This window comes from Neomonachus schauinslandi, chromosome 7 (genome assembly GCF_002201575.2).
Source record: "Neomonachus schauinslandi chromosome 7, ASM220157v2, whole genome shotgun sequence".
NCBI classification, from domain to species: Eukaryota; Metazoa; Chordata; class Mammalia; order Carnivora; family Phocidae; genus Neomonachus; species Neomonachus schauinslandi.
In genome coordinates, this window is record NC_058409.1 from 49233621 (window position 1) to 49376046 (window position 142426).

General features: G+C 42.2%; 1 protein-coding gene across 5 annotated transcripts; it reads left to right on the top strand.

The window, feature by feature from the left end:
- The first annotated feature begins 45576 nt into the window (after positions 1 to 45576).
- On the top strand, positions 45577 to 119744 carry PIK3R1 (phosphoinositide-3-kinase regulatory subunit 1). 5 transcript variants are annotated; one of them, XM_021702168.2, is made up of 15 exons: positions 45577 to 46128; positions 92130 to 92222; positions 92644 to 92718; positions 98197 to 98328; positions 99138 to 99339; positions 99542 to 99621; positions 110827 to 110929; positions 111636 to 111734; positions 111836 to 112016; positions 112186 to 112311; positions 113024 to 113166; positions 113376 to 113552; positions 113645 to 113713; positions 114308 to 114478; positions 115542 to 119744. In XM_021702168.2, exons 1-15 carry the CDS (start codon positions 45792 to 45794, stop codon positions 115729 to 115731), a joined length of 2178 nt encoding a protein of 725 aa, XP_021557843.1. In that variant the 5' UTR covers positions 45577 to 45791; the 3' UTR covers positions 115732 to 119744. The 5 variants fall into 5 exon arrangements, with proteins under 5 accessions (XP_021557843.1, XP_021557844.1, XP_021557845.1 ...); XM_021702169.2 differs by lacking the exons at positions 45577 to 46128; positions 92130 to 92222; positions 92644 to 92718; ... (1 more) ...; positions 99138 to 99339; positions 99542 to 99621 and adding an exon at positions 106976 to 107484; XM_021702170.2 differs by lacking the exons at positions 45577 to 46128; positions 92130 to 92222; positions 92644 to 92718; ... (1 more) ...; positions 99138 to 99339; positions 99542 to 99621 and adding an exon at positions 109342 to 109447.
- The last annotated feature ends 22682 nt before the right edge of the window (positions 119745 to 142426 follow it).

Genomic DNA, 142426 nt, shown 5'->3' on the forward strand with positions numbered 1-142426 from the left:
CCCCGCTGAGCAGGGAGCCCAGTGCGGGACTTGATCACAGGACCCTGGGATCATGACCTGAGCTGAAGGCAGATGCTTAGCCAACTGAGCCATCCAGGTGTCTCCAGAATGAATTAATTTTAAAGAATGCTTGAACAGCCTCAATAAGAATGAGGGAAACATACAAGTTCTGAGTCAATATTAAATATCTATGTGGAAGTTAAGATTTAGAGACTTAGAAACTCAGACCTGGATTTACTTCTCAATGTGGATGGGCAGGATGGCATAGTGTGGGCTCTGTGTAAAAGAAAATAATAAAGCTCCAAAATATGCTAACTGATAACCCGTAAGTGGAGAACAGTGTATATAGTATGCTGCCCTCCATGTAAAAATAGAGAAAGGATATGCATTTGCTTGTGTGTGCAGAAGATCCCTATGGAAGGACAGTCAGGAAACCAAAAATATCAGTTTCCTCTGGACATGGGAGTTGGGCAAAGGTGATAAAGAGATTTTTCCATAAGTACTGTTTTAAACCTTTTGAGTTTTGAGCTATGAAAATAAATTGTGTATTCACATAAATAGATCTATAGATACATGGATTGATAGATCTAAAGATAGGTAAAAAGACAAAGTGATAAATCTACAAGAGAAAGGATAAAAACCTTGTGATCATTTCAATAGATACAAAAAAAGCATTTGACAAAGTAGAGCATCCATTCATGATTTAAAAAAAAAAACCCTCAACAGAATAGGTTTAGAGGGAACATACCTCAATATGAGAAAAGCCATGTAGGAAAATCCACAGCTACTATTATACTCAATGGTGAGAAACTATAAGCTTTCCCCGTAAGATCAGAAATAAGACACAGATGTCCACTCTCATCACTTTTATTCAACATAGTACTAGAATTGGACCAAAAACAGTAAAATACCTAGGACTAAACTTAACCAAGGAAGTGAAAGACCTGTACTATGAAAACTATAAAACATTGATGAAAGAAATTAAAGATGACACTTAAAAATGAAAAGACTTCATGCTCATGGATTGGAAGAAAAAATACTGTTAAAATGTCCATACTACCCAAAGCAATCTACAGATTTAATGCAATCCCTATCAAAATACCAACAGCATTTTTCACAGAACTAAAACAATCCTAACATTTGTATAGAACCAAAAAAGACCCTAAATAGCCAAAGCAGTCTTGAAAAAGAAGAACAAACTGGAGGTATCATAATCTGAGATTTCAAGATATACTACAAAGCTATAGTAATCAAAACAGTATGGTACTGGCACAAAAAGAGACACCTAGATCAATGGAACAGAATAGAGAGCCCAGAAATAAATCCTTGATTGCATGGGCAATTCGTCTTTGACAAAGGAGGCAAGATTATGCAATTGGAAAAAGTCTCTTCAACAAATGGTGTTGGGGAAACTGGACAGCAACATGCAAAAGAATGAAACTGGACCACTTTCTTATACCATACACAAAAATAAATTCAAAATGGATGAAAGACCTAAATGTGAAACCTGAAACTATAAAAATCCTGGAAGAGCACACAGGCAGGATTTTCTCTGTCATTGGCCATAGCTACACTTTTCTAGATATATCTCCTGAGGCAAGAGAAACAAAAGCAAAAATAAACTATTGGGACTACATCAAAATAAAAAGCTATTGCACATCAAAGGAAACAGTCATCAAAACCAAAGGACTACCTACTGAATGAGAGAAGGTATTTGTAAATAATGTTATCTGATAAAGGGTTAGTATCCAATATATATAAAGAGCTTATACAACTCATTACCAAAAAAGCAAATAATCTAAGAATGGACAGCAGACATGAACAGACATTTCTCCAAAGAAGATAGACAGATGGCCAATGGACACATGAAAAGATGCTCAATATCACTCATCATCAGGGAAATGCAAATCAAAACCACAATGACATATGACCCCTACTTGTCAGAATGGCTAAAGTAAAAAACACAAGAAACAGCAAGTGTGGGCAAGAATGTGGAGAAAAAGCAACCCTCATGCCCTGTTGGTGGGAATGCAAAGTGGTGGAGCCCCTGTGGAAAACAGTATGGAGGTTCCTCAAAAAATTAAAAATAGAACCACCCTATAATCCAGTAATTCTGTTACTAGGTATTTACCCAAAGAATATTAAAACACTAATATGAAAAGATATATGCACTCCTCTGTTTATAGCAGCATTATTCACAGTAGCCATGATATGGAAGCAGCCCAAGTGTTCATTGATTGATGACTGGATAAGTAGTGAAATAAACACACACACACACACAATGGAATTGTACTCTCCATAAAAACAATGAAACCTTGCCATTTGCAGCAACATGGATATATCTAGAGAGTATAATGCCCTGCAGAATAAGAGAAAGACAGATACCATATAATTTCAGTCCTATGTGGAATTGAGAAACAAATGAACAAAGAAAAAAAGATAAACCAAGAAACAGACTCTTAACTCTAGATAACAAAATGACAGTTATCAGAGAAGAAGTGGGTTGGGGGGCTGGGTGAATTAGGTGAAGGGGATTAACAGTGCACTGACCCTGATGAGCATTGAATATTGTATAGAATCAGCATGTTGTACACTTGAACATAACATACACTATATTGGAATTAAAAACAAAGAAATGAAATGGTTTAAAAAGGTAGAAGGAAATGAAGAAGGCCATGAGTGAGTGTTCTGACTAGATGCACCGTGGACTAGTGCTGTGCCTTCGTCTGTAAAATGCAGGGAATGGCACCTCCTTCGCTGGGTGGTGGGAAGAGTTAAGTAAGTTTAGATGAGCAGACAGAACAAAGTTTGGCTCACAGTAACTAACACAAAAACTGTTAATATCATTACTGTATTTACTGTAAGCCTTGTGACCTTAAACATGGGCTCTGTGGCGGTCTCCTACCTGAACCTCTAAGTAAGTTCTCCTACACACCTTCTGTGTGGTACTGTGCAGGATTTTAAACTCCTCTCGCCCTCACTTTCTGTAATTGTAAGATGTGAATAATGAATAATGACAGTATGATAGTAATAATTAACTCAAAAAGTTCTCTGACAATATTTGTTATTAGGGAATTATTAATTTTTTAGGTGTCATATTGTTAGTGTTGGGTGTGATAGTGGTATTGTTTTTTAGGGAGTCATTATATTTTATAAATACTAAAATATTCATAAATAAGAATATCTGAGATTTGCTTCAAAGTAGTAGAGGAATGTGTGGCAGTATGTTTAAAACCAGAGTGGCCTTGAGTTGATGACTGCTATAATTGAGTGATAAACACATGGACTCATCAGACTTCTTTTTTTTTTTTTAAGATTTATTTATTTATTTGACAGAGACACAACGAGAGAGGGAACACAAGCAGAGGGAGTGGGAGAAGGAGAAGCAGGGAGCCCGATGCGGGACTCAATCCCAGGACCCTGGGACCATGACCTGAGCCGAAGGCAGACGCTTAAGCGACTGAGCCTCCCAGGCACCCCCAGACTGTTCTCTTTTGTGTATGTTTGAAGTTTTCCCTAATGAAAAGTTTTTCCTAAGAGACAATCATTAACTGAGCAAATACATTAGACAGTAGCAGGTGTGCAGTAATGACTCAATAAATGGCCACTAGTAGTGAGCTGTAAACTGATGGTTCTAGCAATAGCTGTTTGAGCATCCTATTTACTTTTATTAACCTCAGTACTATGGTCAGGAACAAAAGCCTACAGCAAGGCAATGGATTAATTGATATATGCGAGGAAAACCAACACTTTTTTTTTTTAATTCCACTGGTGAAGATCCCAACTTTTTGATATTTGGGTTAACACCAACCCACACTCCCACCCATACAACAAAGGTCTCCAGTGTCCTGACACATGACATTTGCAGCTCTCAGCCCATAAAAAGCTGGCAGGATTTTTTTAAATAGTAGTTAGACCGGGAAACATAGTAGGATTCTCTGTCCACTGTTGAATGGTAGCAGGCATTTTACCTTCATTCCAAGCTTCAATTTTGGGCTTACATAGTACCAAATAGGGCAGGTATTGCTTTATTCATGCAAACGTACCTTTACAATCATATATGTTATTTTCAGTCATTTAACCTCGAAGAAGTGCATGTGAATTTCAGTAACTAATGTGTGGTCGGTTTTAACTTGGACACTCATAAGTATTGGAGGAGTAGGGATTTGGAAACACTTCCTTAAAATAAAAGTTTCCCCCTTAACTTAATTTTACCCTGCCCACCTCTGTCTCCATGGAAATGGGGCCAGAGGCCACGGGTAGCTCACAGGGAGCCAGCAGCTGAGAATGAGAATTCTCACTTAACAGTTTTCAGCTGAAAGCTATAAACTCCTTTACAAAGACCAGCTGAGGCTTCTGGCCACTCTGGTCTCTGGTTTTTTATACTGATAAATAAGGTGCCTTTTTTTTTTTTTTGCTACGTGGAGGAGTAGTAAAACCATTTTTTCATATATAATTGAATTCTTTTGTGCAATAAGTCAAGTATAGAGACATTCTTTAAGAAATTATTTTCAACTTAAAATTTTTAAATGATACTGTACATTTGGAATTAAGCAATTATCACTAGCTTAATCTCTGTCCTTTCAAGCTTCTGACAGTACTGGACATTTGAAGAAAAACATAATGTGAACTTACTCATTGCATGTTACTAGTTGTAAATGATTCCATCTAATGGAATAAAACCTTAGCACAATTCAAAATCGTTTGAGTAAAAAGAAAAATCTCAAGATTATGGGCAATCAGTACCCATCCGCAAAATGTTTTGTGAATTAAAATATAATTTACTATTGGTTCCTTGTTTTTCTTGAGCTTTTAATATTATTTCATCTTATTTGAACTTTATTAAGTCTACTTTCTTAAATCATTTGGAAAATATCTGAGAAGCCTTCATACTCAAAGATGGCAAATATTTTAAGTTATTTTTATATATATTATACATGACTATTTTATTCATTATCAGCTAAGTAATCATTGAAACCATATGAAAGTAAATACAGGTTCAAAAAAAGCCCTTAGGGGCGCCTGGGTGGCTCAGTCGTTAAGCGCCTGCCTTCTGCTCAGGTCATGATCCTCAGGGTCCTGGAATGGAGCCCCACAATGAGCCCCACATCGGGCTCCCCGCTCAGCGGGAAGTCTGCTTTTCCCTCTCCCACTCCCCCTGCTTGTGTTCCCTCTCTTGCTGTCTCTCTCTTTGTCAAATAAATAAATAAAATCTTAAAAAAAAAAAAAAAGCCCCTAGAAGGTCCTTATTAAATTTGGACCTAAGAGTCTATGCTTCAAGCCACTTTTTTTTTTAATATCCTTTTTCTCTTCATGCCACACATCTTTATGTCTCAAAGTTTATATGCTCAGCATGATTTCCAAGCACTTTTGCAGAATTTCATCATGACTGTTACATAAAACATTCAGTGATTACTCTTTATCATTAATCACACAACAGCTCTGAATTTTCCAGAATTGAGTTCAAGTAAACACCAGAACCACAGCACCTCTCTTGGGGGCTTTAATAGTTTTTTCTTGCCTTCTCTGTCTTTCTTGTTCTCTCTCTCTGAATTCTGTGGCCAGCAGGGTAAGCAAGTTGCATTCATTCCTTGGTGCTGGCTTTGTCTCTTGGCCTCTTGCATGTCTGTGCTGCGCCCTGTCTGTCCTGGGCTGAGCCCTTCTTCCACTTTCCTTTGCTCTCAGAGTGAACCAGAACATCGTGTTCTGAATCTGCCCCAGCACACATGCTTCATCACGCCTGCCAAGTTTGCAGCTGACCAATTGGCCTACTTTAGAGGGCTTGCCTTTAGAAAATGTACAACCCTCTATTTCCAACTCCCGATCACCCCTCCACCCCCCAAAAAGAGCGTGCCAAATGTACTGATAAATCAAGACTCCTTTGGTTTTTTGCCACAGAATGGGCTGTCATTTCTTCTCCCTTCCTTGGCTCTCAGCCTTGCTGTTCCCTCTTGAATTGATGGAAAATGGCGGTTGATGTGTCATTACAAGGACGCTCAAGAGTGAGCGCCTCTGTATCAATAACTAATTTTAAAAGAAACATTCTCAAGAAGTGATACACTTTTCATTTTCTGGAACTCCGTATTTCTAAAGCAGTCACTTTCCCCAAACCCACATACCCAAATGTGCCTTTTTTCCAGAGTAGGAAGACAGAGTTGGAGCCGCGTGTTTTCCCTGAGGTCCGTTCAGGCAGGTCTTTTGTATTTAGATATTTTAAACGGTCCTTACTGACCTTTGAATCTTCCAGGCTTTTTTGATAGATTCAAGACCAGGTATGAGAGGGCAAGGATTTAATGGAGTAAAGAAAAGCTGTGGGACAATTCCCACATTCCTCATGGTATTAGTGATTTTTGTATGCCCTTTCTCCTTCTCACTTCTTCAAGAAAAGGAGCTGTCAGGCTAGATCCAGATTCTTATGAGCCTGAAGTTTATCAAATATGGAGCCCTTTTTATGAATGAGAATATGAAATTAGGTTCAAAAGTACGTATCTGTTTCAAATGGAAAAAAGAAACCATAACGAATTACAAATTTTAGGAAGCATCCAGAAAATAGCATTATAATTAGTATTAGTTAATGATGATTGTTACTATTACACCTTCACTGCTTGACCGCACCCATATAATAAATCTTTTCCCTACTTTTTTTGGCTTTATACTCTTTGATCCTTCTTCACATGGTAAAAGTTTTATACCATTTCATGTACAGAGAAAGACAATTTTGTCTTCCGGCATAGTAGACAGAAATATGTTTTTCATTATTGATGGTTTAGAAAAGATTCTTTCAGCTTCGAAACTTGTTGGTCATGCCACAGCTGAAACAATTTCTTGCTCTGGAGGTGCCTGCCGTCCTAGGAAAAACCCTTAGAGGCTTCAGATCTTTGATGTCGCTGGACCATTGCCTCAGGAGCTGGTCCAGCTCAGCCAGGTCCAGCATCGTGTTAGTGGCCCTGGGCAGGGGAAGGGAGATTGCAGAGTACAAGGTGCTCCTGGTGCAGCCTGAGTCCGGAGAGTGCTACATGGAGAGTGGAGAGGCATCTTCATCAGAACCTTCTCCTTGGTGCCAAGGTTCGGTTCCAGATACTTGCAGAGGCCCCACATAGTACAGGATGTCAATACGGGGGGACCAGCAAAAATGGTCAGGTTTCTGGCAGCCCATTGACTTCACCTGGAGACCCAGGATACAGAGGGCAACCCCCTTCTGGGGCAGCAGGCCGAGCATACAGGTGAGCCCCAGATTGCTGAGGAAAACACCTATACTTTAGAAGGGGCCCATGAAAGTAAGCAACTATGAAGCTCAAAGTTCGTCAGTTTTACTAAGCATCCACCTCTAGGGGCTAGTGGGTGGCTCAGTCGGTTTGGTATCCCTTGGTTTCGGCTGAGGTCATGATGTCAGGGTCATGGAATCAAGTCCCACATTGGGCTCCATGCTCAGAGGAGAGTCTGCTGGAGAGTCTCTCCCTCTGCCCCTCCCCCCACACGAGCATGCGCACACTCAAGCTCCCTCTCTCTCATGCATATATAAATCTTTAAAAAAAAAAAAAAAGCCACCTCTACACTCCATGCTTGGCACATAGTGGACACTTGTAGAACTGAATTCCCTGGCCACAGGGACCACTACTTAATATACTTAAAATTGTGGGCTCCACAGGCAGGTTCACAGCTGTATTCTTATCATATAGAGCAGTACCTAACATGTAGTTGGTTGCTAAATGAATAAAAATTCCCTTTCTCTGAGGATTTTTCCATTTGTAGAGGGGACCAAAATTACCAATGTATTTTATTTATTTTTCTGGGTTAAAAGAGGCTGGCTGATGGGAAGCTTCTGGATATTGTTCACTTTTAGCGTCTTCATCCACACTTGAGATGCTCTTTCTTACATCATGCAAGCTCCCCTGCCCCCACCCCGCCATAGTGGGTGGCAGGGGGCACTTTAAAGCATAGTTGAAGCATCATGTCATTGTCTTCTCATTTTGAGTGCATGCTCTGTTGCTGCCCAGATAGTCAAATGTCAAGACTTTCAGACTGGAATTCTTCCAGTTACACTATAATGCCTCAACTTTTTCAGACTAAAAAGCTTTTTGCTGTTTTTTTGGTTTTTTTTTTTTAACATTTAGGCTAAGATGTTGGGAGATTTTTAAGAAGACGAGCCCGTTTTCTTCTTGTTTCTTGAGGCTTCTGAGATGCGCCTTTTGACCCATGGGCCGAAAATAATGCAGTTAATCTGTAGATGGTCGTGGCCTCACCATTTCTTGAGCCTACAAGTCACAATGTGGATGTCTCGATACACAGAGAGTGAGCATGGATGGAAAGAACACACAAAATTCATAGACTACATAGAATCTCATGGCTGGGAGTGGACATGGTATAATCTACTTCTTTATTAGGAAAACTGAAACTCAGAGATAAATACAGTGCCCTGAGTTTTAATCAAGAGTGGCATTAATCAGAAGTTCTTTCAGGGCAGCGTAATAAAGCTATTCCTCAAAATAAGTTTTGAAACTTTTCCTACCTCTTATTTTCATTTCCCCATCAGTTCTTACCTCTACTGTTATGATAACCATGATTAATTATGTCTGCATCAGTAATGTTTCAAAACCCAGCATTATATAATAAGGCTCCTTGGAAGGCCAAGAGAATCAGGGATAATACCTGAGAGGAACTTGACTTTGGTATGGTGCTAAGCACCTAGTGGGCATTTGAAAGACACTTAACGAAATAAATTCAGTACAATGCATCCTTGTTTCTAAATGCCTATACAATGCTGCAGAATGCAACACTTATGATTTATAATTTTGTTCTGTAAACATTTATTATACCACTGCTCCAAGTCAGACACTTTGCTCAGGGGGGCCTATATTAATAATTAAGACATGGACCCTGCCTCCCAAGAGATCACAATTCAGTGGAGAGGACAGATGTATAATGTATCAGTTTCAATTGCTATATAACAGGTCACAAATTTAGCAGCTTGGAACAGTACCCTCTTATTAGCTTTAAGTACTATTGGTCAGAAGTCTCATTACAGCACAGATGGGTTCTTTGGGCTAAAATCATGGGTCCATGTGGGCTGCATTCTCATCTGGAGCTGGGATCTTACTCCAAGCTCATGTGCTTGTGACAGAATTCATTTACTTGAGGTTACAGGACTGAAGTTCCTTATAGGCCTTCAGCCAGGGGCTGGTCTCAGATCCTAAAGACTGCTTGCATTCCTTGTCATGTGGCCCCCTCTGTCACCAGGCTAGCAATCTCCCTTGCCTCAAATCCCTCTCAAGCACTTTGTGTCTTTTGAAGAGCCTCCTCTCTTTGCAAAGTTGACCTGATCAGATAGGTCAGTCTGGCCAAAGAAAGGGTAATCATACTATTTTAAGGTTAAGCCATTTGGACATCTGTAAAATCCCTTTTGCCGTATTGTGTTACGTAGTCATGGGAGTAATACCTCCTCACACTCACAGGTCCTGCTCACACACAATGGGAGGGAATAATATAAGGGGCTCATTAGGGGACATCGTAGAATTCTGTCTGCCCCATGCAACAAAAAGTTACATCTGCCAGAGTAAATGATATCTGGAAGATCCTGGCAATGAGATATGAGAAGCCAGAGGCAAGTAAGTCTGCCTAGTAGAATGGATAGAGTTAGGGTAAGAGAAGAGGTCAAGTTTGAGCTGATCAGGAAGAATGACTAGGAGTGCGACAGGTAGAGAAAGGCCAGGCTCTTAGGCTTACGTGCGTCTGCTTTGTTTTATTCCTTGAGTTCATGGACTATGCCCCCTTTGGGTACCCACTCCCCTATAAAATATTTTGATTGAGTATCTAGTTTTTGAGTATATTATATAGTCTGGAACCTCTCACCCACCTTATTCTTAGCTATCAGAGGTTTTAAAAATGTAAAATTAAAGTCCTTTATTAGACGAGGAAACCTGAATGTTGATCTGATATTAAAGAATTATTAATTTTTAAGGGTGTTAGTGATATGATGGATTTTTAAAAAGATTATATCCTAGCAATACATCTAGACATGTTGGTAAATGGAGTGATATGTCTTTTAAAAAACTTAAAATGGGCGCCTGGGTGGCTCAGTTGGTTAAGCGACTGCCTTCGGCTCAGGTCATGATCCTGGAGTCCCAGGATCGAGTCCCGCATCGGGCTCCCTGCTCGGCAGGGAGTCTGCTTCTCCCTCTGACCCTCCTCCCTCTCATGCTCTCTGTCTCTCATTCTCTCTCTCTCAAATAAATAAATAAAATCTTTAAAAAAAAAAACTTAAATAATAAAATTTGATTTTGTCAAAAATGTTGAGGTGTTTGAAGATGAGCATGTGCCCTTGTATGCATGCACACACACAGTCGATTTTTTCATATTCTGTTAACCTCACTCATATTTTTCTCTTTTGCTGATTAAACCCTTTTATATTTAGGGTTGATTAGGAATCTATTAATTAAGGAGATTTTTGTTTTAAGCAGCAGAGCCTGACTCTGTTTTATTCAAAGGAATGAAAATGGAAATTACTAGAAGAATACTCATTGTCCAGTTGCAGTAACTAGTGTCCAGAGATGGCCCAAAATGAACCATGTCTCCTAGTATTTGTGACCTTATGTAGGCCCACATTGAATCTGGACTGTCCCTATGAACCTATTTTGTTGTTACTTGTTTTTCCAGTTATTGAGATATAGTTGACATACAACATTGTATAAGCTTAAGGCTTATAAAATACTGATTTGATATATGTAAAACTTGCAAAATGATTATCACAATAAGATTAAAGTCCATCACCTCCGATAGTTACAGCTTTTTTCCTTGTCATGAGAACTTTTAAGATCTATTATCTCAGCAACTTTCAAATTCACAATACAGTATTGTTAAATACACTCACTCTGCTGTACATCATATTCCTAACATTTATCCTGTAACTGGAAGTTTATACCTATTAAGCACCTTCACTGAATTACCCCTGAGCTAGGCAGATACCCCAAGATGTCCACAAAAAGGGATGTAACTGCCTTTCACCTAGATCCAGGGCTGTCTTGGAACATAAAAGTTTGGGATAATAGAAGGGGACATGAAGTTACATGGCATCCCTGTTGCCACTGCACTCTGGATTCTGCATGTTACTTGGGAAGGGAGAATGATAGCAAAAGTGCCTGGAACTAAAGCATAACTGACCACCTACTATGTGCTAGGTGCTGACCTTGGTTCTTTACATATTTTACTGAATCGCCACAAAAACCCTTTGCGTAGCTACTTTTACCACAGCAGGTGTGGAAGCTGAATCTCAGAGAAGGTGATTAACTTGGGCAAGATCATGTTAGTAAGCACAAAGCAGGTTTTCCATCTGCCACCGATGCTTCTCCCCTCTTCTCCTTTGACCGATTCCAGAAGCACCCTCTCATAAGTGTTCTGTTATCATTGCCATCATCCACCATTATTAGTGAGGGTAAGGAAAGGAAGGCATAAAAGCACCTCTGGGCACATAAATCTCTGGGGATGGGAGTTGGGGAATAATATGTACCCTCAGCGTACATTTATTAGTTGCATAGGCTGTCCGATCTTCTGGCCCTGTGTGTTCCATGTAGAATCACTGAATGTTGGAGCAGTGGGAGAACCATGTGTCATCTATTTTTTTTTTATTATTGTTGATAGAACTGAGGCCAGGGAGCTGAAATGACTTTCCCTGATGTCCTATAGCTAAAGGCAGTGCTTAAACTAGAACCAGAGTGTGCTTTTGCCTCCACGTCTCTGATCCATAGCATAGTGTTTTTGGAGAGTTCTGATTTTGGGAACCACACGGCCTGGGTTCAGTGCTTGGCCTGCCACTTACGAAGTGGGTAGGGCAAGTTAATCTTTCTGGGCCTTGATTTCCCCATTTGTTAAATGGGGGCATAATAATAGCATCTATCTCTTGGATATAAATCACATAAAACAGCATCAGAAATGTCTTGAGGGCTAGGTCCTTCCTACAATGACCGGCTCACAACTCACTGCTCCATTGGCATTGATTCTTTTCCCATCCTGGCCCAATCTTGAGCACCTCTCAGGAGTCTTACACTCTGGTTACGTCCAGTGTGAAATAAATCACAGTCTTTCAACCATCTATCTATATCTGCCCTAGAAAAGGATTTCTGCTGACTGGTATTAGACAAGAGAGACCCTAATTTTACTCTTAATTTATCTAACCTTTAGTTTTCTCTTTTTGCTTTTCGTGACTGTTGGTAGATATTGAAGGAGCAAGGTTCAGTGCTCTCTTCTTTCTACCCTCTCACTATTGAGATTTGCCACCAGGAAAAGGATCTGATAAGCTCATTCAGTGGCAACTTGCTGATAAGGCTGAACCAGTGAACTCTGCTCTTAGTTGCATTTTGTACTTTTACCAAAAGTTAAAGCCTAACCCAAAAGATCTGTAATGTTACGGTTTTAGTATCAGTCAAGAGTGGGACAGGTTTGCATTTTCATTTTGTTTTGCTAGTGTGAGATAAGGGACTCAGAAAGGGAGGAAGCCCCTGTCTTTCTTAAGAATCCAGCTTCCACACCCCAGGCGGGGAAGGAGCTAACTAGGTGAGCAGGTGGGAAAGAAGTGTTGGATTTTCCCTAAGACTTCCTGAGGCAGCCAGCTGGGGTGGAAAATCAGAATTGCCTTCTAGGGAACCAAGGGGTTGAGGTGGAAGGCAGATCTACCAAGAAGCAAAGACTTTACTGAGAACAAAAAAGCATGCTTCATATCTAAGATGCCACAGTAGGACAGAGTGACCCATGAGTGACCTTAGGAGAGAGTCTGAACCCAGAGCTCACGCCCTTCTTTTACTAGAGCTTGGTCTGCGCTATGGGGCACAAATCCAAGACACCAAGACACAAACACTCTTTATTCCACACTCCTGGTACTTTTAGAGTTGGTACACCTTCCAAAGAGTTGGGGGTGGGAATTGGGTGATGTGTTGGCCAGTGTGACCAAGAGTTGCTTGGACTCTGCAAGAACATCAGAACCACAGCCAGGTCAACACAACAGCTCACAGGGAGTTCCCTCTCTACTTCCTTCTCACACAGTTGTCTGGAGATAGGAGGAGGAAGTGGATCCATAGAAACTGGAAGTTTAGGTGTAATAGCTTCTCTTCTCTGCTAGAAGACCTAGGTCAGGAACCTAGTGATGGCATGGAAGGAAGGAAGGGTGAGGGAGCAGAAGTAGTTCATGTCTTCCTGTTGAGGGGCCCAGAGGTTATTATAAGGCTTTATGCGCTATCCACAGACTTAATAGATACACGTTTCACACATATATGCCACTGCATTTCCAAATGTATGTGGAAGCTATACTGTGGTCAAGTGATTAAGATCATCCCTAATTTATAATTCTTTATTTTGTCAGTGAATACAGCTACTATCATATGGGGAGCCATGAAATTTTTTTTTACTTTCAAAAGAGATTCTTGTTCTTGAAAAGATTCAAAACATTGGGCTATATCATTGCCTTTTTATGACCACTGCCATGGGCTTCAGTCATACATAGGTTTATGAATACGATCCCTTTGCTTACCACCTCCACCATCAGAGAGTATCGGGTTTGTGTCCTGTTTGGAACATTGGATAAAATAAATATGTCTGTTAAAAACTTCTTTTAAAATATCCCTCAGTGGGGCGCCTGGGTGGCTCAGTCGTTAAGCGTCTGCCTTCAACTCAGGTCATGATCCCAGGGTCCTGGGATCGAGCCCCGCATCGGGCTCCCTGCTCAGCGGGAAGCCTGCTTCTCCCTCTCCCACTCGCCCTGCTTGTGTTCCCTCTCTCACTGTGTCTCTCTCTGTCAAATAAATAAATAAAATCTTTAAAAAATAAAAATAAAATATCCCTCAGTGTATTTCCATTGAGGAGAATCCTGTCTGTTTTTCCCTGGGGTGAATTCACCTAACCCATCTTACCTAATCCATCTTTCTCCTTATATAGATTCGGAGGCAGATTCTTTTGGGTCAAATTGAACTCTGCAGTCTGAATCTTCCCCATTAAAAAAAAAAAAAACAGGCAAATGTGACCTACAGGAAAGATACACTAATCTCTAGGACCTTGATAAGATGTTAAAAAGCTTGATCCTCAGATTGCTAGTTAAATCACAGTTCAAGGTCAAAAGCACACTGCTGACTTTGTTCATTTTTTTCCCACTAAAGTAAGCTGACTATCAGACATTTTATAGTGACATTTCTAACATAGTAACAAAGTTGTTGCGATTTTTTTATTTACAAAAATATACTATAAGATACTTAAACAAGATAGAAGTAACCGAAGAAGTGTCCTCATTAGTCCAGAGACAGAGGTGATTAAAATTTGAAGGGTTTTGTTAGATAATAGTTGTGCTTACACCTGAGGTTATTTATTTTTATTTTATAAATACTGTAGACATCCAAGGAAATGTTGTGTATGTACAGTGTAGAGATGTAATGGGCAGTGAAGAAATGATACTCCATATCAAACTTCTTTCCTCCTTCTTCATCTTTGTCTTCCTCTTTATCATCATGGTAGAGTCAGTTGCCCTTTGTGGCTTTTTGGAAAATGATTCTACCTCATCTGAATTTTTCTGTAATTCTCTGTAATGAAGAGTACGTACTGTTGTGTATATAAGTAATTGACTTACTCTGTACTCCCATGGCCAACTCACCTGTTCTAGGCCACAGTCCCCTGGCACCTTGAATTGAAAATTTACAAAGGCATAAGCTATGTGTTTCTCCAAGAAAGAGGAAAGGTTATTTTATAGTCATACCAAGATTGGATTTCTGGCTGTACCATTTATAAACTGTGTAATAATATTGAACAAATTACTTAACCTTTCTGACACACAGTTTTCCCTTTCGTTAAAAAAAGAAAAACAACAAACCCTTGCAGGGTTGTAGTGAGCAAGACAATGCACACAAAGTACCTAATTCAGTACTTAACACATTAAAGTTCTCAATAAATGATAGTTACTAATACACATGGTCATGGGTCCAGATCGGGAGAAGATAATCTCCTTTGGTTGCACCTAAATACAGCTTCAAGCTCTTTCCATGCAGCTCCCCTGCCCACTCTAATCAAGGATCTGGAAGGCTCTCTGTCAGCCCCCGTGTTGGTTTGTTATCTGAGTGAGTCTTGGTCATTAAGCAAAGTCAGGGTCTTTGTTACCGTTTTCATCCCCACTGGCCGAACAGAGAAAGCCCAAGCCACGGGGGGGGGGTACATCTCTTCCTGCCAAGGGCCTGTATTCTTGAAACAAAAACGCAATAAAACCGGCAGTTAATGTCAAACACCAAGCCCAGGCTTGGGAGTGGGTGGGGAAGGGCCCCTCCTCCTCGATCCTCAGCACCTGTCGGGGTCCGGGATGGCCCAGGCTGGGCCGTCCTGCTTCCTCCTCCCCCCCAGCGGGCTCCCTGGCCGCCCCGGACCCTCAGCTCCCGGCAACACCGCCCGCTCTGAGACTAGAAAGCACCCATTGAGGGTTTGCAGCTGCCAGTGCCGCTTGCCCAAATACTAAATAAAGCCTCAGCTTCAGTTCAGCGAAGAAGTCACTACTGTGTTCTTCCTGAGCCCCAGTCATGGCTATCAAACATTCAAAGCAAACTGGCGATGGTTAAACACTGCATGTGTTTACACCCCGAATCTGGAATCACAATGGAGCGGCTTGAGCTGCCAAGACCCGGCAAGTCCTGGCTTTATCCTGGACCCTGGAGTCTGTTCTCTGACCCACCGGACAGAAGTAAAGTTGAGTAAATACCATATCGCTTTGCTTTTGCTAGATTGTTTGCTCGCAGGGCCCTCAGTAGGATTCGTCAGGGTGGGGTTGAAGGGCGCAAACTTGGAGAATCAAGATGCTGTCTCACATGAGTGGGCCTCCAGAAGCTTTGTGGCTTTGTACGCGATCCCAACAAAGAAAACCCAAGCTATACAAAATAAAACAGATCCAAACAAGTGAAAAGACAACTGGAATCCCTAAAAAAAACTGCTTTGAATAAAAAGCAGGGATGGGAAAGTAGAGGAAGGAACCATAGCAGTGTGGTTAGTGGGTTAAGCCGAGTGAGTGATGGGTACCCGGGACCTTACTGTGTATACTGTTGTCCACTCTTGAGAATTTAAAAACTGAGTGCATTAAAAAAATACTGCAATAAAAAGCCCCTTCAGTCTCCCCTTCTCTCAGGCTACAATGCAAAACACGGGTTTTCTTTTAAATGTCCACTTTATTCTAACTTTTTCAGTTACCTTTCTTTAACATGTCAGAATTTGGGTTTTTTTCTGGTTATAGAGAAAAAGTATATTATAACTGTGGTAAATTGAGAAATGCAGAAAAGAAGTATAATCAAGAAAGTGTAAGTCCCATGTCCTTGAATTAGCATTGATTTTTTATGGATTTCCTTTCTATCTTTATATATGCACACATACACAGATAAAGAGAAGTTTTCAATATACTTAAAGGGAATCCAGTACTCTGTTAAACCATGCCCTTTTCCTCTCTGGTGACCATTCCCCACACCACTGGATGTTCTTCCAAAAATGACTTGTGATGCGTTTGGAATATTTTCACCCTATGTTTCTTGGTGCCAGAAAAAGTATGGAACAGAGTTTTACATATACCCTGCCATACTTGAACAAAATAGAAAAGGATTGTTACAACCAGAGATTATAAGGAAACTTATTTTGCAGTAGATAGACCCCCTTCTTCAGAATAATTGAAGAATTGTGGCCGGATTCAGCATAGTATTTGGCAAGTACAAACAGAACAGTAAGATGCCGTTTTTTTCACCTTCAGATGTGCTCCAAAAGGGAAATGAGAAGAAGGAATGAAAATAGAGCACAAGGGTGGTGGGGTGTGGATGTGAAGAGTAAAGGCAGAAATGGGAGGTAGTGACGCAGCTCTCGCACACACCCAAGTTCTGCAGGCCTTGCACCAGCAGATGTGATCTTGTCTTTTAATTAAGAACTGTAGAAACAAAACTCAAAAGAATTCAGTGAAAATCACAAATATTAAGAGGAAAAGAAAGATTAGGTACTAGAAATGCAGAGGAAACAAAGTGATGGCAGACAGACGCACGGACAGGTCCGTCAGCATCGACTGAGCACCTGCTGCACACCAAGCCATACACTGGATATGAAGGCGGATGCATCAGCCACAGTCTAAGGGAGGACACGGGATATAAGCAAGCCATTTTAGCTCAGCTTTGGAATTGCATATCGAGAGAAATGAATGAAGTCCAGTGGGAGCCCAGCAAAAGAGAGAAGTTGTTTCACAGAAGAAGATCAGAAGGTCTCAGAGAGAAAGCAACTTTGGAACCAAGTTGAGAAGAATGAGACCTCACAAACATAGGAGATAAGGAGAAATAACTGGGGAACTTTGCACAGTTGGATTAGCAAAGAAAAGCAGCTGTATTTTAAAATCTTTTTCGTCATGGGCTTAGGACCCAAAATTATTTGATACAGGCTTCTCTCTCTTTTTTTTTTTTGTAAAAAGTATTCCTGAAAAGTTTTACACAGGACAGACTTTGATATTTCTAAGTATATTTCAAATAAATAATGGCATTTGCTATTTAAAGGAGCCTTGCTGTGTATTTGTTTAGATAACCTCTTATTTTCTGGGGTTTTTTTTTTTTTTTCATATAGGACTTTACATACCATCTATGGTTAGTGCAACCACGTAAACAGATGTCTCCCTACTTGTTCCATTCGTTAGTTCCAAGCACAAAAGGACCTTGAATTTTACGTTTATTTGCTGACACCTTCCCCCCATCCACACACATGCACTTACCGTACCCGTATGTTGAATATTAAAAATCAGATGACAAGAGGGAGACAGGAGCACCAGCAAACATGGCCAGGGTGAATGCAAAATTTTAAACTTGAGCTTAAAAATAAAGTTTAGTTTATTTTGAAAACTATTGTATTTGCAAAGCTGATTCAGTGTTCTTAATTCTCAGAATTTTTTTTAGCTTGTCTGCAGCCTCCCCCAACTGACAGAGTGACTGTTAAGGTAGGTCAGGAATATAATTACAACTTTGCAAATAGAGAATCCAAAATGAAGAGGTGAAGTCAGCTGGTAGCCGCTCTGCCAGGTGAACTCTTAAATTGTTACCTGTTGAAATGGAGCTGTTTTTTGCAGTGACTGGAAGCTGCATCCTCAGTAAGCTTTAGGTCCACCGAGTCATGAAGCTGTCATTTTTAGGAGATGGCTCATGCTCTGCTCGCCACTTCATTTGAAGCATTTGAATCTTGATGGTGCTGAAAATATCCATGCATTTATGATGGGAGGATTGCATGTCATGAAATCTAGCTGAAAGGGTGGGAGGCAGGGAGTCTATTCTTATCTTCCTGTATTTTTCCTCTGATCACCAGCCCAGAATGTGTTTCACTGTGGTTAGAGTAAATAAAGACTCAGGATGACTTTTTTTTTTTTAAACAAAACCAAAAAATTCAGTTGTCCTGAGGAGCACTGATAATGTGAAATAGTACAACTGTAGTTGTTATTTAAAGGGTCATCTTGGTTTCACAAAAAAAATAAAAATAAAAAATAAAACAAAGGGTCATCTCGGTTTCAATTTTCTTAAATTTTTGTTTTTTTTTAAATATTATGTTCCATGGATATGTTTCTAGTTTGAACAAAGACTACTTTTCAAGGCTATACTTTAAAAAAGGGGGGGGGGGGGGGCAGAATAAAGAGCATTGCATGATTCCATTTGTGAAGGTTTTGGGTCACCTGTACCTTGTTTCTCTCCTTAAGCAGGGACTGTATACCCACTGGAAGAGGGTAATAAAAATGTTTCTGTGGTAACTGTGATTCTGGATTAATTATCTCAAGAGTAATTTTGGCGAAGATACTGTTGTGGGTGCTATTGCTGCATAAGCCCCAAACCAGTAGCTACAACCACCTCTTAGTTCTGCTCCTAGTCTTGTGGGCTGGGAATTCAGGAAGCGCTCCGCGTGGGCAGGTGGCAGTGCTTTGGGCAGTGGCTGTCCTCAAAGGCTGCCCTGTGCGCTCTCACGGGCCCACGGTTGAGTCCCCTGGGAGCTCCCCAGGGGTAGTTAACAGAGCACTTCCTTTTTTTTTTTTTTTTTTTTAATTAAAGATTTTTATTTATTTATTTGAGAGAGAGAGAGAATGAGAGAGAGCAAGCACATGAGAGGGGGGAGGGTCAGAGGGAGAAGCAGACTCCCTGCCGAGCAGGGAGCCCGATGCGGGACTCGATCCAGGGACTCCAGGATCATGACCTGAGCCGAAGGCAGTCGCTTAACCAACTGAGCCACCCAGGCGCCCTAACAGAGCACTTCCAGCAGCATGGCCGCCTCAGGGTAGTCAGACTTCCTACGCGGTGGATGGCTTCCGCCACAGCGATTGTCCCGGAAGAACCAGGCCGAAGCCTTGTCCAGCCTACCCTCCGACATAACTCAGCATTGCTGCTGCAAGACTCATTTGGCTACAAACGAGTTGCTAAGATTGACCCCCTCTCATTGCAAGGAATATCAAAGCCATTTTTAAAAGGCGACGCTACATGTGTTTGTGTTTTTCCCTAAGAATAACAACTTAGTATATATTATCTTAAGCTAGGAACCTGGATCCTCAAGACCCCACAAGTTTGTGAGTTCATTTTGTACGTCTAGCATGGGTCTGTGTTCTAGCAAATGCTCCAAAATATTTGTTAAACTGAACAGAGGGCTGACAAGCTCAGAACCCTGCCCTCCAAATGAAGAAGCGACTTGTGGGCTACCAAATTTTTACCTTTGATAAGTTGAAAGGCTTATCATGCTGATAAAACCACTCTAATATAGAGATAACAGGAAAGCATGGTTTTGAAAGGTCAAGGAGCCTTCAAAATCCTGTGGTCCCACCCTCCTCCCCCCTCTCAGCCCTCCTCACCCCACCCACTTACTCCCTCTCAGCCCTTCCCCACCCACCCACCCCCAGCCCTCCTCACCCCACTCCAGTTGTTCTGCTGAGGTCCAGAGAAGTGGCTTAACTAAATGACAGAGGTAGAGTCTCTATTTGTAAATTCTAGCCATTGCATCTTTTCCATTATAAAACATTTTGTCAGTCACTGTTCAGGCTTATGACTTTGGCAGGGTCACTGAGGTTTAGATCTTTTTATAGGCTGAGAGAGGTGAGCGAGAGACCTTTTCCTCCTCGGCCTTTTTATCCATTCCATTGGGCAGACAGAGAAAAGTCTCAGAAAGAGCGCACAAGGGAGCCATAAGACTCCCAAGTCGCTCTCTTCAGATACAGGTCAGAAAAACCAACTTTCTGAACCTTTCCTCATGTCTTCCAATAAAATCTTGTAGTTTCTACACTGGGGCGTTGCTGAGTCTGGAAGGCTTCCTGTGATTTACAAAATGCCTGTGAGGAAACTGAGATGTCCCTGAGCCTGCCTAAATTTGTGACAGGGACCTGTTGTGTTTCCAGGGGGTGACCCCATGTGGTCCTGTGATATGGTAAGATATCCGGGCTGTTGTGGGTCAGGAAGGCAGAATATCAAGCCACAGTATTTTGCATCACAAAGATGCAGTTTTGTCAGGAAGAACAGCATTTTTAACATCACCACTCAGTAACTTAACAGTGAAAGAAATCACACCTTCTCCTTTGAAGCTTCTATAACTTCCCTAAACAAGAGAAGGCTGTTGCCTTAGCCTGTGTCAGGGCCTCATTCGAGGCTTTTCCAATTTAGTAAACTTGGTATTTACGGGGAAAGACGAATGATAGAACTAGTCCTGGGACTTGTTCTTAAGCTAATTTCTTAGGTCCGAAGATACTGTTTGAACTCATTAAATTGCTACTTGTGGGGAAAAAAAAAAAAATCACTGTCTGTGGAAGTAACTGGCTTATAGGGAGTGGTCCATACATGTTAATTCCCCTTTTGTTTCCCCCAGCATTGAATAGTGAGTGACTCATGTTCACAATGTGGAGTATTTCTCTAAAATACTCTGGATCTTGGTTAGCAAGAAAAAAAGTCATACATTTAGCCTCCCAAATTTACTAAGCCAGAAAAAGCTTTACTAAGGCTTTCTCCTAAGCTCCTTGTCTTGGTCAGGGATCTCCAGAGAACAAATAGAATATAGTATATATATATATGCAAAAAAAAATGTAACTCATATGTATACACACACATATGGAAAGACATTTATTATAAGGAATTGGCTCATGTGATTGGGGAGGCTGACAAGTCCCAAGATCTGCCATCAACAAGCTGGAGACCCCAGGAGAGCCAGTGATTTAGTTCCCGTATGAGTGCAAAAGCCTGAGAACAGGAGTATGGTTCCAGTCCAAAAGCCCACAGGCTTAAGACTCAGGAAGGGCCAGTGTTTTAGTTTGAATCCTAAGAAAAAAATGGCATCCCAGCTCAAGGTGGTCAGGCAGGAGGAAATTCCCTTTTCCTGGTGGGAGAGTCAGCCGTTTTGTTGTAGTCAGTTCCTCAACTGATCAGATGGGACCCATGCACGTTAGAGAGAGACAATCTGTTTTCCTCAGTCTACCACACCCTCATAGACACAGCCAGAATGATGTTTGACTAAATATCTGGGTACCCCATGTCCCAGTCTACTTGACACACAAAATGAACCGTCACTCCTCCAACAAGTGCTAGTCAAATTGAAATCGTAGGTAAAATTTTCATGGTTGTAACAAAAATGATTTTCTGGTTAAAAAGGATGTTTTACCGAAATGTATAATATATCCAATTCACTGAGCCTTCAGGTGTTACTATGTGCTTAGAACTTATCATTCCAGAGCATGTGAATAAATGGGAAACCCCCTTCTCCGTGTCCCTGGGAACACATTTGCAGTGATAATGGGGGGTCAGAAGGAGGAGGATGTCCTGTGTTGCATGGTGGCCTCTGTGACACTCTAAGGAAGGGATGTTGGTGAAAGCTTTCTGTCTTCACTCCAGAAGGTGACAGACACGCCTTTAGGGGTATTACAGGTCATGGGGATGTTAGCCCAGCTTCACGGCTGTTCTCAGAGGTGACATTTCAGTGCACACAGTTGGGAAGCAGATCATCTGCGCAATTGTGATTTATCTAAAATTCAGAAATTGTCAGTGTGCTGCACTTTGATCTCATTCAGAAACCAGTAGCTTATTCTCATTTGATGGTAGACAGTTTGGCTTGCGGCATGGAGGCTGTGTGCTGCTGCCATGGTTAAGAACTTGGAGCTACCAGGGCTCCAACTGCAGGTCTACCCACACAGAAGCAAAAATGGGGAACCTTGTAGAGTTCTTAGAGCAGGCATAAAATTATAAAAACAATGGTTGAAGAAGGCTTGTGTTCGTTAGCATTTGTGCTTGTATTAGCTAGAATGCATTATATCTGTCATTGCCAGGATAGAGATGATATAATCTTACATACCTGCTGTGAGGTAGGTTTTGTTATCGTCCCTATGCTCCAGCCCAGAAACACAAGCCTGGAGAACATAAGTAACTTGTTCTAAGGTCACACAGCAGGCATTTGAAACTGCGGAGTCTGGCTTCAAGTCTGACTACCAAACTAGGTGTCCAGTTGGGTGATTTCTCCCTTTACCACCCAAACAAACCCGCAGTCCCCACCGCTGACCCTGCATAGGGCTGCTGGGCAAGTGCTCTATTTCTCTGCTTTCGGGCCATGCTGCTTAAGCCAGAGGCAGAGGTCTCGGGGGATAAAATGAGAGAGCAGACTTGGAAGGGTCAGAGGCTCCTCTTCCAGACCTTTCACCTGCCCTGAGATTTTTTTTTTTTTAATACCCCGTCCCTCCATCATGCAACCCGCTGTCAACCACATGCCCTTTGGAATATTGTACTGTGCATTGCACTCCAGACTTGGGTTACCCTTTGAAGTTTTTGCTACTTTGGTCACAAAAAAATCTTTGTGTAGAATTTTAATTTCCACAGCCAGGTGGCCTGTCCCCAGTAAACATCACCTTTCTCTTACTTGGTCCTCATCCATATATCAAGAGGGCCTTCTCTTACAGGTGTAGGCCGGGGACTGGTGATGGGGTGGTGAGCAAAGCAGACACGGTCCCTGCCCACACAGAGTTTATAGTCTACTGGGGAAGACAGACATTATTCACAGAGCATTCACACATCCTAGAAAGCTGCCCTTTGACTAGTGCTATAAAGGAAGAGTTTGCTGAGCCCAGAGTGGGGAGTTGACCTCATCAGGGAGGCCAAGGAAGCCTTCCCTAAGGTGGTGGTACCAAGTGCAGATCTGGGGAAAAGGGAGACTGTGTCAGGATGAACCTGCTCAGAGGCCCTGTACGCAGGCAGGAAAGAGTGTGGTGACTTTGAGGAACTGAAAGACGGCTGGCGTGGCTGGAGAACAAAGGATGGGGATGTGGTAGAGGAAGAGCGAAGAGCAGCAAGCAGGGGCGAGGCTGCACAGCCTGTGTTAAGGATGTTGGCCCCCACACATAAAGCACTTTGTGCAACTCCAGCTGCTCTTCAGAATCACCGGGGGAGCATTTTAGAAATACTGGTAAGAGAATCTCATTCCAGAAAATTAAGTCTGGACTCCTGGAAGTGAGACCCGAGCCTAGTTTTTGTTTGTTTGTTTTTTGTTTTTAAAGCTTCCAGGTGGTTTTATTGGAAATCATGACCCTCCAGCTGGGGGTAACCACACAATGTTTAAAAGGGAATAGGTGTACCAAGTGTGTTGAGGGGGGAGATGAATGTCATCATGAGATTTACATTTCAGAAAGCATCCCATGGCTAGGACCCTGGAGTTAGGAAAACTAGGTCTGCCCTCAGAAAGGAGACTGATTCAGTGGCTGCTGAATGGTGCAACTTTGGGTTGGGGTAGCAGCAATGGAGATGAAAAGAGATGGGTAAATCGGAGAGACTTCTGTTTGCTCACACCTCTGGGACCGGTGGAATGATGACGTTATGGACTAGGGGAAAAGAGGAGGCTTAGCTGGGTTTTGCATACACGGTGGGCTGGATAACTGGGCTATTTGTTGGGATAGCAGCAAGAACTAGAACCAGACGTGGTCAGAGGGATGGCGGGGCTTCAGTTTTGGCAGGGAGAGTCTGTTTTCATTTCATCTTGTGCCATACTTCTCTTTTTCTCTAGGCCTTCAACGTGGCACTCACCAATCCTTGCTATTTATTATGCATTAAAACAAACAATAGCAACAACACCAGGAAACTACTAAATACTAAATTCAAGTCATTGGTTTGATTGATCTGCCTTGGATTGTAACTTGAAGCAGCTTACTGACGATTAAATGAGCCTTCCTAGTAAATACACATCTTTTCCTAGTAAAAGTTGTTGCTGTTTCCTCTTCTTAAAAGTTTTTCATGTTGTGTACTCCTTTAGATGTTTAGTGCCAAATGACAGAAACCTCACTCTAATAAGCTTAAAAAAAAGGAACACCTTATCGTAAGGCTATAGAAGTCTCTCACAGAAGACAAAGATGAATTTGCAGCTAGGTTCCAAGAAAAACTCGTCACAAACTCATGACTTGTTGGTATCTCCCATCAGTTCTTCCAACCTGCACATCTGCTTTGTCCTTCTTTCTCTCTCCTCACAAACCAGATTCCATCACTTGTTTTGTCAAATATAATAGAACTGGCAACTGATAGCTTCTGAGGCTTAAGTTTTAGAGCTCAGACTTCAGGGAAGCGAACCTGACTCTGATCACAAACTCCAGAGTCCTGAGGAAGGAACTCACTGGCTCAGTTGAGTCAGGTGTCCTCCTCTGGCCCCATCACCTGTGGCCGGGAAGGAAGTGTGACCTGAGGAAAAGGTTGGGCTCAGCCCACCTTTGGTTCATTGACCCTGCTGAACTGTGGCTGAAATGGATGCTCCTGTGATAGTCCTCGAGAGCTGTGGTAGGACTGGGGTGGCAAGTCCTGGAAAGGAGGGGCTCAGGGAATAGTACAGGTTTGCCATCATATCCCAATCGAGGAAATTAACAGAAGCAAACTGCAAGATCTAACTGAAAACAATTCCAAGCAGGTTGATAATTTTTACAAAATACTTCATCTCTCTAGACTGCTGTTATTATGACATCTGAAGTTTCCAAGCTTTCTAAAACTTTATATTAGGTAGTGATTAATGTCAGGAGACTTGCATTTGTATAGTATTTGGATTATGAAGTTTTGAGCTGATTCAACAAAGCAGTGCTCAAGCTCTGAAATGATACTGATTTTTAACTATCATTTGCATTTCTGTAGATGGGAAATTATGTAACAAATCCTAGCTCTTTTGATTCTCATTAGTATCTGCTTAACACTGAGACTCCCCAAAGCCTAAACAGAAGTGGAGATTTCAGTTGCATTGGGGAAAAGTATGTACTTTGTTCCCTAAGAAATAAAGCAGAACATGCTAGATGAAAAGTCATGAAGAAGTTGGTTTGGACAGTGTATTCTTTTGAAGCTCCCAGATGAAATGAGGGCTGTGCCAATTACTGGTGATGAAAATGATCATAAGTAAAGATCTTCCATGAGCTTACTTATGAATGGGTGTGACAAACCACTAGGAAATAACCAGGCCAGTATGTCCATTCGGACCTCCTAGGGTATGGCCCTCTTTGCAGACTCTCCACTTCATGCGTTCATGACCTTTAGAATTTCCCTCAAGAAATAGTTAGGACTAAACAAATAATATGGTTAATAACATTTATAAACTCATCTAGTCTTGAGTGTCCCGTAGACCATCTCCATTAGCTGAGCGAGAAGCCAGGGGCTAGGAGCACAGGCAGGCTCGAGTGGCCCTGCCAGGACTGCCTTTGACCAGGCTGTGGGGCAGGTGCAGTTTGCCTCGGGTGCCCTTGCTCCCTTGATCAGCAAGGACTCTGTTTGCTCCCTTTTGGACTCTCCATACTTACCTTTAACTTCCATCTACTGGGTGGTACCCATAATTCCCTCCAGTCCTGTTCTCAGCTCATTTTCAACTAATCGCTGCTAAGGTGTTAATTGGTAATTGAGGTGTTATCTCAAATGCAGCAGAACTGTGCTGTGGGGATTCAGATTCTGGACCTGGCTCTACTGTTATCACTCATTGTCATCTAGGGCTAATTTTTTTTTCTGTCCCAGACCTCCGTTTTCTCATCTTTAAATCAGACAGGGAAGAATTAGATCGATGCTAAGCTGTCTTCCAGATATTGTATTGTTAGCCTATATAACAACAGCCTTCAGATGTGTTTGTATCTTTAAAAGGTGTGAGATGGACAGTCCTCCTCCTTCCCCCAGTGTAATTCAGAGGCAGCGTCAGCACACTTTTCTGTAAAGAGCCGGAGAAGACATATTTTAGGCTCTGTGGGCCATGGAGTCCCTGTTGCAACTAGGAACTCTACTATGGTGGATGTGAAAGCAGCTACAGACAGCAGGACCTGTTTACAAAACTAGGTGTGGCTGGAATTGGCCTGCAAGGTATAGTTTTCAGACCCCTAGTTGAGAATTTGGTGTCTGGAACCAAGTTGCTTGAGTTCACAGCTCAGCGCTCCAGCTGCCTAACCTTTCCACACCCAGGTGCCTGATCCGTAAACAGTGGGAGAGGTGGTGTAGACGTCCCTCCTAGGGAGGCTGTGGGGAGTCCATGAATTCATCTGTGTAAAGCACTTGGACCTGTGCTCAATTTATAATAAGTGCCGTTAACTCTTACTCTTCTTCCTCTTTTCAGCTTCATTTTGTGTTTCTGTAGAGTATTTTTCTGTTGCTGAGCCTGGCCCAACAACCTCTTCTGCAGGGAGGGAGGTGGTAAGAGGGCAAGAGCCGCTCACCCATCGGGTGAAGAAAGACTGTCCTTGTAAGGAAACTTCTCTATTCGTGAACTTTCTACCAGTGGAAAGCCATAGGTAGATTTAAAGCTTCTTCCCAGAGCAGAAGCGCGTGAACTCGGCCCTCCGCCCACCAGCAGCTCTAGCACTCACTTGTTTGATACTGCTTTGAGTCTAGGCCAATGGTCTTGCAGCCTTTTGCGCGGTAGCCTGCTGGTGAGCCAGCTTCGGAGCGCCCTTCCGAGAAAGAACAAATAGGGAAAAGGGGGGCAGAACCCTCTCTCCAAGTACGGAGCCTCATGTTAGGGAGAAGAGTGAGCTTTTCAGACCTAGTAACACTAGGTTTTTAGTACTGCCCAGGGATGGGTAAGGGAACATTCCCTGTATAAGTACCGCGCGCTAACCGATTGCGCCATTGGAGCTCCATGGGAACATTCCCTGAATGAGGGGGATCCTGGGATACGGTTTTAATGGGCTCCACCATGGACTGTGGCAAGGAGGTAGTGGTGGGCATGGGGGTGTGTGTGTGCCGTCATTCATGGTCAGGTAAATGGCTTGGGAACAGACGTGTATTCTTTTTTTTCCTCTTCGAATTCAGTGATTTAAAAAAATAGCAGGAATTGCCAGCTCCTTTGCCAGAGAACTGTGTGGTCAAATATTTTATAGCATTTCAGGTTTAAAGAAGTTCTGCCTTAGATTGCATCATCAGCCTGCATAGTTTCTTCTGTTTTTCAAGTGGCACAGTGCCTAAGTTATGCACAAGATTAGTAATCTTTACAAGGGCATTGTTGACAGGCCTGCAAGCATGCATAAGAATCATAAATCTTTTCTTTAATAACTCAACAGCGCCTTTTCTATTTGGCCAGTATTTACCAGGCACTAGCTGAACCGGAATGGTACCAGTAAGGCAAATGCCCGAATCAGGGAAACTCAGGTCCTTGTCATGATGCTATCACTCAGGAGCTGGTGGCTTGGAGCATCAACTAAATTTATAGCACAGAGATAGTTACCTAACTTCTCCAGGACTCTGTTTCCTTATCTGAAAATGAGAGAGGTAAGCTAGAGGCTGAAGGCACTTGGCAGCTCCATAATTCAGGATTACCCAAGGAGAGAGACCAGGTGGTCCCAGAGTTCTGAAATTCTATGTTGATGGGCCCAAATCCTTTGGGATCCCTTTCAGAGTTTCTCCTTGATTGGTGGTGATGATAGATGAGTTGATAATTGCAGTGGTTAGGCAGAAAGCTGCCTATCACAAATTCTGGATAAGGAGCACATTAACCAGAAAGGGGGAGGTATCACTGAACAATGAGGCAGCAGGGACTACCGTCCTCAAGACAGAGGGCCCAAGTGGAGATTTGCTTCTGCTGCTTACCATCAGTGGGACCTGGGCCAAATCACACAGCCTTTCTGAGTCTGTTTCTTCATCTGTAAAATAGAAATCATGATGCATGCCCTGCCTGCAACCCAGGGCTGGGGTGCATCACATAAAACAATTCACGTGAAAGTCCTCTTTAAACATTGAAATCCAGCACAAAAGCCATCATAATCACAACTCCCTTCTTAAAACAGAAAACAGAAGACATTAGTGGCTAAAGAAACTGATAACCTACAAAACATCCTAAATTATGAGTAGTCGGTCATTCCTTCAAGATGGATCACATTCATAACTGAAGAAAGGAAACCCTTGTTAACATTATGATATATCCACCCAGCAAGGATTCTGAGTGTTAAAATAAAAGACTCTAACCAATTTTAGAAAAATTGCTACTGTCAGAATACAGCCTTACCTGATCTAAAGTGTTTTCTTTGCATACACAGCTTGGCAGGGCCCAGAGAAAAGGCTGTGTGCTTGGAGCTGGATTGGGGAGGCTGATGGTAATGTGTTTCCTTTATTCTGCGAGGCTGTCTGAATACTCGGGCTAGGTTCTGTCAGAAGCACTGACAGTTCTGGATCTCCTCCAGCAGAGGGAACAAAGGCTGGAGTTTCTTTTGAAAAATTCTTTCTGAGCACTGAGATTGTCCAACACAGTTTCCTTGATAAAGGGCTCATTATCTATCGGTATGACTTTGCCCTTAATTTTTATGCTGGCAGGGCCAACATGAGCATATTTAAGCAAATCCTTTTACCCAGACAGCTGTAACAGCACCCTAACAATTTGTGCCAACACTCAAAGCTTGGGTGTGGAATATAATCAACTATGGGTTAAATTTCCAGTCATTTGAATCACCAAAAAATGCAGTTTATTTGCTTGCTTCTCATTGTATTTACACTTGTCACTTTTCAAATGCAAGCTCATTTTCAAATAAGAAAAATAGAATGTTTCAGAATTGCTTTCTTAGCTCAACTGACACATGCTTATGGATCTAAGTGGGTTGCTTGTGTTGGAGTAAGGTGGCTCCAGAAGGTTGGGAAAAAGTGGCAGTCTGAGAAAGAAGTCTGTGTTAACAACACATGATGTAGCATTGTGTGTGTGCGTGTGTCTCTTGTGTGTGTGACAGAGAGAGTCTGTAAATAGTGATGAAGAAAATCTTGTATCCACCAAGTCTGTTTTAGTTTCTAAGAGGCAAGCCTGGAGTGTGATGTTAGTTCAGAAAGCTGAAAACTGACTAAGTGTCCTGTAAGCTTTGTAAAAGATTTTTAAACAAAGTGAGGTAGCTTCACAGAGCCCATACAAAGGAATGTCAGAAAGTAAGAGGGAGACAGCACCAAGGAGAATGTTCCTGAGGTGGGAGATACAAACATGCTGTTTATTAGGGAGGTATACTCCCCTGGGTGCCTGGGACATTTCAAGAAGGCTTTCCAAAGCCAGGAGGAAATCTCTCTCGGTTTACACTGAATACTTCCAAGGCTCATCCACATTGTGATGTGGATCAGAGCTCCATTCCTTTTTTTATGGCCAAATACTAGTTTATTGTGTGGATATACCACATTTGTTCATCCATTAATCAGTTGATGGACACTTCGGTTGTTTCCAGTTTTTGGCAATTGTGAATAGTGCTGTTATGAACATTGGCATACAAGTTTTTTTTTTTTTGTCTCTTCTCCTTGCGGTTTTAATTTGCATTTCTCTAATAACTAAAGATGTGTAGCTTCTATACATGAGTTTATTTGCCATCCATATATCTTCTTTCGTAAAGTTTTTAAATCTTTTGTCCATTTTGAAAAAATGTGTTTGCTTTTTCATTATTGTGCTGTGAGATTTCCTAATGTACTCTTAATACAAGTCCTTTGTTGGATACACATTTTACAAATATTTTCTCCGAAGATGTGACTTTTTACTCTAATAACAGTGTCATTTGAAGAGCACAACATTTTAGTTTTTTTTAAGATTTTATTTATTTGAGAGAGAGAGAGAGAACACGAGTGGGGAGAGGGGCAGAGGGAGAGAAAGAATCTCAATCAGACTCCACACTGAGCGTTGAACCCAACACGGGGCTCCATCTCACAACCCTGAGATCATGACCTGAGCTGAAACCAAGAGTCGGACACCCAACTGATTGAGGCACCCCAAAACACTTCAATTTTGATGAAGTTCAGTTTATCGATTTTTTTCTTTCATAGTTGATGCTTTTTGTGTCCTAATTTTAAAGAAATCTTTTCTAAATGTATACTTTCTTTTAGGAGTTTTGTAGTCTCTGAAATTTTTAGGTCTATGATCCATTTCCAGTCAATTTTTTATTTGGTGAGACATCAGTACTGAAGTTCACTTTTCCTTGTATATGGTTTTCTAGTTGCTCCATGCCTCCTGATGTTTTAGTACCACTTGTATACTGATAGCCGGGGGACCCTGCTGCTCTGTCCCCAAATCTGGCTCTGACTTACTTGGACCCTCAGAGGTTCTTTCTGAGTCACACTTGCATACTAGTGTTTTAACAGTCACGAATACAGGAATTGGCATTGTGTTTTCTTGAGCTTTCCAGGCCTTTCTCCCTTGCTGAGTGCCCACTATGTACCAAGAAGTCTGTTAGCTGCTGGAGTTACACAAAAGTAAAAGGTGGCCCTTGCATTCAAGAAAATAACTGCTCAGAAATTTGTTTCTATGTTTCACATTTTATCAACTCTACTGAGATTACTGTATTGTAACTTTTTTTTTTTTTTTAAGGCCTGCTTCTTATTTCAAGGGATTTTGAGAGCAGATATGGGTAAAATGTAACTGAAACTACCCGAAGGTGGCTCTTTCAGCTGCATCTCATACTGGTTGATTTGTTGAGTCTTCTCCCCAACAGTTTATGAGGATTCGGACACTAAAATATTAGACAGGGATGCCCAGAGAACAGATGGTGATCAGAGAACTTGGGGTACAGGTGATTATGTCCTGACTTGTTCTCTGGGGTCTAGTCAGGAAGTTGCAACTCTTTCTAGTACTTCACCATGGTTAACAGCTTGTTCAAGCTCAGAAACAACAGAATGGGTAGTGGCCTTTTGAGCTCTCAATCTGCTTGGAAGCATTCCAGCCATTTTTTTTTTCATGTTTCTCTTAATATGTATTTAACCTAGTTAACTCACAATAGTGTAAGATCTTAAGCTAAGTAATACAAGGATTGACTCCCCACCCCCCACCAAGCATTTCAGCTATCAAGGCAGGAGAGAGGCAAAATAAAAATATTAGGCCAAATTCCTTAGTGTTGGGCCCCAGCATGGCTCATGCAGGGATCTCACCGCTACCTTCTCTCAGCTGTTGAGTGCCTGCAATGTTTGGTGCCATAGAGAACAGAAGACTGAAAATACATGGGTCTGTAGACCAGCAGTTTGACATTTCAACAAGCTAGTTGTCCTCTTGGGTGTCCTTTTTTTGTTGAGGTCCACTTAATTTTATAATGTAAGGCATTGTAAAACCCTAAACTGGTGGTCATCGCACTTATGTGGCCTAACCTAGGTTTCAAAAAATGTTGCATTAATTGCCAGCATTTAGTAATTGAGAAATTGCCCATAAAAATCTGGGTTTCCAGCTTCTCTGTGAAAATTGGAACGTCTGGCAAATCTGGGCTCACAGTCCTGTGTGGTAACAATCAGTTGAACGCTAGTACCAGCTGCTTCCTGTAAGACCAGCCATTTGGGCTCCATCTCTCCCAGCTGGCTTTCCTGATGGCACCTTTCCTACCTGGGTCCTCCAGGGCAGTGGTTCTTAGTCCTGGCTTCACATTGGAATCAGGTGAGGATCTATAACAGCCACGGATGCCCATGTTCTGCCCACAGAGGTTTTGATATAATCTCTCTGGGGTGCAGACCAGGCATTGGGATTTGTATAAACTCCCCAGGCAATTATAAGCGCTGTAGCCAGAATTGAGGACCCATGCTGAGAGAGAGCATTGCAAACTTTAAATTGCACATCAGTCACCTGGGGATTTTGTTAAAATGCAGATTGTGATTCAGTAGATCTGGGATAGTGCCTGGGATGCTGCATCTCTAACAGGCTCCTAGATGGTGCCAGTGCTGCTGGTGTATGGACTTCTCTTTGAGAAGTAAAGCTCTAAGGCATTTGTTCTATTTGTTTTAGTTTTTTGAACCCTAAACTACATACTTGGGTTTTGAGTCTAAAGGAATTGTATTCTAGCACTCACATTATTACAGTAGCTGGAGTGATGGTGGCAAATGAGAGTATCCTGCCCAGTCGTCTTTGGGGAGGACACTTAGCTTGCTGTGGCGGCTGAAAGCCTTTTGGGTGCTGGGGGTCCTTGTCTCTGTTGGGTCTGACTTCCAAACCACCTTCACTGTCACCAACTGTACATGACATCCCTATCTTCCTTTGGGAAATTGTACATTCTCTGACATTTTGAGCTCCTTGGTGGTGGCACCACCTGCCAGCCAGCAGTTTGGCTGCTACTGATGGGACGGTGGTGTTTCTGTGCCCATTTGAGCATTTTCTTGCAGTGGTTTTCAGTCTGTGTTCCCAGATACCCTAGACCTAGAGCAAAGGCTCTCAAACCTTCTCTTGCTTGAGACTACTTGGAAGGCTTATTTAAAAAGATTGCAAGGCTCCAGCCCCAGCATTTCTGATTCAGTAAGGACAGAGAATTTACATTTCCAACACATCCCCAGGAGAGAATAAGGAGGCTTGCCCAAAGACCTAGAAGTTCCCCTTGGCCTCACCACATGGCTTCTCAAAACAGTTACTTTTTACGAGTCCAGATAAGGTTTTATTTAGGAAAAAGGTTTAAAGTCTGAGTACTGCTGTTCTGTTGCTTTTTATTATTTCATAGAAATCAATGGAAAATGGAAATTAAAAAAAGCTAATGTTAGTGATATGGGGGGGGGGGGGCAGGTATCAATACAGATGAACCAAAGACTGAACTTACTCAGTTTATCAAAAAAGAGCCCTCTTGTCCTCCCATGGGATACGCTTTGGACTTACGCTCTGTGGTCCAGTATGATGGAAAAGATGAAAGAAGATACAACATAAATTGCTGAAGACCATCTAAAAAAAGCAAGCTTCATTAAAGATTTCATGTGTTTTTAGGTTTGGGGGGATTAGAACCCCATCATAACAATACGTAAGTCCCTTTCCAGGAACTCATGTACAAAAGGAAGAGACGGCTGGTTAGGTTTCTTCAGACCCAAGCCTAAAGGAAATACCCTGAACATCACACCACTTACAGCTCAGCTTATTGGATTGGGTCAAAGTAATTCTATCACAGGGTGAGACACCTCATTTCAGTTACAAAGCTCAGGCAAACAATAGATGAGGCCCTTCATTTCATAGAGTAGGTGGAAAGGACGTCGCTTGGGTAAACTTTTAGATTAAGTGGATTCTTAAACATGTAGGTAGCTCTCTCTTTCTCTTTCTCCACTTCAAGAGACGTGTTGGAATAATAGAAAGGCCAATACCTGATACCTGAAGTGGAACTTACTTTTCTGTTAGGAGTGTGAGTCACCTTTAAAAATGATTTTATTGTCTGAGGATACTCAAGACATTTCAGGATGTTCTTTACCTCCAACACCCACGGGAATAAAGCACCAAATTCAAAGTCTGACATAAGTTTAAATGCTTGTTTTTGTTTTTAAAGGAATATCCTTGCAAGGAAATGGGGAAAGAGCTGTAGAAAGTGCTCTAGGGCAAGCAGGCTGGGCGGGTGCAGATCTCAAAACTCCTGAAAGAGGAATCTGGGAATAGAGGTTTAAAAAGCAGAATCTTACAGGGCTTAATGGTAAAGGGCAGACAGAACACAGGTTGCTCGCATTCCATCTTACCCGTAACATTGGAAGGTCTGAACCAACATCAGATTTTTTTTGAGGAACTTAGTAATGATTCTTAGTGGGAGAATCTGCATTGGAAAGCGAATTTACGGGACAGTATAATTCACGTGAGCTTCCACTCCCGACACCCCGAGCAAGGAGAGCGGCAGTGGTCCGCCTGAGCGACCTACATTTGCTACGCGAGGCAAAGGCTGGTAAGGATCAGTCAGCGTGCGCCCTCCTCATCAAACTCTCTTCCCTTTTCGCGGTCCCGCCTGGCTCCCGGTGGCGGCGGTGCCAGGCTGGAGCTCGCGGCAGCCTGCGGGCACTAGCCCCTCCGCCTCACCCTTTCACCCTCCGTTCACTCCCGGGCGCCACGCGGGTGGCGTGGTTTTTCCGCCCACTTCCGAGGCCGTGCTGGCGAAGCCCGGAATTGCAGGGCCTCCCCGCCTTGGCGAGCCCTGGAATCTGAGTCCTCCCCGGCCCTGGCACTCCGCTGGGGCGCGGGGGGCTCGAAGGAGGCTGGGGTTCGTCTCCAGACACTCTGATTAGAGACGCAGCCTCTAAGTCTGAACTCGTCCTCCACCTCTCCCAGCCCCATCGCCTCCGGTCTCGGAGACACCGGCAGCTGGCTATGCCGCGGGCGGGCGCGCGCAGACCCAGAGCGCTCCACCGCGGAGGTAGCGCGCGGCCCGGCCGCCCGGGGCATCCCCGCGGCCGGGGGCGGAAGGCCAGCCCGGCGGCAGGAAGGGTCCGCAGAGCCGGAGCTCCGCCCCTCCCACCGCCCGGCTCGCAGGCCGGCACAGTGAGTGGCAGCGGCGGAGGGCGCGGCGCCAGCGGAGAGGGGCGGAGACGCGCGCGCTGGTTGGCGCGGGCTCGGGGGCGGGGCGCGCTGGGCCGGGCCGGAGGCGGGGCCGGGGCCGGGCACTGGCGTTGCGGGCTGACGGAGAGGAGTCGCGAGCAGCTGGAGCGGAGTTGGAGGGAGCGGCGGCGGCGGCGACGAGGGCAACGGGCTAGCGGGTTGGAGCCGCCGAACTCGGATCGGGAACGGCGGGCGAGTCGGGGCCGGGTCAGAGGCGCGTCGAAGGCCGCCGCTGCAGCCTGGGCCCCGCAGAGGAAGGAAGCCGGCCGGCGGGGGAGGTAGGCGGTGGCAACGGGTCCGGGTGTGTGTGTGCCCGGGAGGGGGAGGCTGTGCGTGCGCGCGCGGCTGCCGCCGTTCTCTTCCTGTCACCAGCAGCCGCTTCTGCAGAGCTGAACCGGGAGAAAGCGGGCCGGCAGCCGGCATCGCCGGTTCTCGGCCAGCGTTCTGCGTGCTCCGGCAGCTTCCGAGCTCCCGTTTCCCCGGTCCTCTAACGAGCTGGCTCTGCACGCCGCCGGACTCATTCGTCCCCCGAGTTGCAGGCGATCTCGGGCTTGTCCCCACCCCTTCGTTACCGCACACTTCTGAGGGTCCTTACTGTCGCCCTGCTGCAGTTTTCCGGGGTCCTTCACCGGAGGAGAGAGCCCAGACCGTTGCCTTTGAGTTAGCGGGAAGGAGCGGAGCCTCCTCTCGCGTCCTCCAGCTGCAACCAGGGTCGCTGCTCGGGCCGTTCCCCCGAGCGGGTGGGGCGGCGGTGGTCTCCGGAGCTCGCCACGAGCCCCCGCCCTCCGAAGTTTGCCTTCCTCCTCTTCCGGGGTGGGGGAAGTGCGCCTCGGGGCGGCTGGTCGCTGGGGCCCTAAAGGCGTCTAGTGCTGGCTGGGCCTGGACAGGTTGTTGGAGGCATATTTAATGGGGTCTTCGAACAGTCCGGAAATCCAGCTTTTTGTAGCGCGGGGCGAGACTGGAGGGAGCTGCCCAGCAATATGGAGCCGGCTAGGGAGAGCGGGAGTGTGGCAAGCCCGAGCTAAAATATCGTGGGGAATTGTCTGGCAACCACAGCTCTAACACTCACTTCCCAAGAGCAGAAACTGCCCCGCAGATCACAAGACAAAGAGAACTGAAGAGCTCAGGCCAGCCACTCCTGTACAAATACATACTTCGATAACCAGAATTCGAGCATGAAATAGAAGGGTGTGAGTGGAGTGGCTGTTACATGTTGAATGCAGAGCGCCTGGGAACTGGATTTGGGGAATTTCTTATGCTTCCCTGAGTGCTATTAATACCGAAAAGGGCTCACTTCCACCGTTAATCCCTGGTGGAGCTGCAGCACTGTGGTATCCGAGTATGAGTTTACTTTGTATTTAGGGCTTTTATGACTTTGGAAGCTACACTTTTTTTCTTTTTCTCTTCTGTTCTTTTCTCTTTGTCATTCAGTGCGAAGTACGGCTGGATAAAGCAGTTCCGGGTTTTGAGTGCAGCATAAGATTGTCGTTTCAGTGTAGTGAGGTTCAAGTTTTAGTTGTTAGGCGGGATATTCACAGAGCTTACTGACCCAGGCATTTATGTTGAATTGTATTTTAATGTTTCATTAGTTTGGGTTGCGTTTCGCAACTTTAAAGATGGGTAGTTATTAGCTAGAAAAGATCGGAGAAGACAGGTTCATTTCTGAGGCACGCTATTAGAGTAATGGATCTTCAAGGTGCAAATCATCGGGCATTTGGTGAGTTCTGCGGAGAAGACCACAAATAGCTTTTATCTTTAAAAAAGAACCCCCCCCATATAGGTTTTTGATAGATCACATTGCCTTGAAATAAACAGTTCAAACCAACAGAAGGTAATTTCTTAGAAACAGAAGTTGCTTAAATTTTGGGAAGCAGGTGTTTGGGTTGTTACAAAGAAAATACCCTAAAAGTAGTTTGGGGGGGCAGTGTCCCTCTAAAGTTTGAGAAGGTGTGTTTGGTTCAGAATCAAGCTTTAAACTGGAAAGGTCAGTGGAGGAGACTACCTTATCTGCCTTGCAGAATTGTTGGGTTCTGTCATTGCTGGCCTCTTCAGCTTTTATATCCGTGTTGTAGATAGGTAGGTAGTAGTCATACTTTTTTTCATAACAGTGTATAGGTTTTTGTGACTGGGAGGAAGATCTGTGTATCTCATATTGGCTTTCAAAGTGTGATGTGCTTTTGCTTTTTAACTTCCATCTTGATATGGGACCTGTTCTTGTCAGTTGCATAACAGAACTCTAGTGTACACATGTCTATCTGCTGTTTACCTGCTTTTGTAAAATGATGTTATCACTGTGTCCTTTCACATGTGTGATGCTGATGGTGTGAAAAAGCACTTCACTTCCCATCAATTAATTATATTGTCTTTTCTTAGCTATTTTTTGAAATTTATATTTATTAAGATCAGAAAATCCCCACAGCATAAAAAGTTAGTTTTGTGGAATAGAAGTGGTACAATAAGTTATAGTTAATACATGTTTTGGTTGTTGGTAGTGGTGCTGGTCGCATGCATTTATCTTCTGGAATTGCCACTTGTACCTCAGCCGATTTTTGAAGGGTTTTGTACCTTAAATGCAAACATACACCACCTACCCGAATCTTGTGTTGTTAAAAGTGACCATACGTATTAATTTTTTCCATGAGTGCCTTGTAATTTTTAAGGTAGGGTGTTGGTCAGAATTTCCTTTTTTTCTTAGGTAGTTCTAAAAAGGCATCCACTCTGAAAGATTATCCTCTTGCTCATGAAAACAGGGACAGTTTCAGTTCATCTTGTGTTGTGTTTGCATTTTGTGATTTCCAAACTGCGTTTTATTGAATAAGGAAATGATGGTGAATGAGCAGATTTAAAGAAAATGATTTTATGGTCAGGTAGATGATAAAAAGCTGAGATAATGGCTGCGTTTGGGGTTTGGCTTATAATTCTCTCACCTATGCGGGATACACCACGCAGAAGAAAATGGGAAATGCTTCTTTCTGTATGTTGTCCATTTTAGACAGGCTCCCCGCAGATCTGTTTTGGAGGGCACAGGGATTTGCCAGTGAACTCAAGAGAATGGAGTCTCTTAGTGAAGCTCTCAGAAAATGAGGTTACTTACCAGTGGAAGAAATGGCTTATCAATTCAGTTTTTTACCTTAGAAGGCACAATATAAGTGCTATAACCATTTTTAATAAAAAACTTAGGTTGTAAGTAATTTTTAAAATATTCATGTTATTTATTGCTTTTTTTCTCTGTCCTAATGTGATTTCTTGCTACACTTTTGCCAACTCTCTTATTGGAATTACTTGCCTAAAAGAATGGCGATTAAAGGCCATTTCACGTGCATTATGCCAAATGAGCTGAAAAATAGACTACGTAATTACTCATAAACTTGTCTCTTTGGCTTATGTTGGTTGGTTGTTGTTTTTTTTTTCCCCAAGTGTATAATGAGCATAGCATAGTTTCTGCTGGAAAAAAAAAAAACCGTGCTGTAAAAATATCTTTGGAGATTGTATCTTCCCAGCATTGTTTTCCTTAAAGTAAATCGAACACATACCCACAGGCACCTGTAGTCAAAATAGTTTTTAGGTGAAGGATCACCCCAGAGAGTGCCAAAGTGTGAAGAGACTCCACCGGTGTGCAAGAGTGAGTTAATAAAGCAAGGTGCCTGGTCAGGCGTGCCTTGCCCCTCCTCTTCCTGGCTGGACCCCAGTGGTCCAGACCCTGGACTGGTCCCAAAAAGCTACCTTTAGTCTCTGGAGGACTCTTTTCTCTTTGAGGGCAGCTAGGGAGCCACCACCAAACCCTGTTGGAGAGGAGTCTTGGCCCCTCCCAGGTCTCAAGACCTTTGCCCAGACCTCCAAAGCCAGCCCTCTCCCTCAGGCAGGGAGAGAACTAGGTGGGCAAAGTCCACATGTAGCCTTTTTGTGTCTACTTACTCAGAAAAGGAGTTGAAGGGACAGCAGAGAGTTCGCAAGCCTTTAGAGGTGGGGCAAACAAAAACTCCTAGCAAATATTCCTGTTTCAAATAAGACTTGTATAAATGGCAGTAAGGGGTGTTGAATGCTAGTAGTAATAATAGTAGTAATGGTACCAGTAATAACATAGCTGCAGTTTACTAGCTATGTAACATCAAGCAAATCATTTAACTCTTCTGTGCTTGTTTTCTCATCTGTAAAATGGGGATAAGTAATTGTATCTAGGACGGTTGTAAGGGTTCAGTGAGTTGATCTATGCAAAACTCTAAATGCTGTGCCTGGCCCATAGTAAACTCTGTGTTGGTGTTAATTATATTAAGTTCTAATTATCAAGCATGGAGCTAAGCACTTTATATATGTAATTTCATTTAATCCTCATAGTAACCCCGGGAGGTCTAAGTTTGCTTATTGTATCTGTCTCACAGATGATAAAATTGTGCCACAGAGAGATCTGAGTAACTTGCCCAAGGTTAAAAATCCACACAGTGATGGGGACAGCTGCCTGTGTCTGAAGCTCAGTGCTTATACTAATCTTCTCGTTAACACTTTTGCAAAATACCATTGTATTTTCACGAGAGGAGGGGGTTCAGATCATCTCCAGTTCTCTCGTTCCACGGCCATTTCCTCAGGTCTCTTCCCCGTGATGGTGCAGGGGACCGGAACGGTCAACCCCGCCGGCCTTGCCTGGGTGGTGGGATATGTTTCTCAGGACCCATAGCAGGAGCACCAGCATACTTCTGCCAGCCTCCTTGGGAGGACTCCAGCTGGACCTGGGCCTCTCTTCGCTGCCCCTCCTAAAGCGTTCCAGTTCTGTGTCATCACTTTGCCTTCAGGAGAGTCCTGCCTCCTTGTTGTTTCACCTGGGCTTGTCTTGTACCCCGCCCAGCCCCACTGCTCCTCCAGCCCCAGAAGGGCTGCAGGCAGGAGTCTTGCCCTAGACACGCTGCTTGCCCACGTTTTGGACTCAGCCCTGAGCATCGCAGCTGGCGACACATTCTGGTCGGTTTGAAAATGAATGAGGATATCTGGTGACTGTTACTTTAGGCTTAATCTAACTTTGCTCTAACTTTGATTTTTATGATTTCCAGGCCATTGTATTGGACGGGTGAAGAGATTTTTAAGTGATGATTTGTCTTTTTAAAAGACAGCGAATTTAGGTTGGGAGCTTGCCCTAGACTCACAGCTAGCCCAGGGAGGATGGAGAGATGGGATGTAGGGAAGTATGGGCTGTGGGCCCAGGAACCCTCCATCGCCTTTGCAGCCAAAGTGAAGACCCACTGTGTGCTGGGACCCAGTGCCAAACTGCTCATTGAATCACAGGACAGAATCATAGGATTGGAGCGTATTCCTGCTTTACTTCAAGTGATTTAAAAATATCCTATATTCCTGTCTCCCCACCAAGTTTGCTAAATCCTTGTCCTTTGTAAAAGGGGAATGAGTAAGTCAGCAAAGTCAGAGGACTTTTCAGAGAATTTTGTTTGGTTCTTTGCCAGAATGCCTGCGGGTTAGAGGGTTAAACTGAAAGTTTACATTCAGGCCTTTCTACATTAAGAAGTCATGGGTTCCTGATTGTCAGGCATCAGACACGATTTTATTTTGAGGAACAAAATCATAGCAAAGAGAGAAAATACACATTGATTAATGGTGTTGCAGGCAAGCAGTCTTTAAAGGGATTGAAAGACTGGAACACAGTAATTACCATTAAAAAAATTTCACTGCTGCATGCAATATTATGTAAGAATAAGTTACTTGTTTATAAAATTCCTTTGTATCTTTTGTTACTATAACTTATGTATGCACTAGCTTGGAGCCTAGATTATGAAATTGCACTGCTTATTTGAAAACATTGAATTATGGATGGGTGGGTATAACCCACCTATAAAGCCTTTACTGTGTTAACAATTATTTCGGAGCTAGGTGGAAATAGTTCATTGGACTGGTGGATGTAGCCAAAGAGATTGCAGACATAATCTTGTGACTCTGGGCAACATATATCCTGTCGCTGTGGGTAGTTCGGGCTCCAAATTGATCCTAGAAGAGCTGCATTACACAGGTGCTGCCAATGTCTCAGGCCACTGAGTCTTCTGCGGTCCTGGGGAGAACGTGAGGGTAAGAGAAAAAAGAACTTGCCAGTTACCTAGGTATGATAGTTCTTGTGACTGTGGATTAATACTCCACATACTCCCCTAGGGAGGACCTGAGTTGTTGGAAACTGTGTAGTCACGGGCCTGGGATATTGGTAGGGGGCATAGAGACCAAGGGGGATACAGATGGCAGAAGCTTGAGCTCGTAGAGCAGAAGTGGGCAGGATTCCAGAAGTGGGCAGCCTTCCAGACGTGATGTGCCCAGTATTCTCTCATTCACTAGCTTATAGACTTCTTTGGCAAGGATGCCTTTTACTGAAGTCTCTTTGAAAGAAAATTTGCCTTGTCCAAGATACTGGGTCCTGAACTTGATGGAACGGCTGCCAAGTTGTAGTGGCTTTTTTGGGCAGGTGTGTTTGTAAAAGAGCCACAAACACTATCAGTGAGGCCACTGTCACAGAGAGTAAATAAAAAGCAGACGTTCAGGGGCACCTGGGTGGCTCAGTCGGTTAAGCGGCTGCCTTCGGCTCGGGTCGTGATCCCAGGATCCTGGGATCGAGCCCCGCGTCGGGCTCCCTGCTCAGTGGAGAGTCTGCTTCTCCCTCTCCCTCTGTCTGCCACTCTGCCTACTTGTGCTCTCTCTCTATCTCTCTGTCAAATAAATAAATAAAATCTTAAAAAAAAAAAAAAAAAAAAAGCAGACGTTCAGGGTTAAATCTGAGGGGTCAGAATGTGCCGGCAAAGAATCTGCATCATTGACCCTATGGACATACCTGGGCTGTCCTCGGTCATCAAAGCACGTTGAACTTGGGCAGTAGGTTCTAGTGGTGTCAAAAGTTGTGGCCCTGGAGCCAGACTGCTTGAATGGGAACTGTGATTCTAGCTCCCGGTTGCTGAGTGTTACCATGGCCAAGGTACTCAATTCTCTGTACCTCAGTTTCCTCCTCTGCAAAGTGAGAATATTGGTAAGTGCTGCCTCGGGGTTATGCTGAGGAGTGAACAGGTTGATACACATACAGTTCCTAACGAACATTAGATGGCAATGGTTGAGTGAGTTAATACACATCCAGCTCCCAGTAAGTGTTGGATGATGCCCATGATGACCAAGATGACGGTGACAGTCCTCGAAATGGGTGTGGCTGTTAGGAGGAAGTATGCGGCGTGGTTGAGGCGCCTGCCCCTCCCTGGCCAAGGCCGCTGTGCACTTTGCCGCAGGACGCTATCCAGTTGCTGCCCAGATGACTAGTCAGCGCTCCCTCTTCTCTTACAGGGTTGCTCTCCAACCTCTTAGTTGGTGCTGACTTTCGGCCAACCTTGAATTGTTTGGATTGATCTTCCTGGCCTTGACGTTGTGGAGTCCCAGAAGACAGGAATGGTGTGTTCTTATAATCCTAGCATCGTAGAAGATGAGGGTTTTTGTTGATTTGGGGTTTTTTTGTTTTGTTTTGTTTTTTTGAATCAGATGAAGGCCCAGAATTCTGCACAGGATTCTTCTCCTTTTATTTTTATTTATTTATTTATTTATTTTTACAGATTTTATTTATTTATTTGACAGAGAGAGAGACAGCGAGAGAGGGAACACAAGCAGGGGAGTGGGAGAGGGAGAAGCAGGCTTCCCCGCGGAGCAGGGAGCCCGATGCGGGGCTCGATCCCAGGACCCTGGGATCATGACCTGAGCCGAAGGCAGACACTTAACGACTGAGCCACCCAGGCGCCCCTCTTCTCCTTTTAAAAAAGTTAAGGTTCTCCTTTTAAAAACAGCGAGGGATGGGAATTAGTAGAGAAATCTAATAAGTCTTTGGCGTCTGGGTTGGGGATTGCTACTCTCAGTCATCAGGTTCCTCAGGGTTCTTTTTCTCTTTGCACAGATTTAGCCTCAGGTAACATAAGCACAGTTTTCAGGTTGGTAAAACCCTGACCAGACATGGGGCCTCTTAGTATGGTGTCCCCTGTTTAGGAACATGCATATCTGCATGGGTGTGCTGTGATCAGGGGCCTGGTGGTGGCTGAGGGCTGTGTAGGGGAGAGAGTGATGAAGAGAGACAGACAGGGAGGGAGGGGGAGAGGGCGGAACGAGTGGGTAGATACAATATTCCCCATTCTGATAAGAATCTCACCAAAGGGGCGTCTGGGTGGCTCAGTTGGTTAAGCGACTGCCTTCGGCTCAGGTCGTGATCCTGGAGTCCCTGGATCAAGTCCCGCATTGGGCTCCCTGCTCAGCAGGGAGCCTGCTTCTCCCTCTGACCCTCCCCCCTCTCATGTGCTCTCTGTCTCTCTCATTCTCTCTGTCTCAGATAAATAAATAAAATCTTTAAAAAAAATAAAAATAAAATAAAATAAAATAAAAAGAATCTCACCAAACTGGCCCACTGGGTTGTTGAAATAGAACAAGCCATAGGCAGCAGCTGGTGGAAAGATCTATCCAACGTACTAGTTGAGGATTTTTTTTTTTTCCCCAAAAAGACCTACATTGCCAGGAAAAGCTAACAAAAATTTCAAGGCAGATTTGGAGGAATTAAATTATTCTTAGGCATGTTGCCTGGTTTCCAGGCATTTAGGGATATGTGAATTTTCATGTTCTTTAGAGTTCTGTGTCTCATTTGTACAGAGTACATTAGTACTAAAAATGAGGTTTGCTAGTCCTACATTTTTGTGCGAATTTCTGCAGTGAATATTTAATCTGATTCTGGATCCATCAAAAGGAGAGGTTGTCTTCAAACATAATACAGTTTATTTTTCTAATACACCCTGCTGGTTGCTTTAGTTTTCTTTTTTATCTGATGACTGAAATACAAAGTTAGAATACTATCTCAAATTAATATTCTAACTACTCAAAGGTTTCCAGTGTTTGTTTTTGCTTCTTTTAATATTAACTCTAAGAGTTTTATTGTACTACCATTAAGAGGCTCTAACCACGTGAAGTTGAATACTTGACGCTTCTGCATGCCAACATCACGGGTTGTTGATTAGATTCTGCATATTAAGATGCATATACGGACGAGTTCCTATAATACTAAACTTCTCAAGTGGCCCCCTCGTTAAAACACATGGAGCTCTCTTTGATATAGCACACTGATGTTGTGTGGCTCTCGTTTATTGCTTTGCTACTCGGCCAGCTTAACTGAAACCTTTAAGTTGCTTTTACTCTTTATAATGAAGATAGTGCTGAGAAATGACCAGAGTGCAAAGTGTGTACATGAACGCCCTGTGCTGTTGGCAGGGCACGTGCTGACTTTCTCTCTAGAGAGTCTTTAATTCCTCTGCCTCCACTATGTTACAAGAAAAAAAAGCAAAAGCTTGCACTACTCGTTTCCCCCTACACCAGGGCTATCTGTCCAGGGTAATTTCCAGCAACCATTTCTACTTCCTCTTCAGTTCCTTAACTCCTTCAATTCTAGCGACTGTCCTCAGTGTCTCCAGACTGGAGTCTGCTTTCTCAAAAGTCAGTGATGATACGGTGATGGGCAGAGCCCCGAGTCTCCTAGCCTTGCCTCACTTTCCCCTTGCTGGAGGCCCCTGCAGGATTTGGTCTTAGGGATCACCTTTTCCCACCCAAATCGTCTTATCCGTTGTTTCCCAGATATAGTGTGTCTCCAAACTTGGACTTTGCTTTTAAGGTTGCATTCAGTGAACCCCAGTGTTTGATTCTTGGATGATTTTTTAACCTTCGATAGTTTTTCTTTGGGAGTTCCTCCATTCTATTGAGTTCAGCCTTGCCTTATTTGCAGCTGATCAAGTCTGTAGCAGGTACCCTCTCTTGAATCACAGGCTAGGCTTGCCCCTGCCCCCTACACTAGCAGTTGTACGCCCAGTGTCCCCTAAAGCCCACCGGAGTTAACTCCAGGTAGGCCTTCTGCTCCTGTTCTGTGTTCACTCTGATTCAAGCATCACCACATCCACTCATGCTTTCTCTGCAGTGTCTGTTGCTTCATTCCTCCCCTCCATACCTTCTGCTGCCGCCTTGGTTCCTGCCCTCAGGGCCTTTCACCCACACCACTGTAGTACAGCTTTCATCCTCACCTGTCCATCCCTATTCCCGTCCGTCCCATTCACCGTAGTTAGACCGAGATTCTTCAGGTGCATCTCTCATGTTGTTTCTCCCCTTCCTCCATGCGTTTTTGGTGGCTCCCGAAATTAGACCATAGTACTCCCAAGCTCAGTGCAGGCGTGCATCGTGTCCTATAACCCCTCCCTGTCTTTCTAATCCATTTCCAGTGCTCCCGCTTAGGCTTCCGATGCTTTGGACTGCCTGTTCTAGCTCTTCCCAGAATACGGCATTTGCTTAGTCACATCTGAACCTGAGATCATGCCACACATTCCTTTCTGTCTTCAGATCCCTGCATTAGACGTGGTCTCTCCCTCATTGGAACCCACAGCCTTTAGTCTCTGCCTGTCTTCCGCTATTTACCTAGTGTTATGGTTCCTTGTGTACTGTTCTTATCTGAGAGACATTGCCACATACCGGCGCACCTCCCAGCCCTGCCTAGTGTTCTTGGAAGGCGGATTGTCTTACTAATCTTTGTTGTATATATCATGTGGAGCAGTAGCACGCTGGCCTGTGTGTGTATGCCAAATTGATTAAATACTTGTTGAATGGAAAAAGAAATTCAAATTCACACAGATGGCAAAGTGTGATGTTCATTCATAAGTCTTGTTTTTCCTTTGCTAGGTGAAGCTTGCGTGTGGAGTGACACAGTCTAATCAGACGCCAGATGGACAGTGTGACAAGAGTGTCAGAAAGGATTGGGCCGCGCTGCGAGAATCAGCCTGGAGGCCAAGTGTTGACGAGCTGCTGAAAAGGAAGCCAGTGGGAGGACTGTGGGCCGCAGAGGAGGTGGCACCCTGTCTTCAGTCATACCATTGATGGAGGACAGATGGATAGCCGGACATCCGGTCACCTCTCCTCTTAAACCTTTGGAGAGTTGTCCTTTGTCCTCTGCCGGACACATATTAGGAATCTTAACTTACTCTCTGAATTCGCTTTCCATAGAAACGTGAGATCAGACTGCAGCGTGTCACCAGACTCCTCTGTTGCATGGTCACACACTCACCAACATGAGTGCCGAGGGCTATCAGTACCGAGCGCTGTATGATTACAAGAAGGAACGAGACGAAGATATTGACTTGCACTTGGGTGATGTCTTGACTGTGAATAAAGGGTCCTTAGTAGCTCTTGGATTCAGTGACGGACAGGAAGCCAGGCCTGAAGAAATCGGCTGGTTAAATGGTTATAATGAAACCACAGGGGAAAGAGGGGACTTTCCAGGAACTTATGTTGAATATATTGGAAGGAAAAAAATCTCGCCTCCCACACCAAAGCCCCGACCACCTCGACCCCTTCCTGTTGCACCAGGTTCTTCGAAAGCTGAAGCAGACAGTGAGCAACAGCAAGGTCAGTATTCATGACTGATTGCTTCATGGCCTTTTTTTTTTTTTTTTTTTTTTAGGAAAAGCCTGAGAGTTGTGTTGGGCTATCGCCCTCGGAGAAGAACTCATTTTGGCAACTTTATCTGAATTTATGTATGGTATATAAAAGCTTGGTCAATTATTGCAAGACTAGAAATTTGTGTTTGTGGGGTAGAGAGTTGGAAAAAGAAGGAGATGGTGTATGAGAACCTGTTTCATGAGCATCTTTAAACCCTGTTATTACAGTTGCCGTGGAATTAAACACTACTGCACTCTTCCTCTTATAATTGGTATTAATATATTTAAATAATCATTTGGGGAAAGTAGAGGGTAAGTCAGTATATTTAACATTAATTTGATGTATATGGAAAAATATCGAGAGCAATAAAGTGACCACAGAAAGCAGAGAAGAAAGCATTGTTTTTATAACCTGGTTATCTCCCTCTTGGTTTCCTCTCCAGAAACACTGTGGCTGAAGCTGACGCCTAATCCTGTACTCAGAATAGATGGAGAGGGATTTCTCTTCCTTCACGGGCAGGGTCATTCATAGCATTATTGCTTCTAGTGTGCTTGGCCGTCACAAGAAAAAAAAAAATTACTGAATGCTTTTCTTAAATGGAAACCACCTTGATTCAAAACCCGCTCCTTGTTTATTATTGGAGATGGTCCACACTCGAGCTTTGTGCACAGCTGGTCATTTAAGGTTTTTCTGTGTTCAGGGTCACACAGAGACAAGCCCTTTGCTCAGCTTTGCCCTTATGGCCTTTGTTAAATACTCATTTCCTCAGTAAATTTCAAGCTTTTTTTTTTCTTCTCATAATTGTTTCTTTTTTTCTCAGACTGAGGAAGGTTTGGAAAGGTAGGTTTAAAACAGGTGGACCCTACCACAGCGGTTGCATGTTAAGTCCAATGGCGTGTGGCATTACTGTGTATTTCTGGGAGGGATTCTTCTCTTGTGCCTTCTTTAACGTTGGCTTATTCTGGCACATAGGAATGAGGTAACACGGGAATAAAGGAGCAGAATGCAAGGATAAAGAGCTGCCTTTTAGCACTGAGTCATAATATGACAGGGAACATTTTGTAGAAGTCAGCATTCCTGCCTAGAGATACCTGAAGGGATGTGCCTTTTCCTCCCCTGCCTCACCCAAAAGAGATACTTGTTTGATGAACATGATACCGTACTTTATAAATAATGTCCAAATAATGTCTTTTACTATACAGTTGAAAAGCAAAAGTTAATTTTTCTTTGCAGGTAAGTCAGAAAACCTTCACTGCATATGTAGATACAGTTTTGTCAACTATTGCATTTCATTGAGCAGATAGAAGGTGTATACATTATTGGTGTTTTTTTTTTCCCACCAAACTACGTATTTTTAATATGGCTGTTAATTTTTTAAGTTAAAAAAAAAAAAACTTAAAGTAAGCTGATTCAAAAGGAAAAACTATTTAATTTGTCCCAGAATATAAAAGATGACAGAATCCTCCAAGTATCTGTGTTGGATTAGAGAAGATTGTTTGAAAGGTGGGAAAAGGGGCATCTTGTCAAATTAGTGACCCAGATTTTGTAAAAATAATTTCTAAGCAAAATTGCATTTGATAACTGCTATTAGGTGTAACTTTCATTATAAGCAAAATGATTTTCTCTTTCTAGGTCCTAAACTATTTTGCAATGCTTTCTTTCTCATGTGATGTGGTGACAATGGAGATTTTGTAACACATGAAAAGGTAGAGTAATTGAAAATTTTTAGCAGAATTTAGGAAAGAAACCCATGATAATGTGCATTCGGGTATTAGAAAGAGTGGGCCCAAATACAATGAGAAATTAAGAGTTACTGAAAGGTTGAAGAGGCAGTATGGGGAGGTTGTGAGGGGAGTGTAGTACTAAACATTAGATTTTCCAGAAATGTTAGTCTTCTCTTCTCATTTATATAGAATTTGTCTGAAATGGGAATTCAGTAGCTCCTACTAGTTGCCTGTCACATTGAAAGGGAAAGTAGTTGTAAGGACAAACATGTATGTTGGAACTATGGGATTCTGGTTTGGAAGACTTTGCAGTGACAAATTGTGGGGCAGCAAGAGAGGATAGTTCTTTTCTTACTGTAACTGAATTCCTTAGCACTTTTTTCTTTTTACTCCCTCCACTTGATTTAGCCTGTGTTTTGTGTTTGACTTTCTTTATTTTACTTATAAGGTTACCCTCGAGGCCTGAGATCACATGTAGGTCTCCTGTTGAGATAGTGTCCTAGGGAGAGTTGGCACTCCCCCTGTAATGGACAGGGGTTAGACAGAGGATGCTCATGCCTGCCTGCCTGCTAATTGTGTGGTTCTTGTCTCCTGCTCTTGGAGCCTCCACTTTTCCTGGAATGTTCCTGGAAATAAAGCTGTAAAGTTGAGCTTTTGAAACTCATTTGAAAATCTGCTAAACCTTCCACTGCTACATTTTGCATGTAGTCTCTTAGGAAGCCCAGTCTGTCGATGGAATTGAATTTGTTCATTGGTCCATTGTTGTATTTACTGGCTTCGAAGTCATTCAGTAAACATGAACTGCATCCTTATTTTGTGCTGGGAAGTAGCGATGACAAATGAAGTCAAGATTCGAGAGAGAGTCCAATCACGACTTTCTTTTAAGGAGAGAGAAGGCGTGTCCTTTCCCCTCCCACCTCAGGGCTCTGCTTCCTTCCCTCCGCTTGGCTGGCTCTTCCTCGCACATCCCTTGGGCGACCTACTCTCCCCTCTGCTCACATCTTCTCATGGAGGCTGGCTCTGCTCACCCTGTTTCACATGGTGACCTGCCCCTCTGCTTTTGCGAACCATTTATTATCTAACCTGCTATAGAATTTACTTCCCATGTGGATGTTTATCATCTCTTCCCTCTGCCAGATTGTAGGCTCCATGACGGCAGGAATCTTGGTTGTTCCTCCATGATCCCAAGTGTCTAGAACAGTGCAGTAGATTCTCAGTGGATAAAGGCTTGCTTTTGAGGTTCTTCATAAATGTTTCACATCCCAGGCGGCTTGAGAGCCCTGCACTCTGTATGTCACAGGCAGGCACAGGAGGCTGCAACAGCCCATTCTGTGGTTAGAAATCACAGCTTATTTGTTTTCACATCATTCCCATCTGAGGAATCTTGCAGCCTTGACCTTGACCATTGCATACTTTGTTCTCCAAAACTGTTATTTTCTACTCCAGTGCTTAGGAGAGGTAGTTCTGCTAGCGGGAAAATGTGTTAAGCTGATAGAGGGTTCTGTCAGCCACTTAAGCAAAGTGATTAGAACGTGTGTCAAGATCAGCAAGGGTCCTCAGGTTTTATTTCCTCTCCCCTCCTTTCATCTCCTTCCCTTTGCTTGGGGGCTAAAATTGCCGAGAGGAGTTTCACATTTCACTTGCCAACCATTTAGTGAAGCCCTCTGTGACCTACTTTGGAGAGAACCTCTTCAGTGTTTCGCACAGGTGAAGGGTGTGCAAAATGGGTGTCCCATGGTCCTTAGGGGGGCCGTGCTGTTGAAAGACAGTACTCCAGCTCTTTCTGCATTAGGCTCTTCAGACACTGGCATTCCATTCCCAAACACACAACCCCGTTCAGCCATGGTCCCTAGTTCCTCTGTACACAGGGAAATGACGGAGGTGGAGATGTAGGGATAGGGCAATGAAAATGTTTTCCTTTCTTTCATAAATAAGCTGTCCCGTGGGGCTTATTTCTTGAGACAGTGTTTTGCAATTCTTTAAAGTCATGGTAATGCACAATATTTAGACTAGTGAGATTCTAGTTAGTAACAAACTAGAATCTAGTTTATTGTATAGACCTAGTGACCATGTTAGTTTGTATCGAACATTGGAATCTGCTAACTTGAGAGACCACTTATGGATCTGAGTTCATACCCACCTCCGTGCCCCATCCACACCCCTTACCGGCTCCCACTTCGGACCCTGACAGTGAGTCCCAGGCCCCAGCTGGTTCCACATATAGAACACAAAGCACAGGGGCGCCTGGGTGGCTCATTCGTTAAGCATCTGCCTTTGGCTCAGGTCATGATCCCAGGGTCCCGGGATTGAGCCCCCACATTGGGCTCCCTGCTCGGTGGGAGGTCTGCTTCTCCCTCTCCCACTCACCCTGCTTGTGTTCCCTCTCTCGCTGTGTCTCTCTCTCTCTCAAATAAATAAATAAAATTAAAAAAAAAAAAAAACACAAAGCACACATTTGGCGAGGCCTATTTTAAATTTTGATCAAAATTCTCTCTAAGCAGAAAAAGAAAAAAGCTTAAAACTTGTCTTTGCTTTCAAGGTTTCCCTGGCCAAGTTATTTTTACATTTCTGACACTCAGCATTTGAGTGCCCCTCCATAGTTGTCATTCATCGTCTAGAAAGCAAGGCTGTCATAAATCACACAAATTGACTACACTGTACAGAGGTCACAGAAGATAGCAGCCTGATCCCAAATCACACACCTTTGCTGAGCCTCATGGTCATAACACACTGCTGTTGCTCACCCAGAGAGTACCTGTGAAAGTAATTTGCTTTGCTTCTCAAATTCCTGCCTTTATGAGTTCTGTTTCCGTCGAGATGATGCCTTGTCAGAACTTTCTTCGCCTTTTCTCCTACTTAAGTGAGACTTCGCTGTGAAGTTAGAGGCTCGTCCTGTTGAGCTCCTCTGAATGGTGAGCTGAGACGTCGGACTTGTGCTCACTGCCCATTCCGCGTTGACCGTGCTGCCATTGTGAGAAAGCAGGCCTGGTTAGAGGGTATTCGAAGATAAAGGCCTTAGAACCCTGCCTCTAACGACCCACTGGAAAAATTAATCAGAACACTAGAGATTTTGACCTCTGTGTTTACATACGACATGAAACACATTTCCAAAAGATATCATCAATATAACTGATTAAAGAGTAGGTCTGGAGAAAACAAGCGTGATAATTATTTTTGCTAAAATCAGATGAGCTTAGCCACTTCTCTTAAGATCCCAGAAGGAATTACTCATGTATTAAGTGACATGTTATAATAAGTTCTCCTGCTCGAGTGCCAGCATTTCTATTCTTTTTTTTTTTTCCGTTTCGAATCTTTTTACTAAAGTCTTGATTTTTAAGACATTTTTCCTGTGAATTTTAAATTTAATTATTTTGTCTGCCCAGAAATGTGAAGAGAAAGGCAAGTAACCCTAATTAATAGTTTGCATATCCATGGTTAGTTGAGAAGGAAATTGACAAACAGAGAAAAGATTTTCACATCTTTCCTGCTTTTTAGCAGAAAAGTTCTGCCCCGACCTGGCTGGCCATATTAGGAATTAAAAGCAAAGCCTAATATGAGAGTTCCTCTTGGTACTCCCAAACAGAGAGGGAGACGTTCCTCCCTCCTTCCTCCAGTCTGTTATTTGACCAGAAGGACTTGACTTTTTCTTTCCTGGAACTGTGGTGACAGTTAAGTTCAAGGTTACAGATAAGACATTCCTTGAGGAGGGCGCCTGGGTGGCTCAGTTGGTTAAGCGACTGCCTTCAGCTCAGGTCGTGATCCTGGAGTCCTGGGATCGAGTCCCGCATCGGGCTTCCTGCTCAGCAGGGAGTCTGCTTCTCCCTCTGACCCTCCTCCCTCTCCTGCTGTCTGTCTCTCATTCCCTCTCTCGAATAAATGAATAAAATCTTTAAAAAAAAAAAAAAAAAAACATTCCTTGAGGAAAAGATTTCTGCCATGTTACCATGATGCGTGTCATTTAGAAACACAGAGCTATGGTGTGCAGGTTGTATTTTCTTAGGTGAGATATATGTTCAGATGATTTCATTAAGGCTTCTGGCTTTAGACATTTCACTCTGCTCTTTTTTTTCCCAAAATGGGTAAAGGGTCCAAAGTCCGTATCTGTACTACCTAAATAAAGCCTTCACCCCTCTGATTTGAACAGGATCTCCGTTAAGTGGAGTGAGCCTATTTTGTCTCCTAGCAACCAAGCTAATGATGATGTTCTAATGAAATTTTCCTTGTCATAAAAGTAGAACTCTATATTCAAAAATGTTTCTTTTTTAGTTTAGTTGTCAGTAGATTCTGTGATAACTTTGACGTCCGTCTTCTCTGGTTCCTAGGTGAATGCATCTTTGTCGAAAACAGGAGAAATCCCGGGGCGCCTGGGTGGCTCAGTTGGTTAAGCGACTGCCTTCGGCTCAGGTCATGATCCTGGAGTCCCGGGATCGAGTCCCTCATCGGGCTCCCTGCTCGGCAGGGAGTCTGCTTCTCCCTCTGACCCTCCCCCTCTCATGCTCTCTCTCTCTCTCTCATTCTCGCTCTCAAATAAATAAATAAAATCTTTAAAAAAAAGAAAGAAAACAGGAGAAATTCTGATTAATAAGCACTTCTCCAGTAAGTCAGAGTTTGAGAAAATAATTCAAATTCTTAAATTCAACAACAAATGGTGCCTTACATCTGCTAAGTAGCATCCAAAAAGGGGAGAATTTTGTACCTCTGGCAGAACAGAATACCAGATATGTGATGCCATTTACATATCCATGTTTTTCTTAGTAAAAGAGAACATGTTAGCAATAGAGCTGGCTGTTGGATATATGTGTGTCTTTGTTGCGAACACATTTCCATGAGGAATGACATAAAATTGGTTTGAAGGCTGAAGTGGGAGAAAATAACTTGGTGTGATAGAAATGAGAAGCATAATTGCATGATGGATTATATCTAATGTTTTGAGGTCTTGGTTGATTTTATTGCATTCAGTACCAAAACAGTTCTTAGGCTTTCACTGAAACTACTCTAAATAGAGGAGGTCAGAGTGTACTGGAAGTTGGCTTTATTTTAATTCCTTGGGTATAATTTCCCTAAAATGTCAAGTTTAACACAATACTGTCAGAATACTTTATAAGTGTGTTACTCTTGCTAATTTCTATAAGCGACCACAGTATTTTGTTTTTACCATGATAATCCCATGCACTATATATTGTTAAAATGATCTGATAAAGTAGAACTGTGCAGTTGAAAATAAAAACAAGCAGCAGATCTTTCTGTTTAATTATGTATGCAGAACTTTGTCCCAGTGGCTTCATGCCATCTAACGTATGGCTGTCATTTTCAGGAATACCTTTCCTGGACACTGTCTTGCTTGGAGGTGTTGGCATTCATCTGCTCATCTGTTTCCATTTGGTAGCATGTATTATGTGGTGCATATAGATTCTTCTATCCTGTCACAGTTTGATGCATATTGAAGTTCTGACTGTGCATTTATTACACTGTATTGTAGGAGACTGTAATTTGGTGATCAAATTTGATATCCAAGACAGTAAAGATGTTGGTATAAGTGAAATAGAAATCTCTGTGATACATTATTTGAGTCAAAAATTCCACTCTGCTTTGCTTCCTCTAAATTCCTTAAACCCCCCCCTTTTTTTAAATTCCTTAATCCTTCTAATCCCAGTGTTCTCTAGTTGTAAAATAAGAAATAGATACTGTCTCTCTGACTTTTGACTGTATTTTTGTTTTAACCTTGCTGACACTTGGCCAGTAAACATTTATGTATTCCTACTCAAAGAATTGTTGAGAAACAGAAGGTGAAGGGACTAGAAAAACAAGCTAGGATGGTTGGGCAGATGTGCTCGCATGACCTCGTTGCCAGATCTGATGTGGAGCTTGGGCTGTGAGATCAGATGAGATTGTTGCTAATGAAGGTGCCAAATTGGTAGCAAGTTTTGCAAAACTGCATACTGTATGATCTTAAGATACATTTCACCAGTATGAGAACTTATGCTTTCCCTGTGTTGGTGGCCTCTCAGGAATTGCTGACATCTAAATGGGTTTGTGACTTCCAGTTTGAGACACCGCAGTTCACGAGTGAATTAGATATTCATGGAATGTCTTCCTTGTACTGCGTCTCTGTGGTGTGACTAAATTTGTTGACATGATAGGAGCTCAGAGTGCCTAAGGATTTGTGTTGTGAGTTTTTTGTTAAATTCTCCAAGGCAGGTAGACAGGGTGATGGTTATAACATTTGTCTCTTCAGGTTATAAAGATTTGTTTATTCAGAGCTCTTCAAATTTGTGTGGTAGAGGTATTAGAGTATGTGCCCAAGAGGTAACATATTGGCATAGGCATTGGGCAAGGCTGCTTTGTAGTAAAGTCAGCCAGATAGTTGGGGTAGTCATCCTCATCCTCCAAGCTTTACCCTGAGGAAGGAACCTACCACAGTGCCCTCACTCTTGGCACATAGTACCATTGACACTGTTAGAAAAAGTCGGCTCCAGCTTGTTGCTGGGTCTTGAAAAATTCAGTTTTCAAAATTACTTCAGGTTGTAAATAAGATAATCAACTGTGAATCCGCATTAAACACCGCTGGGTTTATTTTTATCCCATTTTTTTAAAAATAATTTTTAATCTTTAAGAATGTTGCTTCTTTATCAGTGAATGGTTGGTTTGAAATATATCTTTCTATCCGTGTCCTAATTGTAGAAACATAGTTGAATGTTTATATCATTGCTTTATAATTTGGAAGTATTTCACAACATTGCTAACTTGCTTTTTTAGGTAGCCAAAAAGTAAATTTCCCATTGTTGAAGGAGAAAGATTGATTCAGAAAGGTTAGAGCAAGATGACTTAATTGCTAAATAATATTGATCATCTACTGAGTACCAAGAAATGAGATTTAATGAATTTGGCTAGGATATATCAGAAGTATACAGTGTAGTCATTATACCACACTTGCCCATGGATGTATTTAAATGTTGAAAATGCCTTTTTCAAAAGGTACCTTAAACTAACAAAATAAATGTCACCAAGGCTTTAAAAAAAAAAAAAACCATAAAATTTGCAGACTTACTATTTGCCAGGCATTCTGATAGGCATTTCATAGACATTTTTCATTTGATTGTTCTATCCACCCTGCAAAGATTGCATTGTTAAATCATTTTCCAGATTAAGAAGCTAAAGCTCAAATGATTTTGTAAATATTTAAAAAGAAGGGGGCTTCATAGAAGGGACATTCAGCACGCAGCTGTGTGGATCTTCTTAAGCAGTCCTTTGTGAAGTTATCAGTAACTGAAGAAACCAGATAGTTTCAGCTTTTTGGGTGGTCTTTAATTATGTTTGTTTTATCTTTTAGGTTTCATTGGCTGTTACATTCATACAACCACACAACAAATTACCTTTGTTTTACATACGACTCACAGCATTTTCTCATGTCTGTTCAATATATTAAAGGTTTGAGTTACAAAGAGACTGACGAGGCCATGAAACTAAGACAAAGTTTTGGGTATGTGTGTGTATGTGGTTTTTCTTGAGAAGAAATAAACCTTGATCAGATCCTCAGAAGTGACGTACCATTGATAAATGATTTTCCCTCCATGTCAGTTATTTTAGAAGATGTTACTGTCTGTTTCAAATGTTTCCCTGAATTCCTAATTTTCTTCTTTCTGTCTTATAATTATATCACTTTGATTGAAATGGAGCACAGGCTGGTTATTACCTGTTTAAAAGCCAGAAAGCTGAGTATGTCCAGCATAAGAATTATGTGTTTTGGCATGTAAATAGTGGCTGCTTGAAATCCATAAATACAAGAAATCCCAGGCTGACTCAAATGAATCTGAGGTCTTAAACCTAAGCCTGAGTTCTGTCAGAGTTAGCAGTAAACGCCATTTTAAAGACTGGCTAAATGGCTAAATTCCTTTGAATGTCAAACTTTATTTCTCAGGAAAGTCAGTCACTGCCAAGTTTATAACATAAACATTGTGTTTCTGTTTCCAGAATTCCAAGGACAGGAGGGTGGATGAGGGCACGTGAAAGGCACAGGTGAATTTTATTTCTGGGTGTTTAAAAGGACAGTGTGACATTGCACAGAGATAGTCTCTCAAAGGCGATGAGTGCCAGCAAAACCTTCTTGGATGCTTTTATTTTTGCTCATGTTTTTTTCCCTTGAAACATCTGAAAGTTTCCTCATTTAAAAAGGTCTCTGCCTGGTGGTCCTGACACAGCCTCTTGAGACTTCTCACTAGAGTCCCCAAGAAGGTGGAGAAAAACACTTGCATTCTCAAGAGTTATAAAAGCAAGAACTAGCAGGGAAAATGTCTACTGTAAACTAAACGGAGCCAGGTTTAAAAACATAGGCAGAGTAAGTTCTGACCACCTATAAATAGGGAGGCAGAGCTGTGTCCTCCCGGACTCTCTGCCCGTAATTCAGAAAGAGCCTAGGCAGCTGTCCCCAGAATGCCCTTCCCTTCCTCTTTCTAATTTCCCCCAGTGGTGTGTTTTTATTCCGTGGAAGATCATAACTCAGAAAATAACCGAGCAGGGCTGGGGTGGTGGGACCGCAGGGGTATTACTGTTACGTCCTGAGAATCTTCCTCCACAAAAGGAGAGTGTTGGAGGTGGGGAAGGGTTAGAAAGACCTCCATTGACTGAGGGTTTGGGTACTGATTGAGTTCTCCATCATTCAGAGCCTCAGAAAGCCAGTGAAGGCAGAGGAAGGTTTTCTTTCAGGCTAGGGAAACTAAACTGGAATGAAAACCACAGTGAGAATTGGGCTGGGAACTATTCATCCTAACTGGCCAGCCAACTCTAGATCTGAAGCCAGCACCCAATGGATCAGGGGTAGCTCAGAGCAAATGCCAGGTCTGGGTAGATTTCTCCTTGCTTAGTGGTCACTGATCAGGAAAAGTAGAGCTGAGCCTGCTGAACAGTGTTGCTCCATAAAGGGAAAGGGGAGATCAAATAGAAGATTCGAAGAAAGAACAGACTTCCGCCAATGGTTTATTACTTCAGAATGACATGGTCCTAATGAAAGAGGGGCAGAAAGCAGTTAAATGTTTATGAGTTGAAAAAATGATAGGATGGGATGAAATGGGAATGAAACCATAAAAAAAAAAAGAGTGATTGTAAAGAAATTAAAATTGCAATAGCACCTTAAAATCCATGTGAGATGCAGTAAGGAGTAGAATTGATGCAGCTGAAAATTAAATTAGTGTTGTGAACAAGAAATGTAGATGAAGCTCTTCCAGAATGCAAAGAAGAAGAAAAGTGAGGGCGAAAGATGATAGATACATGGACTGAAGATCTAACATGAGAATTTTAAGTGCTGATAAACAGGAAATCGTATCAAGTGAAAGAGAGCAACATAATAAAAATAACCTTGCATGCATGTGTGCACATTTGAATGTGTCCTCCACCACCTCGTTCATAGGAAATCAATGGAAAGCCACCTCTAGGTGCGTGTTGGCAAAAAAGAAAAAAGTTTTAAGTATAAAAAAATCATTAAAGCATCTAGTCACCATACCTACGTAAGTACCAAGGAACAAAATTCAGGCTTCCTTCTCCTTTGTAGCTGTAAATGCCAAACGATAGTAGTAGAGTTTTGAGGAGAAAAGATGGTGACTTGAGAGCCTGGGGTCCGGCTTCCTTATATTTCACATGGAAAGGCAGTCGAGAGACACTCTCTGATAATATCAGCAAGAGCTCAGAAAGATACACTAAACTTCCCACGTCACATGGGAAAACTTAAACATTGCTTTTCATTTAAACTTTGCAGTGAGAAAGGCAGAGGTGGATTACCTTGAAGAATAAAACTCTAAGGTGTGTATTTTCCAAACACCTAAAAATAAAGTGCGTCTTCCAAAACACAGACTACAGAGAAAGCCTGACAGTATTAGGACATGGGGGAAATCCTTGCCTGGTCTGAAAATCTTACGCAAATACACGTATGAACATCCACGTGTATGTGTGTACATGTACACGAATACAGAAGTGTGGCTTTATACCTGCCTGTATTTGTGTGTCCAGCAAAATGCTAGTTCTCTGTCAGGTGCTGTGCTGACATTGTACTACATGAACTTGTTACTTTTTGTAAGAATTCTATGACATTGGCCTTATTATTATACCTGTTGTAAAGGAAAAGAAGTTAAAGTGTAGTTAAATGATAGCCCAGGCTCACACAGCTAGCAGAGGAGTTGGGATTGACCCCAGACCGCCTGTCCCCCCAGTGTGGTTAAGTGTCTGTGCCAATAGCGAATGGGCCTCGGGCGGGAGTGTCCTCGCCCTGTGACGACACGATATTCCCAGACACAGCCCATCAGCCAGGAAGGCAGCCCTGAGCCAAAGGCAGATGATCCCCTGGCTTGTCAGTGACCTGTGACGTGGCCTGATACTAGTCAGTGAGTTCAACAACAAGGCTTTTCCACTTTCAGGAAATAGACCTGAGAAAAACTAAAGAGAATGAAGCAGTTGTGTGAGTTACTCTCCTTTGCAGCAGAAGGACCTCATCAGAACAATAGGCTGAGAAGAGGTGATTTAAAGTCGTGTTGGAATCTCTGGGGCATAAGTGATGAAAATATCAGCCTTCACGTTAGCGCTCACTGGACTAGCACTTGTCGAAATGTTATGTACATATAGATGCGACATTATATCTTTATGAGATGGCATAACCTCTGAATATATAAAATAGCATTCATACATATGTTGTATATAAACGTGTGATAGCACAGTATATAAAGCAATATAGACAAGCCATTGTTGATTTAGTGATACAAATGTACCTTTGTAATTGAGTTTGCTAATTTCACTAAAATCAGCTCTAAACGATTGAAAGCTAGTTGTAACTTGCTACTCCACTAGGCATCAGATGCTTGTAGTTACTTGTATGGTTATACTGTAACTGTCATTTGTGGTCTAATCTTCCCCATAAGGGAAATTTGAGAAACCTGGGCAGCTTTAACATTTAGAGGAAGTTTAAACATTGGCGCATAAAATTCACAGTTGTTTAGGTTGAAACTCCGTTTCCTCTCAGACCACATTTATCCAGCTCTTATGTGATTGGAATCGTCTAGCTGTGGCCTGCACTCAGGACAAGTTTCACAAAATGCACCCAGTGTTTACTCTTGTCTTTGCCGGCTTCCGGAGTCTGTGCAGCGGACCCTGAGCCCTCTGTCTATCTGATGGCAGTGCGGTCAAATAAGGGAATTTGTCTAATCACGTAACTATTTTATTCCCTTAACTGCTGTTGGTGAATTCCAGCCTAGCTGTTACATCCTTTTAGTTAGTATTTTGAGTATTATTCAGCTATGAGGGTGGGAAAAAAAATTTTTTTGGTGGGGGAGGGGAGTGTTATAGTTTGGCTATGAGACTAGTTGCCTTTCGTATACTCTGAAAGAGAAAGATGGGGACAGTTTTACAATGGTCTTTTTACCCAGAATACAAAACCACGGTCCCTGCCACCTCTCAGTCAACCCCCACGCAATCCGTTTTCTAAAACACATTTGAAATACAACTGAGGCTTTTGCTTAAGAATCTCTTGATTCAATGAATCGCTAAAGGACCATTTTTTGCCAGCATCAGGTGCTATGTGGAGTTCACATTCTGAAATTTTTAAAATTCTCTATCCTAGCAAATGTAGTTAGTAATCTCCAAATTATGTTATCTCACATTTAGAGTATAATATGCCGAGAGAACGAAATGAAGAAGGCCGGGAATTAATAGTTCTAGTAATCACAGCTTAAAATGAAGCCAAAAATACTTTGCTTATAGGAGTTGAAAAGAAGAGACCATGACTGATGGGTTTAGCCTTTTCCCTGAAATCCATCTTGCAGAGTTGATTATTTGATGTTTTAGGCAAAGGCGGTGTAGGCTCTGATTAATTTCGTCGCCTTATTCTGGGCCTTTCACTTATAAGCATGTCACTGAATGATTACATGAATTTTTTATTTGCTAAAAAGGTTGCTTTTGCATTTTTTTTAAATATTACCCTTTTTAGTTCATTGCATCTGGTTGCTACCTTTTTCTTAAATACGTGTAGGATGAAGTGTTTTACGTCTGGGATGAAAAGTTTGAAATGTTTTCCTCATGATTCTTACAGCTTGCTTGGCACGCATTGAGCATTTGCTTTGTACCAGGCACTGTGCTGTGTGCACTGCTTGCATCATTTCACTCATTGCTGTTTTCAGGTTGGGGCACAGAGCGAGAAACCTGCCCAGAAGCAAATACTAATAAAGTGTAGAGACCTGGGATTTGCATACGGACTCTGACTTCAGGGTGTGTGCTTTCCAGCATCACTCTGTGTCTCACCCTCAAACTGAAACGGAGAAGAAAAGGAACCTCTAGCAGAATGAACTTCCCCAGAGGTCATGTCATGTTAGACCAATCACTGATGCTGGAGGCAAATGTTCAGTAAATATTAGGAAGAAGTGGCCTATACGTCATAGACTTTTAAATAGAGTCTCACATCTCTATAATCTTTGGCCATATTCAGTTACCCTCATACTAACTTAAAAATCTTAAAGATCTAGGTAGTAAAAATGCTCGATTGGCCAATATCTTGTTTCTGTCAAGATTATGTACTTGAACCGTACATCAAACCAGAGACTTAGATGAGACAGTTTGTACCAAATCATCAATGTCTGTAAAAGTTTTCTTAAAAATAAAGAGGGAAGACTGTATGAAATAATCTAAGTTAAAGCAATGACCTCATTCCATCCGGGTGAAAGTATTAGAACATTATCAGTGTTTGAACCTAGAGTTGGACCCGTTTATAGCAATTGCAATCTAGAAGAATGTCTTGGTTTAGTAAAAGTTTAATCTTAGAGAAGAGATCGGCCCCAGTGGAGAGCAGGTGAGGCTGGATATGGATCAGACATCAGAACGTCTCCATGTGACCCCATGTTGAGTCTTGCTCAGAGAGCACAGCAGTCACACTTCAGTTCCTGTCACTCTCATGACAGATGAAGGCAGAAGAAAAGTCCTTGACGCTAGGAGATTCCGTTAAACCATCAAGATGGATTTAAGGCAGCAGGGGCACCCAGAAAGAGAGGTCTTCCAAGGGTAGACAAGCATGCAGATGCTTTCCCGGGCCTGACCCGGGAGATAGAGGTAAACCATATTGCAGTAGTTGACCCGAAGACAAATAATTTCACCCCTCTTTGGAGTTGGGGTATCCTCTGTATTCGTGTTTGGGAAAATTCACTGCTGTGAAATGGGAGGTCTGCTGGGCCGATGGGATAGCCTAGGGTTAGCCTGCGGCTGAGCTGTGGCCAAGGATTTCTCAACCCTTGAAGCCTTGAGGCCTCCTTCTCAAGCTGGCCATTTTTCAGACTTAACCCTCAGTTTCTGGGTAAGTTGGAGTGTGTCTATAGGGAAAACCCCTGGTTTGGGATTAGTCAAGCTTGCCAGAGAAAAATGGATCTAAGCACTAATAAAATTTGCTGACCCCTGTCTCAGAGGTTAACATTTTCATTTATGTTTTACATGACTCATTTTAAATTACAGTGCTCTACAGATATAGAAAGAAGCCTTCCTCTTCCCACCCTCCCCCAGACACCACATAATGGAAAAAGCAAGAATTTTCTGCATAAGCATGGCTTTTTTTTTTTTTTTTTTAAACAAAAAGCCAGTCTCTGATGGGACTTTTTTCCTGCCAGAATTCCCACTGGTCCACTGTCGCAGTTTTTACAAAAGACCGTGATGAAAGAAGGCCCATTTTGAGGCCTTTGCAAACTCTGTGTTATGTGAAACATGCTTGTGTTTCTGTTCTTGGTTATCAGAAGAATTGTTATTTTTGAACCTCTCGTAGGCATGTAAGACCTGGGCTCTCTGTTAAAGTATAATTTTGATTAAGAAAAGATTTGTTTGCTGCTATGATGAGACACATAAAACTTTGAAAGGTTTTGATGTTGAGTTTCCTGTTTTTAAAAAAAGTGTCCTCTCTTACAAACTCTGACTAGATGAGAGGATTTTCCTCAGAGAAAATTCATCTCTGGGAAGAACCATCTATGTCAAGGTCATAACCTAGAACATTTTTGAAGGGAAGTTTCAGTGAATTAAAAGAGGGTGGAGTTAGGAAGCTCAGAGTTCTGTTCTACCACAGCTCTAGCTGAAAAAACCCATTTCAGCCCGGATCCTGGGCAGTCCCGTAGTTGGTCACAGACTTTTCTGCAAAAGTCACTCATGTCCCTTCACAGTGGAGGAGAGAGGTAACCTGGGCCCCACTGGGAGTTTGTATCAATAGTCCTACCTTTCTTTCCTCCTCAGAATGTTCACTGAAGAAAATCCGTATAAACCAACTGTGACAGACACACGCATCCAGTGGCAGCCTTTCTCTGGCTGTAGAGGTGGTTCAGTTTATTAGAAAGAAGCTGCATGGGGACTGGCTCTCAGCCCAGCGCTTGAAGCATAAAGCAAGTGCTCAGTTAACTTTGGTGGCTCGGGGTTAGAAATGAGAGTTAGCTTTGGGATTCAGATTCTGAATAATCTTCCGTTAAACAATCACGTGGGCCAGAGTGACAAGGGACTATCTAATTGAGACTACATAAAATGGTTCCTTAAGCTTCATGGACAATTGAGTAACTTCAGTTTCCTCTCTTCCTCTTGTTTACTTCCTGTTCTTCTAGAATCAAGCATTAGGTATTCTGGTCTCTTACAATAAGAAGATTAAACAGCTGTAGTTTAAATTAAAGCATTAATTTGGAGTGTTCTGTGGCTGCATTAATTAAATCTTGACTAAGATTACACGCCCGTGGATTTGACAGAGGCATATAAGCCACAGTATGGCTTATCAGGAGCAAACCAAAGTTCTGTGAATCACTGATCCTTGGTGATCTTTCATTTATATGTGAAAACCCTTTAAAACGGAAATAATTTGACTTGATTTCTTTTTTCTTCTAGTTAGGTACAAGAAAAACAAAAGAATCTGAACATGAAATACCGTTGTGAGTAGTGTATTTGCATGGGTGTAGGACTGAGTGGTGGAAAATTCTGTTCTTTCACTCAGCGGGATTTAGCAGCATGTGTTCAAAGGTTCTTACCGAAATGGGTCTTAATTAAAGACTTTAGGACGTACTGCTTTTAATTAGATTATTAAGCTCACTCAGTGGTCCTTGTGAAAACTTGTCTTCTAACTGCATATTTTATATCAAGTAAGAAGTTAAATTTCATGGTACGATGAAGAGTATTTGCTGTAACCATAACTGTAGCTCATGCTGAATGTATTAATGCTGCCGTTGACTGAAGAGTTGACTGGTCAGATCCATGGTAATTGTAAATTTTCTTCCTTTGTTTTCTAATAATCATTGTAAGACAGTGTAGGCTTTTGGAAAATGCACTTCTTTGAACTCAGATCTCATGTGGCAGTCAGTGGGAGTTAGAGGTAAGAAATAATAGCTTCAACTGAACATTACCTAAACTTCTGTAATATTTTATTGCATAACACATCCCATGGGTTTAATAGACAGTTTCTACAGAAGTCCAAAGGAGTGTGCAGTTTGATCAACCTCCCTGCATCCCTTTGGCCCAAGGAATTATTTTTGTTATTGAAGGGACAAACCAGGGGTGAAGTGACTCACAGTTAATTGCCGGATTAAATCAGGCATCCAAGTCACTCTGCTTCGGGTCGGTTGTCTGAGACTCAGCTGCTGTCTTCAAAAGAAAGAAATACATTTCAGCATCCTAAAAGAACATAGCGCACAATATGTGATTTATTCCTCTTTTTTATTCCTCTTCAGAAGAGCCTCCTGGTTTGAGGAAGACTTTGAAATACTTTCGGACATGAGCAAATTCTTACTATATTTCATAATTATTTATTGCCCTGTAAATGGATTTATTTAACAGTCATTGCACCTTTTGGAAAGTTGAGGAATTCTGATAAATACGCTTGCTTTCTTCGTTGGTTTCAAGCTGGTTCCATTTTGAATATGCTAAATTTGGGCGTTTGAGGGCATTTGGAAGCGATATAGGAGATAGGGTTTGTTACTGATGTAGGATCACCAAAGCAACCATTGCACTTTGGTTCAACGTCCTTTTTCATTGTTCTCACTTACGTTGGAACACTTGTGAACAGGCTGGGCTTTGAACAATGCCCTTGTCCAACCGTTAGTCCTAATTACTGTGACTAATTTGCCATGTGTCCTAAAAGACGGTAACATACTTCACTTTGGTTTTCTCATCTGCAAAATAGAATTTAATGACACTCTACCAAGCCGAGGATTTCAGTGAGGCATCATGGTCATAAGCCCCTAAAAAGATACTTAGAGTACTAAAAACCAGGTGTTTGGAGAAAACCAACAACTCGTTGATACCATTCAAAAATTTTAAAAACACGTTTGGCACACACACCAAAGAAGTGCTTGAACTTAATTGATATGTTTAGATCTGAAGGAAATGAAAGGGATTGAAATTGTTTAGCCACAGGAAATAAAGACCTAGAGCCGATGTAAACTCTGAAAATTGTATGCAACGGTGTTTTATGGAGAATAATAACGAATTCTTTTATATTTTCTTTGCGGCTCTCCCAAGAAGAAATGAGGTTAATTAAATTACCTAAGTTAGAGCTGGCAGTGACATTGACCTGTTTTCTGAGACACATTCTTGAATCTTGTCTTTACCAATCAAAGGGGCAGTGAATTCACAAAACACCTGTGTACAAGTTGCCCTCCAACAAAAGACCACTGGCATTGTGCTTTGTTGCTTAAGATCGTTTCTCCATTTGCACTTAAAAGTCCTGTCTCCTGGAAGATGTAGTCTGGTCAACTCCTGTATTCTTTTTACATTGTATGTCTTCATTCCCTATACCATTTGGTGGGGAGCCATTCCACGGTCTTTAATATGCCATTTGAGTATATTCCATATTTATTCTCTGCCTTCCTTTGTAGTAAGAACACCATCAAAGCCATGCTGGGGTGGAAAAAAAAAAACCAATTTTGCTTTGTCCCTTGGGTGTGTTTCTTATTGAGGAGATTGTCAGGTCTTTTTTTCTTACAAAGCCAAAATTACAGTAGCGTAATCACAACTATTTTGATTTTATGATTAATAATCATTTATCCAGTAGCTCATTAGTAAAAGAGATTCTGAGTCTTAACAGGAGGGAGGAAAAACAGTCTTTCTAAACTGTTTGGCTTAAACAGTCTTGGCGATAAAGATTGCCACCTATTGGTTAAAAAAAGTAAAACTGAAAGATGTTTGCCAGACAGGTAGTGGGTGTGATCAAAACAGGATTATTTAGGTGGTGCTCCTAGCTGCGGTATTTGAAAATGCGTGATTTGATGAGGAACGCTCATTCTGTGCTTTCCCATTTTCATAGCCAGTCTTATGGACTCATAGCTAATATTGAAGGAGAGGAGGTGTGCTGCTCTCATGGTTCCTTTTAAAAGCATATTTTTGAGACTGTCAGTATTCCGTTTTAATGGAATATTAAGTTGGATACATGCACTTTTAATTAGGCAAATGTTGGAGGCCTGATTTTGAAAACATTTTTCTAACTTTATTGTTAGTGTGGGCTTTCCTTCGCTCCAAGCTTTGAAATCCAGCATTTCCTGTCCAACCAAAATGGGATGGGCTTGGTCACATTGGCCTTCCGTGCCTCTTGATTCCAGAATCTGTTTTTCCAGATCATGAGCACTCTACAGAGAGCACTGCCCTGAGTGGTATCATCTCCCCATAGTCATTGAACATCAAGGTACGTTGATAATAATACAAAAAAAAAGTGCATTGTTTTTGTCGAAAAGTCTCAACTGCCTACAAACTTGGAAAATGTTCTTCATAATAATTCTTTCCACAACGTTAGGATGGTTACATAAATTCAATTATTAAGAATAATTGGATTTAAATATAAAACAGTGGTGTAGCAATTTTTTTTATTATTAATGCTGATCATTTAAATCCACCTCTCCTCCATGTCCCCAATATCTAAATACCTTTGAAATCTTGAGAAAATTAAAACCTACATAAATTACTGTTTTATCTGCGATGGTATGTGTATATATATATATATATATATGTGTTGGTATAGATCCTAAGAAACTTAGGAATAAAGCCACCACTCTTCCTATATTGTATCCTTATTTTTTGCTCACATGTCTGTTCATATTTGTAATTTTAAGCCTTTTGATGTTAGGTACTTCCCAAATAATAATTTGATACCCTTTGGTGGCATTGCATCTTCAGTTAATTTTTTTGGCAAAGTTTATTTACGACCAACCCTCACTCCACTTTGCATTGGGAACTTAGTCCTGGGAAATTGGGAGAACCATATGTTATTTGCTTTAATTTTTATATAGTACACCTATATATGTGTGAAAATATATATCTAAACTGTCATAAAGCAACATATTGGTGAGTTTAAATGAGTAGGCTCAATAAAAGCAAAAACCAAACTGAAGAGTGGTTGGAGGGAGTCCATAATAAATCAAGAAACATTTCCTGAAGAAAGTAAAATATATTTATATTTTCCAGCAGCTTCCTGTGGCTGTCAGCAGTAGGCTCATACCTGGTGTTGCTGTATAATTTGAAAAGTTGAGGGAGAGGGGAAAAGATAGCTTTGTGAACACTGTCAGGGTATTTAAGACATGAGCATTTTATGTAGGAAAGTCAGAGTGCATTGTTACAATCAGTCTGTGTAATTTCCTTCTGTAAAGACCTGCCCATTTACCAGTAATGATACCTTCTTTCTCTTCTATTTTTGTCCCTTCCTTTAGGAAAAGGAATATATGCTTACTCACTATTTAAAATCCAGAGTCATTTTCCTGTTCTGGTTGGTTTTATTCTTAACATTAATGAAGAGTAGAATTAGGTACATGTGAAACTTGGATCTCTTTTCAGTTTCTGCTTTTTTTCAACCATCCGTCTTGTATCCCCTTTTAAGTTCTCCTCTTTCAACCTTCACGTGTGTATAGTGGTATCTCTCCTTGGTCTTTTTATAGTGTGTTTCTATAAACGCAGATACACTGGGCTTTTTCAGTGCTGCCCAGATTATCTACTCTAGCACTTAAGTGGTCTTGCCGCAAAATCCTCTACTTAAACACATGTGATCAAACGATTTAAGTTCAAATGTGATGTTCTAGAATATTGTATTGAGCAGTTGGACTTGGTAACGACATGGTTCTTTCTCCAGTTGACATTGGTTAGTTCAGCAGGCCGCTGCAGGGCACTGCCAGCCCAGACCGCTTCTGTGGCTGTGCTCCACCGTCATGACTGAACTTCCCATAGAGCTGCATTTTAATAGGTGTTCATAGGCAGCACTTACCAGGCATTTCAAATCCTCTCTGAATGGGAACTGCTGGGAAAAAGGGTTAACACGGATACTTTCTCAGTTGGGCCACTATTTGAACATTCCACACAGAAGGCAGATGATAGACTATCTGCTGAGTAAGTGAATAAATGGGTGCATATCCATGTCATGCCAGTGACCTTAAAGTTATTTCCCTGGAGATCCGGAGGTGATTCCTTGGGCACCCCTGTTCACAGTTATTTAATACGTGCTTACTGTATGCCAAGCACTAGACTGGATGCTGGGGTCACCGTCATCAATAAGGTATCTTCACTGCTTCCTGTGAAGCTCAAAACCTGGTGGAGGGAAGCAGGGTGTATGAGCTGTGTGAGCAGTAGTGTACCTGGGAACAGGAGAGGGTACCTTCCTTCACTCTTGTGTCACTGCCCTTTCTCGGGTGGCTGGGGCTGCAATTGCCCCCTCCTCAGATTGTCAGAGCAGGAACAGGGTCTGAGATCTCAGTGACAGGCCCCAGCAGAGGATAGCGAGACAGTAAGACCCCCCAGCCCACCCCGCCAGTGTTGCTCTCTGCATTGCCAGACCTCCTCTGTCTCCTTCCTCCCACCCCTTGTAATTCCCGCTGCTCTGTCCGCACCCTTGCCTCTGACGTCATTTGCAAAGGGAAGTGGATTGGATTATTCCCACTGGTCTTGACATACTTGGATATAGAAATTATCGTCAAGTGCGTAAGGTTTCCATAGTTATATACTAAACTTTTTTTTTGGTTTTGTTTTTGTTTTATATACTAAACTTTTTATTATCCATAATGTCACTGAAATATGTCCACGTGTGGCCATCACCTATGTAGTTATTCAGAATAACTCGGGTGAAAGAGACTTTGGTGATCAAATCTGGGGACCTGACCACCCTTTATAACATCCCTGGGGGAGAATGTGTTCCGAGTTTTGCACAACCAACTTAGAAATGAGCTTTGAAAACCTCTCCCTATGTAAGTTTGAGACTTCTTGCATTGATATGTAGCCATGCTAGCAAAGCTTTGTTAGCTCTTAGATGTCCCCAAACTTTTGTGCTGCTTGGGGATTTTGAATGGACTCTCCTGGAGTTCTTGAAGGTTTGCTCATTCATTTTCAAAACCTGCTTACCAGAGCCACTGAGCTAAAGGAAACCTAATTCATATCCTAAAAGGTCTTTTTAAAATCTAGAGTGTGTGTTTACCTTATATGCATATTACTAAAATTAACCCTGTGCTCCAACATCTTGTTGCCTTGTGACTCCCCAAGGGAGAAGGGAAGTGGGGGGAAATGATTCATTTCCTGACACAATAATCAACTCTTAGCTATTAAAGATTTATCTTCAAAACCTATCAGCATACAATGGGTTACTGCTATTGCTGTCAGATAAGGATTCCATTTAAACTACTCTAGGATTTTTTGGGGGGAGTGGGGCAGGGAGCTTCTTTAAGGTGGTAGGTAATAACAGTGGTTCTGTTGGCTAACATTGCCTTTGTCATTAAGGAAGTTAGGATTCCTGGATTCTAGATCTGATTTTAAAATAGCTATTTAATAATGTATAGTGGAAATGTATTTTTGATAAAACCTTTGCAACACATCTGATTCCATGGTGTGCATAAGATGACTTAGATTCTTGGTTCACAAGATGAAAGATGTCAACTGTTTCTGGGTTGGTTTTTCAATGTACTCTGTTATATTAAAAAAAAGGTAATAATTTTAATAATGAGCAGTCTTTACGAGGCCTAATGGTCCTCCAGGTTTTTACTTGTTGGGCAGAAGTAAGGGGGCTGGACCTTTGTGAGCCATTGACTCACACTCACAGGAAGTGCCTAAAAACGTGCTGAAATCTGTCTCCAGGTTGGGGTTGGGTTGTGCAGAAAGGGGGAGTTCCTGTAGGGCTGGATTAATCAGGCACTGATTTCTGCTGGTAGACCCAGCTGCAGAAAGGAGGAAACTTTTCTTGTGAGCTGGAACCACAGCTCCTGTCTTTCTTTCAAATCTGCCAGACTTTTTATTAGTCCATTCTTCAGACTTTATAGGTTTTAGAATCTATCTGTGTCCACAGAGGAAAGTACCCGGTTGACAGTGTGGAGAGAGGGAGAAAGGAGTGAACTGTGTGTCATCCACGGAAGGCCTCAGGTCAGTTCTGTAGGCCCCACCTCGGTTGGGAGTTGGTGGAGCGTTGGCTGTGTGCAGAAGGAATGGCTGACCTTGGAGATGTTCTGCTTGGATCATGAGTTTGGGCTTGGAAAGCACTGCCTCAAGTTCACTAGCAGGAATGAGGCAGAATTCACGATTTGATGTCTTGAGACCTTACCATTTGCCAAGTATTGAGCAATCCTTCACATCTCCCCCACTGAACTGAAGAGCTGTGTCTCGTCTCACGGTGAGTCCAGCGCGGGTGAGAAAGGTCGGCCGCTGGCATCTCTCATCTGCTCTTGAGACTAAGACCTAGACCATCCGAGACCACTCTGGACTGTTGTCTCAAACCCAGGGATCAGCAGAATTACGGGCCCAATTTCAGGCCAACTTGAGGAGTTTGTGTCTAATGATGGGCAAGTACCTACATGTGTCTTTCATTATTCCGTTGCCTGAGGAGATGCTGTTTAAGTTGGCAGATACACTTACTGAAAAAAAAGCTTGTCACTGGTGAGATTACTGATTTCACCAAAAAAAAAGGCATCAAATGCCAAGGGAGAGGGAGGAGAGTGTGTAGCATTTAAGTGTGGTAAAGCCATCAAGTTAACAAGAAAAAGTAGAATAAAATGTGGTTTCAATTTGCTGTCCTGGGCTTGGGATGATAATGTTTCAATAGTAAAGGGGAGAGAGAGAGAGAGTGAAAGAGGGAGTGTGTGTGTGTGTGTTTTCTCTGAATTTCAGAATCCTAGAAGTTAGTTAGAAGGTTTAATTTGTTTCAGTCCCTATTTCCATCCCCTGATAAAGGTGCTGGGTGATGATCAGAATGCGTGTTTGCACATTCCTAGGCCAGAGGTGCCTGGCCTTTTTTGTGGAGAGGAGCTACTTTTTATTTCCGCCAAGCACCGAGTTGGTGGGGCAGGACGCCCAGTGAGTGCGGTGAGAGCATCCTGCGCCGAGCAGCTTACCTGCCTGACACCAGGCTGCCATCCAGTGGCAGTTGTCTATGCAGTAGAGTGCCTCTGAAACCTGCCTCCTGCTTTCTGTGCCTGAGCTTCCACCTTTTTGCTGCTTCTGGTGTTGTTTTTTTCCCAGATACTGTGTGACACAGCGTTTGATGAGAGAAGTGAACTATATGTCTGGCTTAAGTCATTCAGGGTAAATGTGAATTTATTGACCTGTCCCTCCTTCCTGGCAGTACGAATTATTATCTTCAGGACTGTTTCCTCCTAAATTAGTAATAATATGTATGGTTTTTCCTTGAATGTTTTTTTTTTTTTTGACTAAAGAATTCATGGTTAGTGGTATTTCTGCTTGTTAGAGCTTTAATTTAAAGTGGGTCTTCACTTCTGTCTTCGTGTTTATGCTTTGAACTGTGGTTTCCCAGTTTCCAAGTGTATTTCTTGACACTTACCCTACATTTCAGATGAGGATTTATGTGTCCCATAGGATTGGAGCTGGACTAGGAGAAAGAGCCAGCCAGCAAATGGAATAATTCTGTCTTGTGAAAGGTTCCAGCCCTTTTAAACTAGCCTCGGAGAAATAGAAAACAAATATTCTTGGGAAGAAACTGGATTTGTTAGGACTTGGCTAGAAATTTTAGGAAAGGAAAGAACATTTCCTCTGGCCTCAGGAGCACATTCAATGTGAAATATTACTGTTTTTAAAAGAGCTAAACTTAAATTTATCTTGGGGTCATATATTTGACTTGAAAATAAATGGATCTAGTCCTTATCAAAAAAAAAAAAGGGAATTCAGAATCCTTTTTATTAAATGATAGTCCAGAAAGTTAAGCAAGATGCTCTCCACATCAGCTATGACCTGAAAACAGCTGGGACTTAGCGAGGTGTTTGCAAATACCTACCATGAGATGGGAGATTGGCGAAATGTGGTACAAGTTAGTTCCAGCTGCATGCATTTGCCTTATTAAAGTTCTTTATGGTAAATGACATGCATGCTTCGTACATACTTCAGTGTTGTCCTGTTCTCTCAGCACTTGACTAAGCAGGTGGAAAGTTGATTTAGTCAGAGGGATTACTGAAAAACAATGAACTGTAAACCCATCTATATCCATTCCAGGAGCTATTAAATATCTACATTGTATCTTCCCATGAATCCCCCCCTTTCTTTTTTTTTGGTTTTTGTATTTTTACAACCTTTCCAGAGTCTTGAGTGATGTGTAAGTATTTGCCCTTTTGGTCATAAATGTGGGAAATAAATGTGAGCCTGCATGCTTCAGTATTATACGGATCAGTTGACCAGTCTGTGTTTGAGCAAACTTCTGAAGATAGCTCTGTGAGCTCCCTGTTTTTCTGGCGCTGTCAGCAAATTGAAAGCTTGACCAGGGGAGATTTGTTGCTGGCAAGAAGAACGATTCTGCATCCTAGATCTAAAAGTGAACTGTGTAGATGTTTCATTGGTTTATACAGTCAAGTCCCTTCTCTTGGAGCTGGCCTGAATGGACCGTTAAGTGTTTTCGTCAGTCGCCAATTGTAACTTATTTTTTACAACTTTAATGTGATTTAAGAGAAGCCACCCTTGGAAGTGCTTAGCTATGGTTCGTATCCATAATTATGTTTCTTGTAGGTCTTAAAACTTTACATAATACAGGGGAGTAGATTGCATGAATACAGTCTTGCTTTTTTTTTGTTTTTTTCAACGAGGCAAATTAAGTAGTGTCTTAAATTAAATCAGGGTTTCCTGAGGTTCCAGAATCTTATTCCTAAATTTTCCACTGGGTAACCTCGAAATCCTTCTCTTGCCTTTGTCCCTAATTGACACGTATCAGGCCACGGTTCATGCCACAAATGGATCTGATGCTACTCTGTGGCTAAACTTGCTGGGGAGAGAAATCCTTCCAGGGAAATAACTCTGGAGTGGCTTGCAGTGTTAGTCACTGGGTTGCTCCAGAAGCTTCTTAGAGCTTTAACTTCTGAAATTTTTAAATGAGTGATAAAATTTAACAGCATCTAACTTTCTAAAGTGACCTAAGGAGAATCGTTCATCCCCTAATATGCAAAAAACTCATTCTTTAGTCCTTGTGGGATTTTTGTCAGATAAAGATTTTTCCATGCTACAGATGTGGGAGAAATAACCCACTCTTGCTGATAAAGGAAAGTTAGTGTTGTACAGGAACAAATGGTGAATTCAGGGCTTCTCCGGGGTCTTTGGCAATATTCATTCTTGACCAAGCTATATGCGAATAGCATCTTTATCTGGTTAGCCTCTGATTCCGCCACATCATCTGCTTCAGCAAGGGGTTGGTAAATAAATGTCACTTGTTAGCTACTTCTTCAGGAGCCTCATGGACCAAGCATTTGTTTGAAGCCATGCTCTGTGAAAAAGTCCTTGGGGGAAATGGGTTAGTAATTTTATGAAGAAGGTGGGGGAGGGGGGCGGTTTGGGGAAAGCGCCTAAGCTTGCTTGGAAGTGAGCTGCATCTTTATTTTGATTGGCAGCTTCACTGCTTTCATAGTATCGTTTTAAGATCCCAGCTCTCACTGCTCTTCTTGGGAGGGAATCAGAGGGTAGAAGTAAACCCACTGGCTGTCAGTGTGAAACAGCGACTCTCTCTAGAATTGGTATCTCTTGTCTTTAATTGCTCTTGTAATAGATTATAATATGCACATTCATAAATGTTCCTTTGTCATGTGGAACATTATTTGTGCTTTGCACAATTCCCAAAAAGTGGTGATTGTTTGGAACTTTAGTCTGCAAGACATTTCACATTTAAAATTGCTGATAACATCTTTAAAAACCACAAAGACATGGGCTTTGCAGGCTTGATAACCAAGTGCCTTTCTGGTGTGGTTTTATTCTTTTGTTTCTGAAGCACCTGCTTGCAAGCGGGAGGGACATAGAATTCATAAGGGCATATTCAAAGAAATCTTTAAAACCGAGAGTATCTGTTTATTCAAAATAGCATATCGTTCAAAGCAACGTTGATCACCCCAACTACATGTTTTCCTGTTCTTTAATGTAAACAGCCTGAATTTATTTATTAACCTGTGTCTTTCTCTGCCTTGACCACCTCCTTTTCTTGCTTTTCTCTTTAGTTTTCTCTGTCTCTTTCTTTCTAGTTTGAGCCTCAAAAAAAAAAAAAAGGTATAAAAGCATTTGTCATCTTCTAAGTGCTACAGAAATTTAAGGTATTATTGTAATATTTGTTAATTTTACTGTTGTGGTATGAAGTTGATTGTTGTTGAAGACAAACGGGGAGCATGGTTGGTGTCCTAAATGATCATCTGGTCTCAGCTTTGCAAAATCTACTATTGACCAGAGCATTTTAATGATCTTAGTGAGACGCATTGAAATGACTCACTCATAGCAAAGTACTAAAGAGCCATACATATGTGGGGGTGTGTCTTCAGAGGGTATTATGCCTGGAATTCTCTAATTAGAAGAATGGGGCTGGAGATCCTTTTAAAATCAACCCTTTACTTCTCTCTGATAACACATGCAGCTTCGCCAGTCGTTCCCTTTTCACTGTGATCATTGATCAGATCCTTCTGTGAGAGGCTGGTTTTTGAGCCTGTAGGAGACCAGAGAGACCATGAAGCACTGAACTTATCTCATGGATCAGGGAGGAGGATTAGCAAGAGAGTGAGATAATAGAGAAAGAAGAATATCACCAAATTGGGGGAAAGGTTTGGGAAAGGAAGATGGAGATGCTCAAGATAAGTGTTGTGTTTCTCACTTCAGCCTAGGCCTGGCTCTTTTGATGAAGGTCATTGCATTTACCCGGCCAGCTGTAGGTTGGTGACCTGCCAGCCAGGGTAGCCGTGCCCCTCCTACGTGTCCTGTGGTTGAGAGCCTCCTCCTCAGGGCCTGGGCATACAAGGGAGTGGCAACATGCTTGATGGGGGCCTCTTTGGCCACTAATGTGAGACATACCACCATGGATGTAGGGTGCTACATGGGCCACAGTGTGAGGTGGGAGAACCAGAAGAGGTGAAGCTACATTGCCCGGCCAGGCCTAGCTCACCTCCACTTCCTGTTACTTTACTGCTTCAGCATTTTGAATTATATGAACAGGTAAAGAGATTTCCTAACTCAGTGAAATATAGACGGATGATAGAAGCTGCCTCTTCATTAAGAGGAGCCACAAAGTTCCCTCTACCCACAAATTTCACCTCCTCCTGTCTACCGAAGAGCCTGGTGAAAGGCGGATGCAGCCGTGAAGGCGTAACCCTCATTAACACAGGGCTAAAACCTTCAGCAGTGCTACAGGGGTCCCTGTGTACTTGCAGCTTACTGTCTGTTGAACGTTTCCGGAGGGAGTAATATAGTCATGACAGTCAGTGAGGGTGGGGAAAAAGGTGCCTACTACATTTGAAGTTACTCTGTTCTGCTGATACTTTTTCATGGGTCCTGCAAAACAGCGTTCTTCTTCCTTTGTGGGACAGATTAATTAACCTTTCCAAACACTGACTGTATATAGTCTGTTATTTGGGTTTTTGTCTGTTTTGGTTTTTTATTTTTTTGTTGATCAATAATCTCTGAAGTATTCATATATTCAAGTACTGGGCAAGGGAAGGGCTACTCTTTTTGGGTGTTAAAATCTTGATGATACATTTTCTCAGGGCTTATATTCAGTATTATTAGCAGAAATACATAACACAATTGGACAATTATTTTCTTTTTTGTTTTTTTTTTTAATTTGACACAGATGACACAGATATACGTGAATAAGAAACCCATCAAATTTGATGGAAACAGTTGCCAAGTAGAATATATACCAGAATTTCAGAGCGCGCAGGCGCGACAGAGGGGGTTGCAAGGGGAGGGACAGAGGGAGAGAGAGAGAATCCTATGACGGCTCTGGTGCGGAGCCTGACTTGGGGCTCAGTCTCACGACCCTGAGATTATGACCTCAGCCAAGTCAAGAATCTATTGCCTAACCGACTGAGCCACCCTGGTGCCCCTTTACTCAATTATTTGCAGACAGCATGTTCAATTCATAATATTCGTAGAGCACTTGAAGAGATCTTAGAAATGATAACCCAGTCCATGTAGCTTATGTCCAAGAAAACAAAGGTCCAGCCACTGTTCATGAAAAAACTTCCCTGTGTCAGGCACTGCACAAAGCACAAGATGCAGTAATGAACATCCCCGCTCTAGATGCCTGCTCTGGAGACACTTCACTGCTGAGGGGAAAAGAAATGGAAGTATCATTTGAACCCAGGTCACAGGACTTCTAAAGTGATTGTTCTTTCATTTTCATTAAACTTAATTAAGATCTCTTAATTAAGAATCTCACATGGGTCATAGTCTGTCATAAATCTCATCTTCAAGTTGTTCGCCTAGACCAAGAATTCTTGAACAATTTGGGAGAAATGGACTCGTTTATCAGGGCATTCAGTCAACATATATTCATTGATCACATCCTCTGTATCCTGGTAAGGTGGGTTTGGGACACATTCTGTGAGGGACCTTCCAGAGCTTACATTCTCTTGGTGATCTTGAGCCCCCTTCTTGAAACGCTGGTTTACATCTGAAATTAGTCTTCTTTAGCTGTTCAGTGCAGACAGTGTGGACACACTATACAGACCATACACTTCCTCCTTAGAGCCAATTTCCTGGGTATCATCATCAAGTAGCACCTTATGCCAAGGTTTGACCTGCATAGTCAAGTGCTAAAACCATTAAAATTGACACGTTGAAAGCCGTGTTAACTTGATAAACTCTCTCAAGATGCCAAGTGTCTGGTAAGTGCAGGCTCTTTTAAACATCTCCTTTGAAATTCAGGCACGGTGACCCCCACTGCCTTCAGACTCAGGCCTTCTCCCAGAAAGGGCCCAGAGGTCTGAGGAGCACGCTGTAAGTCTACATTCTTGGTGCCTTGCCAAAGTAATAATATTTGATTCAGTACCTTTGAGCTTTTTATAATTTTATCCTATGATCTGAGCTAGGAACTGCTTCCCGCTTCCAGTTTCTACCACTTGTAAAACATTTTACATTTGGGGAAAACGGTATCAGCTTTGACTTATTAAAGGAAAGAGTTTTTCTTCTGGGTCCAAAATGGAAGCAGAAATTTGAGCTGTGAAACTTTTTTTTTTTTTTCCCTCCCACAGAAACATCAATTAGGAGCTGGGTTTAAGCTTCACATTTCATGTACTGGGAAAGAGTCAAGTTTTAGGACTGGGAGAAGGAGCACGGGCACCTGTTAGGAGAGAGAGAATATTTAACGAACGAGATATCACTGACATTGCTCCCACCTTATCTACAGCCCTTTGTCATGTTGCCTTTGTAGCAGGAGTTTGAAGCCCAAAATTCACTTAATATTGTTACCAACACAGTTGAGCAAAAAGAGTGTCCAAGTTTTTTTTTTTTTTTTTTTTTTTTAAGATTTTATTTATTTGCGAGAGAGACAATGAGAGACAGAGAGCATGAGAGGGAGGAGGGTCAGAGGGAGAAGCAGACTCCCTGCTGAGCAGGGAGCCCGACGCGGGACTCGATCCCGGGACTCCAGGATCATGACCTGAGCCGAAGGCAGTCGCTTAACCAACTGAGCCACCCAGGCGCCCTGTCCAAGTTTTCATAAGAATGGATTCATTAATGGCATGTTTTGGAAAGAGGGGCATATTCAAGACCTTGAATTTGAAGGTGTGGGGCTTTAAAAATACACAGCCTTGGACCGTCTTAGCAGAAAGAAAGCATCCTCAGGCTCCAAGCTCCTTCCGCCTCTAGAAGACTCAGTAGACGTCACTACCCCTCCACCCCTTTTATGGTCATTTGTCTTGTAGCCAATATTGGACATGTTAATGATCACTAATCGTATAAATGACATTGAGGCTCGTACTGTCAAGATGTGAACCTAAGCAGACCGTAGATTATCTCACTCACTAGCTGGACTGTAGCAGCCTTTCCTGATAATGGCGCTTTTGTCAGCTGCGGTCAGCAGACTGTGCACACTGACCAGAACTGAAGGCCGTGTCTCCTGGGTCTGTGCTGCCCAGTATAGATCCCCCAGTCACATGTCACAGTCACACTGCGCCGTTGAAATGTGGCTCATCCGAATGGAGATGTGCTGGGAGGGTAAAAGAGGAAATAAAGAAGGTAAACTATCCCATTGATAACTTCTGTATTGATTATATGTTGAAATGGTTGTATTTTGGAAAAATAGAGTTAAATTAAAGATTAAATTTTCTCCTGTTTATTTTTACCCAAATGTGGTTACTAGAAAATTTTAAATTATATGTATGGGTTATATTCGGACCCCATCATTACAGAGTATTAAAAGTCATTCTGTCTCTGAAATTCTGGTATACATTCTACTTGGCGACTGTTTCCATCAGTTCTGGTGGGTTTCTTATTCATGTGTATCTGTGTCATTTCTTCCAAAGTGAATGATCATCTGGTAGAACACAGGACCGTGGAAATGGTATCACACTGTGGTTTTCAAAGATTTTTGAGAGGGTGGGTTGTAACCATGACTGGCAAGTTCTGCCCTTACTTAGCAGGCATAGACCAGATACGCTCAACATCTTGTAGAACGTCATAGAATTGGAAAAAGACATCAACTAGAGAAATGGGCCAGTCAGGGAGCAGAGTGGCTGTTCTTGAGCTCTCGACTTTCCACATCTGTTCTTGACCTAGAGAACTCTTCTCTTTCTAACTTTGTTGTCTGGCTCTAGGCGGTCCCAGCTGCGGGGGTAGTGGACTGGACTGTATCAAAAACAGATGAAGTCTTTAAGGAAACTATGTGCCCTAAAGGAACTCGGTGAGATAACACTCCATTAGTAAATAAGGATCCCTTGGAGGGGAGCAACCTTTATGTCTAAACTAGATCCTGGCTCTGACTGGTACAGCTGTGTGAGCCTGGACAAATCACTTACCATCTCTGAGCCTCAGTTCCCCTCTGTAAAATGGAGATGATGATAGAACCTGCCCCATAAGGGGATAATTTCAGTAAAGCAATTTAGCACAGTACCTGACACATAGTAAAGGCATCATAAGTGTTAGCCATTATTATTAGCATTTTGGTAACAAGAGCCTCAGAGGTGAAGGGCAGCCCTTGGCGTATTACTTTCGATCTTGTTTGATTTGGGATTGTTTAATCATACTATATGTTTGAGAAGGTATCATTTTCCGAATGACTGAAGGCCAAGTCCCCTCAGAAAGAAATGGATAAACTTACAAAGATCTAGGTTTGGGGGAACAGAGCCCTTTCCTCTGAGTATCATTACTTCTTACTAACCCCTTTACCTGTTTAATCACAGACATTTGTACTCACTGACTGCGTGGATCGTGAGCCACTTTTGCACAGACCCTCCCTCCTATCTCTTAGAGCCCAGCACGTGTTGGTCAGAAATATCAAAATGCTAAAAGGGGCTGCATTTACAAGCAACTTAATTCGGAAACTCAGGAGAAGGAGAGCAGGAGAAATAACTACTAGGAGAGATCAAAGGTGAAGTGGAAAGAGCAGGCCCTTAGACTCAGACGGAGGTGGGTTGTTGGTGTCTGCTCTGCCAGACATTGATCAAGTGATCTTGTTGTTGTCACCTAACCTCTCAGTCTTTCCCACACACAAGATAAGACTGATGTCCTTTACAAGGCTCTTAGCGTGACTCATGGAAGTAAGCCAAGTGACTCGAGCAGTATCTAGGCCAGGGACTGCTCACCTTTCGCTCTCCCTCCTTCCTTCCCTTGGCCTGACTTTTATGTTGCTCTCAATTTCTTGGTCTCCACCCCCATTCCTCCAAATCGTGATCTATAGAAACTGAGTAGAAATTACATTCTCTGATTTGTAGCAGTCATGACTTCGGAATACATTTAAGAACATACAGTAAGTTGTCTTCTGTTAGATCCGCATACAGACAGAAATTGGAGAAATGTTTTAGTTCTTTTGAATGTGTTCCTGCCGACAAAGTGAAAGTTCATATCTCACTTGAAAAACTGACCTCAAAAAATCTTCCCCACCCCTCCTCAGAAATTATAGGTTAAGGTAAGCCCAATGAAATATAATTAAATTTTGCCATTTTTGCTTTTTTTTAATTCATTTAATTGATTCTTTCCCACCCACCCCTCCCTTATTTGAAGTAACTTTTTTTGCCAGCCCTCTCCTGGGTGCCTTCCTGTCATTTTTGTCAACTATGCAGTGCAACAACATAATGGCTAAAGAGAATAGAGTTATTTTTAAAGTAATTCATGTTGAAATGTAATTCAGTGGTTTCGGGGCGCCTGGGTGGCTCAGTCGTTAAGTGTCTGCCTTCGGCTCAGGTCATGATCCCAGGGTCCTAGGATCGAGCCCCGCATCGGGCTCCCTGCTCAGCGGGAAGCCTGCTTCTCCCTCTCCCACTCCTCCTGCTTGTGTTGCCTCTCTCTGTGTGTCTCTCTCTGTCAAATAAATAAATAAAATCTTTAAAAAAAAAAAAGAAAGAAAGAAATGTAATTCAGTGGTTTTATGTTGGCCCTATGATTTCCTTGACTTTTATCTTCCAATTACAGATTTTAAGAACTAAAAGTTATTTTAGAATTATTTAGCTAAACCTTATCATATCACTGATAGTCAAGTGAAGACCCAGAGGTACTGTTTTCCTCAGAGTTCCCAACCTGTCACTGACAGAGCCAACTAGAACTCATGTCCTCACCTCTTGTCTGCCACCCTACAGTGGCTTTTCTTTCTTTCTTTCTTTCTTTCTTTCTTTCTTTCTTTCTTTCTTTCTTTCTTTTAAGATTTTATTTATTTATTTGAGACAGCATGAGAGAGAAAGAGAGTGAGAGAGCACAAGTTGAGGGCAGAGGGAGAGGAAGGAGCAGGCTTCCCGCCGAGCAGGGAGCCCGATGTGGGGCTCAATCCCAGGACCCTGGGATCATGACCTGAGCTGAAGGCAGACGCTTAACGACTGAGCCACCCAGGCGCCCCTAGAGTGGCTTTTCAGTTGTTTTTGGTGTCATCCAGTAACAAGTATACGTAAGGCATTTAATAGTTTGTTGTTGTTGTTGTTGTTTTTAAACAGAAGTCACAGAAAGGATGCAGTGTGTTTATAAAGTCCTTTCTAGTTTCTTCAGTAGGTTACATACAGTGGCCCCAAAAGGTATTTTCTGGAGTAAAACGAATGTGACTTCAGTGGAATAATGCAAAAAGTGACCAACAGGGGGAAACCTAGTACATCTGCTTGGATTAATTCACTTAACTTCTAGCCCCTTTTAAAAAAAAAATGACCCAAGCTCCTGTTGAAGCCAGCAAAAAACATCTGTTGTTTTATTTATAGCCCCAGTTTCTAAGAAGCATATTCTATAGCAGATGAAAAAGAAGTTGACAGCTCATAATTCATGAAGTTACTGAGGCCTAATCTGATAGAACAAAATGTACAAAAGTCCCTCCCGTGGTTCAGGCCCTATCACTTCCCTTTCACCCGAAGGCCGGAGTGGTGCAGGGGAGAGAGCGCAGGCTGTCCCCGTTGCTAGGGCCAAGGTGGCTCTGAGACCAGAATGCGAGGACGCACACACGCAGTGGTCAGCGATGGCTTCCCACCTCTGAGGCGTCCCCCAGGGACACTTTCTCATGAACAGCATCACAGTCGATACCATGGTAGGCGACCCACACTGTCCTGACCATCCCACTTACGCTGGGGAAGTTTTAGCAGTGTGAAATCTGCAAACGGGTAGAGTATTGTCTACCAAGAATCTCAAATGTTGGTTGCAGTTACTGATTGAATAGTTCCGTTTCTGGGTCCAGCTTAATTTTTGACTTCACTCCTCTTCTTTGACCGCTTTGCTCTAGCTTATTTGACGTAGCCACATTTCCCCTGCTGACTTTTAAGCAATTATAAAATACACCCACTCCTCAGATATCACCCATCTATATGGTGTTTTTTTTTAACTTATTTCTGAGAGTCTTTGTGGGAACACAGTCAGGCTTCTTTCTGTAATTGACATGTGTTTTATATTTTGCTTTTTGTTCTATCTGTAGAGCCTCCTGTATATTTAAAACAAGGTAGATGGGGGGCGCCTGGGTGGCTCAGTTGGTTAAGCGACTGCCTTCGGCTCAGGTCATGATCCTGGAGTCCCTGGATCGAGTCCCGCATCGGGCTTCCTGCTCGGCAGGGAGTCTGCTTCGTCCTCTGACCCTATCCCCTCTCAGGTGTTCTCTCTCTCTCATTCTCTCTCTCTCTCAAATAAATAAAAATAAAATCTTTAAAAAAATAAAAAATAAAACAAGGTAGATGGGTCTGGCAAAAGTAAGTGTCTATGGCTAGTAGTACTGTGTATTACCCTGGCTTTTTTGAGAATTTAATGATAGGGTCCAACTGCTGCCCAAATTGACCCTTCTAAAATTGGTATCCTTAAAAGGAAAATTGCAACCGGTATAAGTCTATGAATTTCTATAGCTGAGAGGTGAATAATCTCTTGCTCATTTCACCAGTGATCATAGTATATTGTGAGATAGGGAAACTTAATAGTCCCCCAGAATTAATCACATTTGTCTGAGGTAGTGAGAGCATATTGCTTCATTTTTATTTTTTTATTCTGATTCCTCACACAATTATTAAGGGTTGTGTGTACTTTTATCTTAAAATTGCTAGCAATTGCTAACAATGGCTTTATTGTAAATGGATAGTTTAGTTTCATATATCAGTGATTTTTTTAAAAAATTTTTTGCTGAAAAAATCTGACTACCCATTTTTTAATGTAATTTTTCTGCAGTCGCTGATGGGGAATTTTCTGTTCATTATTTTCTGGCCCCTTGTCTTTTTTTGCTTTATTTTCTTTTTCTTCCCAATCCCATAGAGAGGTCATCCTTTTCCTTTTCTCTCCCTCTCTGATCATGAGCACTTTAACTCTTTTCATATACCTATTAAGTGTATCTTATTAAGATTTCATTCTGGGATCCTTTGTAATAGACGTTACAACATATATGCATTTGTCAATTATTGGCTGGGCTCTTTCCCCACCTGATGATTAACTAGAATAGTCCATCTGTACCTTGCTGAAAGTGATAAGCTAGCCAACTATATTTAGCTGAATAAAACCCATTACATCCTTGAGGAAGAATGTGCTTAGTTTAGCCTTATGAGAAAATATTTAATAAATGCTGTCCTCAAAATATTTAGCCTGGCTGAGTGTACTGGCAAGGGGTTCAGTCCTGATAAAGCAGAGGTGACGGCGAGAAGCTGGCCTGCCAGCCCGAGCTCACATTGAACAAAAGCACCTCTTGTCACTAAGGGTTGTCACTGGGGGCGTCTCTTCTTGCCGCATGCTTTTCCATCTTTATCCTGTCTCATGGCTTTTGTAAGCGCCCCCCGCCCGGGGTGGAGTCCTGCGGTGCATCTGTCTGAGGAGGCACCCGAGGTTCACGGAGCAGTTACTGCTGGCTTTGAAGTTGGTCTGTTCTGTACAATCATTCCTTTCCCTCTTACTGCTGGCACGACTTTGGCTAATGTGCTTAACCCTTCTTAGCCTCAGTTTCCTTATCTGTAAAATGGGGACAATTGGGATCTGTCACAAGGCTGCCCAGATGAATGGAGATCAGGCACACGAAGCACTGAGCATGGTTCCCAGCGCTAAGTGTTGAGCATGTGAGGACTGCAGCAGAAGTAGCAGCTTCGTGCAGGCGGGAGTGGTGGTGGTCCTCGCGGTAGGGTAGTAATATTTTCTGTTCCTCTCTTCCTAGCACAATGTCAACAGCTGTGTCCTCTTGAATGTGGCCAGTTGGGAAAAGCTTTGTTGTGGATGTCAGGGGGACTGGGTGCTAGTCGTCAGCCTCAACTTAACTGTGGGACATTAACGAGCTGTGACCCAGGGGACCCCTCTCCCCACACGCAGCCGTACACAGGTGCACGGGGCCGCAGAGCCTCTACCCGTGAGCTCAGTCTTTCGATTTCTAGCTAGGCGTGATATCAGAGCTGATTAGATGTGATAGCCTGACCCTCCGAGTCAGTCCCGTCATCTGCAGGACACATGTTTAAATGCTGGGCTCCTGGGATCTGGTGTAAGATGAGCCCTTGGAGCTCAGGGCATTTCAGCAACAAGTACGAAGTATGCTGGTTAACCATTGGGATTCTCTCTCCCACAGTGATCCGGATTTTCTTTCTGGGACCGGTGGGCTCATCCTCAGCCTGTGCTACTCAGAGTGTGTTCCAAGGACCAACAGCATGGGCCTCCCCTGGGAGCTTGTTGGAAATGGCAGAATCCTGTAGCCCCCCCCAGATCCCAATAGGGTTATTAATATGCACAGTAAAATTTAGAAAGCACTGCCCTTGTGAATATTCTGACACACAGAAGGTGTTTACTAAATCCCTGTCGAGTTGTATTTGACATTGATTTTTGTTCTAGACTTGCAGTTCCTTTGCTTTCTTTGAGTGGAGTGTATTGATGTTTTGGTCACCTTGGGCTGCTATGACGCAATACCGTAGGCTGAGTGGCTTAAACAGCAGACATTTATTCATCCCAGTTCAGGTGGCTGGGCGTCTGGGGTCCGGGAGCCAGCGTGGTTGGGTTCTAGTGAGGACTGTTTCCTGCGTTACACACAGGTGCCCTCTCTTCCTGCGCTCATGTGGCAGAGAGAGAAAGGGGAAGGTTTCTAGAGTCTGAGAAGGACTGAGACGGCCCCACCCACATGACCTCAGTTTAACTTAGTTATGTCTCAAAAATCCTGTCTCCAAATACTGTCATAATGGTATAGTTTAAGCTTCATCTTAGGGATTGGGGGAGAGGGTGCGCGAAGCAGTTGGGTCTGCAGCAACCGATTTCTGCAGCCTACTTTGAAATGCATCACCAAAAGTAAGATGGATTGATGGATCCATAGGTAATGAAACAGGTAAACATTGCTTGTAGAATCTAGGATGAGAATGTTTGGGCATTCACTGTACAATTCCTTCAACTTGTGGGTATGTTTTAAAATGTCAGCGAAACAGCCCTGCCCTCTCTGTACTTATTACAATGGAATCTGGGGGTTCTGTTCTCTGATTTCCATCCAAGCTTTGTGAAGAAGCTGGGCCCGCCCAACTGGGCGAATCTGCCTCTTTGGCAGTTCCTTCCAATCCTGGCACTTGCTCTGGGTCCACCAGCGTCCTGCTGTCGTGCGGGTAGTGAGGGTCCAGCCGAGATCAAGATGTTTCTTCAGGTCTCTCTCATTGCACCAGTAATGTCTTTCCAGTTTCTCTCTCACTTCTCTGCCCTCCTGATCAGTGGATCTTTAATTCTTGAGAGACAGGGGCTTCTCGGGTTACATGGGAAGATTCTGCTTTATTACTCTGAAACATTTTTAATGTGTTATTTTTATATGTTTGACTGTGAAATCTATTATCAGACAGCAATGGGAGAGAGTGAGTGCCTCTGTGGGGGTTCACCTGGAGCCCCTGCCTCCCTCTCCTACGGAGGGGCTCCCCTTGCTTTCTCTCTATGGTGTTAATGATCTGCATGAGAAAAGATTTGATCCTGAGGAACTTGGTGCTGCCTTGCTTATTTGGGGGAAATGCAGAAACGAGTGTTATCAAGGTAACTTCACGTGAGCATGCCAGAAAGTACTATGGCTGCTCACTGGTGGGATCAAGCCTCAAATATCTGTGTTATGCAACACCATTGTCATCATTCCCCTTTAAATTAGGGAGACGTGGCAGGAAATCCTGGCAAACTTGTCACAGGTTTCTTTCCTTACTGGGACTTAACTTGTCGGCTCAGGGGGAGGAAAAACAGATACAAGCCCAACTTCAGGGCACTGTTTATAAGCCTTGCGACCTTGACCAAATGACTTAATTTCTGTAAGGCTCGACTTTCTCGCCTTTTGAGTCAGGATAATAAGGACGGTAAGTCTTTGGACTGCTAGGAATAAAAAATGAAAGCATGTCTTTGTGTGGGGTTGTGGCTTCTAGTGGATGTTCAGCAATATTCATTCAACAAATGGTCAGGCACCCACTGTGGTGTGTCCCGTGATTTTTCTCTTCTTTCCTTCCCTTTTGGGGCTTTTCAGTCATACTTCGTATGAAATCTTTCTAAGCCAACAGACCCAAAGACCCACTTCCCTTAAAAATTGTTAGCTCCCAGGGTCCCAGGGACTCACCTATACATTATTTCCTGGGGTGCGAAAGGAGAGTCTCTTTTTTATTCACTTACCTCCTGCCCAGCATTTTAATTTTTTTTGCTGTATGCTGTAAATTGTAATCTTTAGATCGGACTCCAGTTTGGATGGTAACAATCACAATTAATTAGGCTAGCCTGTCAAAGATTAAGTATAATCTCTCACGTCAGTCATCTTTCAACTCTGAGGTTCTAGCTAAGGCCATCCAAAGCAAAGCTGTAATGTCTGCATATGTTTAATAAGATCTTTGCCTGCTGTTTGTTTCCTATACTGGGCTGTGGTCTAGAAATAAAACTAAATGGGCAGAGATCTCAGATCCCTTTCAGTTGTTTTTAAGCTGTGGAGCAGAAGGGATAAGTGGGAGAAGATAAAGATATTAAAGACTAATTAGTTTAGGGTGTCTGAAAAGATTTGCAAACTTCCTAGCTAAGTCTGTTGACAGGTCTTTTAATTCCCTCTGACTAGTTATCTCTGAAAATCATGTAGTTACAGCTGAAGATTTATTTCCACATGGACTCTACTCCTTTTTTTTTTTTTGCCCATACTTTTTTCTCCTCCCTTCTCAAAAAAAGTCCTTGTTTCCACCAAGTTCAGTATCATTCCAATTTCATTTTTCTTTCACGTTCAGAAAACTGAAGTAAATAACTCAAATAGATTAGTCTTTATACCTTTATATTTTAGGTGTGACTTGTGAAAAGATAATTGTGTTTATATGTTACAATGAAAGGCAAGATGGAAATGTGTGCCCTCTCAAAATGCTTCTGGCGTACCAGCTTAAAAAATGTATTGAGGGGAGCCTGGGTGGCTCAGTCGGTTAAGCATCTGCCTTTGGCTCAGGTCATGATCCCAGCATCCTGGGATACAGCCTGGCATTGGGTTCCCTGCTCGGTGGGGAATCTGCTTCTCCCTCTCCCTCTGTTTCTCCCCACACCCCCCGCCGGCTCATGTTATCTCTCAAATAAATAAATAATGTCTAAAAAATAAAGTATTGAAAATTCTTTCTGTCTCCATTATAATACTTTCTGATCTTAAAATTTGCCATTACAATTAAAACTCTATAATAGTGAAAAAGATTACATAAATAATTGTAAATTCATAACAGTTACCCATTAGTTTGTGCATTCTCCATACTGGGCACCATGCCTACCGTGTTTATCTGTATTATTCACTTAATCCTTATTGCATTCATAATTTATTCCCATTTTACAGATGGAGAAACTGAGGTTCAAGTTAATTAACATGTCCAAGAATACACTCAGTACGTAGCAAAACCAAGATTAAATCCCAGGTCTCTTTGGCTTTAAACGTGTGCTTTTAGTGATTGCACTACTGCTGATTGAACAAGTGTGTTCCAAAGTGAAGGAACCTGTCCTGGTTTTTGGCTTTGTTTTAGTTTTTTTAGCTATACCGTCTTAGCCAGCATTTGTTGGGGTTTTGCCAGGAGAGCTTAAGACGTTTAAATGTCAGGATAATTAACCATTATGGACATAGGTAAGAATCTGCTTATACAGTTTATTTCAGACAGTTACTGGGATTTGTTAGATTTCTGCCTACCAGAATGTACATTTTTCATTTGAAATAATGAGAGGGGTTGTTTCAGACAGAAATAAAAGTTTTGATTCAGCAGCAGCTAATCAACAAACATCTTGATTTAATATTGACCCACGCCTGGCATATACACTTTCTTTTCTGTGTATTTGTATGACATTTTAAAAGGTAAGTGGCAGTTTTTCATGTACTTCCAAGCTACTTCCATCAGTAATGAAATACTTGGCTTGGGCCGTCTCTGGAGTCCCAGAATTTCAGCTTAAACTTTCCATTCGTCCCTGCCAGGCACTGACTCTGAAATATCTTTTTTTATAGAGACCGCCTCCAAAAGGTGCAGCTGTGTGCTGGTTTCATCTTGCACTTTGTAATGGTGTTGGCACGGTTTAATGTGAGGAATCCCACTGTCTCCCACACACCACTGGTGCCCAGGGACTGTTCAGGCCTGTCCGTGTTCGTGGTTTGGGAAGGGTCTGAGTTTGGAGAGAAGGCTCTCTCCTGTTCCATGTGATTGCTTGTCACCAGGGTTAAGGTAGAAAAGTAGAACTCATGGAAAATGCAGCATCTGATGTGTCATCAAAAATTCTTTCTGCAACCAGGGACACCTAATTCATTGGTGTTCCTATCAGTGTTGAAGACTGGTTCCTCTTTTGAAGCAACATATGTCTTGGCTTCACCACTTCTAGACCCTTCTTGTCTTCTTTCTCCCTAAGTAATACTGATTTCTTTTGATGAAAACTGATCCCACTAAGTCAAAAACTGGTGTTGGACTGGGGCACCTGGGTGGCTCAGTCGGTTAAGTGTCCAACTCTTGATTTCAGCCCAGGTCATGATCTCAGGGTCATGGGACCAGGCCTTGGGTGGAGCCTCATGTCGGGCTCTGGGCTTAGTGGGGAGTCTGCTTCTCTCCTTCTCCCTCTCCCTCTGTCCCTCCTCTCTCTCTCTCTAAAATAAATAAATTTTAAAAAAAATAACAAAAATTGGTGTTGGGACTATAGTCAGCAGATCTGTGTATTCGTCCAAGTTCTTAAGAATGGACTTGGCTCTCCGGACATACACACTGGCTACAGCAGGCTTCAAAGCCAAAAAGCATTCCTTGTTCAGGTATAAAAATTTGTCTGGAAGATGAAACCCCAGTAAGAATTTATATATAAACTTCATTAGGAACATGCTGTGTCATTTTGTGTTTTGTTTGATAGCCATCATGTACGATCTGTATATCCTGTATTTTTTTTTACTTCCACTGTTCTAGTTTATTGAAGTATATGATATGAGTGCTTTATCATGAACCTTTCAGAGAGCAACTTGCCAAATGTGGTAGTTGCCTAGCAATCGCAATTTCCTGTTGGAATTTCTTGAAATGGGATGTAATGGAAAAGGAAATATTGGCCTGTATACTTAATAAAATTAGAGGAATAGTTGATTTTAGGATTGTTGAAATAATTAATATTTTTTGCTTTAGAATACTTTTTAGATTTTTGATGTCGGTTGATCCTGTTGCCTGAAGTAGAAAATGTGAACTTTAAAGACTTCTTGGGTGGGGGGCGGCGCCTGGGTGGCTCAGTCGTTAAGCGTCTACCTTCGGCTCAGGTCATGGTCTCAGGGTTCTGGGATTGAGCCCCGCATCGGGCTCCCTGCTCAGCCGGAAGCCTGCTTCTCCCTCTCCCACTCCCCCTGCTTGTATTCTCTCTCTCTGTCAAATGAATAAATAAAATCTTTAAAAAAAAAAAAAAAAGACTTTTTGGGTAGGGCTTCATATTCCCTATGTTTAAATATTTGAAAGGGGAAATGAATTGAATCACAGATTTTGTACTAGAGAATAGGAACTCCCTGAATTGTTATTTAAAAAATAAGGTTTCTCCTTATAAAATTTCTCTTTTAAAAAAACTCCCATGGCAAAACCTTAATCAGCTGTAATGATTCAGACATTTGAGTAATACAGCTTTTATCAGTATTAAAAACTTAGTGGGAAATTCACTAGACCTATTACAGGAAGAGTACCTTTACCCTCTCGATGTACATCTAGCTTTCTTCTTTGTATTCTGGCGTGCTCTGAGAAAAGTTCCAGCATTGCTGTAGGTTCCTGATGGCTATCACAGTGCTTTTCCAACACTCAATGTAACAGTTTATTTTTTTATTTTTTATTTTTTTAGAGAGAACACGGTGGGGGGTGCACAGAGGGGGAGAGAGAGAGAGAGAATATGAATCCCAAGTAGGCTCCACGCCCAGTGCAGAGCCTGAGGTTGGTTTCGATCGCACAGCCCTGAGATCAAGAGTTGGACACTTAACCAGCTGAGCCACCCAGGTGCCCCTTGACGTAACCGTTTTTTGAGTGAAACACATGATATATTGTAGCTCAGGATACTGAAGGTAAACTACCATTTTTTGCCACAAACATTGAAAGGACTAAAGAAAGAAGGTTTTACTTTTTTTCTTTTTTCTTCTTCAAGCCAAAGGGAACAAATAGAGAGATGGAAACCCTTTTCTATGTAGTATTTGCCAACCCAGTCATAAAACAACTGCTGGGTGCATATTTCAATCGCAATTAGGTGAAATCTTTAATTATCAGTTAATTTAACTTTCAAATTTGCCTGCAGAAATGATGGTGTTGATAAGATTCTGGAAAGAGATAAACCTTTATTAAGTAATTCCATTTACAGTTGCCAAATTTAAAGATTTTTTTTAATTTAAAAAAAAAAAAGGCCTGAGTAATTTCTGAGGGCGGGCACAGAGGAACAGGGCATGTTAGTTGGACGAGCGTTGCCATGTGGGATTGTGTATTTACTAGTTAATCTTTAGCTTTTTGTATCTTGGCATGTGCTAAGTAAGACCTGTAAGTTTGAGAAGGCTAAGGAGAAACACTGCAGTGAATTCTAATTAATATTTCTCTACACCGTTTCTCTACCTTTGTTTTCCTCTGTTACATATGCTGATAGGATGATACATATCAGCTTGTTCAGTGTAGAAGGCATTTATAGGGGAGGACATTTTTCTGAGCTGATAATCTTCTGAGGCAAAAGGAAGTAGTTTATTGTTTATCAGAGGAAATGAAATGGTATGCCCTTTCATTTTACACTTTATCCTTTTTTATTTTACAATGCTTTTAATGAAAAAGACTACATGAAACTTGCAAGACATTTTTATTTTCAGTGCTTTTCAGATATACTCACGTTATGACATTTAGAGATTTGGGGGATGTCGTTGCTGGTTTCTTTTTTCAGGGGGTTACCCACCTGACTTTGCTTATCATCATAGCATGTCCTAAAACTTAGTACTAACCCAAAATAGATGATCAGCTCCATTCCTGGATTTTCTGATTCCGGGGATTTGTGGTCGTACCTGGGAATCTGTCTTCCTAGCAAGTTGTCCAGGTGCTCCATAGGCTCGGGCAGGTACGGGGAACCCAGGGGAGATGGAGTTCCCACTCAGCTCTCTGCATCGTGACTGTCTAGAAAGTCAGTGGCATGTCTGTGCTTCCTTTATGAAGTCCATAACGTGTTCCGGTGATGTTGCAGTTGGACAGAGTCACCTGGGAAGCTGTGACAGACTTTTCATGCCCTGAGCTCAGATGTTGATGAACCCGATGTCCAGAAGCTCTGTCCCCAGGGATGGCTTTATGGTGAGGTCTTAGTAGCACAGAGCCCAACTCAGGAATCTTCTGTTTGCTCTTGACAAAATCCATCCTCGCCAGGCTGTGGGACTGTGTGCTCTAATACCATGGCCACTAGCACATACCGCTGTTTCAGTTTAAATCAGTAAAAGACAATTCCTTTCCTCAGCTGCAGTGGCTGCATTTCTCCTGCTCCGGAGCCACATGTGGCTAGTTGGCCAGTCACCGCTTTTCTTGGATAGCACAGCTAATAGAGCATTTCCATCATCACAGAAAGTTCTGGTGGACAGTGCTGCTGTGCGATTTTCTTCATTCACCTAGCTCTTCTCCTTTTATCCTGGGGACCTGAATGGCCAGTTGGGTTAGGTGGCAAGATCACATGTGTCCGTCTCTCCCAGGGCATACTGCAGTCTAAAAGGCTCTTAGACCATGGGGTTTAGGGCTTGTAAAGTGACATAAATCATACTTCATTCTCTGAGGTTGACTTTTATATCGTGAATTTCTTCTTCTGTGATGACTCTTAGTATTAGGAAGGTGGGCTTCGTTAGAAATCTGCCTAACATAATAAATGCCTTGAATCGTACCACTAAAATCTCACTGAAACAAAAGTATAAATATTGAATCTTCCTTAAATTATATAAACTGTCTATTCCTAGATAAGAGTGCACAGTAATAAACCTTAAATGGGAAAAAGTTATGTGTTGGTGGCTAATGAAAAGGTTGCACCTGTAGATATTTTCATATAGACTATCCTTTAAGTGTATTTTGCAGTTTGAGAAAAGTGAGGTGAATATATTTAGCTCCCTCTTCTGGTGTATTATGAGATGAATATTTTTACTTAAAATGGTTTTGTGTATTTTTGGAGTGAGACTACAGTTAGTTATAAATGTACTGCTGAAGGCCATTATTTGTGTGTCATCCAATTAGTCTCTTCTTGTATCACTGCAATTGTTAAAACACGGAGAGAAAGCATGGAAATACCGTTGGTGAAAGCATCACATTTCTTAAGATATTAATTGACCAAACTGCATGTCGGCAAACGAAGCCTTGGGTGGCAGGTACACAGGGGTTTAAAGTGAATGTCACGGGGCCAGTGATCATTTGCAAGTGCCCTGTGTCTAAATATTTTAAAGTTACAGATCATGTTAATGAACAGTTGAGTAAAATCTGTCCCATCCTCCTACCTGGACAGTTTTTCTTTCGTAATGGGTTGAATTTAGGTTTCTTGGATTCCAGGTTCTGGCCCAGAGTGTGGTGATGTGGGGAGGGTGGACCATGCACCCATCCTGGCTTTGCCCTGCAGGGACTCTGCCCTGTCCTCCTCCCCTGAGCCCTGCCCACCCAGCCCCAGGCCCAGGGGCACCCCCCAAGGGAGGTCTGCTCTGGGGAGGATAGACCCTGGGTAAGAGGCCCCGAGAGGCCAGTTGGGCAGGGAATTCCTGGATTCTAGCTAAGTATTCAGAGTGTGTCCCAGGGGAGAAGCAGGCCTGTCCGCTGGGCCCCCAAGCCTTTAGGTGCAGGAAGAGGCACAGCTGGAAGAGGACCAGAGAGGAGCCTTCTGAAGGGCAGGGCCCAGCACGGGGCTTGGTCTTGCTCAGGCCCGAGTTTGCCGGTGTCCGATAGAACTACACTGTTTTATATTTAAATTCCCTTGTTGTCTCATGCATTTGATTACCCCAATTAAACATAATCATAGGATTTTGTTTATTTGCAGCTTTGGCCCTTCCAGATCTCGCCGAGCAGTTTGCCCCTCCTGACATTGCCCCGCCTCTTCTCGTGAAGCTAGTGGAAGCCATTGAAAAGAAAGGTAATCAACCAGTAGAGGGGCTCCGTTACCTTGTTATATTCTTATTTCATGGGTGTTGTCTGTTGGGCATTCATTAAATACATTTCTTGCTACTTGTGCTAGACACATAAGCTCTTTGTTGCCCTGTAGTGGGGAAATAACCTTGGTTTGATTTCTAACTATTAACATGTACTTACTGTATGGAAACTATTAAATTCTCCATAATTTAATAAATATAATTAACTCACTCTGTAGTGGCCAGATGACTTTGCCAAAATTACTGACATGCCAGCTAAGATTAATAGTAGGAGTTCACTTCCAAGAATATTTGGTACACATCTAGAATAGATACGGGATGGAAACTGGAATGTCTTTCTGGCAGCAAGCTCACAGGTTCTCCAGAGAACTGTGTTTTGCATGCTCAGTCTGTTTTGTGTCTTAGGTCTGGAATGTTCAACTCTATACAGAACACAGAGCTCCAGCAACCCAGCAGAATTACGACAGCTTCTTGATTGTGGTGAGTGTCATAGAGCTAGAAAGACAAATGGGGAACATGGTTCGTACCTTTCGGTCTCAGGTAAAGCACCAAAAACCAGAACTTAACCGTGCAGTGTTCTAAGTTTGAAGGAAGCTCAGAAATCACACACAGTTCCCTCTGCCCTATTATGGTAACAGTGCAAACCCGCGCTGACCTTTGATGTTTGTCTCCTGAGTTGGGGTGTGTGTGCATGCGGGTCTGCAGGCATATGGTCTGTCCTCACAGCCAAGAGCCTCTGGGTCCTGCAGGAGTTGCAGAGGAGAGAAACACCCCCTTGGGATTTTTCTGGCTCTGCATATCGACCATCTTTCTCTGACCGTGCAGTTGGCAACATCTGATTCATCTGGATCAGCTTAAAAAATATTTATAAGTCTATGTCATTTAACAAATGTCTCTTCTGACCTTTTCCATTTTCCTTTATTTTTTTCGGTCTTCTTCCTTCCTTTCATGCTTATTTGCTTTTTCATGCCATGTTTATATTAAGTAACATCATGATACTGTTATATTCAGTGGCGTGCTGGTAAACCCAACTCTCAGGGAGGTGGAAGAAGCCTGGTTTGTAGCATTTGCCCATTTCCACGGTGTCAGTATGCCCGCCGTGGTCAGTTTCAGGCTGCCAACGTGTTATCACTAAACTCCCAACTTGGAAAGAATTGAGCGCAGGTGGCCCTTTGGAGCGGGCCACCTGCAGCACACCATTGGTTGGATGACATCAATTCAACTCAGTTTGCCAAATGGAATAAAACTACAAATGTGAATAAATGTACTGGCCATCATTCCAGCAAGTCATCTTCCGTAGCCCCTTGTAGAAATCTCTCAGATTCTTCATTCCCTCTCAGAATTTTTCTTTTAGAAAAATAATTCTCTGCCTCACATTCTTGTAATTGAATTTGGACATCTGAAACCAAAAGAACGAAACCTCATTTGGGAAGAAGCTCTTCTAGACAGGTTACTTGTGCAAAGAATGTAGTAAATGAAAATGTGAAGTTGAGGCAGCTCATGACAATTTCTAGAAAAGATGTTTCTGGGAAGAAAAGATTCTGTATCAGTAAATAGTTTCACCTGAAGGGCGCCTGGGTGGCTCAGTCGGTTAAGCGTCTGCCTTCGGCTCAGGTCATGATCCCGGGGTCCTGGGATCGAGTCCCGCATCGGGCTCTCTGCTCCTTGGGAGTCTGCTTCTCCCTCTGCCTCTCTCTCTCTCTCTCTGTCTGTCTCTCATGAATAAATGAATAAAATCTTAAAAAAAAAAAAAAATAGTTTCAACCTGAAATGCACCACCCAAATGTTTGAAGTTTGAAAAAAAAATTTTTCAAACTTTCATTTTTATTTTGTGCGTGGAAGCCAGCCTCCCACATGTGCAGGGCTTGTGCCCTGGGGGCTGCCTTACCCCCAGAGTAGGTCAGTAGGAGCTGACTGGCAGAAAACTCACGGGGAAACACTTGTCCTTTATTTCTCACAGCCTGACCAGAGTGGTAAGGAAACTGAGTTTTGTCCTTAGCCAGTTGAAATTGAGATACATGTTTTGGTCAGAATATTGGTCAAACTGAACAACAGTCACAGGAAATGTTTAGGCATCAGAGACCGATGAGATGAGAGTTATTTGAGAAAGAGTGGTTAAGCTTTTAAATGTGACTGAATACAAATGATGCACTTTAGCTTTAGAAAAAAAATCTTCACATCACCTCTGAGATGGAATAACTAACCAAAAATAACGTCAGCAATGTATTTTGATAGACAGCTTTTCTTCACCACTTGAGATCAAAACACACACGTAGAAGACTGGTTTCATGTGGATTCTGTGTGATAAAAGTGAATTTTGTGAGAAGAAAAAGAGTAAACATCTAAATTTAGGAGTGGGTCCTCCAGGATTTTTCATAGCTTGAGGATTTCTCAGTCCATAAAAATATTGTAATACCTTGGAGGAGGCTCAGAGATAAGTCACTCTCGCTTAAAAAATAAAAAATAAAAAAGAGAAAAGAATTCATAGCTTTTAACCAACCCTGTGAATTACCAATGTCTGAAAAGGATGGATGTGGAAGACAACATCCCAGTTTTATTAGCACCCTCCTAAGTTAGTTAGTTTCATCTCCATAGTACCCCTGGGATAGCAGTATCCGTCACTGCTGAAGTCAGAGCTGGGACTTGCACCCAAATTAGTCTTACTCCTTTTTCTCCTGCTGTATTGACCTAAAGTGAATTAATCTTTGTTGTTCTCATTTGAATTTTCTCCTGATTTTTTTTGGTTTCTCTTAACCCGAAGCAGGCCTTTTCTTTAAAAGTTCTCATTGCAAGAAAGAGAAATTCTGTAACCTGGTGATAGATTAACTGGACCGACTGTGGTGATCATTTGTAACATAAACAAATCTCACATTCTGTTGTTACAATGATAGATAGGGTAACATGTCAGCAGTTACACCTGACTTTAAAAACTGAGGCTTTAGCAGCATCAGCACACCTGTCCTTTACTCACTAGATGCCAGTAGCGTGGTCCCCGAATTGCAACAATCAAAAATGTCCCCAGACATTGCCACATGTCTTCTGGGAGTGGGGGTTGGGGTAGGAGTGAGGCAATAAAATGGAAAACCCTGACTGAGAACTACTAACTTAGGTAGAGATGAGCTGGGGAGGAGACTCCATCCCTTTGGGAGGAAGGGTGACATGCTGGAGAGCTTACTAGTTTACCTGTCTTGAGAAGACTCAGTGAAAAGTTGGGGTGTAGAGGGTATAAACTCCTCCATCCTAGACCTAAAGATTGTGGAGTTCTTGCCTAGCTAACCTCAGAAGTCATCACATGACAGATGTCCTTAGCTCTTGGAAGAGCTCATTAGGATAGTTTGAATGCAGAAAAGGAGACTTACAGAACAAAAGTCAGGAGCTCCAAGGAGCTTTAGAAGCTACTTTAAAAAAAACAATATACTATGTCATCAGCACTAATGGATTTGACATAAAGGGAGCTTATCCAAAGGCTAATCCCAAGGCTTGAAATAAGATGATTTTGTTCAAAGGCTTAAGGCTCTTGGGAACACACCTCATGTGTTAAGAGAAGGGCCTGGGTGAATTGACATTACTCTGAGGACATGCTATGGCTCAGTCCACAAACATTTCACAAGCACTTCCTGTGTGCTGGGCACTGAGGGAAGCAGGAAGAGCAGGGAAGAGCCACAGTCCGTGCCCTTGAGGTACTCTCAGTCTAGTAGAGAGACACCTAATTACCATACTGTCTGGGAAGTGTCCTGATAGAGATGTGACCCATCAGCACTGCTCTTGCACAGGGAAGGCAGTAGAAACCCTGCCCAAGGGAGGGGCCTGTGGAATATTGAGCATCTTCATGTTTTTTTACCAATCACCAAATGGTTTATCAATTTCTTTATGATGAACAAATTAGGTAATATTAATTCCCGGGGCAAAGAGACCTAGTAAACGAAGCATACCGGGCATGAAGGGTCCGTGGGCGGGGGAGGGGGGCAGCAGCTTGTCAGGCGGTCAGTGGCTGTGGCATGTTGCTCGCGTGGTGCACACACAGGTTTCGTTGACAGGCACACGGGTAGTTGCCTTACTTCTCACGTGGGTCCTTTGTGCCCAGACCGGGCACTGCCTCTCCCAGCCCTGTTGGAGATGTGGCGTGTGCCGTTCGCTCTCTGGGGCACAACCGTGTGCCCCTCCACTGACGGAGTTTAGTAATTCTTCTCCTCCAGCTCACCTGTGCACATTCTCTACCAGATGAACTTTCCCGAGCTTTATTGGTGTTGTGTGATTCTTTCGTAAGGTCTGCCTCGTTAGCGGGGCGGGTTTGGTTTATGACAACGATGTGTCCCAGGAACTCTTGTAACTTCGCGTTGAACCCGCAGTGATTGATCGTATCACACTCGCTCTGTGGCCGTCCAGGACGCCACCTTTTCCTCCTCCGGCTCCCACACCTTGGAGGACACAGGTTCCTCCTCTCCCAGGCCCCCACCCGATCCAGTCAGTCCCCGCCTTATGTCAGTTCTTGATAATGCCTCACCCATCTCTAACACTGCAGTTCGAATTACCAGAAGTGTCCCCTTCACTTCCAGCAGCGCTCTTTTCCAGCTGATTTTTAACACTAAAAAGAATAAAGCTGTTGAAAACTATAGCATTTCATCCATCAGCTCACCTCGTCTCCACTGAGTACACAAGGCTCCAGATAATCTTCAGGTTGGCCTTCATGTCGCGGGTGCGCGTCCTTCAGCAGCGGCCAAATGCCGCTTCTGTATGTAGATGCCCCTGGCCCTTCCTGCCCCAGCAGCCCCTCTTTCTGCCGGACACTGTGACTTTTTCTACCCTGAGTCCTCAGAGCGTGGTTTGGATTAGTATCACCCCGTTATTGAATTGCCTGACCTCTTTTCTGGCTGAAGGATTTACTAGACAGATGTGCTCCTCTTTCTTAGGAGCTAGTTCAGTGCCCACAGGTTAGACTAGTTGTATCCTAATTAGAATACCCTGTCAGAATCAGGGGGAAACATTCTAAAAATGTTAAAAGTATTTTTATGACTATTTTTGAGACCGACTGTTAAAATTCTGTATATCTGACTGTTTGTTCAGCCACTCTCCTGAGCTAAATTTCTATGAATTCTGAGATGCAGTATTCAGCAACACAAAATTTAGGCAATAGCTGGATTTGCATTTCATGTTTTCCTGTTGAGGTTTTAGGAAGCATTTACTAAATGATTAGCCATCCCTAGACCGAGCGTTTCTCAGTCAGAGCAGAACCACCCTCCAGAAGGTATATTCGGGGGGCTACTTTAGTGTGCTAGGGCTGACATAACAAAATTCCACAGACTGGGTGGCTTCAAACACAAACCTATTTTCTCACTGTTCTTGAGACTAGAAGTCCCAGGTCAAGGCCGGTTTGGTTTCCTGTGAGGCCTCTCTCCTTGGCTTACAGATGGCCACCTCCCCACTGAGTCCTCACGAGGCATTCCCTCCGTGCTTGTGCTCCTGGTGTCTCTTTATGTGTCTACATTTCCTCTTCTTAGAAGGATACCAGCCAAGTTGGATCAGGGCCCGACCCTAATGGCCTCATTTTAGCTAAACCACCTCCTTAAGGCCCTCTCTCGAAATACGTTCACCTTCTGAGACAGTAGGAGTTAGGGCTTCAACCTATGACTGTGGGGACGCAATTCAGCTTATAACAGGGGTGTGATTTTTTATTATTGTTGCCCCACCGTCTGGGAACGTGCCCCTGGCATCATGGGCAGAAGCCATCATGGGAAATGCTTAGAACTTAGGGGACAGACTTCCACAAAGAACAAGTGTTCTACCTGCAATGCCAGGGGCAACCCTTTTGAGAAACACTGCTAAGAAATACTCAAGAATTTTATATTTGCCCTCCTGTGGCCTCCCTTCTTGTGGCACATTTAAGGCAAATATTCAGAAAAATGGGCCCAACCGATACATACAATGTCTGAAATACTTTTTAAAATGTTTCTGTCACAGATGCCGCCTCCATGGACTTGGAAATGATCGATGTGCAAGTTTTAGGAGACGCTTTTAAACGCTATCTTGTGGACTTACCGAATCCTGTCATTCCAGTAGCCGTTTACAATGAAATGATTTATTTAGCCCAAGGTTTGTTTTCTGTTCTGAAAACCTCAATGAACGCATATATTGAGATGTGCAGGTGCATGTAAACTCTATTAAATGCTGCATATAAAGAGCGGTGTTTTAGAAAATATTGGTAGGAATCTGCACCCTCCCCGACACCCTCCCTCCCCATTAGCACCAATTCCCTCCCTTACCGGGGCATCCAATAGAAGACCCAGATTCTCATTTGCTTAGGAAGACTGTCCACATGCTGAAATGGCTAATTGTTAACCTTTTATCAGCATTAACAAAGTTCACCATGTCACTGAAGGCCACAGTGTTCCAAGGGCCGTCTTTGGATGCAGGGAACCTGGGACCAGGACCCACTGACTGGGGATGTTCTTACCATTTTCCTTGAGTGGCCATTACAAAATGTGTTGAGGGAAGAGGACTGTCAGGCTTAGTAGCTAATGCTCAGTTAAAGTGCTTTGGGGACAGGAAACTGTGGTTCGTAACCTTCAAAGTTAAAACGTGTGATACTTATCTGATGCTCCTCCAAATTAGCCAATCACACTCAAAGCTGTTTAGTAGAGGGCAGATCTCTGCCAGCACACCCTGATCCTCTTGTGGTTTTTTACACCAAGAGTTTCTTGCATTTCCATTTAACTTGAGATTTCTACTTTCTCACAATGTATTTTCTAACGAGGAGAACAAATGTTCTGTCACTGCTTCTGATGACTTCGTTTAAAAGGACTCGTTCTTCTGTAGCTAGAAGAACAGAAATGTTCTAGGTGTTTAGTCACTGATATCTAGAAACAACTCTTCTTTTTTTTTTTTTTTTTTTTAAACTCTAGAAGTACAGAGCCCTGAAGAATATATCCAGCTGTTGAAGAAGCTCATTAGGGCACCTAACATACCTCATCAGTATTGGCTTACGCTTCAGTATTTGCTAAAACATTTCTTCAAGCTCTCTCAAACCTCCAGCAAGAATCTTCTGAGTGCAAGAGTACTCTCTGAACTTTTCAGCCCTCTGCTTTTCAGATTCCCGGCAGCCAGGTAAGGTGAAAGGAGAGAAGCATGTGTTTTGGGGTGATGTCTGTAGTCCTAAGCTGATGGATCATTCAACTTACTCTGAAGATGCTTGCTCACAGATGCATGTGCACCTTTGTACCAGACACATTGACTTGAACTTGTATAAGTGAACATGAGTTTGTTGTTTTAAAAAAAAGGTTTCTAATAAAACTCTCTTTTTTTGTAGCTCTGAGAATACTGAACACCTCATAAAAGTTATAGAAATTTTAATCTCAACTGAGTGGAATGAACGACAGCCTGCACCAGGTAATGCTTTCTGAACTTTTAAAATTCTCTCCTGGTTTGTTTTTTAGAATGGTGACTTTAGACCTTCTCTGAAGGAACATCAGTTTCTGGTAGAATCGTGATCCATAACATGTTACCTTGGGACTTAAAGAATGGCTGAGTGGTAGTGTATATGGTAAATATTATCTGGATTTCAGTATATGTGGATTTTTCAGTATATGTGGATTTTTCAGTATCTCTGGATTTCAGTATCTGTGGATGATCTTGGTTTTAGATGAGGGTTGTGGGAGCTCTCCCTTCCCCTCAACTTTGATGCTTGCAGTTGTTGCATAAATTATGGAGCTCATTTTAGTTGTTGACATTCTTGTTTTTCTTTCTAATACTTAAAAGTAGGGGATTTATAATTACTATATAATTTGAAGTATTTTGGAATGTGTGTTTTGGAAGCAGGTCTGCTGAGAAATGTCTGTCCAAATAAACATTTTCAAGAATGCAAGCAATATGAAACTAGGGTGTTCACTGCAGCAATTTAGAGCAAGCCAGACACTTCTTTGAAAGCAGGCTGGCATTCAATTAGCCATTTAACAAAGCAGGAAATGTCGACCACGTTAGCAGTGGATTTAATTTAAACTGATGTATTTTTCTTCTACTGTGGAAAGTCTAAACAACCCTACTTTGCCTATACACTTGTTAAAAGTTAGCTAATAGAAGCTGGTCATTGAGAATAAAGATTAGGGTCCAGTCAGTGAAGTTTCAGGACCAGTAGAGATGTTGCTTATAGTCTTAATTTCATCTAGAATTAAAATAAAACAGGATGAATTTACTCTTTATTATCAGTAACTCATGCAGACTACCCGGTTTATCTCTGTATAAACAGGCATGGGGACCCCCTGTGTTCAGCAACGGGGAATTATGTCATGCTTTTGTAGGTGTTACACAGCCAGGTGTGGTGGCGTGCAGCTGGATGGGGCAGACTGAGAGAGGCAGGGCTTAGGCTTAAAACCTACCTGTGTGGGTTGCAGGATGGGATAGGTAACCAACCACTCATGGTGCAGGTATTTGGAAGGGCTCATATGGACAGGCCCAGAATATGGTATCCAAAGGTAAGAGAGGCAGCAGAAACAAGTACATAAAGCAAGAGTGGTATGTTCCAAATGTTCCAAATCACAATAGGCAGGATGTTCAGTGGGGACACTCCGAATTGTAGGAGAATGGCATCAGAGAAGTCTGTCAACAGTGGCCTAGGACTTTAGTCCAGGGGGCGGCCAAAAGGTTTCATCTCATGTAACTGCTCGGTGCATTTGTTAATGGATTTGGGAACTCTGTGTTGGTGTTCAGAGGCTGCCTTTGGGCTCAATAGAAAAGATCCAATGGTAGGTTAAAAGTACCCTGTGACGAGGGGACGGGGTGGGGGGCGCGGCAGGTGTGAAACATCACACTTGAGCCCTTTGTTGACTGCCCCCCACCCTAGACTAAACATGTGGGTGGGGAAGGAAGACTAGTAACAACAAAATAGGCTCCTGGGCCAAAGGGCGGAGCCCTGCCTCCCACTTCCTTGTGGTGTGGAGGTCTGTCTCAGAGACTAGGGACAGCTGAGCCTTGCTTGCAGTAAAGGGCTGAGGGTGGTCCCTGTCTTCCCAGTGCCCACCCTTCTGGAGACAGGGAGACATGGAAGCTTAAAAACCAGACAGGGTTTGATAGATAACCAACGAATTTATCACGGAGTTTTTGAGAATTTCTGCTGCACACCAAGGAGAATCTGTGTTGGAGTTTAATTTGTCTGACTGGTGTAAACTGGTTAAATGTCCTTATCAGTTTCAGCCTAATTCCCTCAAAAAAAAAAAAAATTCACGTTCATCCATTTTCACTGTGCGCACTTAAGACTGCCTGCTAGGTCATAGACCCTGCTGCATTCTTCTTCTGAGAAACTGGTGTGCCAGTTTCAAAGGTGGGTCAGTCCTGTCAGCCATGTTGAATGGTAAACAGCGCATTGACCGTTTCCTAGACCATCCCAAGATTCATGTGGCCTCTTCAAGAAAATTGAATCTAAGTCATCTCTAAATGCTAGTTTGAGCCATTCTTCTTCCCTTTGTGTGGTATCTCTTAGCTGCTCTGAAGAATGTATAGGCCCTTTGGAATAAAATAAATGCTTCAGTGTGTCGGACTTGTGGAAACGTACTACCTACCTCAGGAAGAAGGTCCTCATCCTGAACACCTTTGTATTCAGGAATGGCTTCATGAAATGATTGGCAGGGCACTCTTGGTTAGAGAAATGATTTCTTAGGCCTGGTTGGAATCCGACATTTTCCTAGACTCCTTCATCATTGCCCCAGCATGTGCTATTACCAGGGGGCTCTGGAAGCACAACACCGGTGCGTCTCCGGTGAACAGTCATAAATCATTCATTTGCAATGACTTTATTGTTGTGAGTAGAAATGAGTACTTGAATGACTTGGGGGGGAGACAGGGAAGCAGGGCTATTACGGGATAGATATCTTTCATAGTTTTTACCTGGTAGAGCTTGAAATGATAGGCAAAACTGATGATGTTAGAGGCAATGTGTCAATTCAAATAAGACCATTAGCACACAGTATCTAAGTACTAGGTGGGAGGGCGCTTACTCCAAATATGAAAAGAATTTTAGAGATGGTGATGGGTGACTTTGTAGGGTAATTGAGAAGACAGAAAAGGCTTAGAGAAAAAAAATGGGACTGAAATGGGCTTTGAAAAATTGGTACAGTTTGAAAAGGGGAAGAGGAATTCGAGTTTCAAAGGTTTAGTCAAAATAAATTGCAAAATACAAAAAGAATGGCTTGATACAGTAGACTTTAAGAAATAGTAAATGTTTTAAATGACAGTATCATAAAAAGCATCATTGTAGAGTTGAAAGCATTGCCTAGCTCTTCTCTGCTTTGCCCCCAGAGGTTGAGAGGTCATGTGGTGCTAACCAAACTGTGTGCCAGAACCAGGTCACCTGGAGGAGGTCACCTGCGGGAGGGACTCCAGCCTGGGGCTCAGCGCTGCACCTGCTTCCTGGGTTTGGGGAACCGTCATGAGGAATGGGGCTGCTTTTAAGTCCTCTGAAGTTCCCAGTATGGATCACCTATAGTAAAGAGCCCCAGTGCAATTTTTATAGCTGTGGTATAAAACTCAGAGTCACTCCATCCATCGTGCGCTGGTAAGAACAGTGAGTCTCAAGTAGATCTGGGTTTGAATCAGCTCTTGGCTGCTTATTTGCTGAGTTCATATCAAGTAACTCAACCTTTCCAAACTGTTTTCTAGTCTGCGAAATGGGAATAATGCCTCTCTCCTGGGGTGGTTGTGAGATTTAAATGAGGTGACAAGTACTGAAAGTCATGACCCTAGAGCCTGTCTCTACCATTGCTCAGCTCTGGTTTTTAAGGACCTACTGGAGGGGGGCCCCCTTCAGCTCCAGCTCCTCATTCCCGTCAGGCCCTTCCCCCCGAGCCCACACTGCCAGCCAGCAGAGCCAGGCCTCTAGATGCCTGCACGGGCTTCACTGCTAATCTGCAGACGACACATTCACTGGACAGGTCCTGCTCTGTGGGTGCGTTGCTTGGAGGGAGGAAGGTACCTTACTTAGTATCATGCCCCTTTCCGCGTGTGCAGCTTGGTGAGTGGAGGGGCCTGGATTTCAGTAGCACCTCCCCGTGCCACGTGCCTCTGTGCAGTGCACAAAATGCACAACTGTACACAGCAGCCCCAAACAGTGCCATCTACTTCATTTCACAGGAAGGTCTTCTCCCTGTTTGATGTGCAGTGATCAACCCATTCCATAGGCTTATGCCCTTAAGACCTTGTCCTCTTCAACTTAACTGTTCCGTAGTTCTTCCTGTTACTTTCCTCTTCCTCTGCTTAGTTACATTCCTCAAGGACAAAGCCTTCTTCTCCTGTTGAGCTCCTCCTAGCATAGAGCTAAGCAAAGGATAACAATCATCCGCATGAATTTTTAAAAATTCTTTGACAGACTAACCAACTTTCAAAGAACTTTGGCATACCTGCTCATGTAGTGCATCCAGCAAACCTGTGAAGCAAGCATCTCCCCTATTTGGAGGGAAACTAAGGTTTGAAAGGTTAAACACAGAGTCACTGAGTTCTCAGAACTTGGATAGTCTGCTGTTCCCTTTGTTCCTAAAAGTCTTAAAAGTACCTAAAGCTGAACAGCAGGTTTTCTTGACTCATTATGGGCTATGTTTACCCTACTGATACTTAGGTATAGCTAAAGCAGATTTCTATAGGGCAATTAAGGTACAAACAGGACCATTTAACACAGGGCAGCTCTGAATGAAACCCATTTTAAGTGTATTTACATTATTTCAGATTTCATGGATATATTCAGAAATATTAATCAGCATAATTGAAGTCTAATACTGCACCCTCAAGCCCAGAGTGGAAAATAAATGACTCTTTCTCCCTCCTGCCCTTCTACACCTGTCAGAGTTAATGTTTAACCACTGGCGCATTGCAAAACATTCATCCTGAAGAGCCTGATTCATAAATCTTGTTTTAAATGCTCTGGGCTTGGTTTTCAACCAAGACTAAAGCAAGCACTAAGGTAGAGGGAAATGACTTTCAAAGAGTTTTACTTTTCTCTGATTTATTTTTTATTGGGTTTAAAATGTGGTCTGACATTAGAGGGTTGTTTCAAAGGTGAGAAATGAAACCTTGAAAAAAAGGCATATATTTAGATGGGTCGGAATAAACAGAGAGGCAAGCCATACTAGGTTAAAACGAAAAATCGGAAGTTTTATTCGTGCTCTGAAAAAGAAGTGTATTTCAGGGATGCGTGTATCAGTGGAGTATCGGGCAACTTTTGTTTTCATCTCGCAGACTCCTCTCTCGGGGCAGCATTCGAGAGGGAAGGAGTGCTTCATTCTGCCAAGCAATGGTCACACCTTTTCACGTATTTTGTAGAATGTATCCTATGTAAATCTGGGCTTATTTATAAATTCAAATGGACATCCTCCTTAGTGCAGCGTCAGTAAGAGCACTGGACGTGGGGTAAAGAATTTGCATCTTCCTGAAAGCCCCTTCGGTCCTCATTTGTCTTAAGTTAAAATTATGAAGGGAGGCATTCATTTAACCCTTGAAGATTTTGGTTCACTTATTTTTTTCTGAGCACTGCATTTTTTTTTTTAAAGAAGCTGTGCAGGATGGAAGCTGGTTGGGGAACGCTATCTGATGGTGATTTGCACGTGTGAGATAGTGTTCTGTCTGTACTTTTCAAGCTTACTTTCACGGTATTTTCCTGACTATATCACGCCTGCGGAGAAACAAAATGTGGCTTTTTTTTTTTTTTTTTTTTTGCCTCTGAAATGAGTTTTACAAAACTTTGAGGAAAGGAAAAGTAGTAAGACATATTGTTTTGAGGAATCCAGAAGGTAAAGTTAGTTTTCAAATATATGTGTAAGTTCTCTAATCTGGCTGAGTTTTTTGGGGTCTCGGATACATGCTGAAATTAAAATACAATTTTTTTTTTTTTTAAGAGCTTAGCAGCCAGCCACATGAGCAACACTTCCTAAGTTGATATGACATCTGTACATTTGATTTATGAGTTATTTGCAAATGAATCCTCTGTTTAATTCGTGTGAAGTTTTGGACATGGTGGGAGATGAATGAAACAATGCAGAAAGTTGAACATCTTCTCCCAAGGAGAAGTTACTGATTCTGTTCTACCAGCAGAGGGCTCCCTTTTTAAGCTAATGAAGAGCAGCGGGCGTCTTGCCCATCACTTTTCAAAGCCGAAAACTGAATGAGAAAAGACTCAGCTCACACTTCCAGTAATGTAATAGAACCTCTATGGTAGAGGATTGTACATGTTGTGAGAAACTTGACGCAAAGTTCTCAAATCTAAGACTTGCTCTAAGTTGGGGGTGTACTGCTTTCTTGGACAGTGGACAGTTTTCTTCTGAGATGGAAAATACACTGTTGGGCTAGAAAACATCATCTTGGAAGGTTTTGACATGGAACATCATGTAAAATCAGACAGGTATGCTGAGGAGACTGATGTTTCCAAGCTTTCTAGCTTTAGAAAGACTATTTTTAAAAGTAGGGCAAGATTCTGCAGCTGAGGATACAAGCGTGTTCTTAGAACTAACCATATGTCCCTGTGATCAGCAGGCAGGAGCTGGAATATTCTCTTAAAGACTTTTTTCTTTCCATTGGAAAGAAAGGTTTTTCGTGCTCTCTCAGTTGCACCAAAGGAAAGTTTGTTGAAGTCACTTGTATCGTGAGGTTAGCACACTTCCAGATACTGCAGGTGATCCTCAAGCTGGGGCCTGCCGGCATGCACTTTTATGTCCGCCCCTCGATCGTCCTTTAGCTCTGCATGGGACCATGGAGTCACCTTCCTATGCAGAGTCTGAGGGTAAATACTATAGACAGAACCGTGGTTCTTCACAGATAATTAGAAGGTCTTTTTTAAGTAAATAAGCTAGAAATAGAAAACAGAAAAAGTCAGTTTTGTTATAGGTGTGAAATTTTTCACACGTGGCCTAAAAGAAATTAACTTCAGTTTCACTTGTTAATTTTAACTTTCTCTGGCAGAAGGAAGTGAAGACCCAGGGCCAGTGGGTGGAGAAAAAGGAGTTTAGGACCAAAAATCTGAAGGCTAGGTTGTGGTGCTCGGGCCTTGATCCCATGGCAGACCGCTTCACCCCTCTGCCCTCTGGTTTGGGGTTATGTGTGTGTCGCCTGAGGGATTTCTTGAAGTGCTCTTTAGAATTACTTTCTGGTTTTAGAGCTAGTGATTCTGTGACTTGACCTTGTTACGGTGCTGGGGATATCAGTAAAGCCGTCCATCTTACGCAGATGCCAGTGAAAATTTTCTTAGGTCAAATTTTAGTCTGGTTCATTGCAACTTTCTCAGAGGACAGAAGTCCTCTGGGAGGGCATACCATTCTCCTGGCCCTATCCTTTGCGCCATTTAGCAGTCACGTGAACTTCCTGCAGACACACCTTTTAAGTATTAGGCAACCGGACGGCCAATTAAACTGGGTTGAAGTTGGCTCCATAAAAGTAGCTGCATAGTGGGTTTCTTCTGCCAGTCTTCACGTGGTCGTGGAGGGTAGTATCCATGCAGACTTACAGTAGTCTTCCCTGGGATCCTCTCCTCCCACGAGCAGACCTCTTGCAAACCTGTCCCCTGCCGAGCCCCTCCGCGGGGCTCTCCTGGTACACCTGCGGGGTGAGGTGGACTCGAGCAAGGCTCTGTGTTCTGGGCCGTTCGGAGAGGCTCAGGCCTTTACAAGCAAGGCTTTGATTCTATTTTTGCTGAACTAGCTCAGCCACTTCCTGTGTTGGGCCGTGCATAGTGCCTCGCTTCACTGTGGCCACTTGAGCCCCGCGCGCTGCTGCAGCCAGTTAGACTATTTTAGGTCCCTTCACAATGGCCTTCTCATTTCCTCTGCGAAAATGAGCTAGTCGGGCTGGCAGTGGCCACTTGTTAGCCGATGACAACTTTGACTTTGACTTGGGCTCCCCTCCCCCACCCGAAATCCCTAGCTCAGCAAATATTTGAACCTGCCCAAGTTAATCATGAAGCCGTGATCTTTATCTGCGAGCCGCGCGAGCGCCGGGGCTTTTTCCCTCCCGCGGACAGCACCAGCACCAGCATCCAGTGGCTCTCTCCATGGCGAGCGGGCGGTGAGCGGCGCTGCTGCGGCAGTCCCGGCCCGGCATCCGTGTCGCGCCGCGCGAGCCCGAGGGTCCCGCGCCGCCGCCGCCCCTGCCCCTGCGCTCTGCGGGCGCGAGCACCGCCACGGAGCGGGGGCCGCGGGGGCCGCGGGACTAGCCGGGGGCATTGTTTGCACTGTCGGATCCTGGCCTTGCCGCGGGAAACTGCAAACATGCATAACCTGCAAAGTAAGTTGCCTTTCCCTTGTGCCCCCCTCGCTGCTTCCCTGCTCTGCTTTTTGTACTTCCGTGAAAGGTTCCCTTCTGTAGTTTGTCTTTGCGGGTGTGTGTGTGTGTGAGTGTGCGAGTGAGACTGATTAAGTGCTGTCTGGGGAGGGCAGATAAGAGATTAGCGGAGACACTCCCCCCCCCCTTTCCTTTCCTCGAGGGACACAGTGGGAGGAAAAGATGGGGTTTAGGTTAGAAATGGGGAAGGAGGTAATTACAAAGTGCTTGGCTGGAAGTTGGTGCAGGGCCAGGCCTTGGAGAGAGGTGGAAAATCCCGTCTCCCTCCCCTCCTCCCTGGGTCAGTTTGCCACAGGGGATTCAGCAGCAGGACTGGTTTGCACCAAGTGCTCCCAATGGCATGGGCTGGCCCTCTGGGCTGTTAGCCTGTCCACAGCTGCTGGCAGGACTCCTTTTGGGAGAGGAAACACATTTGTATTAAACAGAATATTTTTTTTCTGAACCTGATCTGAGGACATATCCCACCCCCCATTTGACCGTGTGTGTGTGTGTGTGTGTGTGTGTGTGTGTGTGTGTGTGTGTGATTTTGAGTTGAGGAATAGAAAAGTGTCCCTGGGAGCCGGCTGCAGGGTCTGGGGTTGAGTCTGCCTTCCTCATTAATGGGGAAATGAATTCAGGTAGACAGGGTACAAGTGAACAGTGCTCAGAGAATGCCTTGCTTTGCTCCACTACTTCCTATGATTTATTTTGTAAACGTAGACAGATGGTTTACAGTGGGAATGTACATTTGGCTCTAGGAAGGGTGGCCAGATTATATGCAGAATGGCTTTAAAGAACTAAAATTAATAGATCTATAGGGGAATTGATTTCCTTACATTAAATATTGCTAACCAGGATTAATAGTCCCCAGAGTGTGAGGCATTAAATCCCCAAAGTGATTACATCACTCTCCCCCCTCCAGCAGTACTAAGCCCATCTTCAGACTTCTGGTGCTACCGGTGAGAAACAGTTTGCAAACATCCTGCTACCTCTACTCTGCATTCTGATATATGGCCTTTCTTTTTGGAAGATATAACTTACCTTGACTACTCTTGTTAATAACATTAAATTTCTGCCGGTAATACACACGTCTTCATTCCTATTAAGATTTTTCATTGTTATTCCCTAAGGTCTAGTTTTAACTTTACTATGTTTGGTAGAAGGAGATTTTTCTTTTAATTGTGCTTTCTCATGTGGTACATTTGTAACAGTGTTTAAGGTCTGAGTTGTCAGTGAATTCTGTAGGAATGAAATGAAATTGGATCCAGAGTTCTTAATCCCTTCTGCTTTTAATATATACAGGAGGTATTTAAGGGCTGTAAAATATACCTTAAATATACCATTTTGATGCATTTGTAAGATTTTTAGACCAAGGCATGATCAGGCTCTCCATAAACCCAGATGCACGGCGGGGGGGGGGGGGGTAGCTACGTGCTGCAGCATATCAGCTTTTGTCAACCTGCCAACAGCGGAGCGTACCATGCTGCAAGGAGTAATAAAAAAGGAATTAGAAAACTCACTGGCGGAGGAGAACAGTCAAATTAAACACCTTTTTGAAACGATGAGCATGTATACATTGCCGGTCTAGTAAATGTAGGTTCTCAGCGAGGTTGGGATTGTGTTAGGGCTGGATGTCGAAGAGAAATGATGAAGCAGGAGTGGTCTGGTGACATTTTTCTGACTTGATTGGCTGGGGTGTGTGATGTAATAGGTTACAGTGCAGCCCCTTATAGGTTTTAAAATGAATTCCAAGACACCATTACAAAGAAAGCCGGACTCTTTTCTTATAACTGAGCTCAGCCAAGGGAAACTCTCGCACAAATGTACAACACTGTTTGGAATATGGAAGACCTGGATTTAGAATATGCTAAGACAGATAGAAATTGTGGCACAGACTTGATGTTTTATATAGAAATGGATCCACCAGGTAATACTGCAGTATTCTTTTAGAAAGCTAGTTAATTGTGTGGCTTTTTTTTTTTTTTTTGACAACTACTGTAAGTGATCCTCTTTAGATTTCTATTTATTAACTTGTAATTTAATAAAAATTTGCTTGATCATAGCTTGGACATGAAATTGTTTGCCCGTGGAAGCAAGATCAGGCTGTATGTGGTGAATGCTTTTTCTTACTTGAACAGATAGGAATTGAATTCCAGTTTTTCACTGGTGTCTTTTGTTAATTGAGGTCTTTTTGCTATTTGGGTTATAGTGTTGTATATCGTTCATACTGTTCCTTTAATTAAAAGGATGCGTCCTTTGTGCTGCTTTTCTCTTTTGACAGTGGATGAGGACAGTGTGGTACTTTGCAGTGATAACACTTGGTACTTTTAGAAAGCATGTAAAACCTAGCAGTGATTGCAGCTCAGTCCTAGGTGACCTGAAGCTATTCTAAATCAAACGCTGAGACTTTGCCGGTTCTTATATTAAGATACTGTACTGAGAAAAGGAGTTGGCTTCCTAATATTTATTTAGTCCTAGCCTTTATAAAATATTCTTGATAGACTCCTGAAATTTTTGCATAAAATACTAATCCTTTAATTTAAAACTTGTGACTTTTAGAATTCAGTTACAAACGCTAGCCTTATTTTGCTTCCTAAATTCTATTCCAATATTAGCCCTGCTCCCAATTAAGAAATTCAGAAGCACTGCAGTCTTTTATTTGTCACCAATTGGTATATGAATTCTGATTTGACATTGAGGAAGAGGGCTATGGTTTTTCCTCAGTCTTGGCATATAGAGCACAATTTATCCAAAAGAATATTAACGTGAATACTGAAGAGATTTAGGTCACAGATGAGTTTCTTAAAGTGGTTTTTGGCAAAATAGTGCCTGAAATACTAAGATTAGAGAAACCCAGTTCCTCCTCTTAAAACATATTGCTGTGGATGAGTTTTATTACAGCAACAGCATTTGTGGAGGATAGAAACCAAATTTGTCTTTTATAATTAAATAAGAAGAGGAAATTAAAGCCAACCCATGTGATTCTTCCTGCTCATATGTTCACGGTTTCCTATTTTAGATGGATTTGATCAGGCCTGAAACTTTAATATAACTAGAGCCTAGAAGTAGAAAAAGCCGGGACTCTGGATTCACTCTGAAATTCATTCACAGGGCCAGCCCGGTTTATTTGTTAACCTGTAAGCTGTTCTCTCTTTTCCACTTCCTTTTCTTTTCAACAGAATGATGCTGTTTCATACAACTGTGCATTATTGCTGTACCTCACAGTATTCTAAAGAAACTTAAATTAGACCTAAGCATTTCAACTGTAGTTGAGATTGCCAACAACTTTTTCTCTTTCTCCTGCAGCATTGCCTCCTAAACCACCAAAACCCACTACTGTAGCCAACAACGGTATGAATAACAATATGTCCTTACAAGATGCTGAATGGTACTGGGGAGATATCTCAAGGTAAGGCTGTAAGCACGCTTGAGTTTTCACTAGAGAGAGTCCTAGTTTTAGAGAAAGAAACGCACCAGCGTGCTAAGTTCCATTTTTAGGATATCCTCCAACATAAGCATGAAGCATAGTTGGTTGTCTTCCAAAGAAGACCAGAGAAGTCCCTGAGCGCCGGGGCACTGTGGGTGCTGGATGCCATGGGAAATTAAATACTCGACAAGTTTCATTATTGACAGAAATGTCAGGAAAGCACCAGGGTGGAGTGGCACTGCCTAAAGGCAGAGTCCAAAGTCACTTTCCATTAGGGAAAACTGTCAGGGTTCGTGTTATTTACAAGGGCATCTTCATTCATTGCTTTTTTTGAAGGGGGAGTAAGGAGTCCCTTTGGGGGGGATCATGTCTTTTTGTGCTCGTTTGTCAGTGTGTTTGGTGAAAGAATAAATTAAAACTTTGTACCACAGAGATACCAGTACTGCAAGTGGGTATTTTTGTTTTGTTTAGCTCCCAGTTTGTAATGAGATGAAATTTATAACATTTCTATATAAACAATACATGCAATCTGTAGCGGGCGGAGGAGGGGTAGAGAGGCGCCTCTCTACCTACTTTGTGCTTAGTTTTGCTGTGCAGTTAAAACTCTAAAAACCAAAGGCTGTTTTAAAAATGAAAACAGTCAGTGAATACTCAAAGTGAGCTTTGTCTTGTGTCGTTTTCATTTCAGGGAAGAAGTGAATGAAAAACTTCGAGATACAGCTGATGGGACCTTTTTGGTACGAGACGCATCTACTAAAATGCATGGTGATTATACTCTTACACTAAGGTGAGTCAGGGAACGTAGCCAAGATTGAGGTGTGGAAGCAGACATTAAAACATATTTCTTTAGAGAAGATTGTAATGCCATTACTTTTATTGTATCTACAGGAAAGGAGGAAATAACAAATTAATCAAAATATTTCACCAAGATGGGAAATATGGCTTCTCTGACCCACTGACCTTCAACTCTGTGGTTGAACTAATAAACCACTACCGGAATGAGTCTCTAGCTCAGTATAATCCCAAACTGGACGTAAAGTTACTTTATCCAGTATCCAAATACCAACAGGTAATCAAAACTGAAATACTCATGTTACAGTATTTAGACAAGATACTTTCAAACGTTTAGAAAGCATGGTGAAGCAGACAAAGTGCATGTAGTGAGGTTTTAGTTTGATAATGGCCAAAACAATGACTATAAATACCTCGTCAACTGAAGTTCTCTCTAATTCTTCCAGGATCAAGTTGTCAAAGAAGATAATATTGAAGCTGTAGGAAAAAAGTTACATGAATATAACACTCAATTTCAAGAAAAAAGTCGGGAATATGATAGATTATATGAAGATTATACCCGTACTTCCCAGGTGAGTGTTCTGCGAAAGTCACATTATAGTCTCAGACCTTTTAGTTACTAGAATCTAAGATGTGTCCTTTCAGTTTGGGAAAAAGAAAGTTGACCTTCTGCTACTAAGGTGGGGGGAAACACTATTATTCGTCATTATCTCTAGACCATGGTATCTCTATAAGCTTTCCAATGAAGCTCTTACAGATTTTAGAATAGTAAGTAATCATGATAATTGAAGAGGTTGCTGTGAGTTTTAAGTGGATTTGACATAATTCCTGATTGAACAAGTCCCCCTTCCCCCCCCCCGCACAAACTTGTGTAACCTCCAAAATGGGGATTTAACTATTACATACCCTGTCATAAAAAAGTAGAGGCTCCATTTACTGCAGTATTATCTTCTCTAGGCCGAGATGTATCTAGGACCACCAGAGGGAGTAGAAGGCAACATGGATTCCTTTAATTGCTGCTAAAGGGGAAGGACTTTTAAAACGATGAAAACTATAGGAAGTTGTCAGGCAGTATTCTTTCACAGACCGGGAAAATTCCCCAGGGAAATGTGTGCTTCTGTGCTATTATTTTAATGGGTTTTATGAATGAGAGGCCTTGCCTGCTAACCGAGTACTTACATGCTCGGTAAGTAATAGCCTCAAATGCCCTGACAGTGTCTCACAGTAACACAGTACCTGTTCTATGGAAGGTATGACATTGTCTTATTAAACACTGTGTTGTAGGAAATCCAAATGAAAAGAACAGCTATTGAAGCCTTTAATGAAACCATAAAAATATTTGAAGAACAGTGCCAAAGTCAGGAACGGTACAGCAAAGAATACATAGAAAAATTTAAACGTGAAGGCAATGAGAAAGAAATACAAAGGTGGGTGAATCATGAGGGTTGTCCTTGTGTGAAAGATGATCTTGCTTTCTGTGCTTTGAATAATTAAAAAAAAGAACCACCACGACAGCCCTAGAAAGCATTCTTTACCTGAGGAAAAGTCCTGGGAAACCATACTGAGTCTTTGCCTAAGCTTTGGGAAACCGTCATGATGAAGCAGGTAGTGACCCATGCCTTTCTCCTGCCTCTAGGATTATGCATAATTATGAGAAGTTAAAGTCCCGAATCAGTGAAATTGTGGACAGTCGAAGAAGACTGGAGGAAGACTTGAAGAAGCAGGCAGCTGAGTACCGGGAGATTGACAAACGCATGAACAGCATTAAACCAGACCTCATTCAGCTGAGAAAGACAAGAGACCAATACTTGATGTAAGTGGAAAGCCGAACCCTGGAAGCCAACAACTGATAGTTGCAAAAGTTAAGGATACATTATTAATGCGTTTTGCTTTTCTGTTTTCCAGGTGGTTGACTCAGAAAGGTGTTCGGCAGAAGAAGCTGAATGAGTGGTTGGGCAATGAAAATACGGAAGAGTAAGTACTGCCTGCAGGTGGGAGGCAGCAAAGGAGGTTTTTCATTTTAGGGAAATGCATGACTTGCTTTGTTTGCAGAAAAGTGAGCAATTTTACCACATTTGGAACATCCTCTACAAGCTACGTCTCTTTATCCAGAATGTTAAAAAAGGAAAGTTCAGGGAAGGGGGATGGCGATCTAGATTTCCCCCGACACTGCTGTAAAACGATCATGTGTCCATAACGAAGGCCCTGGACACCTGAAAACTCCCCATGTGTTTCTGAAACAATCGGGAGGGGGGGGAAAAAAACAGACACAATTCTTTTCAGTGTATCTCCACAAAGCTTAAGTAGATGTTTTGTTTGAATTATTTGAAAACTGGCAGTCCTCCTAGTCAATACATTTCCTGATCTGAACTGGACAAACAGGATTGGCTGATACCCTCCTCTCTGCCCAGGTACCTCAATGTAGTTCCTGACTCGAAAAGAGCGAGAGTTTCACTTACTGGTGTTCTTGGTCCAGGGAGGTCACACTGAAGGCTAGGCTGGATGAGAAAAGGCCAGCCAGGCCGTCCCCGCTGCTCCACGGAGACCCTTTCTCTCCTTCCTCTCTAGCCAATATTCGCTGGTGGAAGATGATGAGGATTTGCCGCACCACGACGAGAAGACCTGGAATGTGGGCAGCAGCAACAGAAACAAAGCTGAGAACCTACTCCGAGGGAAACGAGACGGCACCTTCCTGGTCCGGGAGAGCAGCAAACAGGGCTGCTACGCCTGCTCCGTAGTGTACGTAGCTGCAGCCGGGTTTGGCCTGTCACACCGGTCCTGACGGGTCGCTTGCTTCCGTTCCTTCAGCCACCGAGCTTGGGGCAGGGATTTGAAAAAGTTCCCATCTGGAAGAACCTCACAGTGCAATGGTGCAGAATAGGAAAGAAGACAGGCTGTTTTTCAAGTCTAGGCAGAAGCACAGAAACCTGCCGTGGAGGTCAGACTGGGGTTTGGGTCCTGTTTCACCAGCTACTTAGTCCCAAGTCCAAATCTTTTCATCTTTACAGTGGAACTAGCAATACTTGCCCCCCACCCCCTTTTAACCTCCCAAGGCTAATAGCATTAGAATGTGAGGTGATTCCCACGAGAGCTCCACCCACAGGGCAGGTCCACAGCAGGAACGGGTCAGAACAGCAAGAGAAATGTCACTGCCCTGTGAGAGCAGGGCACCCAAGAGAAGACATTTCCGTCATAGGGCATATTTTCCTTTTACTTTTCATACTATTCCCCCCTCCTATCACTTCAGAAAAGGGAGTGTCCTCTAGGAAGGAAAGGTTCTAAAAATACAACATCTTTGTGACCTCCTTCCATTTAAGCAGAGAAAAAAATCCTACAGGAAAGAGGAAGTAAGAAGCACGTTGAGCTAAGGCCAGGAGAACATAGGGTGAATGCAGAGTGAAAGGCTAGCCTGCAAGAATCCGACGAATGCTGGTAATGGGAGAGCCCCCGTCGTCGCGCCAGCACCGCTCCCGAGTGGCGGGAAGCTTCTGCACTTCCCGCGCCCCGGCCCTTCTGCCAGGTCCTTCGTATGCGTGATCTCACTTCTCAAAGCCACCGTGGTACAGTATGTACCATTTTAAAGTCGCAAATACAGTGGCTCAGTGAGGCTGTCGCCAGCCCACAGCACTCTGCCCGTGAGTGACAGAGCCACGAGTTGACGGCGAGCCCGGGAGGCGCCCCCTCCTGGAGAATGGCCTGCAGAGTGCACTTTCGCATAACGACGACTTCATGAGCAACGCCTCGTGGAGTCGAGAATTGTCTAGGACTGGCTCAAAAGGCGTGTTCTCTCTCTCCTCTGCAGGGTGGACGGCGAAGTCAAGCACTGTGTCATCAACAAAACGGCCACCGGCTACGGCTTCGCCGAGCCCTATAACCTGTACGGCTCTCTGAAAGAACTGGTGCTTCATTACCAGCACACGTCCCTCGTGCAGCACAATGACTCGCTCAACGTCACACTGGCCTACCCGGTATACGCACAGCAGAGACGATGAAGCGCTTGGCCTCGGATCCTGCTCCTGACCTTCAGCCACTCTGAGGCCTCTGGACAGCACAGGGCTCCTCCTCTCCGGCCTTGACCTGTCGTTGAGCTGCGGAAACGAGGCCATCTGCCTTCAGATGGGACAAAAGAGTAGAGGGGAAGACACGCAGCCTAGCACCGTGCGGTGACCCTACGTCTCTGATCTGGAGCGCTTGTCCTTCCTTCTGTTTTGGGGGGGTTTTTTGTTTGTTGGTTTTGTTTTGGGGGTTTTGTTTTTTTTTTGGTTTAATTTAAGCCACAACAACACACGACACAAGGAGAAAAAGACATGCAAAAATCTCCACGTGCAGGGACAAAGAGGCCTTTAACCATGGTGCTTGTTCATGCTTTCTGAAGCTTTACCAGCTCAAAGTGGGGACCTCGGAGACCAGAGGGTGGACAGGCTCCAGAGCCCCGGCCTGCGAGTGCTCGCGCCAGGCTGGCTGGGCCTGGGCCTTGCTGTGCACGGTGGACCCGGACACGTGGCACTGTGGATTATTTCCTTTTCTAACAGATGAACCATATGTAGCAGAAAGGCACTTCGGCTCACAAGAGACATTCTGGGAGACCATCGGCTCACGTACGTTCAGAGGAAATTCTGTTGTAGCGGAGTGCCAGAAAGTGTTTTGTTTAGACTTTGAAAAACAAAAAAACGACCCCACCAGTGGAAAAAACAGAGCTTGGAAAACAAGACTTTAAATGACATTCATTATATAAAATATGTACATAACAATGGATGACTAACTATCAGATAGATAGATTTGTATCAATACCAAATAGCTTCTGTTTTGTTTTGCTGAAGGCTAAATACAAAGTGCTATGCAATTCTTAATTGTCATTGTTATCTCAATTTTAAATGTACCTTCAGAATAAGCTTCCCCCGCCCATTTCTGTTGCTTGAAAATATTGTCCCTGATTTTTTTGTTAATATTCGTTTGTGATTCTTTTCCTTTTTTTAAAAAAAAAGAAATGTACAGGATGCCAGTAAAAAAAAGAAAAAAAAGCTTCAGAATTAAAACTATGAAATATTTTACAGTTTTTCTTGTACAGAGTACTTGGCTATTAGCCCAAGGTTAAAAAGTTCATAACAGATTTTTTGGACTAAATGTTTTGTTGGGCAGTGCCTGATAAGCTTCAAAGCTGCTTTATTCAATAAAAAAAAAGAGAAAGATATATAAATATGACAAAGTATCGCTGAGTTCAACAATGTTTCAAGACTCTTAAAATACGGTACCTGGTAATGTTTGTTTCGTAAAGAATTGTGAACTTCTTGAATCAGGGGGTGGGGAGGGGATGTAGCAAAGGGATGTACAGGTCGGGCGGCGGGAGGGGTGGCAAGATGGTATGCACTTTTCTCATGATTGCGGAGAAGTGAGTAACTTATACTTCAGTCTTTTCCCACTCTCATTTGCTAGTTACTATACATTAATGACAAGTACAGACCGACTGGGACTCTAACGCGGTGTGGCGGCAGGTCAGATAATGTAGTTGGTAGGAAGAAAGTCAGCCTCCTGGGGCGGTGTTCACCTTTATTTGGAACACTGCAGGGTATAATCGCTGCATTTAGAATATGTGTCTCTTTTTAACATGAGATTACCCATTACAACTAATAAACATTCATTTCAGAAAAAGCCATGACCTGAAAAAAGATTTTTATCTGCACATCTGTTATTTTCCTACCTTCCCATTCAACTGAGACCACAAGGCCGATACCCATGCTCCGAGCCGCTCCTGTGCTGGGCTCTGGAGAGCTCAGTAAAGGCCACTGCGGGGATTCCCGACAGTCCTCCTGGGTCATCCAAGTCAGCGTACGGTTTCCACTTCAGCGTGGGGGAAAGGCAGGGGTCTTAGAGCATCCTTTCCAACTTGGGGCCAGAGGGAGAGTCTGTCCCGGACTTCCACATGCCCAGTCCATTCTGTGTGGCGGCAAGCGTCCGTGTGTGGGGAGGGCCAGAGGATCGATGTGACAGTCCCGACCCTGGTAGTTTCCAGTGGAGTCTCACAAGTGCAGTTTTCCTTTGCCAGGATCGCTTCAGCCACGGCTTTATTTCAGATACTCCGGGGAGGGCTTTGTGTCGTGGTTTGCAATGGTAATTCCTTTTAAAAACTCTTTTGAAGTAACTGGTCCAGCAGCTGACTTCAACTGCAGAATGTCGGTCTTACGGCCAGACTGTCAGCCCTGAGACCTGACTGCACTGACCAGACCATCTCCCTCTCATCGCCACACGACCGAGGACTGCCCTGCTTGTAAGTGTCGCCTTGAAAACTGTCCCACTTCCCATGCAAGCCCGCCGCTTCTTTAAGAGTGGTTTATAAACTAACGTCCTGGTGGGGTCTTTTTTGGTAGCACATCCATGGATGCTGTTAAGTATAATTTTCATTTCACATTTAAAATACAAGATCTGAGATGGAATGTTTCGTTAAAAGATAGTTTTGTTAACATTTTTGGTTCACCACTCTCCCAAGATGGCTCGGTCTCTAGGCACCTGCCTTAGTTTTGCATCTCACAGACGTAAGTGCAGTAGGGCTCTCTCTGAGCAGCCAAGGCAGGCTTCATCATTCCCTGTTTATAGTGAGTTACACTGTAGCCATGAGGTCACGCCTCTGCCAAATGCCTTCTGGATTGCGTGTAGCGTGCCCACCACATTCGTCCTTCTACACGCTTGACCAGAAGAGCTCTTGGGGTTCGATTGGTCATCTCCTAATAACACTGAGTGGCTCATGAGTATGAATGGATACAGCAGAGGCACTCCTGAGAACATGCTTTCATGCACGCAGTGATTTTTTCCCCACGCGCTGCAGCATCCAGAGGCTAAGCTAGCTGCAGCGAGGCTGTGAGGGGGCTGGACAGTGGGAGCACGGGGACCCGATGCTACCCACAAGAGAAAAATCCTAACCCTGGGAGAAGGCAAAAAGCATGTGTTTGCAACATCTGACAAGTTCACGGCCCTTGATATATGTATATATGTATATGTGCATGGACTGTTTCCAGTACACTTTTCAGCCAAAACAGATCCACAGTCGTTGGGTTCAAGTACATAACAAGCACATGTCTAGTACAACTCTGTGTATGTGTATGGGTTGTTTTTTTTTCCTTTGAAGTGGCTTTGTCTTGTCTTCTAAAGGTGAAAATTGTTGGCAAGTGAAGCGAGAAGTTCATAATTCTTTGGCTTTTCTCTGCTTTGTAAAGTTTCTCCTTTCGGTGAGCTGGTCTGGATGACTTGCTTAACTTGGAAATCCTCATTTTCAGTGTGTCGAGTCAAAATGTGTTTATGTGAGCTGTCACTGTGGGGAACCAAGTGCTTTGTCATATAGCTGATTATGAACTAGTCACGTGTCTGGGAGTCCTACTGATGTTCCTTAATGGGAGAAAAATTCTGCTGGTTTTAACACCTGTCCTTTTGCTATGCATGGTATCCAAGGAGTCGGAAAGCAGACCCTGAAATCTGAGTTCAGGCTCTTTTAAGAAAGGGGCAGTTTAAAGCACGATGCCTCACATGGGACAAAGTTCGAAAATGCCAAATTCTTATTTTTTTTTACAAAATCCAGTTGTGTAAAATACTAGTACTATGAGTAGCAAGGGAACAGAATTGGGTTCATTGGAAACACTATCCAACTTAACATTAAACTTGTCACCATGAGATAGCATTAGCTGCCCAGGATGCTGCTATTTAAAAAAAAACAAAAAAAAAGGCAAAACAAAAAAACTCATTTATATGTGTGTATTTTTTAAAGCTACGATCTGTTCAATGTTTTTACAAATCTGTTTATATGACATTGTTAAAATAAAGTTGGTCTTTTGACGAGAGGGAGGATGTCATGGTCAGTTGCAATTCTGCCTTTACAAGGCAACTGGGTTGGGGGGTGGGGGGAGTGTGCCTCCTTGACATTTTGTTCAAGCTATAGATTCAGTGGAGCTATGTCTTGTTGATTTCAGTTGCTTCGATGCGTTGTATTAGGTCTTCAAACAGAATAAAGGTTGTTTTGAAACTTAAGTTACGGTTTGAAATTTCCATTATCACCTAAGAAACACTGAACCTGAACCTGCTCTCTTCCTCTTCCGGTTAACAAATGCTGCTGCTGTTGCCCCAGTCTCCCACCTACCTGTTTTCATCCTGTCATCACATGAGCTCATTTTGGTGAAGTGAGAAAGACACTAAGTAGTCACAAGAATGACAGGTTAGTGTTGTTGGCAAAATTCCACTACCTCCTTAATGACGAAAACAAATACCTCTAGGTGATGTCATTTCAAATCATGTTCTTGCTATAATGGCCACTGTCCATCCGTCCTTTCCCTTGTCCACCATCCATCCCCAAACCTTCAGAATTGTTCTCGACAAACTATGTTTTGTTAAGGGAGCGGTTTTTGTCTCTAGTCTCTAGTCAGCACGTACTGAACGCCCACGGTACAGGGACAGCATGAGGCAGTGTTCAACAGGGCGAAGCGTGACACGGGGTGTGACATGTGGCTCAGGGAGGGAGCTAAACTACACTCCACATCGAGGTTTCTCATTGTAGCATCTAGTTAATATGTACAAACCATTTTTTTTTTAAAGATTTTACTTATTTATCTGACAGAGAGAGACACAGCGAGAGAGGGAACACAAACGGGGAGTGGGAGAGGGAGAAGCAGACTCCCCGCCGAGCAGGGAGCCCGATGCGGGACTCGATCCCGGGACTCCAGGATCATGACCTGAGCCTATTGCTGAGCAAATTTACAGTGACACTGTTTTGCATGGACACGGCACTCATTTACCACGGAGGCACAGCAAGGGTCCCAGACAGGAAGGCGTGGTCCAGTGATGGAAATGAGAGGGGCGCAGAAATACAGTCATGGCGGCAAGGACTAACAGAGTGTGGCAATAACAAATGCACTTCCTGCTCCCCCCCACCCCTCCCCGCTCAGTTCTGTCTCGCAGAGAACTATACTTATCCCCAGGGTCTTTTGCCCTCTGGTTTCTAGGTCCTGAGTCTTGCCATGGCGCCAACTCTTGCCAGACAAACCCTCTCTCCAAGGTTTCAGCAGTCCCCCGATGCTCTGCCGCTCAGTAGAAGCCTCTGGTTTCTGAGCTATACGTCAGTGCCTGCTCCCGTTTTTAGTCTAGCCCAAGGGCTGGTAGCAGCTTTCTGCTGCTACTAATCCTCTGCATTCCCTCACCAGCACCTGTTTGGTTTCGGAGCCCTTCCATCACATGAGTAACCAATTCTCTTGATTTATTCATTCCCTTCTGTACGAGCTAGAATTTTTTTCCTGGCTGATCTCTGATCAATAAGCCATGTAAGTATCCATTCAACACTTGCCGTGCATTATTTCATTTAATCCTTACACAGTTTTGGGTTTAAAGACAATATCCCCATTGGACGTTAAATGATTTCCTCAGATCATGCAACAATTAGAGCACAGAGTCCAACACCTAAGTGGTCTGACTCAAGCCAAAACTCTTCACCCCACCACTGTAACAGCCTTCCAGTGGGAAATGCTAGGGGCGGTTCAGAGGAGAGTTCACTGGTTACACTTCCTGAGGGGGATCTAAGTGGTTCTCCACTGGCGGGCAGCGCACAAGTGGCCAATAACGAATGGCAGGAAATGGCATAAGTTGGCTTTAGACCAGCGGGTTCCTGACTAACAGCATTAGCACCAGCACTGTTTGGAAAGCTGTCAGAAGTGCAAATCCAAGGTCCTCTCACTCTGAGAGTAGGACCCAGCAATCTCTTTCAGCAAGCTCTCTGATTTTAATGCATACTATAGTTTGAGGATCACTACACTTAAGATCACCTGATTATTGAAATAGTACTGCCAGTATTTTAATTAAAAGCCACCACCATTAAGGAGTGATAGAAATATATTTTACTTTATGATACCATTTATATTCACAGCATTGAGTCTATATAGAAAATAGACTGATTTTCAGGTTAGGAGGCCTAGGCTGGTCTTAGCTCTGTTTTTAGCCCACTGTGGGAACTTGGCCAACTCACTTCACCCATCTAGGCCTCTAACCGCCTATCTGTAAAAATAAAGTTGTGAGTCTACATAGTCGCAGACACTGTGATGTGATTTAGTGGAATGAATGAGACTACTCAATCCCCTGGTTTTCCGTTTACAATTTGGCCACAGTTATAACCCACAACATAACTGGTGACTGCAGATCACTGCAACTGATTAAGAACTGGCCCCTTGTGTCGTCAGTGACCATGGCCAAGAATGCATTAGCAGAATTAAGGCCCATTTCGCTAGCTAATGTCTTAAAGCTACACTTGAGGTGAATCAAAATGGGAAGTCAAGTTCTTCATAATGTGAAGAAGAGTATACTTGGAAATGACATTTTGTCTATCTATCTAAAGCATGAGGCCCTGAGTCAGAGGACATGGCCTACAAAATCCTGTGGGGCATGGCAGGGGCAAGCAAGTATGGTATGTTAAGAACAGGTACTATATCAACCCACTAAAAATTTCTTTCTCAACTTCCCCCTTAAAAAGTCTGACTAAAAATAAGAATTTTGTAAAGACTTAAATGTAAGACTAGAAGAAAACATAGGAAAAAAGCTCTCGGACATGGGTCTTGGTGATCATTTTTCGGCTGTGACCCCTAAAGCACAAGCAACAAAGTAAATAATAAACGTGGGACTGTATCAAACTGAAGAGCTTCTTCACAGCAAAGGAAACGATCAACAAAATGAAAAGGCAATCTACGAATGGGAGAAAATATTTGCAGACTATATATCAGATAAGGGGTTAATGTCCAAAATACATACAGAACTCATTACACTCAATGGCAAAAAGAACCCAAAGAATCCAGGTTAAAAATAGGCAGAGGACCTGAACAGAAAATTTTCCTTGGAAAACAAATGAATGGCTGAAGGTACATGAAAAGGTGGCCTATGTCAATAATCACTAGGGAAATACAAGTCAAAACCACGAGATAGCACTTCACACCTGTTAGAATGGTTATTAATAGCAAGTGACATAACCAAGACTGGGACATGGTTGTTCTTGTGCGGGGAAGGAATTACCTAACAACCATTCATGAACAAAACACCACTGAAAGAATCCTAGACCAGGGAGTGGGGCTGAAGTACCCAGTGCACCACAGGGAACAGGACAGACTGCCCTGCAGGGGTGAGAGGAACAGCTACATGCTGATCGCGTTGCCCCTCCTCCAGGTCAGGGCAACACCGTGCCAGGAGATCTCCTCTGAGCCTACAATTCCTCCAGCAGAAAAAGAGAGGCCAGGGGAGACACCCAGCCCTCACAGCATGGGGGGGGGGGGTGGTCCATTCCTGAGAGCCTCTCTTCTGGTTCTCACGGAGATCACCAGGGATTCCGTAGGACTCAACCACTGGCAATGGAATTATAACACAGAAAAGAGTTGGGGTTTCCGTTAACCAACACTTGGATGTTGGCAGACCAAACTCCTACCTGTAGAGCCCAAGTAGTAGCTCCCAAGCAGCAGTTTTGCTCATCTGCAGTACCATGTCAGGGGGGCTGTCTGACCAGGGTACTTGGCAGGGTGAAGGGATACCTGAGTATTAGGGCCCTCAAACAAAAGGCTTCGCCAGCCCTGACGTCTGGTCTGCCCCTGCCCATGCAGAAAGGCCGAGTCATAGTCCCATTCACTGCAGAGCAGGGGCCGCAAGCCCATCTGACAGGAAGGGCTGCGAACACCTAGCGGCTGTGTAAACTGCATCATTCAAGCCAGAGGACAGGCAGGCCAAGATGATCACCTTCAGAGCAAAGTCAGTGGCCCTGTCTGGCCAGAGAACCCGGGGCACAGGTCTGCTTAAGTCAAGACCACAAAAAGCCTTAGTGGCCTTGGAGCTACTTCTCTCACTGCACTAGGCAGAGAAACTAATTCATATTAGTTTCAATCATCTTACTGCTGAATACAATCTTCAGCCCACCTGACCAGGGAACCTTACCAAAACACACAGGAAGTGGCAGAGCCCATCCAATAGCCTTGCTTACAGGTGGACTTGCATAGAAGGGCACAGGTCATGGCTTTCCCTGTCTGCAGAATAAAACCAGTGGCCTCACCTGACGAGGATGTCAGTGTACACCCTTGCCTAATTTGGGTCCCCAAACAATGAGCCAAGCAGGCCCTGGGACCCATCCGGTTGCCCTGCCAGGTCAGGGAAACTAATTCACAGCCCCACGTACTGCTGAGTATAGGACCCAATCCGACTGTCTAGTAAGCCTGACCAGAAAATCCAGGCAACTGCGGAGCCCATCCTACAGCCTCACTTGGCCAGGGAACCACAACAGCAGTCCTATCCAGCTGTTCTCAGTCAGTGTCATACCATCCCTCCCACTCCTCCTGATGACCTTGGAGCTTGAACAGTTGCCTCACCCCAAAATAGACGCTAACACCACGTCCCATCTGCCCAAGAACATTACCAGCAGACATGTCCCAAAACCCGAGCTGAACTGACTAATGAAAACCTGTCTCTGCCAAAGCTAACCACTGAAGTCTGGAAGAGGAAACCAATCACTCAAGCGTGCAGATACCAGTGTAAGAAGTCAAAGATGATGAAAAATCAGGTAAATATGACCCCACCAAAGGGAACTAATAAAACTCTAATAACTGACCCTAAAGAAATGGACATCCTGACACTTAACCTTGAGGCACCTGGGTGGCTCAGTCGGTTAAGCGTCTGCCTTTGGCTCAGGTCATGATCTCAGGGTCCTGGGTTTGAGCCCCACGTTGGGCTCCCTGCTCAGCGGGGAGCCTGCTTCTCCCTCTGCCTGCTGCTTCCTCTGCTTGTGCTCTCTCTCCTTCTATCAAATAAATAAACAAAATCTTAAAAAAAAAAAAAAAAGAAGAAGAAGAAATGGAGATCTAAGTAGTGTCAGGCAAAAAATTCAAAATAATCCTCTTAAAGAATTTTAATGAATTACAAGAATGTACAACTAAATGAAATTAGGAAAATAAAGCATGAACAAAATGAGAAATTCAACAAAGAAAGAGAAACCATCAAAAAAAAAAAAAAACCCACCCCAAACAGAAATCCTACAGCAGAAAAATATAATAACTTAAGCGAAGTATTCAATAAGGAGCTTCAAAAGCAGACTCAACCATGAAAAAAGAATGATTAATTTCAAATGTCTTACATTTCAAATTGCTCAGTCAGAGAAGCAAAGAGAAAGAAGAACCAAGAAGAGTGAAGAAAGCCTACAAAATTTATAAAACACAAAGAAACATTACTCTCATTATGGGAATCCCAAAGGGACAAGACAAGGGAAAGGACAAAAGGGATATTTAAAGGAATAATGACTGAAAACTTCCTCAAAATGGAGAGAGAAATAAACATTCAGATCCAAGAGGCAAAAGGACCACAAACAGGCTGAAGCCAAATACGGCTACGTTAAGATACATTATAATTAAATTATAAAAGTCAAAGACAAAGAATTTTAAAAGCAGCAAGAGAAAAGAAATTAGCTACAAGTGAACCCCCGTAAGTTTATCAGCAGTTTTCTAAACAGAAAGTTTCCAGGCCAGGAGATAACATGATGATATATCCAAAATATTGAGAGAAAAAAAAACTGTCAACCAAGAACACAATACCTAGCAAAGCTGTCCTTCAGAAATGGAGGAGGGATAAAGACTTTCCTAAACAAACAAAGTCTGGGGGAATTCATCACCACTAGATTTTCCTTACAAGAAATGTTGAAGGGAGTTTTTTGAGTGAAAACAAAAGGACACTATTTAACATCATAAAAACCTAAGAAGGGACTGTAAAACTCACTAGTAATGGTAAAACCACAGTCAAAGTTGGATTCCATAATATGGTAATGGTTGTAATTCACTTACACTTCTAGTTTAAAAGTTAAAAAACAAATACAATAAAATCCAAGTACAGCTATATTATTAGTTACACAGAATAAAAAAATATATAAACTGTAACACCAGTAATCTAAAACCTGAAGAGAAGAAGTAATAGTGTAAAACTTAGGAATGCTACTGAAGTTATTAGTTTAAAATTAGGCACTGTAGTTTTAAGATGTTTTACGTAAAACTCATGGTAACTTGGGAAAAACCTGAAGTAATTTCACAAGAAACTCCCAGGGAAGATGGCGGAGTAGGAAGATCCTATGCTCACCTTTTCCCAAGGATTCAACTAGATAACATCCACATCATTGTAAATAACCTAGAAAAAACAGCAAAGACTGGCAGAACGGATTCTCCACAGCTAAATGTAGAGAAGAGACCACATCAAAGTGGGTAGGAAGGGCAGAGACACCATCAGGAGCTAAAGAGATTCACAGGACTGTCCACAGGAGGGAAGGACATGACAGGCTCAGGAAGGTGAATGAAACAGACCCTCACACCAGGCACCCTAGGCATGGGGAACATGCACAGGGAAGACAAACCTCAGAGATATTTGAAGCTTTGAAAACCAGAGGGGGCAAAATTCAGGAGTTCTTACAATCAGCAAGCTTAACACCTAGAACTTTAAAAATCTGCAGTCTTGGCTCTTGGAGACCCAAAGGGTGAGAGGAAATGGAGTCCCTGCCCTTCAAGAGACAGCATGACAAACAGCCCTGCTGAAATACAACATAGAAGCAACAGCTCTCAGAGCATGTGCTGGGGTTGGGGGGCAGGGATTGTTGGGACACTTCTCTAAGAACAATAGAGCTTTTTCTCCCACACTTCCTAGACTAGATACATGGACACCTAGACGAATGAGTGCAGCACCAACACTTTCCACCTAGCTTGCTGTAACAGTGCCCTGCCCCTGCATTCTCCTGCAGATATGACCCCTGAAGCCAGGCCTTTGGTCCAGGTCCCCTCCCACAGCAGACCTGTGAATACCTTGGTAACACTGCCACCCTGCTCCTGAGTTTTCCTGCAAACTTGACCCCTCCAATGCGCCCTTAGCAGGAGCCCATTCAAACCAATGCCATAAGCCTGGCAGTGCAAGCAGCCCCAACAGGGGCGAGCACCACTACAAAGTGACTCCTACCCTGGGGAGAGGGGAAGATATCCACACACACACCAGTCCAAATGCAGCCCCAAGAGTGGACTGGTGGCAGGCATCTGATCTAACCACAGGGCCTGCCCACCAATGAAAGCATCTCAAGGGCGAACACAGGGAAAATGCCCTGCAGTTCCATGCTATTTCATCTCTGGCAAAATGCCCTATCTGACACAACTCAAGTCTAGTGTGGCCCCAGACTAGCCCACTAATAACACAGGAACCAAACCCTGCCCACAACAGACAAAGTGAGCCATTGCAGATGAAGGAAAAAGTGGCTTGGCCACAACAATAGGGCACATGCAACACACACAGTAGACATCCCTGAAGCACCAGGTTCTAGTGAACAGAGACACTGTAATGCCAGGCACTATAGGAACTCTTCTTAATAAGACCACTACTTTCAAAAGCAGTTTAGACAAAATGAGGAGACAGAGGAGTATCTCCCACATGAAAGAACAGGACAAAATCACAGCAAACGAGCTAAATAAAAGAGAGATAAGTAATATGACTGATGGAGAATTTATAACAGTGGTCATAAAGATACTCACTGGACTTGAGAATATAGAATGGAGAACCTCAGTGAGACCCTCAACAAAGACACAGAAAACATAAAGAACCAATCAGAGATGAAGAATGCAACAACTGAAACTGAAATTAAAAATACACCAGGTGGAATAAGTAGTAGACCAGAGAAAGCAGAAGAATGGATCAGTGACCTGGAGGACACAGTAATGGAGAGCAATCAACCTGAACAGGGCAGAAAAAAAAATAATAAAAAATGAAAATAGACTAAGGGAACTCAGCAACACCATCAAGTGTAATAACATTCTCATTATAGGGATCCCAAAAGAAGAGAGACAAAAGGGAGCAGAAAAATTATCTGAAGAAATAATAGCTGAAAACTTTCCAAATTTGGAGAATAAAACAGAAATATGGATCTAGGAGCATAGAGAACCCATAACAAAATCAACCCAGAGAGGTGCACACCAAAATGCACAGTAATTAAAATGGCAAAAAGAGAATTTTTAAAGAGCAAGGGAAAAGAAAATAGTTACATAGAAGGGAAATTCCATAAGGCTAGCCTGTGGATTTTTCAGCAGAAACTCTGCAGGTCAGAAGAGACAAAGGAGGACACTATATATCATAAAGGGAATAGGTCAGCAAGAAAATTTAACAATTGTAAGTATTTATGCAACCAACACGGGAGTATCCAAATACATAAAGCAGCTAATAATCATCATAAAGGAAGTAATTGATGGTGACACAGTAATAGTAGGAGATATTAACACTTCACTTACATCAACGGATAGATTATCCAATCAGAAGATCAACAAGGAAATGGTGACTTTGAATGACACATTGGACCAGACTGACCTAACAGATATTCAGAACATTCCAACCTAAAACAGCAGAATACACAATCTTTTCAAGTACACACAGAACATTCTCCAGAATAGATTACAAATTTCAAACCTCAACAAAATCAAAAAGGATAAAGTCTCAGGTGGAATTTAAGAAACAAAACAGTTGAACAAAGGGGAAGAGAAGGAAAAATAAAATAAGATGAAAACTGAGAAGGAGTCAAACCATAAGAGACTCTGAAATAGGAAACAAACTAAGGGTTGCTGAAGGGGCGGGGGGTGGGGGGTGAGATGAAAGGATAACTGGGTGATGGCATTAAGGAGGGTACCTGATGTAATGAGTGCTAGGTGTTATATGAAACTGATAAATCACTAAATTCTACCTCTGAAACTTAAAAAAAAAAAAAAAAGAAGAAGAAGAAGAAAGTCAGACCATGCATCTGTTCTGACCACAAAGCCATGAAGTTAGAAATCAACCACAAGAAGAAATCTGGAAAGAACACAAATACATAGAGGTTTAAATAACATGCTACCAAACCCTAAATCGGTCAATCAAGAAATCATAGAAGACCTCAAAAAATACATGGAGACAAATGAAACTGAAAACACAATGATTCACAATTTGGGGGCTGCACTAAAAGCTGTTCTAAGATGGCAATTTATAGCAATACAGGCCTACCTCAAGAAGAAAAATCTCAAACCTAACCTTACACCTTAAGAGCTAGAAGAGAACAACAAATAAAACTCAAAACCAGTAGAAGGAAATAATAAAATTAGAGCAGAAATAAAATAGTGGGGCGCCTGGGTGGCTCAGTCATTAAGCATCTGCCTCCAGCTCAGGTTGTGATCCTAGGGTCCTGGGATTGAGCCCTCCATCGGGCTCCCTGCTCCGCGGGAAGCCTGCTTCTCCCTCTCCCACTCCCCCTGCTAGTGTTCCCTCTCTTGCTGTGTCTCTCTCTGTCAAATAAATAAATAAAATCATTTTAAAAAGAAAAAAAAAGAGATAACAAAATAGAAACTAAAGACAAAAAACAATAGAATAGATGAATGAAACCAGGACTGGTTCTTTGAAAAGATCAACAAAATTGATAAACCTTTATCCAGACTCATTAAAAAAAAAAAAAGTACTCAAAGTCAGAAATGGAAGAGAAATAAAACTGACACCACAGAAATACAAAGGATTCTAAGAGATTATGAAAAATTATATGCCAACAACCTAGAAGAAATGGATAAATTCCTAGGAACATACAACCTACCAAAACTGAAGCAGGAAGAAAGAGAAAATTTGAACAGACTGATTACCAGCAACAAAATTGAATTAGTCATCCAAAAACTCCCAACAGACACAAGTCCAGGACTTGTCTTCACAAGTAAATTCTACCAAATACTTAGAGAAGAGTAAATACCTATTCTTCTCAAACTATTCTAAAAAATAGAGAAGAGGAAGGAAAGTTTCCAAATTCATTCTCTGAGGCTAGTTATTACCCTGATACCAAAATGAGATAAAGACACCATAGAAAAAGAGTACTAGAGACCAATATCTCTGATGAACATAGATGCAAAAATCCTCAACAAAATATTAGCAAACCAAATCCAACAATACGTTAAAAAAATCATTCACCATGATCAAGTGGGATTTATTCCCAGGATTCAAGGGTGGTTGGATATTCACAAATCAATCATCATGATACATCACATCAAGAAGAGAAAGGATAAAAACCATATACTCATTTCAATAGATGCAGAGAAAGCATTTGACAATGTACAACACCCATTCATGATAAAAATCCTCAACAAAAGAGGCTTAGAAGGAACATACCTCAACATAATAAAGGCCATATATTAAAAACCCACAGCTAACATCATACTCAATGGTGGAAAAACCGAAAGCTTTTCCCCTAAGGTCAGGAACAAGATAAGGATGTCCACTCTCATCACTTTTATTCAACATAGTATTGGAAGTCCTAGCTACAGCAATCTGACAAGAAAAAGAAAAGGCATCCAAATTGGTAAGGAAGAAGTACAACTTTCACTCTTTGCAGCTAACACAATACTATATACATAGAAAACCCTAAAGACTCCACCAAAAACTATTAGGACTGATAAATGAATTAAGATCACAGGATACAAAATCAGTAACAGAAATCCATTGCATTCCTATAAACTAAAAATAAAGCAGATAAATTAAGAAGACATCCCATTTACAACTGCACAAGAAAGAATAAAATACTAATAAATTAACTTAACCAAGGAGTTGTAAAAGATCACTGCTATGAAAACTGTAAAACACTGATGAAAGGAATTGAAGATAACATAAACAGAAAGATGTTACATGCAAATTGAATATTGTTAAAATGTCCACACTACCCAGAGGACTCTACAGATTTAATGCAATCCCTACCAAAATACCAACAGCGTTTATCACAGAACTAGAACAAACAATCCTAACATTGTTACAGAACCATAAAAGACCCCACATAACAAAGCGACCTTGAAAAACAAGAACAAAACTGGAGATATCACGATATCAGATTTCAAGATATACTACAAACCTGTGGTAATCAAAACAGTTTGGTACTGGCACAAAAAGAGACACAGTGATCAATCGAACAGAATAGAGAGCCCAGAAGTAAACCCACAATAATAAGATCAATTAATCTTTGACAAAGAAGTCAAGAGGGAACAAGACAGCTTCTTCAACAGTTGAGTTGAGAGAAGTGGATAGCTACATGCAAAAGAATGAAACTGGACTACTTTCTTATACCATACACAAATAAAATTTCAAAATGGATTAGAGACCTAAATATGAGACCTGAAACCATAAAAATCCTAGAAGAGAGCACAGGCAGTAATTTCTCTGGCACAGGTCATAACATTTTTCTAGGTATGTCTCCTGAGGCAAGGGAAACAAAAGCAAAAATAAACTATTGGGACTACATCAAATTAAAACCTTCTGCACAGCAAAGGAAACAACAACAAAACCTACTGAAAGGAAGGAAGGTATTTGCAAATTATATATTTAAATAAGGGATTAGCATCCGAAATATATAAAGAACTTATTCAACACAACACCAAAAAAACAAATAATCCCATTAAAAATTAGAAGACCATGCCTCCAAAGACATACAGATGGTCAACAGATACATGAAAAGATGTTCAACTCACTCATCATCAGGGAAGTGCAAATCAAAACTATAATGAGATATTACTGCACACCTATCAGAATGGTTAAAATAAAAATGCAAGAACAAGAAGTGTTGGCAAGAATGTGGAGAAAAAGGCACCACCTCTTACACTGTTGGTGGGAATGCAAATTGGTGCAACCACTGTGGAACACGGTATGGAGGTTCCTCAAAAAATTAAAAATAGAATTACTGTATGTTCAGCAATTCCAGTAATTGATATGTACTCAAAGAAGGCAAAAACACTAATTCAAAAACACATGCACCCCTCTGTTTATTGCCGCATTATTTACAACAGCCAAATTATGGGAGTAGCCCAAGTGTCCATAGCTAGAGAGATGGACAAACAAAATGTGTTATTTATAACATATATAGATACAATGAAATATTAGCCAGAAAAAAGAATGAAATCTTAACCATTTGTGACAACATGGATAGATCTAGACAGCACAATGTAAGTGGAATGAGTCAGTCAGAGAAAGATAAATACTGTATGGTTTCACTCATATGTGGAATTTAAGAAACTGTCAAGCAAAGGGGAAAAAAGACTAACCAAAAAACAGACTCAACTACACAGAAAAAATTGATGTTAACCAAAGGGAAGGTGGGAGGGAGGATGGGTGAAATAGGTGAAGGGGTTTAAGAGTACACTTATCATGATGAGCACTGTATAGAACTGACCGCTGAATCACTATATCATACACCTGAAATAATGTAACATTGTATATTAACTATACTGGGACTAAATTTAAAAAAAATTTTTTTTTAAAAAGGACTATGTTGAGTAACACATGACATCAAAACAAAAAAGGACAGCTGGATAAGAAACAAGAAAAATTGGATCTATAAAACAATTAACAAAATGCCAATAATAAGTCCTTACTTATCAACAACTAAACATAAGAGGATTAAATTGACCAATAAAAACACATGGAATAGGTGAACAAATTTAAAAAAAATAGATCCAATAATATGCTGCCTACAAGAGACATATTTTAGCGTTAAGCACACATAAACTGACAATGACAGAATAAAAATAGGCATTTCAAGCAAATGGTAAGCAACAAAAAGCCAGGGTCGCTTGAAATAGATATTTTTATCCCTTCAGTCTCAGCTCATATTCTTATTTGAAGAAAGAGCTGAAAACATCCGTGACCTGGGGAAGGAGAAAGACATCCAGATCGAGGAAGCCCAGAGAGCCCCAAGCAAGATGAAAATAAGACAAAAATTAGAGATAAAGAGGAAATCTTAAAAGCAGCAAGAAAAAAGCTATTAGTTACATACAAGGAAATGCCCATAAAGCTATGAGCTGATTCATCAGCAGAAATTTTGCACGCCAGAGAAAGTGGCAAGATATACACAAAGTGCTAAAAGGAAAACAAACTACAACCATGAATACTCTACTTGGCAAGATTATCATACAGAATTGAAGGGGAGGGCGCCTGGGTGGCTCAGATGGTTAAGCGTCTGCCTTCGGCTCAGGTCATGATCTCAGGGTCCTGGGATCGAGTCCCGCATCGGGCTCCCTGCTCCTTGGGAGCCTGCTTCTCCCTCTGCCTCTCTCTCTCTGTCTCTAATGAATAAATAAATAAAATCTTAAAAAAAAAAAAAGAATTGAAGGGGAGATAGAGATTTCCAGACAAACAAAAGTTAAAGGAGTTCATCACCCTAAACCAGCCTGACAAGAAATGGTAAAGGGAGAGTTCCAGTCAAAGATGGTGAGGTACGAAGACCGTGAACTCACCTCCTCCACAGACACACCAAATCTACACTGATTTATATAGAGCAATTCCTCCTGAAGAAGAACTGAGGGATGACTGAACAGTCTCTGCTCACTGAAAGATAGACCACCAAAAGAATGGCAAGAGAGACAGAGGCACGGTAATGAAGGGATCTTCACCCATGACACTGTGAACTGCAATGGTGAGGGATAGTACTAAGAGACTGTGAGCAGATATGTCTACCCCAGGGTACAGAATAAAAGCCACTGTTTAAAGTGGCAACAAAAATATAAAGGAACCAGGCCTAGAACTGCACCAAAAGGAGAGGTAACTGCTCGCACTTCCTCTGGCTTGGAGGGACTAGTGAGTTCCATGGTTTATATTCCCCCTCCAACTTAATAGTGCTCATGGGAGCAAGATCTGGGTGTCATAGATGGTCTGCCCCCCCAGCAAGCACCGGACCCCTAGCCTACACCAGCCCCGGATGCCTGGGGGCATAGCAAAAAAGTTGTAGTTTAAAAGAGCAACTAGAATATAAAAGATCCAGCCTTAAAACTCTGCCAAATAGCGGGGGAGCTGCTGAAACTCTCTCTGGGTCAGTGGGGCTGGTTTATGCTCCCTTTCCCCCTTAATAGCACACACAGATGCAAGGTTCAGGCACCCTAGCCAGCCTACTTTCTCAAGGAGTCCTGGGCTCCTAGCCCATACCAGACCCAGCTGCCCCACCAGGTGGCCCCAGGGTGGTGCACATCAGGACACCCACAGTCAGTGCTCACTACAGCTCCAGCCATCTTACCAAGGTAACACAGGCTCAAAGCATACGGGAACACTCCAGGCCTCTACCACTTCAGCTCCAGACAACTTGCCAAGGCACTCCCAGCATACAGCACCCCAGGACCCCACAGCCCATGCCTGATTCACCTTCAGCTGATCTACCAGGGCATCACCCTCACAAAGCACCTGGGAACCTCTGGCCTGTGCCCACTTTGGCTCCAGCTGCTCTGCCAGGGTGCCTCCAAGTAGAGTGCCCCAGAATCCCCCATCTGTGCCCACTTAAGCTTCACCTGTCCTGCCAGGTGTCCTCTGCAGTGACAACCCCAGGATCCCCCAGCGTACATCCACTTAAGCTTCAGCTGTCCTGCCACGGCACCCTCTGCACAGAGAGCCCTGGGACCCCTAGCTTGTACCCATGTAAGCTTCAGCTATCTTGCCAGGGTGTCCTCCAAGCAGAGAGCCCTGGGACTGCCTTGGCCCATGCTAATTTATGCTCCAGCCATATCATTAGGGCAGCACCAGCACAAAGTGCACTGGGACCCCCAGTCCCTGCCAACCACAGCTCCAGCCATCCAATCAAAGTCACCAGGTACACACAGTCTTTACAGGGATAATCATACCCAAGACTATTCAAGTACAAAAGAAGTAGCTATTTCACCTAATTCATTGAAACTAACACAGAAAGCCAAACAAAATGAGTAGAAAGAGGAATACACTCCAAATGAAACACACACACACACACACACACACCACTCAGAAAAAGAATTGAATGAAATGGAGATAACCAATTTACCTGACAAAGAGTTCAAAGCAATGGTCATAAAGATGCTCACTGGCATGGAGACAAGAGTGAATGAACTCTGTGAGAACGTCAAGAAAGACATAGAAAATATTTAAAAGAATCAGAGTTGAAGACCACAATAACTGAAATGGAAACTACACTAGAGGGAATCAATAGATTAGAAGATGCAGAAAAATGGATCAACAACCTTGAAGATAGTAAAGGAAAGCACCCAAGCTAATAGAAAGAAAAAAAAGTTAATGAGAATGGGTTATAGGATCTCTTGGATAATATCAAGCAAACAAATACTTGCATTACAGGCATCCCAGAAGGAAAAGAGAACTAAAAAGGAAAGAAAACTTATTTGAAGAAATAACAGCTACAAACTTCTCCAAGTTGGGAAAGGAAAAACACATCCGGGTTCAGAAAGTACAGAGCATTCCAAACATGATGACCCAAGGAGGTCCACACCATGACATATATTAATTCAAATGTCAAAATTTAAAGATAGAGAATTTTAAAAGCCACAGGAGAGAAGCAACTAGTTATGTACAAGGGAAACCACATGGGTTATAAGCCACATAAAGTTATCAGCTAATTTTTTAGCACAAACTTCGCAGGCCAGAAGGGAGTGGCATGATATAGTCAAGGTGCTGAAAGGAAATATCTGACTACCAGTAATATTCTACTTGGCAAGGTTATCATTCAGATTTGAAGATGAGATAAGTTTCCAAACAAACAAATGTTAAAGGAGTTCATCACTGCTAAGCCAGCCTTACAAGAAATACTAAAGAAACTTAAAGTGGAAAAGAAAAGGTCATAATTAGAAGAAAACTATGAAAGAAAACAATTTCATGAGTAAAAGCAAACATACAGGAAAGGTAGTATAGCAATCACTTATAAAGCTAGTATGAAAATTAAAAGACCAAAGTAGTAAAATAAACTGTATCTTAAAAATTAGTTAAGGGGACTAACAAAATAAAGAAAATAAATATGACAACATATACATAAAACATGGAGAAAGGGGGAGTAAAAATGAAGTTTTTAAAAATGTGTTTCATCTTCTTAAATGATCATCAACTTAATACACACCGCTATGTACTTAGGATGTTACATATGAACCTCATGGTAACCAGAAACAAAAAACCACCTCTAAAAGCCATAAAAAGAACAAAAAGAGTCCAAAGTTCATAGAAGCAAGGGGAGAAAAAAGATCAGAGCAGAAATAAATGAAAAAGACTAAAAAAAATAAATAAAATCAATGAAACCAAGAGCTGGTTCATTGAAAAGATAAATAAAATTGATAAACTTTTTGCCAGACTCACTCAGAAGAAAAGAGAGAGGACCCAAATAAATAACTGTATATAGATGAGATGATACTATAAATAGAAAATCCTAAATACTCCACCAAAAAATTATAACTATTTGAAGAATTTGGCCAAGTAGCAGGATACAAACCTAAAACACCCAAATCTGTTCTATTTCTATAGAGTGATAACAAAGTAGCAGAAAAAGAAATTTAAGAAAACAATCCCATTCATTATCACATTAAAAAGAATAAAATACCTAGAAAAAAATTTAACCAAGGAGATAAAAGACCTGTACTTGGAAAACTGTAAGACACTGATGAAAGCAACTGAACAGAACACAAATAAATGGAAAGATACACCATGCTCATCAATTGGAAGAGTTAATATTGTTAAATTTTCCATACTACCCAATGCTTTCTACAGATTCAGCACAATCCCTATCAAATATCAGTAGTATTTTCACACAGCAAAATCAAATACTGTTATTTGTGTGGAACCACAAAAGACCCCAAATACCAAAGCAATCTTGAGAAAGAACAAAGCTGGAGGCATTACATTTACAGATTTCAAACTATACTAGAGAGCTACAGCCATAAAAATAGGATGGTACTGGCACCAAAACAGACACAGAGATGAATGGAACCAGAGCTAAGATACAAATCCACCCTTATATGGTCAATTAATCTACAACAAAGGAGGTAAGAATACAGAAGGGGGAAAAGACAGGCTCTTTAAGCAATGGTGTTGGGGAAAATGGACAACTAAATGCAAAGAATGAAACTAGACCACCTTCTTACACTATATTTTAAAAAAAAGTTTAAAATGGATTAAAGACCTTAAATTTAAGACTTTTAAACCTTAAAACTCCTAAAACATAGGCAGTAAACTCTTGGTCATTGGTCTTAGCAGTATTTTTTTTTTTTTTTTGCATCTGCCTGCGAAGGCAAGGGAAACAAAAGTGAAAATAAACTACTGGGACTCCATCAAATTAAAAAGCTTCTGAACATTAAAGTAAATAATCTACTAAATGGAAAGGCAACCTACTGAATGGGAGAAGATATTTGCAAATGATCTATCTGATAAGGAGTTAGTATCTAAAATATCTAAAGAACTCATATAACCCAGCACAAAAAAAAACACAAACAACGGATTAAAAAATGTGCAAAGGACCTCAACAGACATTTTTCCAAAGAAGACATACAGATGGCCAGGACACATGAAAACATGCTCAACATCATTCATCATCAGGGAATGCAAATTAAAACCACAATGAGATATTACCTCACACTTGTCAGAATGGCTAGTATCAAAAACACAAGAAATAACAAGTGCTAATGAGGATGTGGAGGAAGTAAACCCTCACGCATTGTTGGGAGGAATATAAATTGATGCAGCCACTATGGAAAACCGTATGAAGATTCCCCAAAAATTAAAAATAGAAGAACCATATGATCCAGCCATTCCACTTCTGGGTATTGATCTGAAGAAAACAAAAAGATTAATTCAAAAAGACATGTGCATCCCTATGTTCACTGCAGCATTACTTACAATAACTAGTATATGGAAGCAACCTAAGTGTCCATCAATAGATGAATGGAAAAACAAGTGATATATACACACACAAACACACACTGGAATATTGCTCAGTCATAAAAAAGACTGAAATCTTACCATTAGCAACAACATGGATAATCCTAGAGGGTTTATACTAACTGAGGTAAGTCATAAACACAAATACCATAGGATTTCACTTATATGTGGAATCTAAAAAAAACAAATGAACCACCAAAACAAAAAGATACTGGCTCATAAATACAGAGGAGAAACTCGTGGCTGCCAGAGGGAAGGGAGCTGGAGAAATGGGAAAAATACATGAAGGGGATTAAAAGGTACAAACTTCCATTCATAAAACAAATTAAGTCACAGGAATTATAATAACTTTGTATAATAGGTAGCAACTACACTTATGGTGATCATTTTGTTATGTTTTTGGGTGTCTGATCACTATGTTGTACACCTGAAACTAATATAATACTGTATGTCGACCATACTTTAAATAAAAATACTGGATAAAATTTTTAAAAATTAAAAAAAAATAGAAACACAACATGCAAAAACAGGATCCAGCAAAAGCAGTTTAAGAATGACATCCTAGCAATAAAACCCTATATTTAGAAGCAAGAAAGATGCCCAATAAACAAAGTAACTCTATGCCCTAAGGAACAAGAAAAAGAAATGAGCCCAAAGTTAGAAAAAGGAAAAAAAATTAAAAAGATGAGAGGAGAAATAAATAAAATAGAGATCAGAACAATAGAAAAGATTAGCCAAAATAATAATTGGTTCTTTCAAAAGATAAACCAAACTGACAAACCTTTAGCTACACTAACCAAGAAAAAAAAAGAGGACCCAAATCAACAAAATTATAAATAAAAAAGGAGACATTACAACTGATATCATAGAAATACAAAGGATCCTAAGAGGCTCCTATTAACAACTACATGCCAACAAACTGGACAACTTAGAAGAAATGGAAAAATTCTTAGAAACATACAAACTACCTAGATTGAATCAGGAAGAAATAGGAAGTCTGCATAAACCAAATTACTAATAAGGAAATTGAGTCAGTATCTCTCAATAAAGAAAAGCCCAGGTTCAGATGATTCCACTGGTGAATATTACAAATATTTAAAGAATTAACACCAATCCTCAAACTCTCCCAAAAACCAGAAGCTCCCAAAGTCATTTTATAAAGCCACCATTAGCCTATACCAAAGCTAGAAAGTGCACTACCAAGAAAGAAAACTACAGCTCAATATCCCAGATAAATATAGACACAAAAATTCTCAAAAAAAAAAAACCAACCTAGTAAACCAAATTCAGCAGCAATTAAAAGGATCATTCACCATGATCATGTGGGATTTATAACTAGGATGCAAGGATAGTTCAACATACACATCAATCAATGTGAAACACATATTAACAGAATGAAAAAAAGTCTTATCTCAACAGACACAGAAAAAGCACTGGACCAAATTCAACATCCATTCATGATCAACAACTCTTCACAAAGCAGGTATAGAAGGAATAGCCCTCAACATAAAGACCATAAATGATAAACCCACAGCTAACAGCATATTCAATGATGAAATGTTGAAAGCTTTTCCTTGAAGATCAGGAACAAAACAAGGATGTCCAGTCTTGCCACTTCCGGTCTATATAGTACTAGAAGTTCTTGCCAGAGAAATCAGGTAAAAAATAAAAAGCATCCGAATTGGAAAAGAAGTACAATGGTCTATATTTGCAGATGACATGATTTTATATGTAGAAAATCCCAAAGACTTCACCAAAAAAAAACTGTTGTATCTATTCAATGAATTCAAAAAAATAGTAGGAAACAAAATTAACATACAAAAGTCAGTAGCTTTTCTATATACTGACAACAGATGGTCTTTAAAAGAATTAAAGAAACCAATTCTATTTACAAAAGTATCAAAAAACAACAAACTACTTAGGAATAAACTTAACCAAGGAGGTTAATAATCTCTGAAAACTACAAGTCACTGATGAAAGAATCAAAGAAGACAAAAATAAATGCAAAGGTATGTGTTCATGGGTTGAAAGAATTCATGCTACAAAAAGCCATATATAGATTCAATGCAATTCTCATCAAGATTCCAAAGGTATTTTCATAGGAATAGGAAAAACAAAAACAATCCTAAAATTTACATGAAACCACAAAAGACCTTGAATAGCCAAAGTACTCCTGAAAAAGAAGAACAGAGTGGGAGGGGTTGCACTTCCTAATTTCAAGTTATGCTATAAAGCTATAGTAATCAAAATAGTATGGTACTGGCACAAAAACATGTAGATCAATAGAACAGAACTGAAAGCCCAGATATAACACCAAGGGAGCCAAGGACACTCAACGGTGAAGAGACAGTCTCTTCAATAAATGGTGTGGGGAAAATTGGCTATTCACACGTAAAAGAATGAAACTAGACCCCTATCTTACAGTACTCAAAAAAATTAACTCAAGATGGATTAAAGATTTAATCCATTTAAATCCATTACTATTAAATCCATTTAATCCATTTAAACCATCATAATCCTAGAAGAAAATGGGGGGAAAAAAACTCCTTGATGTGATCTTGGCCATAATTTTTGCATATGACACCTAAAGCATAAGCAACAAAATCAAAAGTAAACAAGTGAACTGTATCAAACTAAAAAGCTTCTGCAGAGCAAAAGAAAGTCAACAAATAAAAAAATAAGGTACAAAATGGAAAAAATATTTACAAACTATGTATGTGATAAGCAGTTAATATCCAAATATATAAAGAACTCACACAACTCAACAGCAAAATAACAATAACAATAATCCAATTGAAAATGTGCAAAAGACCCAAATAGACATTTTTCCAAAATAGATATACGAATGGCTAACAGGTACATGCAAATATGTTCAACATTTCTAGTCATTAGGGAAATGTAAATCAAAACCACAAAATCACCTCACACCTGTTGGAATGGTCATTACAGAAGGGGAGGGATAACTGGATGAGGTGGTCAAAAGTCACAAACTTCTAAAAGACAAACGAGTACTAGGAATGTAACGTACAACATGATGGCTAGAGTTAACACTGTACGGTATATTTCAAAGTCGTTAAAAGAATAAATCCTAAGAGTAAATCACAAGGAAAAATAATTTTTTTTTTTGTATTTTTGTGAGATACTGCTTGTTAACTAAACTGACTGTGGCAATCATTTCACAATATATGTAAGTCAAAACATTATGCTATATATCTTAAACTTATGCAGTGCCATATGTCAATTATATCTCAATAAAACAAAACCAAAAAAGAATTCTGTTGTGGTATCTTAAGTGTAAACAGATAAAATTGATTGATAACCTTTAAACTTAAGATCAAAAGTGACAGCACTCTGTTATCTCCAGCTTGATACTGATGTCCTAAATCAGCTCAACAGAAAACTGCTCAGATGCTTTGGGGGCTGGGGTGGTGGGGAAATGAGTCATCACCAACATATTTATCTGCATTTGCTTTCCAAAAGGAAATTTAGAAATTCTCTGCTTTCTGTAGCACTCAATTACAACCGTCTGAAGCATGACCTCAGGCTTAGCTTGTTGTTGTTAAATAAAAAATTCTAAAGTTATACCTGGCTTGACACATGTAAAGGTTTGGCCCATAGTACAAGAACAGGACAGTCAACCTCCAACTACCTTCACTCATCACCTTACGAGCAAACTTGCAAGACAGTTCCATTCATCACCAAGACTGCTTATTAGAATTATGGTTTTGACTGGAAAATATACCATACATTCCATGACTAACCTACTGGAATCAATTTATTTATGAGCTTTCTTCAGAGTTCAATGATTTAGAGTCCATGCCTTTCCAAACCAAAAAAATATGGATAACTTCAATGGAGAAAATGTGCCGGTCACTTTACCTCCTATTTACTGCCATCTTACGAGAGGCCCCAAAACACATGGTCTGGAGCTTTCAATAGGTTTGCTGACAGTTGTGATGGTCTGTTTCCTTGGACCAGTGAGGCTGAGAGGTCTAACAGTAGCTTACTGATTCATTTGACAAACTGTATGGAGTACCTATTATGTGCAGGACATTGTGCTCCCCTCTGGAAGACCAATCATAAAGAAGACAGGTGGCTGCCTTCAAAGTTCTCAGTCGGCGGTGAAGATATAGTCGAGAGGAATGAAGAGTAAGGCCGGGAAATCCAAGATCAATGTGTTGGCAAGGCAGGTTCCCTCCGAAGCCTCTTTGCTTGGCTTGTAGGCACCTACTGTTATGAGCTCGCATGACCTCTTGTTTGCGTCTGGGTATGTGCTTAGGTGGGTGCATGCGTGCTTAGGTGGGTGAGTGCGTGTCTGCGTGCTTGCAGGGAACACTCAGGTGTCTCTTTGTATGAGGAACACCTGAGTGTCTCCTTACTTCACCTGACCCGAATTACCTCCCAAAGGTCCCATCCAAACATCACATTGGGGGCTGGGGTTTCAGCATATGAATTGGAGGGAAAACAAACATTTAGGCCCTAACACTCCTCCCCCGCCTTCATGAGAGCCAGTATTTTTGTGGCAAAGCCATTGCGTCTCTTAATACAATCACTTTTCAAGCGAAGTGGTTTTGTTTTTTCTTTAAGTACTGTCATAGGCATTATCTTCATTACACGTTCTCCTCCAGAATTGAATGTCCCCGTCTGTGGTTCCATCGGCTGACCTCATACCCTCGCTCCAGGCAGGCTGCTGTCCCCCATGCACGGAGAGAGTGTGAGCGTGTCACGTGCCTCTGCTTGGCATCGGATGTGAGCTGCATGCAGTTACACCTGTTCTCTTATTCTGGATTAGAAACTCTCAACCCCGCCTTCAGGTTAGAATCACCTGGGTAGCGATTTAATAGGAAACCCAACCCACTGAATTAGAGTGTTGCGGGGGGGGGGGGGGGGGGGGGGAAAAAAAAAAAAAAATTTTATAAAAATGCTGAGGAAAAAGTAGGGATATTAAAAAAAAGAAAAAAATAATAAAATGAATTG

Excerpts from the sequence above, each read along its gene's own strand:
- PIK3R1 (XM_021702168.2), top strand. The coding sequence starts at position 45,792 with ATGAGTGCCGAGGGCTATCAGTACCGAGCGCTGTATGATTACAAGAAG. Across the intron at positions 46,129-92,129 it reads AGACAGTGAGCAACAGCAAG|CTTTGGCCCTTCCAGATCTC; the intron begins GTCAGTATTCAT and ends GTTTATTTGCAG. Across the intron at positions 113,714-114,307 it reads GGCAATGAAAATACGGAAGA|CCAATATTCGCTGGTGGAAG; the intron begins GTAAGTACTGCC and ends CTTCCTCTCTAG.